Raw genomic sequence first — 121,896 nt, forward strand, 5'->3', positions numbered from 1 at the left:
AGAGCTTAGTAGCAGCACCTTGATTTCTTTGAGAACAGCTGGCTCCTGTTCAGTGGAATCTGATACGCCTGCTGCTACTCCCAGAGCAGTGGACACCTAGAATTTGAGCTCTGCTGTAGCCCTCTACTCAGCATAAATGATTTCAAGACCCTAGCAGACTTTCAGTAATGTATGGGTTTCTTTTCTCTGTCCATAACACCCCCCATTTCTTTTTTCTCTTTCCATGTCTCCAGTTTCACTCCCATCAGCTGTTTCACATCTTTGTGGTCGCCGGCGCTTTCGTTCACTTCCACGGTGTCTCAAACCTCCAAGAATTCCGGTTCATGATTGGCGGAGGCTGCAGTGAAGAGGATGCACTGTGACCGCAGCCAGCAGCCAGGGATGTGGCCCCTGAAGCAGGCCTGCGCGCGGCAGGCCCCGCGCTGGAGCTTGAAGCCCGTGCTGGAGGCGCCCCCAAACTCACAGCCTCGCGGGCTTTGTGCCGCCCTGGGGACTCCTCGATACACGACTGAGAAGAGAAAAACAAAAATAAATCATACCTCAAAGGATGGAGTGCATCAATTTGGAGGAAAGGAGAAGTGGCCCATGGCCCAAACCTTGACTTCTTTTTGAGATCTACCGATTGAGGGCTCTGCAAGACCCTTTGCAAACTGGCTTCTGATCCATATCTTATTTATTTGTAGAAGATGGGGAAACAGTTCAGCTGGTGGTTCTTTCTCCTTAAAAAATAATAACCAATTTAGGTGAACATTTATATCCTATTAAGGGGTGGGAGTATGATTTTAGCTGTTCTTTTGAAAGAACAAAGAAATTAATGTAAATAAGATTTCTAATTTACTGTTTAAATGAGAAATTTATATAAATGTTTAAAACTTAGGGGTAGGGGAGGGAGGGAGAATTTTTGTATAGAATGAAACATGCAAGTACCACACACTGTTTAAATTTTGCACAAAGTGACTGTAGGAAGATCAGGTGATAGCCCCGGAATGTACAATGCCTTGGTGCACCCAGGTGCCTTCTAAAGGCTGGCATCCTTTGGACTCCAGCGGGGCAGAGTGCAGCTCCGGCCGCTGACCCCACGGCCCCTCTCCGAGCCTTTGTGAGTCCCAAGGTCGAGGGAAGCCGCATGTGAGTGGCCAGCAGGCTGTTTCAGATAAAGGCTCTGCGGAAGGCGTCGCCGGAGAGAACGCTTTGTGTTCTGTGCCGGTTACTGACCCTTTCTTGGGCATAGAGCCCCTTCCTGGGAAAAGTCCGTTTCTGCCAGTGAAGGGGTGGTGGAGACAGTGGAGTGGAGGGACTCCGGACACATTAGCACAGGCGCTGATCGGTTTCTTTTCTGCTGAACTGATTCCTTCTGTTGGATTTTGTGGGGTACCTTAGCTGATTGGAAGTTTCGAGTTTCCTGTATCCTGCTGTGGAACTCTGGGAATCTCTGGAAATTTCCCTCTGTTGAAAATCACTGCCCTGCCCACACTTCTTCCTCCCAGGAATGCAGGTGGATGTTTTCTCGGCGTGATAGTGCCTGGCACGTGGCCAGTCGCTAAAGAGCTTCTAGCCTGGTCAAATGCCCCCAGAGCTCATATATGTTGGAGAGTACTTCTCCTGGAGTAGGGAAGAGAGATTTCATCTCTTGGTACCTGGTTTGAACAGGAAAGCCAACCGAGAACTTTGTAAAGTAGGATCCTCACCCACCGTGCTTTTCCTAAAGCCCCCTCCCTCCCACCCCCTGGGATACCGTGGCGTAGGAAGTTTAAAAGGAAACTTACATGTAATTGCTAGGAAACGGGGTAGAGTCCTTACAGTTAAATCTCTGAAGAGCTGTTAGAATTATAGCAGGATTGCTTGTGTCCCTTTTACGGTGTTAGAGAGAGTAGCGGAGGGGATTTGGCTCAGAATTCTGATCCTTATGATTGTGGTCATAGGTGAACCACCAGAATAGCACTTGAGTCTTTGGTTCCTTCCTCTCGTCCAAGACTTCAGGTCACTAGATTACATCCTGGGGACTGTGGGTATCAGCAAAACATTGAGGCCCTAAGCATGGCGCTGGTCTCCTTCAGTGGGTGTTTGGGAATGTAGGAATGGTCTTTTCTCCCGTCAGTATAGAGTTTTCTCAGTTATTTTTCTCCTTGGGCTCCTTCTAGTCTCCGGCAGAAGCCAGGGAACCAGGAAGGAGTCCATTGCAGAACTTGGGAAAGAGTATTTCAGTTCTGGATAAGGCCACTGCCCGGGGTGCTAGGTGGACCCAGCCAAAAGACTCTCTGGGTGAACTGGTGCAGTGCCTGACAGAGTCACGCGCAGTATTGACTCCCCGTGGGGGACAGTGGCCGTCTGGAAGGAAGTGCTCTTAGTCTCACGAAAGCCACAGCACATATCAGAAGCCAGACTTGCTCTTTGGTCTTGCACTTTGGGATAAAGGGGCTGAGCCACAGCCCTGTAACACTACCAGTAGAAGTAGCAGTGTCTGGGCCCGGGACCCCACACCCCAAAGGCGGAGCTGAACCTGGTTCAACATAGCACAAACCATTAGAAAAAATGAACTGAATTAACATCAACAATGTGTAATCCAGTAAAACTTCCCTCTTTAGGGTGTGTGTGTGTGTGTGTGTGTGTGTATATGCCCATTTCTCTGTGCGTGTGTGTGGGCAGGCGTGTGTGTGTGTGTGTGTGTGTGTGTGTGTGTCTATGTGCGACTTACTACCAACAGCCTCAATGTGCACTTGGTCCTACAGTGCTCGCTGAGAACTCTCACCAGGTTGGCGCCTGAATGCCTTACTCTCAGCAATTAGAGGCTTGCTTGCTCTTTGTAGTTTTAATTTACATTTTTTGGCCCTAGGCTGGGTAGGACCTCTACAGCTTCATTCTTTCACCATTAAATAGTGGCCTTTTTCAGTATTTCCCCTTCCCCTTTATAAATTGCTGAAGCCACAAAGCACATTTTGGGGGCGCATAGAAGGTTGGGTTCCAAAAAGGCATCTGTGTGATGGTTTCATTCACCATGGGATTTCTTTACTTGCTGTATGCTCAACTTCTAATAAAAGAACCAAATAACATATGAACTTGGTTGTTTATTTTTGACCGCCTTCAACTTACTAGCCATATTTCACTTAAAATCTTATTTTAGACACTTCAGAAATTTAAAAAAAATTTCAGTCTGCATAAATCAAAGAAATACTTAAGCCTAATTTAACTTTTTCTCAGTATTAACTGGGTGTAAATCTCTAGATTTAGAGAATGGAGGAGCTAGTTTTAGGGTTTTACTTTTTATTTAAAAAATGAAAAGTTTATAGAAATAATATCTGTAACATTGAGGTTTTATACCAAAAGATTTGTCAAGCCTCTAATATATAATTAAAGCTGTGTCTTACTGCTACTAACTGATCTCATAGGTGAGGAAACTAGCTTAGAAAGACAGTCTGGGGCTGGAGCGATAGCACAGCGGGGAGGGCATTTGCCTTGCACGAGGCCTACCTGGGTTAGATTCCCAGCATCCCATATGGTCCCCTGAGCACTGCCAGGAGTAACCTCTGTGCATCTCCGGGTGTGACCCAAAAAGCAAAAAAATTAAAAAAGACAAAGTCTGATATGTACCAAATGAAAATTATGATTAAGGTTTTATTTATCTTAAATGTTTTTGGGTTAGCCCTATTTTATGTAGTTTAAGAAAGAATTCCCTGGCCTAAATCACGCCTGCCCCAGAGTTGGTCAGAGAAGGAAAGAAATTGAGGGAGAGATAGGAAGTAGAGGGAGGTGGGGTGTGGTGCAGGGATCGAAGGTATTTGGGACATGGAGTGATAGAGCTAAATAACCAAGCCAGTCAGCTACACTGAGACATGAGATCCGAACCTTAAACTGTGCCTGTTGAGCTGGAGAGACGGTACAGCTGTTGGGACACTGTCTTACGAGAGGGTGACCCAGTTCAGCCCTCAGCATCCTGGTGTCACCTGAGCCTGAGCTCAGAGCCAGGAGTAATTACGGGAATATCCAGCATTTGGATAATACTATCTTCTGAATTGTCATTTTTCAAAGTAGTTATGACTTAAATACTTTCCCCCAGTATGACTTTTTTCCTCATCTTTGACTAGGAAAGAGCTGTGTGTTTCCTCACAGGTGTCCAGAGGTAGAATAAAGGAATCTAAGGATGTTTGAATTTTGACTTCATAGAATGCCAAGGCTCTATCTCAAATTTATCCCTGCAGCAGTATCTTTGTCTGGAATATTTGGCTTCAGCTGTAGCAAATTCTGTATTTCCTTCTAGTGGACATGAACCTCTTCATGAATTACTTGTTAGATATTTTGTGCCTTCAACTATTTGACTTGGTGGAAACGTGAGTTTGGATCTTGGAACTTCTGTTTGTAAGGGGGAGCCTTTGAACGCCAATGCCTCTCCTGCTCTCTCCCCATCCCTGCTGCACCGTGCTCCCCACCAGTGACGTTTTCTCACGGATTAAAATGAGGTGAATGCATTGCAAATCGTACTTCCCAAAAAGGGGCCGGGGGAAAACGGGTGAGGGGGAGAGAGAGGTTATGGGATAGGTGACAACATTTTATGACTGAAACCCAATCAGTGAACAACTTTGTATCATGGTGATTCGATAAAAATTAAAATTAAGTAGAATAAAATGAGGTGAATGAAATCTCATTCACTTGTGAGTCTTTTTATTATTATTATTAGTGAATCACCCTGAGGTACAGTTACAGACCTACAAACTTCCAAGTGCTTGCATTTCAGTCACAGTGGTCGAGTACCCATTCCTCCACCAGTGCCCATTCTCCACCGTCAATGGACTCAGCGTCCCTCCCACCATCCCCGCCCGTACTCCCCGTCCCCCGCCTCTGGCAGGGATGCTCGTGAATCTTGATTGTTTCTCAGACCCTGAACCCTTGCTATAGTTTTCCCCTTTCCCCAGTTTTACTTTTTGACCGATGTCCATTCCTTGCCTTCCCGAACCCAGACTTCACTTTGAGTTACGGATTGACTGAAGCGTCCTACTGGAAGCCCCCCTAATGGACTACACCCTGGGGGGGGTGGTGGTTAGTAGAACTTCAGTACTGAGGGCGGAGGAGCTGACGGCAGGCTAACTCATCAGCCAAAGGGGCCGGCCAGGGCTCAGGTGCTTCCTTGCATGGAGCTGGCCCTGGCCTGATCCCTGGCCTCATGTCTAGTCCTCTGAGTACACGACCTAAGAATGGGGGTGGAGGGAGCTTCTGCCCCCCCCCAATCTTGGATTTTAACTTTGCTCCTTTGTTTTATTTTTTTCTTTTTGGGTCACACCTAGCGATGTACAGAGATTACTCCTGGCTCTATGCTCAGGAATCACTCCTGGCGGTGCTCAGGGGACCATATGGGATGCTGGGAATCGAAGCCGGGTCGGTCGAGTGCAAGGCGAACGCCCTTCCCGCGGGTGCTATCGCTCCAGCCCAGCCGTGCTCCCTTGAAAGCGAGGTGCTGGCGCTTTAGCTGGAGCCAGACTGCCACCTGGTGCCCGTCGGTGGTTATGTCCAAGGAGCAGCTCCCACCTCCAAAGGCAAAAAGCTGGTGACATTTTAATTTTTGTCTTCAAGGTTTAAGTCCAGTTGGTTGAACAGAAAAGTTTTTCCTTACTAGTTCTGATGGGTCCAGAGCATGTACTCGCCACCGTGACCTTGCAGAGACACCGATAGGGGTCAGGAGCGGCCAGCATCGCCTTAACTTGATTTTCCTGGGACATGTTGGTCTCCACGGTGTGCTCAGCCAGCTTTTGGGTGGCTCCTGGCGATTCCCCGCCAGTTGTACTAGGGGTTCAGTGCTCCCGTGGGTTAAGGCTGGAAAGAGGGTCCAAGGGTGCAGTTCTTTTGGGGCCCTGTTGATGTCGGTGGGCTGCACGGGTGGCTTAGGTGAGTAGAGGAGAGAGACAGTCACTCCCAGTCCGCCTCTGCCACCCGGGACCAGGATTACTGGACTCTTGTCTTGCAGAAAAGAATTTCAGGAGTAGACAAGCACTGAAATAAAAATATTTTATTTGGAGGTCTTCGAAGGGGAGGAAGGAGAGAAAGTGGGAGAGTAGAGAGTAACGTGCTCAAGAGAGAACCCGGGCTTCTGCAAGGGCGGAGAGAGCCCCACTGTGAAAACCTAAAAGGCACGCCGAGGGGCGTGTGCACTCGCGGGCTCTCCGGGCAGCTCTGTCTCACCACCCGAGTTCGGTGCTCTGGAATGCTGTGTGTGGCTGTTGGTCAAGGGCAGGCGACGGAAGGAAGAAGGCCAAACTGGTTGCTCTATCAGTTGATTTCATTCTCTCCCTTTGCTTCTCTCCCGGCTCTGGATCCCTCTCTGGACCTCTGGATCTGGCCCCCCAACCCACTCTTACAGCCTAGTTAAATCCCCCCAGCATGAGGGGGTTAGGGCGTACACATAGGTGTGGTCACAATCAATAGGGTAAGGTTCCTTTCCCTCAGGGGATGCTTCTCCTAGGACTGAGTCTCTTTCAGCAGGAGGATCCACCCAAGGGCGGAGTCCCATGAGTGTGTTTCTCTTCTCCGCATCCAGCAAACATATAAGCATTCATAATATTAATCATTTTGTATGGACACAATAAGAAATGCATTAAAGCTTATAGAATTGCTCTCCTGGGGCCATCTCGATCTCAGACTACAGTGCTCAGGCCAGATCAGTCTTTCCTATCCCTAGCAGGGTCCTAGTCTCGTTATTACTTTTGGATCATGACAGCATTTGTCTGTGATCAAGCTCTTAACTTATAGTTAAGAATTAGGCACTTTCCAAAAAAAAAAAAGAAAAGAAAGAATTTCTAAAAAAGGGCTGGAGTGATAGCACAGCGGGTAGGGCATTTGCCTTGCATGCAGCCGACCCGGGTTTGATTCCCGGCATCCCATATGGTCCCCCAGCACAGCCAGGAGTAATTCCTGAGTGCAGAGCCAGGAGTAACCCCTGTGCACAGCTGGATGTGACCCCCCAAAAAAAGAAAAAGAATTAGGCACTTTGGCCAGGCCCATCTCGATGCCAGGGTAGCACATAACTCACCGCTTGCCCTGGATCCGTCCTGTCACTCGTCGGGACCCTGCTTTTGAGGTGCTAGGAACTGAGGGCAACTGAGGCTTAAGTGGAGAAAGCAGATGCCTGGGAATGAATAATATTCGAAGACAAGTCCCAAGTTACAAACGCATAATATTGTCTTCTTGTGTCTATACAAGAAGGACATTGCTTTAAAGTAAATTAATCAAAAGGCATAAGGAGAGGAGAAAGGTAATATTAACTTATAAGTTCCATATCCTAGGAAGGTCTGACCTTACAAATTAGCAGAGTCAGATTAGGGGGAGAAGCTGATTAACTCTTTTTGGGGAAGAGAGCATAGAGAAGTGATTACAGCTAAACAAAGGGATGGGGGTGACTCGGATACACCTTGATGGGTGAGACTGGGGTAAGCCTAAACTCCGGGTAAAACCGGGACAAGCTCCTCATGGCAAGGGGGGAGAGGACAAAGTAATGTCATCCTACACCCCTTCACATATCCCAGCACTAGATAGGAAAGTCCACATCTCAGGAGGGGAGATGCCGGCACAGGCAGCACATGGCCTTCATAGGGTTTCTCCAACCTGCCCCCACGTGGGGCTTCCACCTAGGTCAAAGTCGGTTGCTAGGGAGGTTTGCCAAAGGGGGAAGGGTTGGGAGTGGTGATGGTCTTCTTTGAAATTCCTTTCCTGGCCTTTTGTTTCTGCTGCAGCATCTGTCCAGATGGGGGTCCAGCCTTCTTAGGGTCTGTGGCCGGCCAGGTACGTCTTATCAGGCGTTAGTTCCTGTTTTCTGCCAAGTTGGCCTTTTGCAACTTCAGGTCTGCTGATAGCATTATTTTCCAGGAAATTCATCGCCATTGGCTTGAGGGAGGGGCCTCCCCATCTACCCGCCTGCCTATATCACTGTGATTAATCGGGTCAATTTGGCTGTGTTTGGGGCCCAGGGTGGAGGCGCTCCATGGGGGGGACGGGGAGGGGGAATTCAGCGGGTCAGCTGTACGTATGCACGGCACGTACCCTAAGCTTGACTTTTAAATGACGGAGATTGTTTGCTTGGCAGCGCTCTGAGACAGCACTGGGTCGACCCAGAGAGACCTCACAGTGTCCGGGGGTCTGTTGGGGGTTAGATGTGTCTGGAGGCCATTCTACACTACAAGCCCGGGGGTGGCCGGGGTCTCGGGGAGAGGCCGGAGCAGCAGAGAGGAGGGACCGCCTTCGGCCTTCTCACCCTCCGCTTGGTGGACCCTGGTGACCTTGACCTTGCCCCCTGACCTCTTCATCCCTCCACTGAACAAGGTAAAGTAACCCTAGTGAATATGGAATGACTGCTGACTTCCATATGCCAGCCCGTTTGAAGCCCAGGATACGGATAACACTCCGACCTCACAGTCCTCTTCCGGTTCTTTAGAGCCCGCCTTCAACACCAGCCTTGTTTTCTGCTGTGACAGTAGGAGGCCAACAGCAGGACCTCCTTCAGGGGGCAGCTGCAAGGCTTCCATGGGTTGACTTTTCCTTGACCTGGTCCATGGGGCTATTCCTGGCATCATTCTCCCGCTTAAACTGAGGGTGTGAAGAGCTTGAGTCGGCCCCTTATCTTCCCTGGGGCAATGCAGGGTTTCCGGGGTGGTGAAAATAACATGTATGAACCAATAGAGTGAGGTCGTTGTCCTGCCATGACACTGTGTGCTGTGTGCTGTGTGAGTGGGGCTCTAGAGGAACTGGAGCCCGGGGCCCTGCAGCTGGCACCCTGGCCTGGGTGCTTGAATGGAGCCGAGGCCATCCCAGCCTTGCAGCCCTCCTGCCCTCAGTGGAGGCAGGTGTCTCAGGAGCCAGGTGGAAGGATCGTGGGGGCCCGTCAGGTGCCGGGGGTCTCTGGAGGAAGTGTTTACATGTGGGGTTTCAGGCAGAGACTTCTTCCCAGGAGGACTACAAATTAGAATGTCCCAAGAGAGTTCCCATCCAGGACGGAGCCAGTGGCCAGGGAAACCACAATGAGACCTGGACCTCTCGGGAAGTCGGGGTTAGGCTGACCCTCAGGAGAACCCACCCCGGTGCTCTTTCCTGGCACCGGGGCTTGGCAAGACAATTTAATTTAATTAATTTAATTTAATTTTTGCTTTTTTATTTTGCGTTCTTCCCCCACCCCCCTTGATTTATTTCCTTCTCTGACAGACACATTATTAAGTTTGGTTGTTGTATTTTGAATCCCTTGCTTTTAGAGTTGTAGGGCCTCGTTTAGATATGTCACAAGTCTACATCCATGACGTATTTGAGGCCCTTGTACATTGCTCTGTTGTTTCCTGTTTGCCTCTTCTTAATTCCCCCAGATTTCTTTCTTTTTTGGGGTGTGGTGGGGGGTGGTCGCACCCAGTGATGCTCAGGGCTTACTCCTGGCTCTACACTCAGGAATCACTCCTGGCTGTGCTTGGGGGACCATATGGGATGCTGGGAATCAAACCTGGGTCAGTTGCGTGCAAGGCCCTACCCGCTGTGCTATCGCTCCAGCCCTTGTCAAGACAATTTTAAACTATGGAGTTTTGATCTTATTTATTGTATTTTCTTAAATTGGAATTCTGAGGGTTCTGTTTTTTGTTTGGGGGCCACACCTAGCAATGCTCAGGTGTTACTCCTGGCTCTCCCCTCAGGGGACCATATGGATGCTGGGGGCATCCCACCCAGGCTGGCCATGTGCAAACCAAGTGCCCTACCCACTGCACTACCTCTCCAGCCCCTGCAGTTCTGTTAAGATAGTTTCTTATAGACATAGTGCCAACACCACACCCATCATCACAGTCCAGATGGGTTTTACAAGTTTAAATAGTTTATGGAGAGTGTACAGAGTCACGTTGCTGTAAAAGGAATCAGTGCTTGTTTGGGTTCTGGGTCTTTGCAATGACCATTACTATTCCCTTTCTCTTTCCCATCCTTCCCAGACCCCCCCTGCCTCCCCCCCCCTCTCTCTCATACACACTCACACACACACACACACACACACACACGCAATCTGAACTTTTGCTAGGAAATTGAGTCTCTTCTCTACCATATTTCTCCTTTTCAGAAAGATATTTCAGATGCAGTGTTTCTGGCCTTGATCTACTCCTGCTCATTCTGTTCACTTTTCTGGTAATTTTTAAGTTTTTAGATTTCACTGTGACCATCTTAGGTTTATCAGAAAAACCAGACCAGCCCTTTCTTTTGGCGGGGTCTGACTCTCTGGGAAGTAGCTGGAGTTAAGCAGCGCTTTAGTCTTGCGCATAACTCGAATCCAGCCTGCTGGATTCCTGAAGAGATGGGAGGTAACGCCCTGAAAGCCTGGGGTGGATGGTCGGGGCTCCCCTGAGAGCCTTTGGGGAGTGGTGTCTGGTTCCGCTCAGCAGGAGGTGGTCGGTCATTCCCCCGGACTGAGATGACTTCGCTGACTTTAGAACATCTCCAAGCCGAGGTGACACTGGCTGGGTGTCAACAGCCGGGCAGCCACGCCCAGGCGCACAGCGACACCAGGAGCAGCGGGAGGGACGCTGAGGTGGCTGACGTGCCCCCACAGTCCTGCGCGTTCTCCTGCAAACCCAGAGCAGACGTGAGCGGGCGACCTCAGCGGCAGGGAACGGGGGGCTCGGGACTCTGGGGTACATAGGTTCAAATATCCGAGGAAAGAGAAGCTTCCAGGAAGCGAAGGACACACTGGTCCCTTTCTTGGACCTCTACCAAGCAGTGCTCAGGGGGCCCAGGGCCCCACCCTCCCAGGGATTCTTGGCCGAGGTGGCCAGCAGCTCAATACGAGGGCCCAAGGCTGTGGTGCTGGCCCTGCTCAGGTGTGTGCCAGGGCGCCCCTCACGCCCTCAACCCCTGTGCTGTCTTTCTCTGGCCTACAGGGGCACTAGAGGCTGCCCCCCTTCTCCCTCCCCCCTCTCCCAAGTCCGGGAGTCAGTTTGTTGTGTTTTTGTCATACCCGGTGATGCTCAGGGCTTACTCCTGGCTCTGTGTTCCGGGATCACTCCTGGCTATGCTGGGGTTGGGGGCGGGGGTGGGGGTGGGGGGAGGGACTGTATGGGATCAGCCTGATGGGCCCCATGCAAGGCCATCGCCCTCCCTGCTGGACTGTTTCTCTGGCCCCAAGTCTGGGGGTCACTCTTGGTCACGCTCTTAGAATGACTTCAGGGAAGCGGTCAGCGCTGGGGGCATCACTGATGGGTGGAGGCTGGATTCGCCAGGGTTCCAGCTGTGAATCACCAGCTGCGTGCGGAGCAGAGGCCGGCGGGGAGGGGGGCCCAGACGCGTCCCTACCCACCCGCGCGTGCCCAGACACTCAGGGGGTACTCAGGGGGTGCAGGCCCAGCGCGCCCACCTCCGGGTGGAAGGCGTGGCAGGAGTCGGGCCGCCGCCGGGGCTTCCGGGAGCGCAGCCGGTCACACTTCACAGAGGCGTTATGTGCGGACTCGCCGTCAAGGATGCTGCTTTGGGAGAGGACTTTCTGCAAGAGCTATGCCTGCGTGGTGGCACCAGTTGGTGCCCCTGCAAGCCACCAGGGTCAAGAGGCAGCACCTGGGGCCTGGAGGAAGGACTGGAGCCCAAACAGTGCTCAGGGAGCATGAGGAGGGGGTGTGGGTGAAGAGGGGTGAGGAGGGTGTGGGCGGGGAGTGGGACGGGTGGGTGAGGCGGGCTCTGGCCTTCCCTCCCCCTCTCCCCACTCTGACGTCTACACTCCCGCGACCCCCTCGGGCGGAGCAGGAGGATATATCTGACTTCCGTGGCCTCCTGCAGGACCCGGGGGAAGACGCCGCAGTCGCACGCGGCCCCGGCCACCAGGAGGAGGAGGTTGCTGCTCGGGATCTGGTGCATCACGAACGTCCTGCAGCAGAGACAGGGTCACGGCACCTCGCGGGCGGCCCGGGAGGCGGAGCCCGAGCCGGGGCGGCGGGTGCGAGGGCAGAGACCCAGGAGGCAGGGTAGGCGGGGCCCGTGCCGGGCAGCTGAGCCGAAGGAGCACTCCCGCTCTCCCAGTGGGTTGAGGATGTCCAGAGGGAGCGTTCCTGGTTAACGATGGGGGTCGAGGCTGTTTGTGCAGGGACGTTAGCGACCGATCAGTGCAGTTCCAGATCAGGGCGACCCAAAGGGAAGCGGCAGCGCTCCCACGCGGCCACCAGGTGGCGCAGCGCGCCTGCACATGGCCCCAGACAAGGCTGGCGATCAGGGCCGGGAGCTTTATGTAACAGCGAACCCCTCAGGTACAAGCGTGTGACCTTCCTGGCATTAGCTGAGGTCGTCACGATTCCATTTTCCACGTGAGACCATGAGGCTAGAAGGGACGTCGCAGCTGGGTTGTAGCAGAACCTGTTTGGTTCTTTTTTGGGGGGATGGACGGGTGGGATAGAGATGGGAGGGGGGTTTAGGATCCCACGCAGTGCCCAGAGGGGCCAGGGGCCACTCCCAGCGACACTGGCTGACTCAGCTGGGCTGGCCAGTTGGATGCAGACTTGCTCGGCTGGTTCCTTTGCTGCTGCGGGGTGGCAAGGGTTTGTGCTGGGGGGGTGGGACACCCCAGAGCCACCTGCTGCAGTGCTGGGGAGCAGTAGAGTGGGGCCATGGCAGCAGAATTCGAGCCTGGTGGTCCTGGTCACTAAATTCTCTTTCTGGTCCCCAGAGGCGACTTTAATTCAGATCTGCTTGATTTCTGACTGTCAGAAAACCTACAGTGTGTGTTATTCTCACCACAAGAGAACTGACACTAACAATAGCACAGACCTGGGAGGGGGGTTCACTCTCCGGGGGTCAGCCCATGCACAGACATCTAGATTTGCCAGGTGCGTGCCCACCCCCACTCCAGCTGCGCAGATTCCCATGGACAGGGCTGACCTGTTCCTCCCTCCCGGCCTCCAGCCCTGTGGTGGAGGAGAGGAACCACTGTCTGTCCCCAAGGTGGGGACCTGTGATGGGGCGGTCTCGCTGGCACAGAATGTGGCTGCTGGGTCACCTTCCCAGTCCCTGCTCTGCCCACTGTCCCCAGGGGCCCCACTCCCTGGCCTCGGCCTCAGCTTACGTTTCCTTGACTGAGGGAAGTGGGGCCCCAGCACCTTCCGCCCTCAGTGCCCCCGCGCGCCTTACTTCCGGCAAGCGCCACACTCGACGTCCCCGTGGGTCTGCGGCACGGCCGTCTGGTGCACGAACACGGGGTACTCTGTGTCGCAGGGCTGCAGGACCTGCTGCTTCTGCTGCTTGTGGGCTGCAGGGAGCGGGGAGCGGAGACTGAGTGGAGAAAGGGCCTCCACGGGGGCCCTCAAAGCCAGGCCTGTGATGGCTAGGGGTGGGGTCCTGGCCCTGCCTGCCCCTCCCGAGGAAACGCCCCCTGCCCTTGTAGATGGCTCCCATGTCAGAAAGTTCCCAGGCCCGAGGTGACGTGAAGGAGCTGGAGACGGAGCAGTGAGTCCCAGAGCGCCTGATGCTCTGGGGGTCGGGGGGTCCGAGGGGCGTTTGGTGGCCTCCTTGCCCGCCACCCTCAAGGCTTCATTCAGCCTGTACGTCCAGACGTGAGGGCCGAGCAGAGGCCCTGGGAGACGTGAGCCCCTTCACAGCAGATGTGAAGAACCAATGTCCGTCGTCATCTCATTATGCCAAAAATTGGGATAAATTGGTGGGTGAGGTTAAAGAAGAAGAAGAAAAAAAGGAGAATTGGAGGGGGGATGCCACTCAAAACAAATCATCTCGGCAAATTATTCAGATGGTTCTGATGAAGTGAAATGTGTCATGAACAAAAAATCATTTACGGAGTCTGGTGGTACAGTTTTGAGTACCAACTGATCCTATGTAGGTAAAAGAAAAGCAAGTTGAGGGGCTGGAGCGATAGCACAGCGGGACGGCGTTTGTCTTGGTCAACCTGGGTTCGATTCCCAGTATCCCATATGGTCTCCCGAGCACCGCCAGGAGTAATTCCTGAGTGCATGAGCCAGGAGTAACCCCTGTGCATTCCCGGGTGTGACCCCCCCCCCAAAAAAAAAGAAAAAAAAAGACAAGTTGAAATTAATCTTCCTGATGATATAGAATGAAAAAAAGTACTAAATAAATTAATTATACACACATATATACATATATATGTATATATGTATACATATGTATATATATATATATATATAGAGAGAGAGAGAGAGAGAGAGAGAGAGAGAGAGAGAGACCCTGAAGGGTGTCACGGCTCTTCGTGGTGCGCAGGGGTCATCTCCCCGGGGTAGCTGGTGTACCCTGCCTGGGAGGGCAGAGCTGGGAGCCGAGCCAGGCCACAGCGGGGGACGTGGCCCTGCGTGGGTGTCTTTGGGTTGTTCCCACAGGAAGGCACAGGACAGAGTGCAGGGGGCAGGCCACGACAAGCAGGGGGCCAGGGGGCCCGGATCAGCAGGCTGAGGGTCAGGTGACGCCTGGGGGGGGCAGTCCCGCTGTCTGACCGCCGCGTCCTGCATACCCGGGCCGGGCCCCTCCCCTCAGGACTCCCCTGAGCGAGGCGGGGCCGTGGCCCCCCCTTCGAGAGCCCTGGGGGGCCCGGGTCACGCAGGGCGGCTGCGGGTCTTCTGGATGACTGACTCGGCCGGAGGGTGGCCTTTTCACAGGCCACAGGTCCCCCGTGAGAGGAAGAGCCACAGGGCCGGTCTATCCCCCTCAGAGGCCCATGGAGGCCGTGGGGGCGGCGGGCTCTGGAGGCTGGCAGGCGCCTCTTCCCTTCCAGACCCAGGGCTGGCCTGTCCACTCGCCCCTGAGCCCCTGGTGAGGATGTCACCGCGCTGATGGCAGTCACGAGGCAGGCCGGGCCTGGCGTGTGGCTTCCCAAAGTCGGGTCGTGGCCAGAAGCACTGGCCGGGAGCACTGTGCCCGAGGACAGAGGTGACAGCCAGCTGGGCAGGGAGGGGGAGGGGGCTGCAAACAGGCCCACGGGGAGGCTGCCCTCGGCTGTGGGAGACGGACCTGCTGACAGGGGGACCAAGTGGGGAGCGGTACAGCCCCCTGCTCCGGGCGAGGCAAGGAGGGGCTGGGACACGGGGACTCTGCGCCCCTGGTTCCTGTCACACACCCCAGGGCCTGTGGACTCCCCGGAGCAGTCCTTCGAGGGCTGATGGGGGCGATTCCAAAAGGAGCCAGAAGCAGGCGGGAGTCGCCCCTGGGGGTGCAGGCAGCGGGGAGAGCACTGTGGGTTATTCCTGGCGGTGTGCGGGGGGCCATATGGGATGCCAGGGATTGAACCCGGGTCAGCTGCATCCAAGGCAAGTACCTTTTCCACTATGGCTTCCGCCCCTGACTGGGGCCACCTTGGACAAAGGCTCAGTGAGTAGCCAGCCACCTGACAGTGCTCAGGAGAGGGGAACGGGCTGCCAGCCTGAGCAGCTCCCTGCTCGGGCCCCTGGAAATGGATCTTTTGTTTCTTGTTTTTTTTTTTTTTTTTTTGCTTTTTGGGTCACACCTAATGATGCACAGGGGTTACTCCTGGCTCTGCACTCAGGAATTACTCCTGGCGGTGCTTGGGAGACTATATGGAATGCTGGGAATCGAACCCGGGTTAGCCGTGTACAAGGCAAATGCCCTCCCTGCTGTGCTATTGCTCCAGCCCCTGAAAATGGATTTTTATCTGGAAGCCAAACCCTGAGCCAAGCTGGGTGGGTGGTGCAGCCCAGGTGGTGGAGAAGTTTCCAGAACCTTCATGAAGCGGGACAGGGAGGCTGAGCAGGGCAGAAGTTGGGGGCCCTGTAGGTGTGTGGCCACCACTGCAGAAGAGATAGTTTTCCCTCCGAGGCCTCGGTCTCTGGGGGGGGCCTGATCTCAGGGACACGAGGATGCCTTCCCGGATGCCAGCTTCATGGTATGACCAGCTGGAACCGAGCAGGGTAGAACCCTGAGCCGGGGCACCTCTGTCCCCTGCTCCAAGGGTGACCAAATGGCCGCTGCTCACCCGCATCCAACCGTCACTGGCCACGTCACCAGAACGTTCTTCCAGGTGATGGCCACATAGGTCGGGCTGGACACCTGTGGCCTGGGCTCTGGGCTCCCCACAGCCCCCCGGAAATGCTGCTTTTACCTGGGAGGGGTCTGTGAGTTGGGGAGGGGTGGTCCCCGGAGGGAACACTTTGCACACCTGGGACGGGAGGACTGGACAGGCCCTCGGAACTCTGGGACGCCCCAGCCGCGGGGCTGACGCTACTTACAGTGATGGAAGACAGCTTTGCCTGCCCAGGACACGGGGATGGGTGATGTCACGGCGGCATGTCACGGGACAGTGATGTTCACGAGGTGGAGCGGTCACACGGGAGGTAGGTGACTCGGGGAGCATGGGTGGCCGGAGATGTGATGGGACACACAGGGGTGCGGGGAGGAAGGAGCGAGAGCACGGTGATGAGAAACAGGAGAGCAGATGAGGTCAGCGCAGTGACCGCCCCAGAGCTGCCCAGCCCCTGTGTCCCCCCCGCCTCCCCCCGGTGACAGATACTCACCCTCAGCCCCGCAGTCCACGTTCCACAAGCCCCAGACACCGCCGTCCAGCACGGACCTGCAGGACACGGCCTGACTCGCCCGCAGGCCCCCAGCCTCTTGCCCCGGGCTCCCCCTGCCCACGAGTCGGGAGAGGGAAGGGACCCCCACGCGCGTCCACAGGGGCGGCCCTGCTCCCCGCTCCCAGCCCCACTCACGGCAGAAGCTCAGTCAGCAGCCACCTGGCGGCGCTCAGGAGGGCGGAGAGTGGCTGGGGACAGGGACAGGCTGTGAGCCTGAGACCACAATCCCCGGGGACTCTAGAGCTGCCCCTCAGTGCCCCCACTGCCCTCGCAACGTTTTTTATTCTTTTTGGGTCACACCCGGCCATGCACAGCGGTTCCTCCTGGCTCTGCACTCAGGAATCACTCCTGGCGGTGCTCAGGGGACTCTATAGGATGCTGGGAATAGAACCTGGGTTGACGGTTGACGGTGTGCGAGGCAAACGCCCTATCCGCTGTGCTATTGCTCCAGCGCCCTGCCCTGGCATCTTGATCCAGTGATCCAGGCACCCTCGGAAGGAAGGTCCAGTGCTCTTAAAGCGACAGGCATGTGGCTGCATTCGGGGACCCGCAGTAGCAATGGCGGGGGCGGGGGGAAGTAACGGGCTCCTTTCTTTGCTGGATTATTTTACGAGCTGCGCAAACAACTCCCCTGGAGCCCCAGAGGGGGGACACTGGCTGAGGCAGGAGGGGGATGCAGGGCAAATGGGGGAGATGTGGCAGATGTGGGGTTCATCTCGGGGTTGAAATGAGGAGGGGTCTGCCTGGGGCTGGGCAGGGGAAGTAGGGAGCACTCACGCTGAGCAGCGGCCGGGCGGCGCTGGGGTGCTGGCTCCAGGCCTCACACATGGCTTGGTAATCGTACATGATCACCCTGCAGTCGGGAGAGGAGGAGTGCGTCCGGTCCCTCCCCCACACGCCCCTTCCCAGGGCAGTTTGTGGGAGGCAGGGTGAGAGGACGGCAATGGAGCCCGAGAGAGACCGGAGCTGAGGCGCATCCCTGACTCGGGGCCCGCTGGGGTCTGGCGCCGCAGGATCCCCTGAGCCCCGCTTGGAAGGTCCCTGCCCCCCTGCAATAGGGAGCCGGCACAGCCTGTCCCTCTGAAGAAAACAGCAAACAGAGTCAGATGACCTCGCGCCTCTCGCACCTCCTGTCCAATCCGATTTTGAAGCTTTGGGCCTTGCTGTGTGTGTCACTGTGACACTGTCACTGTCACTGTCTTCCCGTTGTTCATCGATTTGCTAGGGCACCAGTAATGTCTCCACTGTGAGGCTTGTTGTTACTGTTTTTGGCATATTGAATACACCACGGTAGCTTGCCGGGCTCTGCCGTGTGGACGGGATACTCTCAGTAGCTTGCCGGGCTCTCCGAGAGGGACGGAGGAATCCAGCCCGGGTTGGCTGCCTGCAAGGCAAACGCCCTTCCCGCTGTGCTATTGCTCCAGCCATCACTATTTATTTTATTAATTTATTTTGGGGCTTTGGACCCCCAGACGGCGGTCCTCAGGGCTTGGTTCTGCACCCAGGACCCGGTGGGCCTCAGGATGCCAGGCATCGAGCCTATGGCAGTTGTATGCAAGGCCAAAGCCCTGCCCACTGTGCTATCTTGCTCAGAGGTACGCCTGGCTCTTCACCCAGGAATCACCTCCGATGGTACCTGAGGGACCACACGGGACGCTGCGAATCGGACTGGGCCTGCGGCACGCAAGGCAAGTGCCTGCCTGCTGCAGCATGTGTGGCACTGCTCTGCGTGTGGTTCACAATTTTGTGTAATTAGCTCATGACTGTGTCAGTTTCCCAGCTGTGGTCTGTGTATGCGGCAGAATGATCCCAGTGAATCTCCTCACCGTCCACCTTACTGTTTTTTGTGAGGAGTCTTCAGACTTATTCTTCTAAGCAATTTCCAGATATGCTGGAGCGTGTTAACTATCGGCATCTTGCTGAACGTCACATCTTTATTTTCTTTTTTTGCTTTTTGGGTCATGCACAGGGGTACCTCCTGGCTCTGCACTCAGGAATTACTCCTGGCAGTGCTCGGGGTGGGGGGGGGGGGACCATGTGGGATGCTGGGAATCGAACCTGGGTTGGCTGCGTGCAAGGCAAATGCCCTCCCCACTGTGCTATCGCTCCAGCTCTGAATGTCACATCTTTAGGACTTACTTCATTTATTTTACTTTTCTTGTTTTGCTTTTGGGTCACACCCAGTAGTACGTGGGTGTTATTCCGGGCTCTGTGCTCAGGGCTCATCCCTGGCTGTGCTTAGGGGACCGTAGGGGATGCTGGGGATCAAATCTGGGTCAGCTGTGCGCAGGACAAGTGCCCTACCTGCTGTACTATCTCTCTGGCCTCAGGACTCGCGTATTTTATATCTGAAAATTTCTATCTTTTGGCTCTCTGCATCCATTTTGCCCACCATTCCCTCCTCAAAACACCCTCATAATGGAATGTTTTTTGGGGGCCTCCCAAGCCATGCCAGGAAGCCCAGAGTGTTACTCAGCGATTCTTGTCCCACTGGCCAGATGGTTTCATGCTCGGGTTTGGTGATACTTCTGCCGTGGGCAGCCTCTGGGACCACCCTTGCAGTGCTCGGCCGGGCTTCTGCAGTGAACTCAGAATCTTGAACACAAAGAAGAGACCCCCGGCCCTTCATGTGCCCCGCCCGCCCCCTCCTGTGGAGTTTTGTGATCAGGATCCCAAATCTGTCCAGACCATTTAGTGTCACTTTCTGCCTTCCGGTATCTGTTCGGACTGGAGAGAGGCATGGCCCACTTACCGGCTGAACGCCCCCGTGCCGAGCAGCTGGGTCATGAGCGCACCGTCCACCTCCCCCAGAAACCTTCCCATCTGCGAGGACAGAGAGAGAGGGAGACAGAGAGAGAGAGAGAGAGAGAGAGAGAGAGAAACAGAGAGAGAGAAACAGAGAGAGACAGAAACAGAGAGAGAAGCAGAGGGAGAGAAACAGAGAGAGAAGCAGAGAGAGAGAAACAGAGAGAGACAGAGAGAGAAACAGAGAGATAGAGAGGAGAGAGAGAGATTCCCGCCTTAGCCCAGGCTTATTCTGAGCCCAGGTACAAGATCCCCTTCAGTATCATCAGAGTCAGATAATCAATTCTCCACACCCCTCTCCTTCCCCTTACCATGGCCCTGCCGTCTCCTTGCTCCTTCTGTGTTTTCTTCTCTGAAGCTGGAGTCCATTTTTGACTATGAAATCAGTCCCAGGCAGAGTCAGATTTCTTTCCCAGGCACAGAATTCCTAATTCCTCCAACAGCTGCACTAAGCAGCTTGCAGGCAGCTTTGGGGAACTTGTTGGTTTGGATCCGGAGTGTCTGCCTGTCCGTGTGTGTGTATGTGTGTGTGTGTGTGTGTGTGTGTGTGTGTGTGTGTGTGTGTGTGTGTGCAGATGTGTGCTGGTGCCGGGCTAGTGTCTGGTTCTAGGAACCCCGTGGCTACGGGGGTTGGCGGACCCTGAGCTCCCCCTGATGAGGCAGGTAGACAGGGAAAGGGCCTTGGCAGTGAGACTCAGTGAACAAAACTCTAGGAGGAAAGTTCTAAGGCTCATCCACCCTGTGGATCCAGATAAGACCTTGAGCAGCAACGGGCCCTGGGGACATTGGACCCTTCCCCATGAAGGAAATTCCTCGAATACCCTCGGACCTCTCCCTTAACCTGATTCACTTTAGTGATTCAGCCCAAAGAAGACCATCACCACTCCCACCTCCCTGGAAACCTCCTTAGCAACGGGCTTTTACCTGGGAAGAAGCCGCACAAGGGGGCAGGTTGGAGAAACCCTATAAAGGCCACTTTGAACACAAGAAGGGCGCGCAGATACTGCCGAGCCCACGTGCTGCTTGCGCCCACGTGGCCGAGCACATGCCTGAACACACGTGTCACCAGCATCTCCCCTCTTGGGATGTGGACTTTCATGCTTTCGTGTCTAATGCTGGGATGTGTGTAGGGGCTTTCTCCGCCCTTGGAGAAGCCCGGGTCCTCCCTTGAGCAATTACTCTCTCTCTCTCTCTCTCTCTCTCTCTCTCTCTCTCTCTCTCACCCCCCCCCCCATTGTGACTTTTACTGTTTTTGTTGTTACTGTTTTTGGCATATCGAGTACACCACGGGTAGCTTGCCAGGCTCCGCCATGCTGGCGGGATACTCTCGGTATCTTGCCAGGCTCTCCGAAAGGGACGGAGGAATCGAATCCGGGTCGGCCGCATGCAAGGCAAATGTCCTACCACTGTGCTATCGCTCCAGCCCTGTGATCAGAAAGAGCTGTGGAAAGCTGAGTGCTGGAGATGATGGGATGTCCAGGTGGTCTGAGCTCAGGCTGGCCCCTCTGCTCTGCGGGGGTCACAGGGGCTCCGTGGAGGAGCTGGGGACACCTGGGGCCAACAGCAGGAAGGACAGTGAGGGGCAGCTGATGCTGCCCATTCTTCAAGGGGTTATCTGGGGTCCCCGGAGTCCTCCCCGGGGCAGCCCTTTGTAGTTCCCAGAGTGAGTGAGGAACAGGGTGTGTTGGTGTCCCCCACCCTGTGCCCGGGGAGAGAGCAGCAGGATGGACACCGGCTGCTTCTGGGCTGGCCAGTGCCCACAGGCCTCGCTCTAGGCTTCTTCATCCTTAGCCCTGTGGCTCAGACTCTTGGTTCCGGGGCAGAAATCCCCGAGAGTAAGACAGAAGCATCGTGCGGGCACTGGGGGAGATGGACCTTCCTCTGAACGTAAACAATGTGATTTTTCAGGTTAGGTCGGTGACAGGAAAGATCCGCGCCCCACCCACTGGCCCCTCTTCTTTCCTAGGGAGGACGTGTGCTCAGGGCAGACCCTGCATTTCCCAGACTCCCTGCAGCTGGGACTGGCCAGTGAACTTCGAGCAGTTGGCCAGTTGGTGGGACGCCAGGGAGCCGATTTAAAGGGAGATCACTTTGGGGGGTGTTGCCTCATTCCTGTCTGCTCCCCCTGCCGCCCCTGCTTCTCCCCTGGAGAGTGGATAAGAAGGCAGGCGCCTCTGCAATCTGCCGTGACCTTGGGGATGGGCTCATTAGTGCTCAGATCACGCCAAGCCTTCAACCATTCATTTAATTTTACTTCAACCATTCGTTTAATTTTACTTTTTTTTTTGTGGAGGGGGCATGGGGAGTACCCTGTAGTGCTCAGGGATTAACTCCTGGCTCTGAGCTCAGGGAGCACTTCTGGTGGAACTCAGGGGACCATATGGAATGCCAGGTATCCAACCTGGATTGGCTGTGTGCAAGGCAAATGCCCTGCCTGCTGTACTCTCTCCCTCTCTCCCTCCCTGTCTCCCTCCCTCTCTCTCTCTCTCTCTCTCTCTCTCTCTCTCTCTCTCTCTCTCTCTTTCTCTCTCTCTCTCTCTCCCTCTCTCTCTCTCCATCCCCCTTGACGCATGTTTTATGTGCAGGAATAACCCTTTAGTTATCGAGGCAGGTGTCTGCTCCTGACTGCAGGACACAACTCCTAGCTGGCAGTTTCAGCTGAATGCTGTCAGGGTGAGCTAAGTGGATTGACCAAGTTCCTGAGCCCGCAAACCCAGTGCCCAAACACAAGGAGGCAGGGGGAGGGGCAGAGGGACTTGGAAGCAGGGACGCGGCCCGAGCAGGCGCCCCTGAGGCTCGGGAAGGGCAGGAAGGGCTGCACTGGGCTGTGGTCTCTGGCAGGGGAGCAGAGCGGGAAGGTGGGTGCTGTGCCCTCTGACCTTCAAGTCGTCAGGGAAGGATGCTACAGAGGGACCTTGACTTTCTAGCTTCCCTGCCCTGCCATAGCCCCTCCACAGACCCCCTTTTTTTTTGCTTTTTGGGTCACACCCGGTGATGCTCAGGGGTTACTCCTGGCTCATGCTCTCAAGAATTACTCCTCCAGTGCTCAGGGGGCCATATGGGATGCTGGGAATCAAACCCGGGTCGGCCGCGTGCAAGGCAAACGGCCTCCCCGCTGTGCTATCGTTCCAGCCCCCCCCGTATTTTTAGATTTTGGGCCACACCAGGCTTATTCCTGGCTCTGTGCTTAGCGATCACTCCAGGGGACCATATGGGGTGCTGGGGATTGAACCTGGGTCAGCCTTGTGCAAGGCAAACACCCTCCCTCCTGTCCTATCATCCACTGCCCACAGCCCCCTTTTATTTATTTAATTTTTTTTTAATTAGTGAATCACCGTGAGGTATTGTTACATACTTAGAAACGTTCATGTCTGCGTATCAGTCATACAGTGATTGGTTACCCACCCCTCCACCAGTGCCCATTCTCCACCAGCAATGATCCCGGCATCCCTCCCACCACCCCCACCCCGCCTCTGTGGCAGGGCATTCCTTTTCGTTCTCTCTCTCCTCTTGGGTATTGAGGCTTGCAATAGAGGTATTGAGTGGCCATCGTGTTCAGTCCATAGTCTATTTTTGGCAGCTCCCAACCTGAGCGGGTCCTCCCAGCACCCTTTACTTGGTGATCCCTTCTCTGTCTGAGCTGCCTTTTCCTCCAGCATGTGAGGCCGGCTTCCAAGCCGTAGGTCAAACCTCCTGGTCCTTATCTCTACACAGCCCTCTTTTAAAGCCCATTTTTGAAGCGTGTGTGTGTGTGTGTGTGTGTGTGTGTGTGTGTGTGTGTGTGTGTATTGGGTATCCAGAGGCAAATGCCAGGCCCCCGAGTCCTTAAATCCAGGGTCCCAGAGCTACTGTGAAGGCCATAGAGCTGACAGGCCCCGCCCGTGCTGCTTTGGACCCCCGGCCCGGGGCTCTCAGCCTGTCACTGGCAGGGCCTGCTGACAGGAATGAGCCCTGGGCTGAAAGTGAGGCCCAGGGAGCCCAAAGTTTCCTTAGAGGGCCCCAGAGGCCCCGCCCTGGGACGGGCTGCAGGCGCTGGGCCCCTCTGGCTCTGCCATCAGCTTCTCTGGATGGCTCTGGGCAGGAATACCGAGCCGGGTAGGCCAGTAACTCCAGACAACAGTGCTCACTTGAGAGACCAGACAGCAGCATTTGAGCGCTAGGAACGTCAGAGTCACAGTGAGCTTGTTTGGGCGCAGTCAGAGGCCCCTGAGCCCCCAGAGTTTCTGATTCCTCAGCTGGGGTGGAGGCTGGGAGCGGGCAGTTCTCTCGGACTCTTAGAGCCTCAGGGCCTCCCGTCTGGCACCAAGGCGGGGGAGAAGGGAGGAAGGAGGAGGGAGGAGGGAGGCATGCAGGAAGGTGGGTGTCGGGTAGTCTGGAACCTAACCTTGTATCTGGTTGGAGGAGTGGACAGGTTTGGGTGGTGGTGGTAGTGGTGGTGGTTGTGTGTGTGTGTGTGTGTGTGTGTGTGTGTGTGTGTGTGTGTGTGTATGAATCTGAGGTGTTTCTTAATGGTTCCAGTTTCTTGCCAGTCAGCCCTTTTCTTCCACCCTTCTCCGTTTTTTGCTTTTTTTTTTTTTGCGGGGGGCCACACCCGGTGATGCCCAGGGGTTACTCCTGGCTCTGCACTCAGGAATTACTCCTGGCGGTGCTCGGGGGACCATACTGGATGCTGGGAATTGAACCTGGGTCGGCTGCGTGCAAGGCAAATGCCCTACCCGCTGTGCTGTCGCTGCAGCCCCTCCACCCATCTCCTTGAATGTCGACTCGACCTGAAACTTGCTTTGAGCGAACAGACGAGAAGGTGGTAGATGTCCCCCCTGAGGTGGATCCAACAAGACTGTGAGTCCACCTTGTTCTTATTGTCTCTGGCTCTGTAGGCTGAGGAGCTGCCGCATTGTGAGTGTCACTGGGGGAGAGGGGTGTCTCTGTGACCTCCTAAGTGACCGGGAGCTCTCCCCACCCTGGCCAATCTTGCCTGCAGCCCTGGCTCACTCTTGCCCGAATCCTCCAGGTCAGCCACCTCCACCTCCAGGTTGCTGACCCATGGAGGCTATGAGGGGTAAAGTTTTGTGATTTTAAATTGTTGTATTTGGGGGCGATTTGTTACAAAGCAATACTAGCTGCTACAGAGTTGTTGAATACATGAGGTCTTTTGTTTGTATGCTTGGTCTTTGCTTTGGTACCACACCCAGCAGTTGTTCAGGGCTTAACTCCTGGCTCTGCACTTAGGGATCACTCCTGGGGGGCTCAGCGGACCATACGGGTGCTGAGGAATTGAATCCTGGTCGATCGTATGCAAAGCCAGGGCCCTACCCACTGTACTATCACTCCACCCCAATGAGGTTTTTAGAAGCAGAAATGCATAGTCCCACAGTTGCATGAGAAACTTTGGAAACAATTTTTAAAAATTTTTTTTTGCTTTTTTGCTTTTTGGGTCATACCCGGCGATGCTCAGGGGTTACTCCCGGCTCTGCACTCAGGAATTACTCCTGATGGTGCTCAGGGGACCATATGGGATGCTGGGGATTGAATCCAGTTCGGCCACGTGCAAGGCAAACGCCCTGCCCACTGTGCTATGGCTCTGGCCCTTGGAAACAATTTCTACCACGGTCTTTGACTCATCTTCCAAACCAGAGCCTGCATAGGATGCTGGAGAATTGAACCCAGATCAACCAGGTGCAAGCATGTAGATTTTCCACCATGGAACTGACAATGTGGCCTTTTTTAAATGATGGAATAATATTCCACTGTGTATGATTACCACACTTATCTTGCATGCACTGATTTTTTTTAGTGTGGTAATCATACACAGTGGAATATTATTCCATCATTTAAAAGCAGTGGGCATTTAGGTTATTTCCTTAACTAATACATTTTGGCTTTTGTATATAAGGCTGCAGTGAACATGCAGCTATTTTTCTGAGTTAGTGCTTTCATTTTCCTCAGATAAGTACCCAGAAGTGGATCACACGGTAGTTCTATTTTTATTTATTTTTTTTGAGGAACCTCCATACTGTTTCCATAGCGGCTGCACCAATTTACATTCCTTCCAACGGTGCACAAGAGGCTTTTCTCCACAGCCTCATCAACACTTGTTATTTCTTGTCTTTTGGATAATATTTATCCTGCAGACGTGAGGCAGGAGCTCGTTGTGGCCTTGATTTGCATTTCCCTGACGGTGAATGAGGCTGAGCAGCTTTTCATATACTTGTTGGCCATCTGTCTGTCTTCTCTGGGAAAATGTCTGCTCAGGTCTTCTGCCCAGTTCTTTATGGGATGACTTTTAAAACTACATACAGTGACAAAAGAGGTGGTGTTGGGGACTGAGGATGGGCCGGGGAGTTGGAGAGTTACTGTTTACGAGGCATAAAGGTTCCTCTTTTACCAGAAGAAAAGAGTTATGGGGAGGTATAGAAAGGCCGGCCATAGAGTGAGGGTGCACTCAATGCCGCTGAGCTGTAGAAGGATGGTTAAATGGCACGACATACCATAGAAGAATGGTTAAATGGGGTGGCACATTTTATGGTTTATTTTTTTCTTTTTGGGTCACACCCAGCAATACTCAAGGGTTACTCCTGGCTCCAGAAATTACTCCTGGCAGTGCTAAGGGGACCATATGAGATGCTGGGAATCAAACCCAGGTCAGCTGCATGCAAGGTAAATGCCCTCCCCGTTGTGCTATCGCTCCAGCCCCTGTTTTGTTTCTTTTGGCATAAAAAAGTACTCTTAGAAAAGCCCATAGAGTTCCCTGTCACTTTCTACCACGTAAAAGGGCACAGTCAAATCTGACCTTCTGGGAACCGGAAATGGGTCTTGACTCGAGTCTGCGGGCACACTGATGTGGAACTCCCGGCCTCGCCCCCTCTACCCCCCACAAACAGCATAACGTAACAGGCGAGTGCCCCCAGGTCCAGAAGCTAAGCAAGCAAACTCTTTCTATATCACAGGTCTCTGAGAGCTGCTGCCGGGGGTGGCTGGTGTGTGTGTGGTGACAAGGTTGGCGTGTGTCAGTGGTGAGACTGGAGCAGGACGAGGAGCCCGTGACATAGACTAGGAAGCTTGCATGTATGTGTGCTGGGCGGGGGACTTCTCTGCTGAGGTGAGCTCAGCCCTGGCCCTGCCCTTGTCTTCCCAAGTGGTCCTGCTTCTTGCCAGTTTGTCCTGGCTGCCGCCCGAGCAGGGTCCGTAAGCCCCGAGACCCCCGCCCTGGCCCTCTGCCCGTTTATGCCAGCCCAGCTGTGAAGAATGTTTCCTCACACTGTTGAAACAGAGACCAGAAGATGGCTGATCCTTCACAGTGCGGCAAAATGGTCTGGAATTCAAATCCCAGCATCCGTAAGGAAGCCAGGCTGGCACGGAGCCAGGCCGTCTCGGGCAGTGGACTTGTGACGGAGGCCTGGACTCCCTCTGCTGTGCCCCTGCTGGGGGCGGGCGGGGCCTGGCCGTCTCTCCTGGGTCCGGTCTCCCCCATGTCCAGCTCTCTCTAAGTGCCCCAGCACCACAGGACACCCGGCGGGTCCCTGGCCAGCCTCACATCCCGGGTGGGCAAAGGTCAGCGCCTGAGTGGCTCAGGGCCGCAGGGGCGGCAAGTCCGCTCCTCCAGGCCCAGTTCCGACTCCAGGCCCGTGAGTGCTGGGACACCCCGACCTGGTTTCCCATCCCGGCATGGCAGAGCCGCCCAGAGGACCCCGGAGGGACGAGGAGGCGAGGCAAAGGCCCTGGGGCCCCACGAAGGGCAGATGCTCCGTGTCCTGCAGAGGACGTGCTGATGGGCACCAGGGAACACTCACATGCTCAGGTGTCCACCCCAGGGGAGCCTCTCACCTCACCCCTGCATGGCCACACACCTTTCCCTCCAGGGAGACCCCCCAGAACGGTCTCCTCAAGGAATCCCGTCCATGACCCTCCTCCCCTGACCTCTGCCCAACCCCTTCTCGGAGAGGGGGAAACTGAGGCATGAATCAGAGCAGTTGCTTGTTCAAATCAGGGGCAAATCTCCCCCTGCACTGGCCCTGCCCTGAGTGGAGGCTCAGGCGTGGCCTTGCGGTGCTCCTGAGCACTTCACGGAAAGCCTCCCACAACATCTGTGCAGGCCTCCTCCAGGGCTGAGCGGGCTTGATTTTTATCTTAAAGTTTGATTGCTGGCTAAATAGTGAATTTCAGGGCCCAGTTAGGATGATCTCAGCAAATACAAAACGATTCTGATGCTTTTCTGTTTTGCTTTGCTGAGAGGAGAGAGAGAGGGAGGGAGAGAAATAGAGGGAGGGAGGGAGAGGGAGAGGGAGGGAAAAAGGGAGGGAGAGGGAGAGAGGGAGTGAGAGAGAGATAGAGGGAGAGAGGGAGGGAGAGGGAGGGAGAGAGAGATAGAGGGAGATAGAGGGAGGGAGAGAGGGAGGGAGAGGGGGAGAGAGCGAGAGAGAGAGAGAGAGAGAGAGAGAGAGAGAGAGAGAGAGAGAGAGAGAGAGAGAGAGAGAGAGAGAGAGAGAGAGAGAGAGACTGGGCCTCAGGTCGGTCAGACCAGGGCGATCCCGCCAGCAGGGGGCGGAGTGGGAGGAGCTGGTTCTGGTCCACCACAGGGTGGAGCGGGCGGGCTCTTGGCCTGGGTGCCCTCCTCCATGTGTGATCTGAAACCTCGCCTCCCAGTGATGACAAGAGTTGGGTCTTTGGGAGGCAGCTGGGCAGGAGCGTGGGCCCTCAGGAATGTGACCAATGGCCTGTCCAGGGCCCAGAGAGTCCCCCTGCCACCATCCCTTCCTCTAGGCGAGGAGACCCTCTAAGTCTGCCACCCGGAAGAGGACCCTCCCCCGACCAGGCTGGCACCTCACCTCGGACTTCCGGTGCCTGGTGCTGTGAGAAATCACTTTCTGGGCTTATTTCTCACAAGGGCCCAAAGGGACCCGAGGGGAGTGAGCCCGGGGCAGGGCAGCACACAGGCGAGCCCGGCTGCGTGACCTCTCTGAGCGCCTCCATGCCGAAGGGACACTAGCCCACCATCCACAGAAGCAAGTCCCAGCGGAACAGAGAATGAGCAAGTGCTCCAAGCCTCGGAGCTGAAAAGTGCTCTGGAATCTGTCACCGTGCCACGGTGAGATGGGCTTACAAGAAGCGACGCTGTTTCCCCCAGACCTTTGGCTCTAATCGACGCTGAGCCAGGCTTTCTGGGTCAGAGCCACCTGCACCACCCACTAGGCTCTCCCCTCCACGTCCCCAAGCCCTTACCTCCTGGGGCCTCTCTGACACGAGGATGAACCCGTTGTTGTCGATGATGAAGCAGTCCAGGTCCTGGAGGAAGGCAGAGGGCAGTCGCGGCCAGGTCTGAGGACAGCCCTCCCCGTGCCGGCCACGGCACCTAGGGAAGAAGCCCTTCCACGGGGCCAGCGCCGCCCAGAGCCACCAACTCACATTGTCCTCACAGCTGCCGGGACAGGGCCCGTCTGCCGCCCCACACTGGAAGGAAGAAGAGAAGCTTTATTTTATTTATGTATATTTTTGGCTTTTTGGGTCATAAGTGGTGATGCTCGGGGGTTACTCCTGGCTCTGCACTCAGGAGTTACTCCTGGTGGTGCTCAGGGGACCATAAGGGATGCTGGGGATCGAACCCAGGTGGGCCAAGTGCAAGGCAAACGCCCTCCCCTCTGTGCCATCGCTCTGGCGCCAGAAGATGAGAAGCTTTAGAAATGGGGGGTTTGTGTGTGTCTGCGTGTGCACGTGGGTGTGTGGCACAGGGGTGTGTCTGAGTGTGTGGCAAGTGGTGAGAGTGTATACAGTGTAGGGATATGTGTGTGTGTGTGTGTGTGTGTGTAAAACGTGGGCTGGCGCTGTGTGGCAGATGTGTACGTGACCGTGCATGCGTGGATCACACGTGGCGCGTTTCCTGCGTGGGGGTTGTTGTGAGGTCAGGCTCCCGGGAATCCGCCTGCAGATGTCAGGCCTCGCGCAGAATCCTCTTGGGGTGGCTCTATCTTGGGGTCCTCAGGAGCTCCCTTTGTCATTCTGCCTGGTGTCGTGGGTGCGGCCGTGTTCTTTTCACCTTCATTGCGTGGCTCCCCTCACTGGGCCCGAGTGAGAGCCCAGCCGTAAGTGACCGTGCGGGGGCAGAGCTGGGACTTGGGGCTGAGTGCGGGACAGGGAGGAGGTCCTGGGAGCGTGGCGGCCCCTGGGGGCTCTGGGGCAGGGGGCGAGGGCAGCGGGTGCAGCACTGTGGGCGAGCAGGGCTCAGACGGGACAGCGGGCAAAGCCGGGCTCGGGGCTGGAGTTGTTTAGTCCTCAGCTTCCTTCTGGGAGGGGACTGTTTGTGTCACACACGGCGGTACTCAGGGCTTACTCCTGGCTCAGCTCTCGGGGCTTACTCCTGGCTCTGCTCAGGGATCACTCCTGGCAGGACTCAGGGGGGTCATCTAGGGTGCCAGGGAGTGAACTGCGGTTAGCCGTGTGCAAGGCTAACTTGCGTTAGCACAAGCGTCTGCTCCTGCCCCAAACTAACAAGAGGGCGGTGACACGCGGGGCCTCATGGGATGAGGGGTGGAACCGCCCCCTCTCCCTGCCCTGACATGCCTTACTTCCTGCACTGTAAGGATCTTAACTTTTTTTCCCCCAATTTTTGGGTCACACCTGGCCATGCACCGGGGTTACTCCTGGCTCTGCGCTTAGGAATTATCCCTGGAGGTGCTCGGGCGACCATATGGGATACTGGGAATCGAACCCGGGTCAGCTGCGTGCAAGGCAAGTGCCCTACCCGCTGTGCTATTGCTCCAGCCCCAGATCTTACCTTCTTAAACTGTGGGTCATGATCCCCTATGGGGTTATATTAGAGGATGTGGGGGAATAATGAGAAACTTGTTTGAAAATAAATCTGTGATTTATGATCGGTAAATGTTATTGTACGCCTATGTTCTACACGTGGGGATGCATAAAAGTTTCTCAGGTGAAAGGGGTAAGTGGAGGAAGGCCAGGAAATTCTGCCCTGTACTTTCTCCTGGCTCTTCCAGGTGCAGAGGGGACACCGTGTCCTGCCCTGTGTCATGGGTCCCAGCTGAGAGGGAGCACCAATACCGGGGTGCAGAGATGGAACAGTCACAGAGGGCTGAGGGGCTCTGAAAGGCCAAGCAGGCCAGGATCCAGGAGAATGGGTGAGGGGTTCAGGGGAAGCGGGGGGAAGCAGCGCCACTGCCTCCTGGAGCTGCCTGGCGGGGCCCAGGCCCCTGGCACCCACCTGCCGTGTGGCTGTCCGGAACACCTGCTGCAAGAACCCCAGCTGCATCTGGACTCCCACCGCTGCCAGGACGCAGGCACGGGAGGGCAGGACCATGTGCATGTCAGGGGTTCGAGGTGGGGACAGGGGAGGGAAGTGAGAGGGAGGGGGAGAAAACAGATTCAAGTTAAAATGATTCAAGTTGGCGCCTTCTCCAGATGGGATCCTGGCGACCGTGAGCTTCTGCAAGCGTGGCTCCGGCATGAGGCCATCAGGTCTATTCCTCTGAAGCCACACGTGGCTGCATGACCTTTCCTGATATGCAAAGTGAGCACTGGAAAATAAATGATCTAGCGTCTGCTCCTGCCCCAAACTAGAGAGAGGGCGGTGACATGCGGGGCCTCACGGGATGGTGGGTGGAACCGGCCCCTCTCCCTGCCCTGACAAGGTCCCAAGTTGCTGCCCATGAACAGCTCCTGGCTCCTGAATGGCCATGATCCCAGAGGCACACAGACCGACCAATCTCGGAACCCAGCGGCTTTTGGCAGAAATGCATCTGGACTGTGCATTACACTATGGCGCTGTGTCACCCCGGGTGGGGAAAGGTGTTTGTCCCTTCCGCTTTTCCCCCTGGGCTCCATGGCTGCCACCTCTTTAGAGCCTATTGGACAGTCTATTGGACTGCAGTGACATGACACACGGGGCCTCACGGGATGGGGGGTGGAACTGGCCCCTCTCCCCACCCAGACGAGGCCCTGAGTTGCCACCCATGAACGGCTCCTGGCTCCTGAACAGGCATGATCCCAGAGGCACACAAACCAATCTCGGAACCTGGAGGCTTTTGACAGAAATCTCTCCAGACTTATTACTAAAATATCAGAAATAAAAAATTGCGTGGCCAGAACGGCTGTGCAACATCATCACTGTATCACTGTCATAGATGTTGCTCATCGATTTGCTCGAGTGGGCACCAGTAACATCTCCATTGTGAGACTTGTTACTGTTTTTGGTATATAGAATACACCACGGGTAGCTGGCCAGGTTCTGCTGTGCGGGTGTGATACTCCCGGTAGCTTGCCGAGAGGGGTGGAGGAATCGAACCCGGGTTGGCCTCATGCAAGGCAAATGCCCTACCCACTGTGCTATCACTCCAGCCCACGCAACATCATATGCTCTTCATAATCATCAATAGAAAACAAATTATCTAACGATGCCACTTCGGCAGGTCTGATTGTTGGGGGAAATTCCAAATAATAATGGTGGGTCTTTTGTCAAAATATTGAATGTGCTCAAAGTGGAGAGAGAGAGAGTAAAGTGGAAATCATATGCCACATAAGCAGGAGGAGGGTGGGATGGGGGTATACTGGGGTTCTTGGTGGTGGAAACTATACACTGGTGAAGGGGTGGGTGTTTGATCATTGTATGACGGAGACTTAAACTGGAAAGCTTTGTAACTGTTCTCACGGTGATTCAAAAATAAATAAATAAATAAATAAATACTTTTCTTTATGATTTACTATAAAAAAAAAGATTCAAGTTGGTACACCAGCAGATACCGGGGGCGGGTGGGGAGCTGAGCAGGGAGGCGAGGAGAAAGCTGGGGAGTCTGAGGGTGGGGAGAAGGCAGCCTCGTGGCTTCCACTTCTCCCCACAGGAGACTGTTTCCAGCATTGCCCCAGAAAAGGAGGCTCAAGCGTTGGAGAACAAGGAGGCCATTGTCCCAGCGCACAGTGGGCAACTCCAGCAGGCCCACTCTCGGTGCAGATGCCACCAAGCCACTTGTTCCATGGGACACCCTCCCCCCCCACCAAAGAAGCATATGGGCTGAGTCTAGGCTTATGGCTCACGGTTGACTGGACAATTCCTGGGGCTCCCCTAGATTTCAAGCTTTTTTTTCCTTTTTGGGTCACACCCGGAAATGCTCAGGGGTTCCTCCTGGCTCTGCACTCAGGAATCATTCCTGGCGGTTCTCAGAGGACCATATGGGATGCTGGGAAGGAATCGAACACGGGTCGGCCGCGTGCAAGGCAAATGCCCTATCTGTGCTATCACTCCAGCCCCTAGATTTAAAGCTTGACCTGACAACCTCTCTTGCTCTCAGCTGCTGCCCCAGATCTCCCAGACTTTGTAAGAAGCCTTTTTTTTTTTTTCTTGCTGAAAGTTCCGGTCACTTTGACCCATGTTTGCAGCCACTAACAAGAGTCACCCAGGCGGTTTGGGTTCTTAAACTTGAAGAACCGAGGTGTGCTCAAAGATTGGGGGTGGATGATGCAGAAGAAAAGTCCGGACGCAGAGCCAGGACCCACAGGATCTGCTCGTCAGGCTGTTTAACCTTAACTCTGTCTCCAAATCAGGAAGGAGCTGCAAGGCCAGGCCAGCCATCTCCTACCCCAGGCTTCAGCTCTCTGTGAACCGGCTACTCACCTGGGCTCAGCCTCATGCCGAGACAGTCTGCCACCCCCATGACCCCTCGTGGGAAAATTTTCCATCACATTCATTCTGTGATCCTGAAACTTAGCTGGCTCCTCTAGACTGAACAATACGGCACAGAGATGCAGATGACAGCCCCCCCCGCCCCCCCCCCCCCAATGATCTGAGTGAAATTTGATGGAAACAGATGCATATGACAGTCTGGTACAGAGATGCAGATGACAGCTTCACCCCCCCGCCCCCCCCCCCCCCCGCCTGCCCCAGACTGGAATGATCTGAGTGAAATTTGAGGGAAAGACAATTACAAGGGTCATGAGACTGAAGTTCTGGGGCTAGGTTTTGCCACATTGTACTGGGTTATAAAATGGGTGTTGATTGTTGTAGATTTCAGTAATCTACAACACATAGATTACTGACATATGAAAATATTTTTTCTAGAGTCTTGACATTTTACATGCATCGAAATGATCTGGAAGTGGAGCAAGAACTTTCTGGAAGGGTCTGTAAGTGGAGCCCATTCCACAGATGGTGCTGGGGGACCTGGCCAGCCGTGTACGGACAGTGAAGACGGCCGCCCCGCACCACGCACAGAAGCCCGTTCAGGATGGACCAGAGCGCCTGATACCTGACCTCAGTCCACAAAGTGCATTGAGAACGAAAACACAAAAACTTGAGTGAAAGAGGAGGGTTTAAGTCTTTGACCTGCCTCGGTGTTGTTTTGTCAGAGAAATGTCGCGTTCTGAAGGAATGAGAGTGGACGCCCTCAGCTGCTAGGAAACACAGCCAGGCACTCCCGAGCCGGAAGAATCCTGCGGTTCTTTCCCAGCATCTCAGAGGATGGGGCCGCAGACTTCCATGACGGGACAGGCTTTGGGGGTTCGAGGATAAGGGGTGGCTTCTCCCGGCAGGCCCCATCTCAGCTGCGCTGCTCACAGTCCCGCTTGGGACCAACAGGGGTGGTCCGGTTTGAAAACAAACCTCTCCTGGCTACGCCTTCAGACTCCCCATGTGTGGGCCACGTTTTCTTTCTTTCTTTCTTTCTTTCTTTCTTTCTTTCTTTCTTTCTTTCTTTCTTTCTTTCTTTCTTTCTTTCTTTCTTTCTTTCTTTCTTTCTTTCTTTCTTTCTTTCCTTCCTTCCTTCCTTCCTTCCTTCCTTCTTTCTTTCTTTCTTTCTTTCTTTCTTTCTTTCTTTCTTTCTTTCTTTCTTTCTTTCTTTCTTTCTGCTTATATTTTTTCAGATTTTATTTATTTATTTATTTATTTTTATTTTTAACTTTGTTTTTTGGGTCACACCTGGCGATGCACTCCTGGCTCTGCACTCAGAAATTACTCCTGGCGGTGCTCGGGGGGACCCTATGGGATGCTGGGAATCGAACCCGGGTCAGCTGCATGCAAGGCAAATGCCCTCCCCGCTGTGCTATCGATCCAGCCCCATGGGCCACATTTTCAACCCATACCCATATGCTGCCCTTTCCCCTCACCCAGCCAAGTTCTCCAGCCGAGTTCCCAGGCTCGCATAAATCTGCCCGTTTCTCTCCAGCCTGAGCTACCACTGTACCCATAGCCCCTCTCTCGCCCCTCCCCACACTGCTCCCACCCCAGCACTTCAGGGTCTAGACTGCAAGCGAGAACAACCTTTCTCAAGTGCCGTCATGACTCAGCCTTCCATCTACACCCCCTGAAGCTATCCCACAGTCCTTATTGATTTATTGGGCCACTCCCGGCAGTGCTCAGGGCATACTCCTGGCTTTGCGCTCAGGAATCACTCCTGATGGTGCTCGGGGAGGGGGGAGCCAAACGGGATGCTGGGGATTGAACCCTGGTCTGCTGTGTGCAAGGCAAATGCCCTCCCCGCTTTGCTAGGGCTCCACACCCCTCTTCTGACCCTGCCCCCCTGCCTCTGGCTCTTCTGAAATGAGGCCTTTGGGACTCCCCCGACCTGGTCCTGCCAAACCCTCTGAATTTCTCCTGGCTCACTTTTCCCTCCAGCAGGTGTAACCTGTGCTCCTCTCTGCGGGAGCCTCAGCTCTCTCCTCTTCCTGCAGTGCTCTCCCCAGAAATTTCACAGGGCCGGCCACTCTCAGCTCCTGAGCTCCACCCAAGCCTCTTTATGGGGGATTCCTCATCCTAACCTCCTGCTGGGCCTCCCCCATCTTCCCCTCCACCCTTCATCCTCTTGCTCCTGCTTTTCCTCTTCTCTCAGTGTCCCCCACCCATTAGCACGGAGGGTAATAGCCAGCAAAGCCTGCACCTAGGGAAATACCTAGCAGCAAGGCCGGTGCGGTGGGGTTCAAGAAAGAGTCTGGCAGTGAAGAAATAAATGCGGTGGATTCTGCTGAGTCAGCCACGGATGGGAAGTAAACTCGCCAAGATGCGTCTGTCCCCTCTCCAGGGCTCTGCAGCGTGGGAAACCCTCCCCCAGAGAGCCCTGCCTGCCCCAGAGCGGCCTGGACATCCTCGAGATCCAGCATTTGTGCCCTCAGTGCCTCCAAGATCTCGGGGGAGTCTGCTCAGGAGCAGGGTGATGAAAGAAAGAGACCTCCCTGCCAGTTCAGCCCGGAAGACGCAGACAGCAGGTGCTGACACGGACACGGAGTGGGACTCGGGGAGGCAGCTCCGGGCATCTGTGCTCTCCCAGGCCTCAGGCCGTGTACCCTTGGTGTGTCCACCAAATGCCTCACACCCCTAGCTTGCCAGGGTGGTCCTGGATCCCTTTCTGCTCAGCCAAGGGGCCCCAGGCTGGTGCCCACGCCTCAGAAACCTGCTGTGATCCGCTGTGTGCTGAAGGAGACCCCCCACCCCCCAGGCCTGGGGAAGAGAAACCCAGGCAAGCGGCCGTCCAAGGGGAGAAAGGCGCCCACAGCCCCCTGTCGTCCCGGGAACTTCCCCTTAAGACTGTGCACAGCGCTTGGTTTAGACCCTGGTCCCCAGGGGATCTGCCACTACAAGTCCCCTCCCTGCCCTGGGTCCCCCCACCCCCCCGCCCCCTGCCTCCCACCAGCAGCTTCCCTTGGCCGGCAGACAGGGAGGCAGACACCTTAGCCGAAAGCCTCCATAAAGCCACAGGCAGCAGATGTACCTCTGCTCCTGGCTGTCACCTCTGCTGCTGTCATCACCACCAGCAAAACAAAACAACCATGCCTGCGCATTCACACATTCACAGACGCTCACACACACGGACATGCACACACATATGGACTCCAGCACGCTCGGCAGTGCTCAGACTCACACATGCTCAAACAAGCGCACGACTCACATGCATGCACACATAAGCTCACATTCATATGTGAACACACACAAGCTCACACATATTCACACTGGCAGGCACACTCACACGCACATACTCACACATACACTGATACCCTCACATACTCACATGCAAACACACATAAGCTTCACACGTTCACATCCACAAAGACACACACTCACATATACACTCTCAATACTCAGACTCACAGATACGAACACAATCTAACAGATTTACACACACATGCTCACACACAGATGTGCACTAACACAATCAATGTCATATACTTATCCACACATTAACAAGCATACACCGACACACACTCATACACATTGACACACACAGTGACAAACACCCACAGACTCACACATACTGACACAGATGCACACACCACAGACACATAGATCACACACTCACACACACACACAGTGGTCCAAGGCCCCAGGAGTTAGAAACTCATCTTTTACTCTTCCTCATAGTGATTTTGTCTCCCTCCTTGCCTTGAGAACCCGGCCGGATACGGTTTATTTACTTCACTGGGTCCAGCGCTGTGGGATTTGGGGGCGTCTTTCACAACACAAGCAGCGGGGGCAAGCAGCCCTGAGCGAACCCCGAGCCCCGAGCACAGAGCCGGGAGGGATTCCCGAGCTGGCCATCACTTCCCTTCCCGGCTGACAGAGCGGAGACGGCGGCCAGAGCTGCGGGTTCATTAGCCGACTGAGGGTAATCGCCAGCTAATGAGCCGGGGTCTCCCAACACCAGCCGCGCTGTCTCCCCCTCTCCTCACTGGGCTGCCAAGAGGCACCGGGTGTGGGGGAGGCTGCGTTCCTTTCTGCAAGAGCTGACGGCACAGGGAAGGCGGCAGCCCGCAGACAGCTGCTGTCCGAGAGAACCCCAGGATCCCCGAGGGAAGGCCCTAGGCCCTACCTGAGCGGAGGAGGAGGTCACGTCCAGGGCTGGCCCGGGAGACTGCCTCAAGGAAACGCCTTCTCTGGGGGCCAGCGTTATTTGTTTATGTATGAGGGTGTGTGTGTGTGTGTGTGGTGCCAGGGTTATTGCTGAGCCACACCTCTAGCCTGGCTTCTGATGTTCCTTTGTGGGCGGGAGCTCACAGTCAGCCGTGCCTGGGCCCGCTCGGTGCTGGGGAGGGCGCCCAGCCTCCCGCCTGTCCAGCCTGGGCTCTGGTCCTTCGAGCCAATGCTCCATGGCTGAGTATTTTGGGGGCCACCCCTGGTGCTGCTCAGGCCTTCCTCCTGACGGGGCTCAGGGGTCACTCCCGGTGGGCTCAGGGCCAGGAACTGAAGCCAGGCCGGCTGTCAGCGAGGCAAGTGCCCTGCCCACTTGAGCCCCCGTGGCTGGGTGTTTGGAGGGAAGGGTTAGGCAGGAGTGAGAACACTCCAGCTCGGGAGGGGAGGGGAGGGGGGCGTGGGGAAGGCAGGTGAGTCCTCAGCAGGCCGGGACAGGGGCAGGGCGCGCTCCTTCCAAGGAGCAGACTGAAAAGTGGGTGCAGGAGCATCTGGTCAGGGGCATCCCGAGTCAGGAGCGACAGTGACTCCCCTGAGGGAAGCTGGTGACAGCACAGAGAAGGAGCCGGGCCAGCGGCTGGCACAGGTGGCAGTTCGCAGCGCCACCCAGTGGCCAGGCAGGTTTCCAGCGCGGAGTTCCAGGAGGCGTCCAGCCTGCAGCTCCTTTCCCTGGCGCCCAGTTCCTGCCTCCCCGGCCGTTAGCTCAGACCCCGCCCAACCCCTGGACGGCCAGGGGCTCCAACTTGGTGGTGGTGCAGAGGCCTCTGGGGTCTGGAGAACCAGGCCCCCTTCCGGCCTGCTCACCTGGAGGAGAGGAAGGAGTGGGAGAAGCTAGGACTGTGGGTGCCTCTAGGGTGCCTCCCAGGGAGCTGTGCTGTCTGCATCCCTCCGGGAGGGCTTCAGGGGATGGGCCAAGGTGGGTGCAGAGCCTAGGAGTGTGTGTGTGTGTGTGTGTGTGTGTGTGTGTGTGTGTGTGTGTGTGTGTGTGTGTATGTGTGTGTGTGAGGGCTGTGGGGTCTCCTTGGAGTACTAAACAGCCAGGCCTGAGGTCACTGAAGATGAGTGCCTTCTGAGTGACCACGTGACACTGGCTTTGCACACTCTGACCCCTGGGGGCGCCTCCAGCCACCCTTCTGGAACAAAGCGCCCTGGACTGAGACCGGAATTGGGGTTCTCTTCTCTGTAGAGGGGAGGGACATTTCTCTAACTAAGGACCCACACTCCGCTTTTTGGCGGCCGCTCTACCCTCCGTGGGGACCTCCTTTCCCCAGAGGACAGGGAGAGACGCGGGGAGGCAGGTGAGCGGCGGCGGCAGCCTGGCCAGGGAGGCCCGAGGGAAGCCGGGTGGGGGGCGGGGAAGATGGAGGTGCGGGATGGAACCACCCCTCTCCCCGCAGCCCCTTGGAGTTGGCGCGTGAACGGGAAGGGCCCTGTTTGCACTGAAATGTGAGCATTTGCAGGGGGAGCTCGCCCTCCCCGCGGCGGGCGCCTCGCGGTGTGTGCGACTGTGGCTGTCATCACAGATGGACCCCCAGCTGTCACTCCACTGCTCCGGCTCCTGGCTCAGGCGCGCGCGCGCACGCCCCGGGCCCCGGCGCGCGCCTCTCCTCCCCCCTGCCCCCCTCTCCCGGTCTCCCTCGGTCGGTCCCTCCCTCTTCCCTCCCCAGTTTGTTATTGACCCAGCAGGCGGTGGCTGCGTTCCCGCTCCCGTGCGCGCGGCGCGCCAGCCGCGCTCTGTTGGGGCCGGAGCGTCGGGACGCGCGCGCCTCTGGCTGGCCGGGGCCGTCTGCTGGTCCCCAGGGCCCCGGAGGGTCTCGGGGATGGGCCGCAGCGACGCGGTGTCGGGCTCCCGCCGAGGGTGAGGAAAGGTGAGTGCGGAGTCGGAGGGTGCGGGGCGCAGGGGCACTGCGCGGAGCTGCTGGCTCCGGGGGCGCTCTGAGCCGAGCCCAGGGCGTCTGGACCGGCCAGACGCCGCGGCCTGGGAACTCCGAGCCCCGCGCCCCGCGGGATTGTGCCGGGGAGGGGGAACTGCGGTGCCAAGGTGCCAACGCCAGAGCCTGGGTGGCGGAGAAACCAGTGAGCTCCTGCATGCCCCGCCAGCAGGGTCCCGGAATTTCGGGTGACAGGAGAGCGGCTCCGGGGAGGCGGCGTGCCGGGCTGGGGTGGCTGTCCTCGCGCCAGGTGCAGAAGACCCTTCCGCAGGAGCACGGGGGGCCGGGCAGCTGCCCCAAGGCTCCCGGTGGGGGCGTGGCTGGGAGCGGCCGGGAGGGGAGGCCTGCGCTTTCCTTGGTGCGGGGGTCGTGGGGCCCCGCTTCCAGCCTGCCTGCGGGCTGGGAGTAGGAGAACTTGCTTCAGAGACCCCCAACCCTGCCCTGCCGGCTGGGAGCCTGTGTGTCGGGGGCGTGCAGCCAGGCTGGGGTGCAGAGGTAGGCCAGGCCACCTTGCCTTCCTGACCCAGGATGGCGTCCACAGGCTCTCAGGTCACTGCCCAGCGTGCTGTGTCCTCGCCCCAGCCTGAGCTCAGGGAGGTGAGTTGGCATCACCTTGGGGGGACTCAGATAGGCACCCTGGCAGCCCTTCGGGGGTGTCTAGCCAGGAGGGAAACCCACCTGCCCGCAGGCACTGTTAGCCTGCCCCACAGAGGGACCCCAGGACAGCTGATGGGGGGCGGGCGGAGAGCGGGAGCAAGTTCCTAAGCAACTGCGAGGGTTTCTTTAGCCTTTAGCTGGGAGCTTGGTCTGGTCAAGGGAAGGAACCTTGCACCCATTTCTCAGGTGCCAAAACCAAGGGGCTCTGTCAAGGCAGCCTGGGAGGGCTGCATGTCATGGTTGGGGGTGTCTGGGGGTGGCAAGAGGGGAAAGGGGCGCGTGCCAGGCTCTGTTCCCTCTGGGCCCTCCTTCCTTCTCCCTCACCTGCTCCCGAGCCCACACCCCCTGCCTCGCTCCCTGCAGGGCCAGGCCTGGGGCTTCCCCCTGCCTCTCAGAAGGTCTCTTCGGGATCCGCCCTGGTGGATCTCGCTGTCAGAGTGCGGGAAGCCGGCGGTGAGGACGGGGTGTGTGGCTTAAAACGAACCTGGAGGCTTTGCCTGTTCCAAGCGCAAATATAGAGCTTTAAAAAAAAAAATTCCCTGTTTCCGGGCTGCCGGGGCAGCGTGCGGTACGGGGGTGCCGGGCAGGAAGAGATCTAGAAGGTTTCCTGGAAGGGCCCGGATGCCAGACTAGAAGGGGGGGAGGGGGGCAGCCCAGCTAGACAGCAGTCCTGTGCCCGTCCTCCTGCCAAGCCGACCCGGGCTACCCTGTCCAGGATCCTCCAAGGTCTCCTGGGGGAAGGGGCAGTGTCCCTGCAGCCCCCAGAAGCGGCTCTAACGGGGTGTGGCCGCTCCCAGTCTATGACCTTCATCACCTGTCTGCGTGATGAAGGGTGCCCGGGGCGCGGGGGGGGGGGCCCTTCTGCTTCTTTGCTTCTGCATGTTTAAGGAGTCAGGGACCCTTGCCGGAGGGCGTCCGCCCCAGCACCTTCTCAGGGCCGTGGGACTCGGGTGTGGGCTGGGGGACAGAGCCCACAGAAACCCCCCAGGAAGGCAGGACCCCAGCCCTGCGGGCTCTGGAGGGAGAGAAGGGGCAGAGGAGCCCCGAGAGCGGGGGCGGGGGGCTCAGTGGGGACCAGCTCCCCCCACCCCCGTCTCCAGGGGGTGCTGCGCCCACTCAGTCAGGCAGGAGCACAGGGAACCCCCACTCTCGGGCTGCCTCCTGTTCCCGGCTCCTCCCCACCCCTGCATCCTGGTGCTCCCATCCCAATTCAGAGTCTTGGTGCTCCCTCCCCACCTCCTGGTTCCTGGTGCTCCCTCCCCAGCTCCGTGTCCCGTGCTCCCAGCCCACGAGAGGAGTTTCTCTGCAGGCCCCTTTGCTCCCGCCAGCCCTGACTGGTTTGCAGTTGCTGGAAGGAGGGGCTGCCTGGGAAGGGGGTGCTGGGGGTCCAGCCGGAGGGGGAAGGCCACTGTCTTCTCTGCTCCAGGAAGTGGCTGCAAAGCTCGGTGCATCCTGCCCGCACCCCCTTCCTGCCATTCCCTTCCAGGACCCTCCCGGTGGGAGCACAGGTCAGAGCTCTGGCGTCCCTGGGGGGGCTTGGAGCTGGCTGCGTTCTTGGGTGCAGAGAGCAGGGGCTACAGGTGGGGCTACAGGTGTATCTTTCCCAGCCCCCACCTGCAAGTGGTGTGAGGCATGAGCCTGGCACGGAGCCTGGCGGGGAGGGCTAAGGCCGGTGCAGGTGTTTGGACTGCGGGAGTCAGAGTCGGTGTGCAGGTGTTTCTCCCACAGGGAGGCTTCCTGGAGGAGGGGCCAGCCTGCAGCGGGGGTGGGGCTCTGTCTCCCTGGGCTGTGTGTGGCCTGTCTCCTGGGTGGCCCCGTGCTGCCGTCTGCGGATGCCAGGTCCATTGGGAGAAAAGTCCTCACCGACTTGAGCCTGCCACCTGGGAATCTTCTCGTCCTAGAGATCCCGACTCTGCTGCGACACCAGAGATCTCAGCATTTGTCAGTCAGGCAGTGGCTGTGGCCCTCTTGGGCCCATTCCCGGGGGTCACAGTGGACCACACTTAGGGAAGCAGATGGCTAAAATGCAGAGGCCCTCTTTTTTTGGTGGGAGAAGGGGCATTCCCAAGATTCAGATGGCTTTAGTAAAAAAAAAAAATAAGATTAATTTTTAAAAAATTGGGGGTTACAGTAAGCAGTGCTCAGGGCTTGCTCCTGGCTCTGTGCTCAGAGATGACTCCTGGCAGCCTTAGGGAGACCATACGGGGTGCCAGGGATTGAGCCACACGCAGGTGCCCTGCTGGCTGTGCTGTCGCCGACCCCCGTCCGGACTGCCTTGAGCACATCAGCCCTGTCGTCCCGAGGGCCAGAGAAAGGAGGCGCCCGGTGCCCTGGCGGAGCTGCCGTGGCTGTGTCTGCGTCTCAGCCAGCAGAGTGTGCGGCTCCCGGGACCCCTCCCCTGCCGCCGTCTGGGGCCCTTCCCCCCCGGGGCGGGGCTCCCCTCCCAGACAGTGTTAATTGATTCCAGCAGCCCTCCAGCGCCCGTGGCAGCTGCTGCCTGGCCTGATGTAGGTCACCCCCTTTCTAACGAGGCTGGGTGTTTCCGGGGCTAGAGGGGGTCCTGGGGCTAGGCCTAGGCTTTGGGGGCAGGGGCACACCTGGGCTGTTCCGGGGCAGCACGCGCTCCCCGGGGAACAGGTTTGATCCCGGCACACAGACACGAGCGGGAGGAACGTGTGTTCATCCCGTGTTGCTCAGGATGCCACAGTCAGCAGCGTCCGCTCCCTTCTGAGCACCCCCGGGGGTCTGCATGGGGGAGCCCTGAGCCTCACAGAGGGGGCCGGGGCCTCAGCACCCACATTCCAGGCCATCGCCGTGGACAGTCGCTTGCTGGCCCCCCTCTTGGGCCCACTCCCGGGGGTCACAGTGGACTGGGGGAGGGTCGGAGAGAGAGAAGGCTGCGTGAAGGCCGGGGGGGTGTGGGGGTGGGAGGCAGCTCTGTGCCGGGTCCTCCCTGCGGGGCCCAGGGCCGCAGGGTCAGACACTTGCTTCTCTGGCCCCTGGTGGGTGGGGGCAGAGACTACGGCCTCCTCGTTTTCTCAGACCTGACTTGGGGGCTGGGAATGACCCCCTCATTGTGTCTGCGGGGAGCTGCCAGGCGTCCCACTCTGCCTCCGAGTGTTGGCATGTGAGGAGGCGTGCTGGCGGGCGGCCAGCCAGCGTGTGCGCACGTGTGTGCGCGTGTGTGCGTTGGCACGTGCTGAGCCTCACGGCCCTGGGGGTGTGTGTTTGCACCACGTGCTGAGGGGGGAGCCCCAGGCACCTGCCAGGGAGACAGGGTGGGCACCCGCCCTGAGCCGGGGACTCCCGCCAGCTGGGGGCCTGGTGTCCTGGGGCCGGCCCCTGACCTTCCCGGTGCCCTTGGGCAAGCCGGCTGGCATCTCCTTGCGTCGCCTGGCAGAAGAGGCTGGGCTGCGGGAGCTGGGGTTGCTCCGGGCTCGGGATGCGGATGGCCAGTGTTGTCTGAGGGGAGCCCGCGTGCTGTGTGTGTTGGGGGCCCCAGGCTGGGGGCAGAGCTCGCCCCTGGGGTGGGGGCTGGTGGGAGATGGGGAGAAGCCTGGCTCACCGCCGACCCTCCCCTCACAGCTGTCGCGGTCACCAGACACAGCCGTGTGGAGCCTCAGCAACCCACCCCCTCGGTCGGACTGAGCCGTGGGAATCCCACCCTCCTGCTCTACAGCCGGCACTCCTGAGGCGAGAAAGCAGAGCGTGTCGGGACTCACTTCCGGTCACACAGCCAGGGGGTGGCTGGACAAGGATTCGAAGCCAGAATCCTTACCCGACCCGGGGTCTGAGCCAGGCCCCTGCTGGGTGACCCCTGAACTGCCCTGGGCAGCCCCCCTACTCCCAGCTCCAGGGTATCTGAACTGTCCAGAAGGCAGGTGGGGGCCCATGTTTGATCCCCGGCATCCCATGTGGTTCCCAGAGCACCGCCAGGAGTGACCCCTGAGCTCCAAGCCAGGGTAAGCCCTGAGCAGGCCAGCTGTGGCCCCCAAACAAAACCAAGCAGACAGTTGCGACTAAAGGGCTCCCCACAGCCACATCTGAGCCCCAGGCTGTGCCCCCCACCCGTGGCTGGCCTCACCATGTAGACGAGACTGTGCCGGGGGCGGAGGGGGCGGCCGTGGCATTCCCCACCCTAGAGCCACTGCATCCCCGACCCTAGGGCGACCGTTCCAGGGGCTGGTGCTCAGGTTCCCAGCTGCTCCCCGCCCCGCCTCTCCTCTGCTGTCTGCCTGTGCCTCAGGCTCCCAGAAAGAATCGGGCCTGGGGGAGGAGTGGGGCGGGGGGAAGGCTGCAACCGGAATTCCCCGGGTGAACTTGGCAACTGGGGAAGGTCAAACATTCGCTGCCGCTGCTGCCCCCAGAGCCCAGAGCCCAGAGCCCAGAGCCCGGCCTCAGGACCCTGTGCCCGAGTGGGAGCCGCGAGGAATGTGACCTTTCAGAGCCGGGGGCTGCCGGCTGCCCTCCTGCCCCCCCACCATCCCTCACTCGACCGGCCCCGAGCTGGTGGCAGGCCAGTTCCCAGCCCGGGAAAGGGTCAGTCCCCTTGGAGTCCTGCTCCGCCCCACCCCTCGGGCCGCGCCGTCGCCCCCTCTCCCCTCTCCCCTGCCCCTGTCTTCGCTGGAGCAGCTGTTGCAGCTGGAACCCCTGAGCCTATGAATCTCATTATAGACCAGCAGCCGGCAGACAGCGCCCTGCAGCTCACTTCCCGGGGGCCCAGAGACTGGGACTCGCGCCCTGCGCAGCGCCCACCCCAGCCCGGAGCCCGGGCCCTGCCTGCCTGCGGGCCATGGTAAGAGCAGCCTGGGGCGAAGGGGGGACAGAGACATCCCTCGGGGTCCCCACCTGTAAGCGGGGGAGTGAACGCCTTCCCCCCCCCGCCAGGAGATGGCAGGAGCAGGGAGAGAGGCTGAGGGCTGGAGCACTCAGGCACTCAAGGGGGCCCTTTCTGGGTCCCACTGCCCAGAGCTTATCCCTGGACCTTGCCTGAGGGCACCGGGGGAAGCCTGAGGCCACCCCCAGCTACCCCCGAGCAGCGCAGGGAGGTCCCCTCTTTTCTGGCTTCCGGGTCCCCTAGTCCATCTCCCAACCTCTTCTCCCCAGGGAATAGGAGAAGGAATGTCAGGGCTGTAAAGAGATACCAGGCCCTCTCCTTAACCCCAGGCCGAAACAGCAGGCTCAGCGTTCTCTCTCTCTCTCTCTCTCTCTCTCTCTCTCTCTCTCTCTCTCTCTCTCTCTCTCCCTCTCCCCATCTCCCCAGGACTAAGGTTCTCCAGAGGCTGTCTCTGCCTGAGGCACGGGCCCTGGAGCCTGCCGTCCACTCAGCATGCTGGCCCCGGGCAGCGGCGCCCAGCAGAGCAGACGCGGCCTGCCGTGGAGGCAGTTCTCCTGTGAGTACCGTGGGCTGGACGGCGGGGTCCTGGGGGGGTCGGCTGTGCTCAGGATGGTCTAAGGCCTCCCCAGGGGGCTCCTGCTGCCTACATCTGGGTGGGCCTCCACAGCTCTGGTCTCAGTCTGGAGTCCACAGTCAGGGGGAGCTGGGGGCTGCCGGGAAGGCTGTGAGACCCTTCCGGCCCTCCTCTGGGGGTCCCTGCAGCACAGGGACCCATCAGCCCAGTAGGGAGCTGGCCCCCTTGTCCTGCTCCCCCCCACCCAGGATGATCCTCACACCTCTGGCTTCTTCACCCAGAAAGGTGGGCAGGTGGAGCTGGGGGCTGGTGCCCCCCTCCCTCCGGGCCCGGGGACCAGAGGCCCCTCATCTCCTGGGACACCCTGTAAGTCACGAGGCGAGGGAGGTTCTGGCAGTTCTCTTGGTGACGGAGGGCTCTGAGGGGATGGGTTAGCTCTGGCTGCTTGCACAGGGCCACGGGAAGGCGTCTTGGGGCCATTCTCCTGCCGGCCTCCTCGCCTTGCACAGCCCACCCGCCCCGCAGCTGCCGGCAGGAGCAACCTGAATAATTCACCAGCCACCCGGATCCTCTTTCACCCTCATCCTAAGATCACTCGCCACCTCCCAATACTGTGTTCTACTTCCCTGGCACGGGAGCGTTGGTGCCCCTGCGGGCGGGGGGGTTGCCGTGGGCGGCTTGCTCAATAGTCCCTCAGACCCTTGTTCGCATCCAAAGCACCGGGGCCCGGCGTCTATGCAGGGAATGGTGGTGCCTGCTTGCAGGTTTCTCCGAGTCTCAGGACAGCTGTGCAGGGGGCTCTGAGGTCCCCCTCGCACAGGCTGTGGACAGGGGCCTCAGCTTGCTCAGCATTGAGATTAGCCCAGGGGGGTCACGCTGCCAGCCCCAGGGGTCCCGCAGACGCGCTGTTCCACAGTCCCACCCTGGGCGTGGGCGTCTCTAGAATGAGGATAAAGTGGAGCTCTGACATCTGGGGGCACTTTGTCCTAGTCCTAGGCCTGGGAGGTGGGGTCCTCAGTGGGCCTGGCCGCATCCGGAAGTGGGGGTTATTGCGAGCCTGGCGGGAGGCTTGCCCACGGGACCCGGCCTCCTGGTGCAGCTCCGGCTCGTGGCGCGGGAGCAAGGGAGGGAGGCGGGCACACTGGGCATTTTCCCACGGAGAGAGACACCAGGCAGCGACCAGGGAGAGGGATGTGGGCACCGGGTTCCTTGATGCCCTCATGGCCGTTAGCCTGCTTCTGCGGTGGTGGTGGCAGCCCCGGGAGCTGGGGTGTTGGGGGGCTGACTCAGCCGCTCCTCTCGGAACCCCTGGGGATGACTTCTAGCACTGGGGGCGAGGAGGCGCGCTGACACCGCGTGGTCTCCATGGGTGCAGACGTGTTTCTGCTTTTTTCCCCCATGACTTTGGGGGAGGCTAGTGCTCCTGAGTAGTGCTCAGGGGGTTGAAGTTTCCACCTGGTGATTCTCAGCTGACTAGTCTGGCGGTTCAGGTGAAGACCCACGATACAGTGCTCCCAGGACGCTGCAGGGCGGGGATGACTAGGGCCCTCTGGGCACTGCGTGTGGGGCCCTGGGGTGTGAGGGCCCAAGCTGAGACCAGCAGCATGCAGGGAACGTGCATTATGCCCTGTTCTGTCCCTCTGGCCCATTTCTTTATCTCTGGGGGGCTTTGTTTGGGAGCCACACTCGGGGGCCAGGGGTCAGTTCCAGCTCTGCACTCAGGGGTCCCTCGGAGGGGATGCTGGGAATGGAATCCTGGCTGGCTGCAGGCGAGGCGAGCGCCCTTCCTGCCGTACAGTCACTCTGGTTCATTATCTCGCTCACGACATTTTATCTTTCCCCACGAGTGCTTGTGCCCCGCCGGGGAGGAGGTAGAGCCGAGAGGACCGTGTTCTATAAGCTAGAGAGGAGGGTTCCTCACCCTGGCCTGTGGCTTTCTCTCCGCCTGCCCCGCCCCCTCCCCTTCCCCAGGGCTCACCTGCTGGGTCACTGTGTGTGCGGCGGAGGCGCTGCCCATCTGTCCCTTCTCCTGCAAGTGTGACAGCAGCAGCCTGGAGGTGGACTGCAGCGGCCTGGGCCTCACCGATGTCCCCCCGGACTTGCCCGCCGCCACCCGGACCCTCTTGCTCTTGAACAATAGACTCAGCACCCTGCCAAGCTGGGCGTTTGCCAACCTGTCCAGCCTGCAGCGGCTGGACCTGTCCAACAACTTCCTGGACCAGCTGCCCCGCTCCGTCTTCAGGGACCTGACCAACCTGACGGAGCTGCAGCTGCGCAACAACAGCATCAGGACCCTGGACAGGGACCTCCTGCAGCACTCGCCCCTGCTCCGGCACCTGGACCTGTCCATCAACGGCCTGGCCCAGCTGCCCTCGGGCCTCTTTGACGGGCTCCCGGCTCTGCGCTCCCTGTCGCTCCGCTCCAACCGCCTGCAGAAGCTGGACAGACTGACCTTCGAGCCCCTCGGCAGCCTGCAGCTGCTGCAGGTCGGGGACAACCCCTGGGAATGCGACTGTAACCTGCGGGAGTTCAAGCACTGGATGGAGTGGTTCTCCTACCGAGGTAAGCCGCGCCCGCCCCTGGCCAACGCCCATTTCCTGGAGGCTGGCTGTGACTCAGGGCTGGGGTCGGGGGAGGGTGGGGGCGCCCTGCCCTTGCCACCCGCTTCCTGGCTGGAAGAGTCCCAGTCTCATCTCTGAATGACTAGCATGGCAGAGGCGGGAGGGAGGCAGGGGGAGGACTCTCCCTCGTCCCCCATGACTCCCACCCCTTTTTATTTTGATCCGGCGATGCACAGGGGTTACTCCTGGCTCTGCACTCAGATCACTCCTGGCTATGCTCAGGGGACCATATGGGATTCTGGGAATCGAACCCCGGTTGGCCGTGTGCAAGGCAAATGCCCTACCTGCTGTGCTATCGCTCCAGCGCCGACCCCTTTTCTTTTCAGCCCCGTCCTCACGCCCTACCTCTTCTATCTATCTCCTGACTCACGGCACTTCTGATCTCACTTCTCGTAGGTTTCACGAGGGCACAAAGTACCATTTTTCTGTGCAACCTACAAGGAGAAGATCTGGCCTTCCCTTTCGTGGTAGAGTAGGAAGAAAACCCACTCTTACGAATAAACTGTCATCTCCCAAATACCCCACTGGCAGGAGGTGAAATGTAATTTAGCTCCACAGATAAAACCTAATATTAATTTTGGTGATGATCCTAACTCCTCTTTCCCCAAATTTTGTTACCAAAACTTCTAATAAGGGACAGCTCAGCAGGAGAGCCTATGCCTCACCTATGGCTTAATTCCCAGTGCCCTGTCCCAGCCCCCCAAATCTTAAGAGGAAGCCAAATGCCTTTGACTTTGCTCCCCTGCCTTTATTTTTGACTTGGGAGGATGCTCCCATAGCCTATACAATGGAAGAGGAGGGCAAAGAAGTATAAAGGACCAGGTGTGAGTTTGATTCATGCTTCTGACTCTGATAAGCTATGTGATCTTGAGAAAACGGACTGTATCTTTATCTGTAATAGAGTAACAATACCCACCACCACATGTAATTGTTGTGAGGATTTAACAAGTAAAACATGCAAGTGTCTTGAAGAGTTCTCAGCATGAAGTACTCAATGGAAGGCATTTACTTGTTCATTTTTCTGGTAATGGACGTAGCATTAAGAGGCTTTGCAAGCCCCATTTTGGTGCCTACTATGAAGGGAATACTCAGTGGTGTCTGCTGAATGAATGAATCATTCAGAGTTTTAGGGAAGCAATGCTGTGTCTTATTAATCTTACTCCTTTAATCACATATCCATCCACAATATCATTTCTTTGCACAGCACTCTCATGTTAATTAAGAAACCTTTTACAGACTATAAAGTGCCATATAATGTGAGTCATTGTGATCATTTATTCCACTATTTTTTTTTTGGTGTGGAGAAATAATAATATTTGCATAGTTTCACATATTTTCAGTTCCAGTTTATTTTTCATACACATGATCTCTTTTCAACTTTTAAATGTGTGTCACACCCAGCAGTGGTTGGGGTCATTCCTGGGGGGGCGGTACTGGGGGACCACCTGCTGTTGGCGGTGGAATTGGTGGTTCTCACATGCAAAGCATGTGATCCAGTCCTTTGAGCCATCTCCCAGTAAAACTTGAGATGGCCATTCTTATATTATCACTAAGAAAACTAAGGCCCATGGGCCATTAAATATATTAAGACGCGTGTGCAAGCTGACACAGCCAGGATTCAGTGTCAGATCTCTGGAAGCAACAGGCTTTGGTCCAACTCAACACCCTGCCTTTACCAAGGTGGCCTGGATCTCTGTTCTGGGGTGGAAGACTTGCTGTGGGTCACACAGGTGCTAGGGACCGCGAGTCTTCAGGTCCAGGCCAACGTGTCCCTCCTAGGGCCACCCTTGTCCTTTATACAGGTCCTGGGAGCTGAGTCTCAGCACAAAAGGGCACGGCAGTGTCTAGTTTCAGAATATAGACAGAACATATTCCTGTGTGGATTCCAATAGAGATTGCTTTCAACCTTGTACTCTTTTTATTTTATTTTTGGTTTTATGGCCACACCTGGCTGTGCTCAGGGCTTACTCTAGGCTCTGCGGTCAGTTGGGGCTTGGGGACCCTATGGGGTGCCAGAGATAGAATTTGGATCTGCCGTGTGCAAGGTAAGTGCTCTGCGTAGTGGACTGTCACTCCAGCCCATTGTACTTTTTTTTTCTTTTTTGAATCACACCCAGCGATACTCAGGGGTGACTCCTGGCTCTGCACTAAGGAATCACTCCTGGCAGTGCTCAGGGGACCAAATGGGATGCTGGGGATCAAACCCGGGTTGGCTGTGTGCAAGGCAAACTCCCTTCCTGCTGTACTATTGCTTCAGCCCCTGCCACCCCTTGTATTCATTTTTTTTAAATGTCCTCTGGGATATTTTTATCAGCATCCCAGGAAAAGACTCATGTGTGCTGTATAAGATCTGCAGTAGCTGGGCTGGGCGCTGGAAGCTGCTGCCAGGGGTCGTCTGTCGGGGCTGAGTGTGTTCAGCAGAGCCTGGTAGCCTGCATGGAGAGTTCACGAGAAGCCTAACTTGGCCTCGCCAGTGGGGCCTGGGCAGAGGTCGTGCTTAGCTGGATCTTGCATCCCTGCTCTGTACTCTGTGGCTGTCGCCCACTGTGGTCAAGCTGGGCTTCTTCATAGTCCCGGGGAGCCTGTGGGCCCCGCACTATCCCCTCCTTTCATTAGCACTACCTACTGCCAATGCCTCCCCCAAACCTTCCGAATTTCCTACCCCGCTGTGCCCACACTCAGGTGCAGTGACTAGGTACCCATGGCCGGGGGCATGAATTTGATCTTGGCAGAGAGAAGGGGAACAAATATTGTTTTTTCTTTCTTCTTTTTTTTTTTTTGGAGGGGGTCACTCTTGGCGATGCTCAGGAGTTACTCCTAGCTTTGCATTCAGGACTCACTCCTGGTGCTCAGGGGTCCATATGAGATGTTGGGAATAGAACCTGGGCCAGCCACAGGCAAGGCAAGTACCGTTCCTGCTTACTCTTGCTTCAGCTCAACATTCTTGCCCCACTTTCTTCCCTTTGCTCCAGGGCGGTGCTCTCAGACAGGGACCAAAGGTCCCGGATGCTGGGGGAGGTGGCTGTGTCATTAAGACTCTGTCCTTTTGAGTGAGGGGGGGAATGCTGGAGAGATTAGGCGGTGCCCTGAGAATAGGGACAGGCTGGGGACAGCCAGCAAGGTGGGCAGGTCTAAGGAAAGGAGCCTGGAGCTGGGTTTGGGCTGGTCTCAGACCACAGCTCTTTCCCGAGTGTCTGCACGAGCTGCTCCCCCCGGCTGTCACACGGACTCCGGAGAGGCCAGACTGGACTGCCCTGTCTGTGCGAGGCTCTCTGTGTGCAGACGGTGGCCGACATTTCGGTGGTCCCCTTGCTCCTCCTCCTCCTGCAGGATCCAAGGACGAGCCCTATTGCTGTTCAAACTAGACTTTCAGGGCCACTTGTTCAGGGACCTGAGGATGAGAGCAGGCACTCCAGGCTCCAGATGCCTGATCAGTTCCTCCTTTTTCTCCTCTGGATGTAGGGGGGCACCTGGACCAGCTCGCCTGCACCTTACCCAAGGAGCTGAGAGGGAGGGACATGCGCGTGGTCCCCATGGAGATGTTCAACTACTGCACCCAGCTGGAGGACGAGAATAGCTCCGCTGGGCTGGATGCCCCTGGGCCGCCCTGCACCAAAGCCAGCCCAGAACCTGCTAAGCCCAAGCCCGGGGCTGAACCTGAGCCGGAACCCAGCACAGCCTGTCCCCAGAAGCAGAGGTACCGGCCCGTGAGCGTGCGGAGGGCCATCGGCACGGTCATCATTGCAGGCGTGGTGTGTGGCATCGTCTGCATCATGATGGTGGTGGCTGCTGCCTACGGCTGCATCTATGCCTCCCTGATGGCCAAGTACCACCGGGAGCTCAAGAAGCGCCAGCCCCTGATGGGGGACCCCGAGGGAGAGCACGAAGACCAGAAGCAGATCTCGTCTGTGGCGTGAGCGCCCCTCCCCACCCGGCCCAGGTATGCGGGAGAGCGCTGAGCAAGGCTCCAGCCAGGCCGCCCCACTCCAGCACACCCCCGGGTCCTCCCCGCCCTCCGCCACAGGAAGTCTCCCGTGGAAGCCACCCGGGGCCGCTCCTGTCTGGGCCCCCAGATATTCGAGCCACTCAAGGACTTCCCTGAGCCTCTGAGCAGAGGGAGAAAGACGCTTCGGGACTGAGCTGCCCCTGTTGGGTGTTCCCTGTCCCGTGCGTCACCATGGCTGTAAGACATTCCCTACCTCTATCTATCTCACTTCCCGCCCCACCCGCCTCTAGAGGGCAGGAAGGAAGTGATCGGGGGCCAGGGGCCACTTCCAGTGTCTCTCCTGAGCTAGGGAGGACAGGACCCCCCTCAGTGTGATCATTGGCTCCAGCTTTCACTGCTGGTGCCAACGAGCAGTCAGAGTGGCCCTGTTTCCCAGGCACAAGCGGACGCCGGGGCTCAGCTCTCCCTGTAGGGCACCAGGGCAGCCCCCTCCCTGCACCAACCATGTGGCTCCCAAGCTCGGCCTCCAGCTCCCTCTCTCCCAACATCCCCAGCACCATCACAGCTATTGAAAATAATTCCATGTGCATGTGTGCGTGCGCACCCATGCACACACTCATGCACACTCGGGAGGTAGAGAGCACAGCAGCGAGGGGAGCAGAGATGGGCCCCCAGACCCCACAGCCCAGCGCACTGGGTCCCCTTAAGTCACCAGCTGGGAGAAACCCAAAGTAGCAGCCCAGGAACCCTTGGCAATCCCCTAAAGTGGGCCACGGGGGAGGGGGGGCTGTGGGAGGAGATGCTCATCACCATGGCAACCTGCTCACACCTATTCTACAGTGGTTTCCAGGGACACAGGCCCGGAGGCCTGGAAGTCTGTGGGGAGGGCAGCCTCCCCGCCCCTCCTCTCGCCCCCAGCACAGCATCACTGCCGGTCCCCACTGCCCCGTCCCACAGCCTGGAAGCCCGCTCCCTCCTCTGTGGACCCGCTCCTGTCTGCAGCCGGGAGACAGGTGGCAGGGAGAGCCGGTGGCAGGCGCGGGCAGCATGCGGGTGGCCCTGGAGAAAGTTCCCTGCCTGACCTCCAGCACCGATGACGTCCAGGCAGGGAAAGGACTGCCGCGTTCTGCTCCCTTTCCTGGGGCTGTGTCCGGCTCCCCCAGCCTGGGGTCCTGTCTCCTGTGCCCCTGTCGCCCACACCAAAGGCACAGCACCCCTGCTCGCCCAGCACGAGGCATGTGCACGGTGCGGGGTCTCTCGTGCTCTTTTCCCGGTCTGCCCCTCCTCGAGGCCTCCCTCTGGGGGGCGTGAGTTTCCCGCAGCTCCCAGAGGGCCGGGCGGCCTCTGGTGGTTTCTGGCTGTTAGACAGGGTCTGTGTGGCGGCCAGGAAGAGGCCGCCAGAAGCGGCCAGGCCGGGAGGAAGGACAGGGCAGGGCCTGTCACCCTGCGCCTCTTCCTCAATGTCTCAGAAACAAGTGTGATGGGAGGGGGGGCTGGGGGCCAGGGAGGGCAGGCCAGAGGGAGGCCCCTCACAGATGCTTCTCAGGCTGCTAACCTTGCCCCCCACCCCACCCCGACCCTGGGGGCTTAGTCTTCCTCCCCACCGGGACACCCTCTTTGAGCTGATACCAGACCGGAAGGTTTGCTAAAGGGAATGGCGTGGCGCGGAGGGGGTGCAGCCCAAGGTTTTGTCTTCAGCCAGAGACAGAAGATTTTTAAAGGTAAAATTATATTTCTGGTTTGCTGTTTCCGAAGACCAATAAAGACTGTATTTTCCTATGTATTTCCTGGATTCCGTGGGCCGGGAAGGGAGGCGGGTGCGTCTCATCCCCACCCCCAGCAGCTACTCCGAGGTCAGTCCACACCAGGGAAGCGGCAGGGGGGCCTGGTGAGGGGCGCAGGATGCAGCTGGACGGGACTCCCGTGGCTGCACGTGGGTTGCTGTGGGCATTGGCCTGGAGAATCAGCCTATGGACTCAGAGCGCGGGGCTCTGGGTGGGGGTGGGGAGCTCAGAGCCCCCCTGCCCTGTGCCCTGTGGGGCCGCAGCCCCCCTGGGATGGACAGTCCCTTTGCCCAGAGTCACCTTTGCTCCCCGACAGGGAGAGGCAAGCCTCTGCCAGTAGGTTTTAATTTTTTTCAATGGAATCACAGTGAATTTTAATGTTACAAAGTTGTCACTGTCACTGTCATCCCATTGCTCATTGATTTATTTGAGCGAGCACCAGTAACGTCTCTCATTGAGAGACTTATTGTTACTGTTTTTGGCATATCCAATACACACGGGTAGCTTGCCAGGCTCTGCCGCGCGGGCTCAATGCTCTCAGTAGCTTGCCGGGCTCTCCGAGAGGGTCAGAGGAATCGAACTCGGGTCGGCCGCGTGAAAGGTGACCACCCAACCGCTGTGCTATCGCTCCATCCTTACAAAGTTATCCATGATAAAGTTTCAGGCCTTCAATATTCCAACACCAAATCCCATCAACACCGTCTGCCAAGGTCCCGTTTCCCTTCTGCCCCAGCAGTCGCCTCTGTGACAGACACTTTCCCCGTCTGCGTCACCTTAGCTTCCTTTCCCTGACCTGGCCCCTGCAAGCTTGCTGCAGGAAACTCAGTTTTCCTGCTCCTTATTTCTCTTGCCCTTGGGCGTGGGTGCGTGTGAGACGCTCCCCATTAGCTCTTGAGACACGCGAAGCTGTCTGGCGTGGACTGGAAAGTGTCTTGATCTCGGAAGCTGACTTCAGGGACCGGCAAATGTTCTGGGGGCTCTGTGTTCCCAGGCCCAGGTCCCAGGAGCCCTGTGGGTTGGGGGTGCCCTGGAGAGAAGAGAGCGCCAGGCCTGGGGCTGGCCCGTCTGGAAAAGCTCAGCGTCCACTTTCGGGCTGCTGGAGTTTCCAGCGGACAGTGCTCTTGGGACACAGGCAGGGAGAGGGGGCGCAAGCCCCATGCAGCCCAGCTGGAACCCAGCTTTCCTGGCGTGTGGGCCTTCTGTGGCTGAGAGCCTGGGTGACAAGCCTCCCCCGTCTCCCTCTGCAAAAGTGGGTCCCCCGAACTGGCGCGGGTCTGGGGGAGCTGGGACACACTGGTCCACTCATTGCCCACCCGCCTGGTTTCCTGGGCACGAAGAACTCTCCAGCGAACAGTTCCCCTGGGTCTTTGTGGCTCCCAGGGCAGGTGCCAAGTGACCCTTGCCGGACAAGGCACATTGTCACTCAGCTTGGCCCCTGGGGCCTATAGGACAAAACAATTTAAAATGGCTCCTGATGGAAAAGTTAGACATTTTTTTTTTGTGTGTGTGTGTGGGGGGGTATCCACACCTGGAGCATGTGTGGGTCTTACTTCTGGTTCTGTGCTTAGGGATCACCCCTGGCTGGGTTTGCTGGGAGCCATGGAGATAGTCGTGCAAGCTTAGTGCCTCATTCTGTACTAGCTCGCCTGCCCTCAAAAATTCTCCCTTTGGGGCTGGAGCGATAGCACAGCGGGGAGGGCATTTGCCTTGCATGCGGCCGACCCGGGTTTGATTCCCAGCATCCCATAGGGTCCGTGGAGCACCACCAGGAGTGATTCCTGAGTGGAGAGCCAGGAGGAACCCCTGTGCATTGCCAGGTGTGACCCAAAAAGCTAAAAAAAAAAATTCTCCCTTTGTTTGTTTGTTTCTGGGCCATACCCAGCCGTGGTCAGGGCCATTCCCGTCTCTGTGCTCAGGGATCACTTTTGGTGCTTGGGGCCCCTTCTACGGTGCTCTGGATCCAACCGTAACTGGCTCTGTGCAAGCCTTTACACCTCGACTCTCTCTCAAGTTAGATTTTCTAGACAATTTCATAGATCACTTCCTCAGAGATGCCCGTGGTCCCCTCATTCAAACATCGTCCTGTCCAGATCGTGGTGTCAGACACACACCTGCCGGGGCAGCCGGTCCGAGTCCTTTCTCCCCTGGCACGAACACAGGCAGCCCACACGCCTCCTGCCCACCAGACACCACATGCCCACGGCGCCTCCAGTTCCCAAGGGATGAGACCGCCGCCCAGCCAACACGCCACCTCCCTCCCCCTTCTTGAGCCCTGGGCCCCAACTGACCCCGGAATCTGGGAGGCCGAGCTAGAGGCCTGGGAGAAAGAAAAATGACAAGAGGAGACCCCGCCCCCATCCCAAACGGAAGCCCAAGGTCTGCAGCCCGCGATCTTCCCCTCACCACAGCCCTGCGCCCCAGAGCGGAGAACAATTGTCTGCAGCAAGTTACACCAGAGGCACCAGGACAGTTTCTATGGCAACCCCTCCCGGCTCTAATTCAGCTCTGAGTTAAAAATGATATCAAATAATTGGGGAGTGCAGGGGAGCACCGCCGGAGCCTGACCCTGTGGCCTTGCTCTTTTCTAGATTTTCAGCTGTGCCAGCGCCGAGCTGGCCGTGCGGCCGAGGGAACGCGCAGTAGGGAGACACACGCGAGGCCAGTTCTGCCCTAGAAAATGGGCCTCAGATTAGCCTGGGCCGGGCGGAGAAGAAAGGCGGCGGGGATGGCTCGGTCCTGTCCAGCAGCTGCAGAGGGCTGCCCTGGGCCGAGACCCCTCGGCGCTCGGCCAGACTGAGCGGCTGCCCCCTCTGTGTCCTCAGCCCGCAGCCAAGGCCCGGGGCTGCCAAGCTGGGCAATTCTCCCAGAGCTCGGCCCCTTGCCTGTTGCTGCTGTGGGGGGCGGCCCTGGCCCCCTCGGAGCCTGCCTGCCTTGCCCGCTGCAGCTGCTCCTTCCCTGGGCAGCGGCTGGGGAACCAGCCGGGGAGACTCAGGTCTCGGGAGCTTCCTAGAGTGGGGCTTGTGGAGTGAGGCGTGAGGGGTGGAAAGCAGAACAGGGCTGGGCGTGAGGGATGGAGCTGAGGCCAGACCGAGGGGCCGCCAGGGAGGTCTCAGGCACCAGGAAACTAGGGAGACTGGGCCTTTTGGGGTCACTGGGGCTCTCATCACATCAGCGGCAAATTCCGACATCCCTGGGCCGTCTAGAGGGGTGAGCTGCATCCAATCCCGCCTCCCTTAGGGCTAGCTGGGGGCTTAGGCAAAGGACCTTTCTGTGTCTCAGTCTCCTCATCTGTAGAGTGGAACCCAAAGTTCTCAGCTTGGTGGCATCACCCCGCCAACTCGGGGCCGGGATGGGGGGCGTGCCTGAGCCACGGCCATTCCTACAGTGTGTTCAGTCCCAGGCCGGACACACAACTGAGCCCAGGCTATGGGATTCCTGCCCCAGCCCAGGAGGCTTCTTGGGGAGGGACAGCCTAAGATCTGGGGGGAGAGACGGGGCACGAGGCAGGTCGGGAAGGAGGCCTGCTCGAGCTCTGTCCTGTGTGATCCCAAACAGCTCTTAGCTGCTCCAGCCGCCCTGGACCCCCTTCCTGAATTCCTTCTTGCTCCGTTGCGGCTCTAGAAGCTCGGAGGCGTCCTCTCGGACACAGCCCACCCGGGAAAGCGGGAGCTGGAGGACCACGCCTCGTGGCCCACGGCTGCTCGCCCTCCCTCACCCCTGCCTCCCGGTCCCCCGGCCCCGCAGCCCCCCCCCCCCCGCCCCTCACTCCCACCTGCGGCAAGCGCTGTCTTCTCGTCCACGGTCACGGTCACCGCGGTGCTCGCCGTCACTGCGACTGGTTCTCCTGGCCCTTCTGGAGAGACAAAATCAAAGTCACTTTCTCGGCACCCAAGCGCCGTGGCCGGGGTTGACTGTAGACGGGCCCGAGCCACAGCACAGTGGCGAGGGGGTTTGCTTTGCACGCGGCTGGCCAGGATAGGATCCCTGAGCACAGAGCCAGGAGGAAGTCTTGATGTGGCCAAAAAATAGGAAAAAGAAAAATGAAAAACAAAACAAAACACCCAAATAGACTGGGGCCAGTTCCAGGCTGGGCTGTTTCTTTAGCAAGTTGGTTTTTCTTTTCTTTGAGGGGGGTCACACCCGGCAATGCACAGAGGTTACTCCTGGCTCTGCACTCAGGAATTGCTCTTGGCTCGGAGGACCATATGGGATGCCGGGGATCGAAAACTGTGTAGGCCATGTGCAAGGCAAACGCCCTACCCGCTGTGCTATTGCTCCAGCCCTTGAACAAGTGTTGGGGGTCTCTGCAGAGCCAGGCGCTGCTGTGCACGCTGTGGTCCGGGCTGCCTGGACAGTGAGGGCCGTGGGCACTGTGGCCAGGGCACCTGAGTTTGCTCACGTGTGCTAGGTGCTGCCAGGATGCGGTCCCTGCACCCCGAGTCCCTCCTGGAGGAGCTGCATGGCAGCAAGACTCCTTTCCCGGGGAGGGCTGGGCTGTCTCCCAGGGGTCAGTGGTGGCGGAGCCTGGCCTGCAAGGGGACCTGTTGGAGCCCCAGGAAGCTGATGACACAGTGGGAGCAGGACCCTGCTGGTTCTGACTCACCCCTGGCGCCTCAGAATCTGGGTCATCGGAGATGGCTGACCTGACCCCTGTCCTCCCTCCTGAAGCCTCTCCTTGCCTGTTTCTGCTCGTTTGGGACATCCCTGCACTTTGGGCACGGGCCAGGGCCTTGCAGAGAGTCCCATTCCCACCTCTGTGGCAGACACAGCCGCCGAGGGCAGCTTGGGGACAGCTTCAGAGTGGCCTTCAATCGGCTCTCAGGCTGCTGGTCAACCTCACCACACTGGCCATGGGCTCCTTAATCTCTAACAGCTCCTGGTCTGCCCGTAGCCTCTCAAATAAAGCACCCCCAGGCCACAGACAGGAGCAACAGTTTATCGAGTTCCACCTCCTTTTTTTTATTTTTAATTTTTAAATTTTTAACTGAATCACCATGAGGTGCAGTTACATACTTACAAACTTTTGTGTGCTTCCATTTCAGTTATACAATGATCGAGTACCCATCCCTCCACCAGTGCCCATTCTCCACCACCAATGATTCCAGTGTTCCTCGAACCCCCCCACCCCATCCCCCCACCCCGCCTCTGTGGCAGGACATTCCCTTTGCTCTCTTTCTAACTCTAACCCTAACCTAACTCTAACCCTAATCCTAACTTTCTTTCTCCTTTTGGGTGTTGTGGTTTGCAATATAGGTATTGAGTGTTCATCATGTTTGGTCTATAGTCTACTTTCAGCACGCATCTCCCATCCCAAGCAAGCCCTCCTAGCACCCTTTATTTGGTGGTCCCTTTTTTTTATTATTATTTTTATTTATTTATCTATTTAAAAATTTTTATTTTTTAAAAAATTTTATCACCATGTGGAAAGTTACAGAGTTCTCAGGTTTATGTCTCAGTTATACCGTATTCAAACACCATCCCTTCACCAGTGTGGTCGTCCCTTTTCTATTTGAGCTGCCTTTACCCCCAGCATGTGAGGCCGGTTTCCAAGCCGTGAAGCAATCCTCCTGGTACTAATCTCTACTATTCTTGGGTGTAAGTCTCCCATTCTGTTACTTTATATTCCACAAATGAGTGCAATCTTTCTATGTCTGTCCCTCTCTTTCTGACTCATTTCACTTAACACGCTACTTTCCCTTTTGATACACTTATATGCAAATTTCATGACTTCATCCTTTCTAAGAGCTGCATAGTATTCCATTGTGAAGATGTACCAAAGTCTCTTTAACCAGTCATCTGTTCTTGGGCACTCAGGTTTTTTTTTTTCCCAGATTCTGGCTATTATAAACAGTGCTGCAATGAACATATAAGTGCAGATGTCATTTCTACTATACTTTTTTTGCATCTCTGGGATATATTCCCAGAAGTGGTATTGCTGGGTCAAATGGGAGTTCAATTCCTAATTTTTTGAGAAGCATCCATACTGTTTTCCAAAAGGGCTGAACCAGTCGGCATTCCCACCAGCATGAAGGAGGGTCCCTTTCTCCCCACATCCACGCCAACACCGGTTGCTTTTGTTCTTTTGGATGTGTGTCAGTGACCAAAATACAAAGACAATTTACAGAATGGGAAAGGATATTCACCCAATACCCATCTGAAAAGGGGTTGATATCAAGGATATACAAGGTACTGGTAGAACTCTACAAGAAGAAAACATCCAACCCCATCAGAAAATGGGGCAATGAAATGAACAGAAACTTTCTCAATGAATAAATCTGAATGGCCAAAAGGCACATGAAAAAATGCTCTTCCTCACTAATTATCAGGGAGATGCAGATCAAAACAACAATGAGATATCAAGTGCCACCTTCTTAGAATTCTTTTGTTTGGTCGGTGGTTGCTGGGAATGAACCTGGTTCTTCCACATGAAAAGCACGTGCTCTGGCCCACTGGGCCGTCTCTGGAGCCTAGAATGTCTTCCTGTCAAATGTGGCTTGAAACAAAGAGGTCACGAAATTCTTGCAGTTTGGAGGTTCTTCTAACAAGTGTCCCTCATTGGGGAATTTCCGTTCGCCGCTGGGGTTTCTGCCTGCTCTCTGGTGAGGATTTCCCATCACATCTTGCTGCAACCAAGTTCTCACAGAAACCCACAAGGACGCTGATTCTAGGACTCGGAACGTGCAAGGTTGTCTTTATTCTAGGAATTTGCCATGACAAGGCCTCAGGAGACCAGCGGAGAGCCAGAGTCCAGCTGCCTCGTTGTGCTTCTAGGAACGCCGAAGGGGCTGCACGGTTCTTGGGCCCGTGGGGGGCCTGCCCAGTGAAGCCCAGTGGAAGGAAGGAGCTGGGACCCTGATGTCCCTCCTTGGGACATCAGGAATTTTCACACCTGGTCACTTTCTTCCCTGGAGGGAAGGAGCCAGCTCCCGGGGTGATGGTGTAGAAAGAGGCAGACGGGATGGGAGCTGCAGAACACACCTCCGGCTCTGGGCACATTTCTTTTTTTTTTTTTTTTTTTTGCTTTTTTGGGTCACACCCAGTGATGCACAGGGGTTACTCCTGGCTCATGCACTCAGAAATTACTCCTGGCTGTGCTCAGGGGACCATACGGGATGCTGAGATTTGAACCCAGGTCGGCCGTGTGCAAGGCAAACGCCCTATCCGCTGTGCTATCGCTCCAGCCCCTCAGGCACATTCCTTGGGTGCCGACTGCGCCCGTGGGGGCGCAGCTACCCGCCAGCTCAGAGGCAGGGGAAGGCTATGGAGCTTCCCTCCCTCCCTCCTTCCCCTCCTGGGGGCTTCTTCCCACTCCACTACCCCCTCCCCCATTTTGTTTGGTTTTGGGCCACACCCAGCTGTGCTCAGGGCTTACTCCTGGCTCCACACTCAGGGATCGCTCTGGCGGGGTTGGAGGGACCATCTGGGGTGCCGGGGTAGAACCCAGGCCAGCTGCATGCAAGCAGGCGACCTCCCGCTGGACCGTCTCCCCAGCACCCCTCCCCCAGGCCTCTCCCACCAACCCTTAAGCATGAAATCCTCGTCCCCGCCTTGGGGAGAGTGAGTGTGTGCAGGGGTGCCCCCGTCCCTGGCAGCTGCAGGAGCCCAGCTGGTGAGCTTCCCCTGCTCCTCTCTCTCCCCTGGCACTCAGTTCCCCACCCACCACCTCCCACCTCATCGCCACAAAACGTTCCCCAGCAACCCGCAGGCACAAACTGGTGCCATGTAGGCAGGAGGGAGCCATCGCCACGGCAGGGCCTGCACCCCCAGAAGACCCCATCAGGATCCCGCGGGAGCCCAGTTCTCGGGGCGCCCCTGGTGCTATCACGGATGCTTCGGACAAAAGCTGGGAGCGGTGGGAGGGTGGACAGTCCCAGGCCTGGGCCTTGAGCCTCTCTCTCTGGGCCTTTGGGAGTAAGAGGGGCACACCCCACCTTGGGGGACAGCGGTCTCTGCCCACTTTGTGAGCCCGTCACAGAGCCACTCTGGGCCCTCGAGGGGGTTCTGTGTCATGAGCAGAGGAAACCTCTCTCCCTCCCTCCCTCCCTCGGCAGCGGTGCTCCAGGGTGACTCCTGGTCCTGCTCTCAGGGGTCAGTTCTGGTGGCACTTAGGGGGCCGCATGCGGTGCCAGGTAAGCTCGGGAGGCCACATGCGGTGCCAGGTGGGACCCAGTCAGCAGTGTGCCAGGCAGGCACCCCCCGAGCTCGGTCCTAACCTCTGCAATGGGGCAGGAAGGGCTTTGGCAGAAAAGCATCCTGAAGGGAAAAGTGGAGCATGTTACTGGGAGTCACTTCCGGCTCCCTGGCCTCTGCCAGTCACCCTCATGCTGTCCTCCTCCCTTCATGCCCGTCTCTCCCCTCCTCTTTATCTCCCTCCTCCCCATACGTACTCCTCTTCCCCTTCACCCCCTCCTCCCACTCCCCAGCACTCCCCCTCTTCCCCACTCCCAGCACTCCCCCTCCCCCCCACTCACAGCACTCCCCCTCCTCCCCACTCACAGCACTCCCCCTCCTTCCCACTCACAGCACTCCCCCTCCTTCCCACTCCCAGAACTCCCCCTCCTCCCCACTCCCAGCACTCCCCCTCCTCCACACTCCCCAGCACTCCCCCTCCTCCCCACCCCTCACCCCTTAATACTTCCCCTCCTCTACTTCATCTGTCTCTCCTCCCCCTGAACTCACTTTCCCCCTCTCTCCTCCTTCTCTTCCTCCTCACTCACCCTCATGTCCTCCTCTCCCTTATTCCCCACCCACGCCCACCTGGTCAGGACTTGCTCCTCTGTGCTGGGGTGAGGCTCCCCCATGGGTGCCATGGCAAGGGCGGGAGATTTCTTTGCCACAAACTCTCGGCCTGAGTCTCGGCAGTGCAAACGGGAGCCCTTGGATGCCCACCCAACAGGCCCCTCCCATCCTAAACCTTAGCCACTTTCTTTTTTAAAAATTTTATTTTCATAAACTTGTTCACAATAATTGATTACATTCAATATTCCAACACTAATCCAATTCCACAACCACTCCACCTTCCCACCATCATTATTTTGAATTTTCCCACTGCCACTCAAGCCTGCCCTACAGGCAGATGCTGGGTAATTTATTTTTTATTGCTTGTTATGAATAGTATGAGATGTCTACAAGGGTCTGTCTCACAGTGATTCAACAAAAAAAGTAAAAAAAAATAGTATGAGATATTGCATGGCTGCTTGTGGCCGCATACTCCAAGAATTCTAAAATTTTTAAATAGTTGGGATTGGAGACATCTCTGCAGCGAGTTTCTCGGTCCCGAGATTCATTTTTGAGTCTCTGAGTTATGACTGTTAATGTGCTTAAATTTAGCAACTTTCTTGGGGCTCTGCTAAGTCACTTCATTCTTCTTTGGGGGTCATTTATCAGAATGGGAGCAGTAGGGAGTGGGTACCTGCAATTCAGAGCCTCTCCCTACAACTCCTGCTCCTCGGCTCAGTAGGAATTTGCTGGGGGCACAGTGAGGCAGGCTGGGGGCTCCCTGCCTCACACTGTGGAGCCTCCAGTGCGTCTGCCAGCTGGGAGGCGTCCTGTCCCTCCGGATGAGAGGGTGTTCGTAAAGCAGGCAGAGTGCTCAGGAGGCTTTGAGAAGCTGGGAGTGTGTTTTGGAGGCAGCATGCTTCCCTGAAGCAGGCGTCACATCCAAATGGGTGTGGAAGGGATTGTCCCTGAAAGTCAGAGTTTCAGAAATAGAAGTAGCCCTCAGATCTGGGGCTTAGACTCGACTGTGGGTCCAAAGTCTTTCCTTGATCCCAGGCTGGGGTTTTATGTGGCCACTCAGACCGTTGCAGGGCATCAAATGGTCCCCGGGGGACAATGAAGAGGGACCTTGGTGGACTTCTCAAGTCCAGAGTCCTCAAGTTCCCAATCTCGGCCCCTCCCGGGAGCCCAGGGCAGGGATTACCTGGTCCCTCTGCAAAGTGGAGCGAGTAGACGAAGCTGCCAGCAGGCTGCTGGGCAGCCCGGCGGTACCACAGGGGGAAGTGGTCCATGGTGAACACGTTGGCTTCATCTTCAAGTGCCAGGAACTTCCTGTGAGGAGAAAGACGTGGTACCAGCGTCCCTGCTAAAACAGCCTCCAGGACCAAGACAGCGCAGCCTCACTGCTTGGATGCAGCTGCAGGCAGAGACAAAACATCCGCCCCTTAACTGGCATTTATTGCCCCAGACAATGGCCCCCAACAATTCTGCCCTTTGTAAAACCAAGTACTACCTCACCCAGCGAACACCGAAAGCTGGAAGAGGTGTTGGGCCTGGGTGAGGTAGGAAAGACACTCCTGTTCTTGCATGATCTTTCGCCTGAAGGCTCTGTTTCTGCTGCCTCCCTGGCATGTCTGAGCCAGAAACCCAGCGAGTCCACCCCATCAGGGTCACCACCAACCGGGGGACAGATGCTTGTTTCCCATAAAGAGCCACTTCAAGTCACTGCCTCTGGGTGTAGAATGCAGTGATTTTTTTTCTTTTTTCTTTCTTTTTCCTTTTTTGAGCAGCTATACCTTGCTAATTATGGGTTTGCATTCCCTGAGCACACACCCGCAGACAGACAGGAGGGAGGCTGGTCCAGATCGGGGAAGCAGCGAGAAGCTGGCGAGGATGGAACAAAAGCTGCAGAGACCTGCCAGGTGCTGACTTGGGGCTCTTGGCTCGCGTTTCTAGACCCTCAGCCTGGTCGCAGGGTTCCTGAGCCGCCTGTGGGGTCTTGGGGAAGGGAGCTCTGGGGGTGGGGGCACGCCATCCCCCTCTCTGCTCCCCTGTGCTCTTTGGGGCGGCTGTGTCTTGTCCCAGGAAAGTCTGTCCATACTGAGATGCCCTTTCCTGCGTTTAGGAGTCTTTTGAAAAGGGGGCAGCAAAGACCACAAATGTTTTCACCTGGGGCTGGAGCGATAGCACAGCGGGTAGAGCGTTTGCCTTGCACGCGGCCGACCCGGGTTTGATTTTGATTCCCAGCATCCCATATAGTCCCCCTGAGCACCGCCAGGAGTAACTCCTGAGTGCAGAGCCAGGAGTAACCCCTGTGCATCGCCGGGTGTGACCCAAAAAGCGAAAAAACAAAAACCAAAAACAGATTGACCACACACAAGGCAAGCACCCTCACTGCTGTACTATGGCTGTACTATGGCTCTGTCTCCAAAATATTTCTTAAAATTTTTTTTAATTTGTTTGTTTTGGGGCAACACCCCACAATGCTTAGGGGTAACTTCTGGCTCTGCACTAGGAATCACTCCTGGCAGTGCTCAGGGGACCATCTGGGATGTCGGGGATCAAACCCAGGTTGTACTTGTGCCAATGCAAGCGCCTGACCTGCTGCCTCTAAAAGTTCTTTTTCATAAAATAAAATAAAATCAGCAAAATTGGAGGTGGGGAAAAACTTATTTTGAATTTAAAACATTGCTAGCTAATAAAGGCTTATTTACCTTCTGTCACCAGAGATGGATCCCAGAACAGGGCCCATTTCTGGGTCTGTCTGTGGAAGTGAGTCTTCCACTTGAAATGGCCCCGCCCCTCATTTCAAGGTCATGGTCACTCTCTTTCTCCTCTGGGCCAAGCTCCCCCTTTCCAGGGATACCTTCAGGGTGCGTCTAAACTCAAGCGGGCCTATTTTTAAATTATTTTAAAATTTGGGGCTATAGCTCGTGGTGCTTGGGGAACCACAGGGTGCTGGGGGTCGAATCTAGGTTTCCTCATGCGAAGAATGTTGTGTTTATGCCTCTCTGGGCCTGTCATCCACCCTTTCCACGCTCCTGGGGTCAAAGTCTCTGCCAGCCCAGCGCACCCCAGGAACAGTGTTCTTGCCCCGTGAAGACTCACTTGTCTGAGAGCTTCTCCGAGCCTGCGAACAAGCTCCTTCTCAGGAGGCCGGCCCTGGTGCCGAGGAAGGCCATGTCCACCCTCCGCTGGGACTCACTGCAAGGCAAATCAAGCTCAGTCACCACCCGGAGGCAGGTCCAGGAGCCCGCGGGGAGCACGGGGATGACCTAGGGCTTGCTGAGCTTCACAAGTCCCCTCGGACAGGTATCTGGGGTGTTGCCCGTGCTCGTGGCCACCCTCCTCCAACCATTCTCTTCAGCATCTCCTGGCTCCAGCGACTCCAGGCTGCCCCTCCTGGCCTTCTGCCTCTATTTCCAGTTGAATATTGTCTTGGCCTACCATCCTCTGGCCTGTCCCCTGGGCTTTTGAGGGTGTTGGCTCTGGAGGACAGAGAGAACTCAGTTGGGGACGAGGGAAGGGCTGAATGGCTTCAGCACCGTCTTTGCAAGCTAGAGGCCCTGAGTCGAATCCCTAGTGTCGCAGCTGGGTCCTGCAGCTCAGCTCATCGTGCCCAGCAGACCTGCTCTCTGTGCCCTGGTGCCACAACCGTTTCCAGCTGCACAGCAGCACTGAAGCCGCAAGTGTACACAGCACAGTCAAGTGTGTGGAGAGCCCTGGTCATCAACAATGGCAGGAGGGACGGGCGGGGGATAAAAATCAACTCTAGAAGGGGGAGTTTGTTTTCAACCAAGCAGCTCTGCCAACCAGCGCACACATAGCCCCTCCGCTTGAGAGCACGTTTCACATTAACCTTATCGCTGAGATGTGGAAGTAGCAGGCCCAGGGACTGTGATGGCCGCCCCAGAGAACCCCTGCAGACTTCAGAACCTCACCAAGGAGATTTGGAAAACGGCTTTGGGCTTGCCAGAAGCCAACTTTTCTATGTGACTTTTGCTCACAGTATCAAAAGCCATATGTATGTGTGTGTGTGTGTGTGTGTGTGTGTGTGTGTGTAGCACTATAGCACTGTCGCACTGTCATCCCATTGTTCATCAATCTGCTCGAGCGGGCACCAGTAACGTCTCCATTGTGAGACTTGTTACTGTTTTTGGCATATCGAATACGCCACGGGGAGCTTGCCAGGCTCTGCCATGCAGGTGGGATACTCTTGGTAGCTTGCCGGGCTTTCCGAGAAATCAAACCTGGGTCGGCCGCGTGCAAGGCAAACGCCCTACCTGCTGTGCTATTGCTCCAGTCCCCAAAGCCATATTTTTGTGACAATGGTGCCAGGATGAAGCTTATTGAAATTTCTAAACAGCTCAGCTTTATTGTGGTCTCATAAAATATAAGATTCACATAAAAGTGAAGATTGTCGATGATTTGATATAAGCAGACTCCTGCGAGGGTTGCCTCTTCTGACTAATGAGCATTTTCACCGCCTCACATCTTTCTTCTATTTTGTTTCTTCTCCTCCTCCTTCTCCTCCTCCTCCTCCTCCTCCTTCTTCTTCGCTGAGAACTTAAGTACTCCTTTCTTAGCTAATTCCTAAGACATCCTCAAGGGTTAACTCTAGTCTCCTGGATAGACACCAGGGCTCAGACTTTGCTCATCTCAGATGGGACGTGTACGAATCCTGGCAAACAACTCTCTACTCTGTTCCTAGGAGCTGACCTTCTTGTTTCTAATTTAGATTGCACAGATAAGTGATACTATTTGTCTTTTTCTGTTTGGTTTCTGCATAAAGCTCTCAAGATACTCCCATGTTGCTGCAAATGACAGATTTTCTTCATTCTCAAGGATAAATAATACTTCATTATATATGTATGTGAGTAGGGAGAGAGAGGAAGTATATTTCCTTTATCACTCCACTGTCCACAGACGGGTTTCTTTCCTATGTTGGCGTTTGTGAACAGTCTATCAACGACTCTGGGAGAGCAACTATCTCTCTGATATCCTGTTTTAATTTCTTTAGCTCTATCTTCAGCAGCAAGCTATTAGATCCTATTGTATATCCATTTATAAATTGGTTTAGGAAAGCTGTTTTCCATAATGGAGAGCCACTTATGTTAGTTTTGTGCCATATTATACCAACCCTTGTTAGCTTTTGTGGTTTTCATTCTAGCTCTTTTAACAGGTGTTTTGAGTACTTGCCAGTTTCTGTATTTATTCTTTGGGGAAATATCCATTCAATTTTCCTGCCTTTTAAATTTAAATTGGATTGGCTGTTATTGTGTTACTAAATTGTATAAGTCCTTTATATTATTTGAATACTAAACCTTATGATAGAAATGAATAGCACACATTTTTTCCTCGTTTGATTTTTCATTTTGTGGATGTTTTTCCTTTGTTGTGATTACAGCTTTTTAGTTTTGGATAGTGCCCCTACCGTTTTGGTTTTGCTCCTGGTGCTTTGCTCTTCATGTAGAATTTAAAATAGCACCATCAAGACTGAGGTAAAGAAGTTTGTACTCCACATTATCTTCTGTGTTTTTCTAATTTTATGACTTCAGGTCTCACAATCAGGTTTTTAGCCCTTTTTTTTTTCTTTTTTTTTCGGGGTGGGGGGGTCACACCTGATGATGCACAGGGGTCATTCTTGGCTCTGCATTCAGGAATTACCCCTGGCAGTGCTCAGGGAACCATATGGGATGCTGGGAATCGAACCTAGGTTGGCCACATGCAAGGCAAACGCCCTACCCACTGTGCTATTGCTCCAGCCCTAGGTTTTTAGCCCATTTTGAGTTGATTTTTTTGGAGTGTGGTGCCCTGCCCAGGTGCTCAAGGCTAGCACTTGGCTATGTTCTCAGGGATCAGTTCTGGCAGACTTGGGGTACCATATGAGGTTCCTGGGATTGGACCTGGATTGCCTGTTTGCTAGGCGAGTGCCTTACCTGCTGTACTATCCCTCCAGCTCCCATTTTGAATTGACTTTATGTGTGATATGAGTCCAGTTTTATATTTTGGCCTATAATTGTCCAGTCTTCCTAATATTATATATGTAATTTTCCACTATATATTCTTGACTCCTTTGTCATAAAGTAGTTATTTCTGGACTTTTCCCCATAGGTCTATGCATTTGCTTTTATGTAGAAATCAAGCTATTCATGTTACTGAAACTTTTAGTGTGGTAATTTTAGCTTTGTTCTTGCTCAAGATTGCCTTGGCTTTTAGGTCTTATGTGGTTCTGTTTAAACTTTAGATTTTTTTCTGTTTCTATGAGGGGAAAAACGTAGATAGGGATTACATAGAATCTGTAAATCAGTTGGACCGGAGAGATAGTATAAAGGGTAGGCTGTTGGCTATCCCGGGTTGGATCCCCAGCATTGCCAGGAGAAATTCCTGAGCCTCACTGTGTGGCCCAAAACCAGAGCGAGAGCGAGAGTGAGAATAAGAGCAAGAGAGAGAGAGAGAGAGAGAGAGAGAGACAGAGACAGAGACAGAGACAGAGACAGAGACAGAGAGAGACAGAGACAGAGAGAGACAGAGAATCTGTAAATTACTTTCAATGCTATGGATAGTTTGATTTTTAATTTTATTCTTTTTCTGTATTGCATTAAATTTTATTTTATATGGACTGGAGCGATTACACAGCAGGTAGGGCATTTGCCTTGCACACTGCCAACCTGGGTTCGATTCCTCTGTCCCTCTCCGAGAGCCCGGCAAGCTACTGAGAGTATCCTGCCCTCACAGCAGTGCCTGGCAAGCTACCCATGGCATAGTCGATATGCCAAAAACAGTAACAAGTCTCACAATGGACACGTTACTGGTGCCCGCTCGAGCAAATCAATGAGCGACGAGATGATAGTGATACAGTGATTAAACCTCATTTTTGCAATAATCATGGATTACCCATCTCTAATAAAACTTTAAAGAAGTTAAAAGTGCTAATATATTATGGAGTTAACATGAAATACATAAGGCCTACTTATGTAAATTTTTCCACCTACATTTTATATAAACACTGTGGTTTACAAAATTGTTCATGATGATTAGCTATAGGCATTCAATATTCCAACACCAGTCCCACAACCACTATTTTAAATCTTCCCTGCATCATTGTCTCCAATTTTCCCAGCTACTCCTCAAGCCTTCCCCCATAGCAATCCCAAAATAATTTATTTTATATAGCTTTTTTTTTTCCTTTTGGGTCACACACGAAGATGCACAGGGGTTACTCCTGGCTCTGCACTCAGGAATTACTCCTGGCGGTGCTCAGGGGACCATATGGGATGCTGGAAATCGAACCCGGGTTGGCTGTGTGCAAGGCAAATGCCCTATCAGCTGTGCTATCATTCCAGCCCCTATATAGCTTATTATCAATCGATTGTTAACAGAATGATCAAAAAGCATTTTCTTAGAAAAAAATTTGTGAAAATTGTTGTATCTCACCATGGAGAGATTAAATCCTCGTATGTGGGATTACTAAGATGTTGTTACAGGTTAAGCCTTCTGTGTTGCTGCGTGGTTAGTCAAGATTGGTGGTTCTCTGTGTCACAGAGAACACATCCAACCTGGTGTGCTACTACTGCATTATCATTGTTGTATAGTTTGGGGATGTCGTGTGGCCGCAAAGATAGCCACATGCTCCAGGAAGTTGAGAATTTTTAACCGTGTGGTATAGCTGGAATTAAATTTTTAACTGGGCAACAGCTTTGGGGTGTGGACATGACTGCCAGGGCTTCGGGAAGTACAGGGAGATGGTGGGAGATAGCCCAGCCCAACTTTGAGAAAGTCTAATATTTCAGTCACAAAGACCCTACCTGAACTTTCAGGTAAATTTCTGGGTGAAGCTTGGTCCTGAGACAATGGAGTCCAGACTGAATATGGCGATGATTTTTCAGTGTGAGAGTGAGTTGCTGCCTAAGCTCTGTGCGGGTGGGCCCTGGGCTGGCCTGCCCCCCTCCAGGTGCCCTCTGTTATCTCAGTCATGTTTAGATGTCTGAAGGATTTTTGGCATTGCTTAAGCTCTTTTGAGATTTATTGATGAATCTCTGGAGTAAGACTGGCAAATGAGCTTACATGGCACTGACGTGGCTCATTGGTGTGACTTCCCAGTATAGACATGTTAAAAACAGCATTACTTCTTCTAGTTTAGGAACATAGAATATGTTTCATTTATTTGGATCTTCAACTTCTTTTATTAATATACTTTTGGGGAGACACACCCAGTAGTGCTCAGGGTTTACACCAGGCTCTGTGCTTAGGGATTTATCCTGGTGGTGCTCAGGGGATGATATATGATGCCAGGTCAAACAGGGTTTGACCATGTGCAAAACAAGAGCCTTACCTACTGTATCTTAGTCTTGTTCTTTTACGAATATCTTGTAATTTTCAATGTACAGGTCTTTCACTTCCTTAGTTAAATTTTTTTCCTAGGTAATATTTTTATGATATTGCAAACAGGATTTCTTTTTGCTTTTTGGATCACACCCAGTGATGCACAGGGGTTACTCCTGGCTCATGCACTCAGGAATTACTCCTGGAGGTGACCATGTGGGATGCTGGGAATTAAACCTGGGTCAACCGCATGCAAGGCAAACACCCTACCCACTGTACTATTGCTCTAGCCTGTAAATAGGATTTTAAAAACATTTCTTTTCTGATAGTTTGTTGTAAGTAAATGAAAACAAAATTGATTTTTGCTTATTGATTTTTTTCTGCAAATATGCTATTTCATTGATTAGTATCATAGTTTATAGTAGAGTTTAGACTTATGTCATCTGCTAATAAAGACACATTTACTTCTTCCTTTTTAGTTCATGTTCTTGTCTAATTGTTCTGGCAAGGACTTTTACTTCTATGTTTAATAAAAGTGGCAAGAGTAGTCGTCATCGTTTTGTTCCTTATAACATGGATGAGTATGATGTTAATTGTGGATTTGCTATATCTGACCTTTATTTCATCACATATTTATTAATACTCTTGCCATATTAGTCCGATTTACTGTAAGCTATTATCCAGTACCTTTCAGTGCTCAAAACAGTCATTATAGTATATACGGGAGGTGATACCCAAAGTATTTCAAAGGAATCTTTTTTCACTCCCATAAAAATTCAGTTGTCCAACTGTTGGAGTTACCTTAAGGAGTTGTGTGACTGAGATTGCACCAGGCAATGACAACCAATCATATTGGAACTAGATTGAAACAGTTCATAGTCTGGAAAATAATCGAGGAAGCTGTCTGGAGACTAAGTGAGTTCTGTCTGCTTTCTGATATTGTAGGGACTGGACGCTTAGGGAAGGTGCATAAAATCATTTTGGATTTTAAATGTTCAAGTCTGACAGGTCCAACTGGTTCAGAATATCTAGGGGTGGGACCTAAGTGCCTAACTAACTCTAAAAATATTCCCAATTCAATTTGAAGTGATAGTCCAGTGGGTAAGGTACTTGCCTTGCATGTGGTTGACCCAGGTTCAGTCTCTAGCATCCTCTATAGTGCTCAAAGCAGCCAGGGCTGCTTCCCGAGAGCAGATCCAGGATGACCCTTGAGAATTGCTAGATGCAGCCCAAAACCCAAGCCACCAAACAAATATTCCCAGTGCAATTCTTCATTCAAAGCAGAGAGAATTGTTCCATGATCTCTGTGCCCATAACTTAGAATTAATTATTATCAACCAGACCAATCCTGCTTCTCTATATCCTTTTTCTTCCACTGTAACTCATCACCTAGGTTATTTTGAGGCAAATCTTAAATACTTTTCATTGGTAAATACTTAAACTTGTCATTAAGGAATATGGAATGAAAAAGATACCCCAATGTTATTTTCATACCTAAATTTCCTACAATTTCCTAATGGCATCTAATATTCCAGTAACATCTTAATATTTTGAAGTATGAATTCAAGTCTGTCTAGGGTTTATGGTTGATGTGTTTCTCTTCTTGCTATCATTATTGAGATATAATTCATAATCATGCAATCCATTCATCCTTTTAAAGTGCACAATTATTGGTTTTTAATGTATTAACAGAATTGGGTTAGCTTCATCAGAGTCAGTTTTAATTATCCCCAAAGAAACTGTTTCTAGTGGTGATGACTTTTAATTCTCCTTTCTTCCCTCTCTTCCTCCTTCCTTTCCGTTGTAGTTTAATTGCTTAATAAGCAAGGCCTTTTGTCCTGCAGAGATCCTCACCCCCGTTTGGTAGGCAGTGTGACTGTGTGTTACTTTACATGTCCTCTTCTCTCCCATATTTCTTAAAAATCATTAGCTAGGGGGGCTGGAGTGATAGCATAGAGGGTAGGGCGTTTGCCTTGCATACCGCTGTCCCAGGTTCGATCCCCAGCATCCCATATGGTCCCCTGAGCACCGCCAGGAGTAATTCCTGAGTGCAAAGCTCAGGAGTAACCCCTGTGCATCGCCGGGTGTGACCCAAAAAGCAAAAAAAAAAATCATTAGCTAGAACTGGGTCTAAAGACTCAGGTTTGAGACTAGAAATAAAGCTCTAGGAAGAGAGCAACATAGAATGACACACCACAGAGCTGCCTCCAGACCCCACACCAGACTGTCGCATCAGGGGTGACCTAGAGTGGGGCGGGTAAGTTCCCCATCCCACCCCAACAGAGCCCTGGCTGCCAAAAACCTCCAAAACTCAATCCTCCCATGCTCCCAGCCACTCTCCACAGGCTCCAGCCAGCTTCAACGATTAGCAAATTTTAAGTTTTAGAGTTTCTGAAGTGTGTGGGTTTAGCTTGTATGATATCTTATACTTTATACCACTGATGTACCAGGAGTAGCACACCACATTTGATGAGGTTTAAAGCAGAAGGCAACCAATATCAGGGGGTATATATATATATATGTATAATATAATAAAAATAGATATATAATAAATAGACTGGAGTGACAGCACAGCGGGTAGGGTGTTTGCTTTGCACGTGGCCAACCTGGGTTTGATTCCTTCGTTCCTCTCAGAGAGCCCAGCAAGCTACCAAGAGTATCCCGCCTGCACGGCAGAGCCTGGCAAGTTCCGCGTGGCATATTTGATATGCCAAAAACAGTAACAACAAGTCTCACAATGGAGATGTTACTGGTGCCCGCGCAAGCAAATCAATGAACAACGGGACGACAGTGCTACAGTGCTATATAATGAATAATAATATATATTTAATTATAAGCACACAAGGCTCAACCTTTAAAAACATGTCAGCAATCTCTTATAGAAGGGCTTACTGGCTCAAAGGAAAAGTAAAAAAAATTTCATACACGTTCCTCTAAGGAAACATTTTGGGAACATTTTTAGCAGATTGTTCATAGTAAGCAACACAAAATAAATTATTTAGGTTCTGCTTTTGGGGCAGGTTTTTGGGCTTGGGGTAGAAATATTCAAAATATGGTAGTGGGAAGGTGTAATGGTGGTGGGATGGGTGTTCAAATATTAAATGTAATAAATTACTGTGAACAATTTTATAAAAATAAAAAAAATTTAGGTTTGAGATTTTTTGGGTGGCATGTTCTTCACTAAGTGACAAAAATTCAACAGATTTAGTGGTTCACCAGAAGCTGCAAAGAAGAGCTGTTTCTTCCTTATTTTTAACCTGAAGCCCAAGTATGAAAGACACAAGTATTTGATTGTTCTCATCGGCATTTGATTTTTCTAATGTCTAATTTATACAGCAGAGGCAGGATAAATGGAGTCTTTGGGTTTAGTTACTAATTCTTAAAATAAGGAGATAATTTCCTAACAATTTTTAAAATATAAGGAGGTTTTTGTTTATTTTCATTTTCTTTGTTTTCTTTCAGTGTCACCAGTGCTGGGTTTTTAACATTTTCATTGTGTTCATGACTTGAGCCAGGAAGAGTCTCTTCAAGCTGTTTTTTTGGGTTCTGTTGGTACAACCTAATTATTCTTCAAAAACTTCTTCTTTCTAAGGTCGCATTATACAAATACTGAAGGCACATTTATATGCCTCCCTCCAGCTCCCCTTACCTCAACCTCATTTCTCCGGAGGGAGAAGTCAGACATTTCTCCAAGGATTCCCAGCTCAGCTAAATGAAAACTTCCTTTTTTATTTTATTTTATTTTTTTTGCTTTTTGGGTTATACCTGGTGATGCACAACTCCTGGCTCTTCTCGGGGAATTACTCCTGGCAGTGCTCGGGGACCACATGAGACACTGGGAATTGAACCCAGGTTGGCAAGGCAAATGCCCTACCTGCTGTGCTATCACTCCAGCCCCTAAATGAAAACTTCTTAATAGAACCCGATAACTGAACACTCTGGCATTGGGGTGCTCTACCCTTGCAAAAGACAGAGTTAGACCGTTATATTTGTCTTTTTAAGAGAAAATAAACCATCATGAAAACTGATATTTTTTTTGTGCATTGGGGTCCGGGGCCAGCAGGTGGTTTGAGCCACATTTGGCAGTGCTTGAGGCTACTTCTGGCTCGGTGCTAGGAGGTACCATGCAGTTCTCAGGGGCTCAAACCCAGACCTCCCCAGGCAAACTCTAACATAATTCTATTTATATTGTTTGAGCAGAGCACTGCCAATACTACTTCTAGCAATGTTATAAAGTACAGGTAAATTTTTTATTTTGTTTTTGGGCCACGCCAATGGTACTCAGTGCTTACTGCTGGCTCTATGCTCAGGGGTCACTCCTGGTGGACTCAGGGGACCATATGGAGTGCTGGGGATGGAACCTGGGTTGGATATATACAAATCCAGTATTTATTTGAGAGCCAGAGAGACAGTAGAGGGGTTATGGGACTTGCTTTGTAAGCGATTGCCACTGGTTTAATCCCTAGCACAAAACCTGGCATAGGTCCTGAGCATTGCCAGATGTTGCTCTAACATCCTACCCCTAAATTATTTATTTGGTGTTTATTGTTCTATATTCCAAAATCCCCTGAAGGAATCCTGTGCATGGTTATTTTATGAACTCCGTGCACTGGTAGGTTTATTTATTTCATTTGCTTTTAGTTTTTCAGATATGACTTATTTTTTCTTAGGTATAATTCTCAAAAATTTAATTTTAGCATAAAATGCTATTAAACTTTTACATAGTTTCTTGTTACTTGCTTGCAAAGCCACAGAATAAGGCATATTATGAAGATTCCGTTTCCCATCCTCCATTTCTTTACTCTTCTTATAGTAAACTTCTCTGTTTGTTTATTAGCCCATTCAAATGTGCTATTTACATGCATATGTATTTATCGGGACATCCATATGTCCATACACATTTGCATTTACCCTACTTAGATAAGCATAGGGGGCATTAGACACACTTCTTCCCGCAGAGACTGTTCATAGCAGTAGGGAGAGACTACTACTTTTCGAGGTGTTTCTGGGACTGAGGATGTTTCCTCACTGGCCTGAGGAAGTGGGCACTCTGGTGGCGAGTGTGGCGTTGGGACCATGTACATACATTGTGATCATAAATGTTATTGCTAATCAACATCCCTCTGAAATGCATGTGCACCTTTGTTAAGTTTTATTATTAACTTTTCTTCATAGGCTTTGAAGTATTTAATATTTCCACTCACAATATCGAAATGTCTGATTGCCTTGCTTACTTTTCACATTAACACACTTAATTTGATGGTTGTCAATTTGACAAGTGGCACATAGAATTTGGGGACCATTTTTCATTTGCATTCCTGTTATGAAGAGTTATACTGAGTATTTTCTCAGATATTTAAATGCTATTTGCTTATGCATTTTCCCTGTGAACTGTTTTTACCTCTTAGTTATTTTGTTCTACAAAGTGGTTGATCTTTCCCTTCTCTGTTTCTGAAGTTATCACAAGCATGTAATCATCTTTTATTTGTTTCTTAAGTTGCACTTTTTCCTCATGTCTTCTCCTACCCGCCTTGATAATGTTTTTATTTTTTGCCAAATAAAACTTTTCATGTTGCTAAATTTATTAGTCAACCCTGGTTGCTTCCAAACCTTGAGTCATCTTTGGGAAAGGTTTCCCCACTCCTGATTTTAGAGCAACTGGCTCATGATTTCTTTTATTACTTATATGGCTTTATTTTTCACACTTGGCTCTCTGAGTCACTTGGATTTCAGCCATTTGTACAGTGTGAGGAAAGGACACAATTTGATCATGTTCCATATGGCTCTCAAACCAGATATTTGAAAGTCCATCTTTCTGCTACTGATTTGACCTGACATCTTTGCTGTATACTCAATTTGCACATGTGTTTAAATGAAGTTTTCAATTTGTCCCCTTTGCCTACTGGTGTGTCATGGCTGTACTTTAATAGAATTAAAGTGATTTGATAATACATTTTCATATATTTGTAGGATTGACCTTCCATTATTCATTTTCTTTGGAAGATTTTCTGACCATTCTTGCCTGTTCCTCCAAATGCACATTGCAAAGTATATAGCTGAATCTAAAAGACATAGATGGCATTTTTATTGGGATGCATTAGATTTTATAAATTAACTCATGGAGGATTACTTTGTGTTGCCAAGCCTCCTACCCCAAAACACCGAGTATCTTTCCATCTGTTCAAATTTACTTTTGTATTTCTTGTTCTTATTCTTCTGGTTTTGGGGCAACACCTAACTTGCTCAGTGCCTACTCCTGACTGTAAACAGGCTCACTCCTGGGATTGCTCAGGGAACAATTTGTGATTCTGAGGATTGAGCTGCCACATGCAAAGTGAGTGCATTAACCCCTGAAGTCCCTCTTCAGTGCCACTTTTGTATCTTCCAAAAGTGGCTTATAATTTTTCCCTTGTAATTTCTGAAATGTTTATGCTATTTTTTGCCAGTAGTTTAAAAATGTATTTTGCTCTTTACTCTTCTACACATACTTTTCACCTTCTAGCCTTTATTTATTTGAATTTTGTCTTTAATTACTTGGACTTCTAAGAAGGAACAAAGAGAATAAACCTTTTCTTTGGGGTGGGGGGGTCACATATGGTGGTCAGCTCAGGATTTCTCCTTGCTCTGTGCTCAGGCGTCACTCCTGGTGGTGCATGGGGGGACAATACATGCTGGAGATCGAGCCAGGATGAACTGACTACAGCCAAGAATCTCAATCTTGTACTATCTCTCTTACCTCCAGAGATATAATTAATTTTAAATATTGATCTTATTATAAGTTTACTTTTCTAAGTTATTATTGTTTAGAGTGCCTTCTACTAATTCTTTGGAAGATCCCAGCTTCACAATCACATTCCCTTAAAAAGGTGACATGAACACATTTCTTCTTCTTCATTGTTTTTTTCCCTGGCTGCTCCCTGACTTGTCAAATAGAACTTGGGCACTGGCCTGTTTGCGTTGATCTGGCCTTTAGAGAGAGAACTTCTAGCTTGGTGTGATGTTGACATTCAAGCTTATTTCAAATTTAATTTTATTTAGTATTCTCTGAATATGTATTTTTACTTTGGGTGTGGGGGGAAAGCAGTCAGTGTTGCCAGTGGTTACTTCTAGCATGTTGCCCAGGGAGGCTTCCCCCTGGCCAGGGATGAAACTCAGGCCTCCTGCATGCTAGACACATGCTCTGGCCCATTGTTCCATTTCCCTGGTCCTGCTGGGTGGTTTTAAAAACTATGAATGGATATTTGTTCAATTTTTTTTCTGGACTGGAGTGATAGCACAGCGGGTAGGGCGTTTGCCTTGCATGTGGCTGACCCAGGTTCGATTCCTCCATCCCTCTTGGAGAGCCCGGCAAACTACTGAGAGTATCCCGCCCCCATGGCAGAGCCTGGCAAGCTCCCCATGGCACATTGGATATGCCAAAAACAGTAACAACAAGTCCACAATGGAGGCGTTACTGGTGTCTGCTCGAGCAAATAGATGAACAACTGGACAACAGTGCTACAGTGCTACAGGGTCTATGGAGATAATGTTGAGATATCTCCTTATCTTTATTCATATCTCATTTATAGTCATTCTCCAGATCATCCTTCTAAGGCTAAGAATGTTTGCTCCTCCATATTTCTTAGCATGAACAATTTCTGGCCAATGTCTGAACTTGAAGAGAGAAAGATGGAGCTCTGCTCGCTACCTTCTCGAAAGTGCCTCCTAAGAAATGGAAACGGAGAAGCTAAGAATCAAGACCTGGAAGAAGGCTGGCTGCTGTAGTTTCAGCTCAGCCCCTTAGGAGACAGTCCTTAGGTTTCTGCAGCCATAAAGTGGAGTCATAATGGTATCTCTTATAGGTTTGTCTTAAGGATCAAAGAGTTAACAACCTACACTCAGCACTACAGCACCTTGCCCACTGTACTCTTTCCCTTTTAAGAACATTTTTTCCTTTTTTTTTTTTTGCTTTTTGGGTCACACCTGGCAGTGCTCAGGGGTTACTCCTGGCTCTGCACTCAGGAATTACTCCTGGCGGTGCTCGGGGGACCATATGGGATGCTGGGAATCGAACCTGGGTCGGCTGCGTACAGGGCAAATGCCTGCTGTGCTGTCGCTCCAGCCCCTTAAGAACATTTTATTTTATTTATTACCTGTCCCTGACCTCTTGTTCTCGTTGTGGTTGCGATGAGGGGACATGTCTAAGTTGTGTTGCTCACACACTTGTTGTGGTGCTTGCTGGAGATCACACAGCTTGTTGTAGGTCCCAACGGCAGTAATGCTAAGAGCATACGGGGTGGGTGGGGATCTGGTTTGCATGCTTTGCATCTAAACCTCATGCTTTGCCATTCAGCTATCTTTGCAGAGGTCCCTTCTTTCTTTCTTTACATGCATTTAATTTTGTATAATTAATAAATATACATGGTTCAAAACAGCACCAGATGCTTATACCACAGAAAATATCCTCTCCATCCCTATTTTGGCTACTCGTTTTCCTGCAGTCTTCCACAGATATTTTATGCCTATCCCATATTCATACTACATTGTTTCTGCTTTTTACAGAAATGGTAGCATAGTATGCATGGTTTTCTGCAGGTTGAGTTTTAAAAATAAGTGATCGCTTCTATAAGAGTCTGTGGTGTTGGGCCGGAGCTATAGCACAGCGGGTAGGATGTTTGCCTTGCACGCGGCCAACCTGGGTTTCATCCCCAGCATCCCATATGGTCCCTCAGCACTGCCAGGAGTGATTCCTGAGAGCAGAGCCAGGAGTAACCCCTGAGCATCGCTGGATGTGACCCAAAAAGCGAAAAAAAAAAAGTCTTTGGTATTGAAATTAGGAGAGCATTGCTTAATTTGTGGGCAAGCTACGGGGAAGCTTGACTTCTTCTTGATATTGAAAATGAATCTTCCTGTTTAGGGAAGTGAACTGTTGAGTTCACTTGACCTCTTTAACTTCTTAAACCCTCCCCCACAGATGCACTTATGCACTTATAGTCTCCTCTCTGTCTCTCTGTCTCAGCCTCTATCTCTGTCTCTGTCTCTTGGTCATCTCTGTCTCTGACGCTGTCTCTCTCACACATAAACATACACACACACACACACACACACGCATCCACACACTCACCACATGGAGCATCTCTCTCTTCTTCCTACCACTCCATGAAACCGGATCACGCCGGAAAAGGTCAGCAATGGAAGGGGGACATTTGAGCACTTGGGGCACACTAGGGTCAAGTTTATCAGTTATACCCGCTGACCAGGAGACTGCGAGACGTCTCTGGGCTTGAATCCTGTTCTCTGGTCCAGTACACTCTCCTGAGGAGCACCGGCACCCAGAGGAGGGCTCTTAGCACGGGGTTCCCTGCTCCCACGGTGCTGGCTCACGTTTGGACCCGAGCGTCATGCTGTCTGTGGAAGCAGCAGCCACCAAAGCACGGAAGCTTCCCCCATGGCCCTGTCGCTGTGAAGATCCTTCTGGCCTCCCTGCTCTCATGCCTTTTCATCTGAGGCCTCAGGCTTTGGGGTTCTCCTGAGCTACCGCCAGAATGTGTGAGGGGAAATGGCGCATTCTCATCTATCCCCAGGAGGACACATCATCGACCCCTCCTGCCTCTCCCCTCCCCCACGGAACTCACTCAGAGACATTGAGAGCCAGCGCGGTCCAGTAGGCCTCCATGGGGGCGGTCACCACCGCGTCGAACAGGACCTCCCGCAGCAGTTCCTCATCGCCTGCAGCAGCAGAACGGAAAGAGACCCCACATGTGTAGCCCCCAAGAGAGTCTCAGTCTCAGTCTCGGGGTGGGGGAGTCTTTTGGGAATTTGTGAAGTGCAGGTAACCAGAAACGTTCCTTCAACATGTCCCTCAAAGGCTCAGACCCCCCATGGAAATTGTCCACCCCCAGACTTGTGAGTGAATCTGTATAAGCTCTTGTTTTGTGTTGGTGACACACCCAGTGATGCTCAGGGCTTACTCTGCACTCAGCGATCGTTCCTGGTGGTGTTCTGGGAACCAGAGGTGGTGCTGAGGTCGGCCACAGGCAAGGTGAGCACCCTACCCACTGTACTATCCTGTTCAGATTTGTTGATGGAACAATTGCATGAACAAATGGGCGTCCTATGGGACTGGTTGAAGAGGCAGCCTTTTCTTGGGGATAACACTTAGGTGACAGACACTTAGGTCCTTCTAAAGTCATGCTAAGAAGTGATACTATGGGGGCAGAAATGTGGGGACCTTCTGTTAGCCTGAGAATCAGGGGCTAGAAAGAACCCATAGACTTTAAGTGGCCAGCTGGATGCACATTTTCCTGTTAAAAAACACTGAGGGTCTACGCAGTAGTTGCTGGCCCAGGGCCCATCTGCCAGGCAGGCTTTGGCCCTTACACTGCAGAGGGTGTTTTTGACTCATAAGAACATGCAGTAGATGATTTTCACTTTACTCTCTCTTTACTTTGATTACATTCAATATTTCAACAGAAAACTTGGCGGGGGGAGTGGGATAGGAGGTATACTGGGGCTCTTGGTGGCGGAACACATGCACTGGTGAAGGGACGGGTGTTTGATCATTGTATGACTGAGACTTAAACCTGAAAGCCTTGTAACTTTTCTCATGGTGATTCAATTAAAAAAAAAAAAAGAACATGCAGTAGACAGAAGCTTAAAGAGATCCTGGTCCCTCAAGTGGGAGACCCCACAGTTCCAAAAAGGCCTAGTCACCAACTTGGCTCACAGTGCACCAACTTGGCCTTTTCCTGTGAACGCGCCCCGTTCTATAGGAGTCATTCGTGAGTTCCAGGATGAGGCGAGGAGGCAGCATCCCAGCCCATAAACACGGCCCTGGCCCTCCCTCCCTGCAGGGTCCTGAGCCTGGGAGCGGGGAGGGTAAGGACGGGATCAGGGCCACACCTACATTGCAGGTCTGGGTCCTGCCCCTTCAGGAAGCGGATTATGGCCTCCAGCTGGCTCAGCTTCCGGTGCTCTGGGTCGATATCTGTGACGCAGTAGATCCTGGAATCCAAGTGAGTCAGGATTATCCCCCCACGCCCCGCATCATGCCATCACTCTGTCCCCACCTTCTCTTCTCTGGGACGCTTTTCTTCTTACCAGTCCTGAGCCAGAGTGAGGTCCGGGTGAACCAGATCATGGAGCCCTGAAACCAGAGTGCACGCTCAGAACATGCTTACCCACACACCACTGTTGTGGGGAGATGCCCCGGTCACCCACAAGCAACTGCCAGAAAGCTCCCTCAGCCTTAGGCCTGGTTTCTTCTTCCCCCTTCTCCGCTCTGAGTAGGAACTCAACAGATCATGCTGATTATGGCTCTGGTTTCTGGAAAATGCTTTTTCCCATTACCTCATGCTCAAATGCCAGACCTTTAAGGTCTCTCTCATAGCAGTGAGTACTCTGAAACTGGTGGTTTGGGTTTCCCTGGCTTCACTGAACTCAGCTGAGCTCAAGGGCAGTGAGAGAGGAGCCCAGAGGCTCTCTGGGATTTTGTGGGATCTATGCTGCTCAGCATGGCACCTACACTGACCGCATACAATCCTTAGTATGTGTTTGTCAATTGAATAAATGAACGAATAAATGCTCTACTGAGCAACCACTCATTACTTCAAAGTAAACAGCTCTCAACCAAGGGTGATGGAGCAGCCTGGGGGCACTGACCTAACCTAGATACAGGCAATTGGCTAGTCTTTAGTGAATCCATTTGATTCCATGGTTCCAGGTCTCTGGACCACTGGTTGGTTTCACCCCTAAAGTGAGTCAGGGATCGCACCCTCTCTTGACTGCAGTGTAGCCTGGGAGGTTCTGGGGAGAGTAAGAAAGGAAAAACAAGGGAGAAGGCACTGTGGGTGCCTCTTTGGGGGGTGGAGGGGTCCATAGACCACTAAGAAGAGGAGCCTCTAACCTCACTGCACCAGCGGTGGTGGGGCAAACATAGGGTTCTCTGGAAGCACAGAGCAGAGCACTGGACCTGTCATCTGTCTGGGACAGTCTGGGACAGGGCCCGCATCCCACAAGTGCCATCTGGGGCCTGAGGAGTGGCCAGCTTAGCAGAGATGAGGGGGAGGAGCGAGAAGAGAGCCTCTCGGGGGTCCTCCGCACAGGGAAGACTGGGGACTTTATGCACAGGGAGAGCAAAGCAAAGCACTTCAGGCCCATTTGGCGCATCTAGAATGATCCCTTAAAGCATTTCATGTAGGTTTTGGGGCCACACACCCAGTGATGCTAAGGTTTCCTCCTGGCTCTGTGCCCAGGGATCCACCTGGCCAGCCCCTGAACCATATGGGGTGCCACAGATGGAACCTGGGGTGACCACATGGAAAGGAAGCAAATGCTCTACCCACTGTGGTATCTCTCCAGCCCCCATTACACATTCTTACAGTTATGGGGCTGGAGCGATAGCACAGCGGGTAGGGCATTTGCCTTGCATGCGACTGACCTGGGTTCGATTCCTCTGTCCCTCTTAGAGAGCCCGGCAAGCTACCAAGAGTATCTTGCTCACACCGCAGAGCCTGGCAAGCTCCCTGTGGTGCATTTGATATGCCAAAAACAGTGACAACAAGTCTCACTTGGAGTCGTTACTGGTGCCCACTCGAGCAAATCCATGAGCAATGGGATGACAGTGACAGTGACAGAAGGATCTCTCTACAGGAGCTTCAGGGGAAGAAGGAAGCAGGAGGACATTTGAGGCCACTGAGGTTATCAGGAGGGAGGTGATAAGGACAAGGGCAGAGCAGAAAGGTGGAGGTTTAAGGACTGGTAGAGAGGTGTGATAAACTTCTGAACATCACAGCCCGGTTTTGGGGGTAGGACACAGACTTTGCTCTAAGGTCTTGAGGCAGCCACAAGCAGATGGGATTGGAAGATGAGCATCTCGGGTTCCCTCCCCATCTGTTCTCCCTCAAGAACAGGGCTGTGTCCCCGAGTCTGTGATGGGAGACTGTTCAGAAAGAGAGTTCTCCATCTCTGGTCAAGCTGGTCAAGTTATGGCAGGGCCTTTAGGGAGCCCTAACCAATGTGTCACATTCTTATCAGAGGAGAAAACAGAGACACAGGGAGGAGCCAGGCAACGGTGGGGCTCAGAAGGGCAGTTCTGCAGCCACGGCCAGGGAGACTGTGGTCCCTGGGTCTGAAGGATCATGATGGGGTTGGGGACCCTCCCCGGCTTGTGGGGGCTATGTGTGGTGTTTCACACAGCAGGCCCAGCCAACTACGATGGATCAAAGTGAGGAACACACACCTTTGAGCTGTGACCCCAAAGAGCACCCCTAGGGATTGGAGCTATAGCATAGTGGGTAGTGTGTTTGCCTTGCATGTGGCCGGCCTGGGTTCGATTCCCAGCATCCCATACGGTCCCTCAAGAACCACCAGGAGTAATTCTTGAGTGCACGAGTCAGGAGTAACCCCTGTGCATTGCCGGGTGTAGCCCAGAAGAGGCTCTACAAAGAGCACCCCTAGAATCTGACCATGAGCCATTGACGTGCATGTGTAGGCTTGGTTGCGTTTGACTGGAACAACCTAAGCTTCCCGGGCACTCAGACAGGTGTCCCTGCTCAGCCTAACCTCCCACAGCACCCCTCCTTCTCTGAACATCTCTCAGTGCTTGGCACCCACCTTCTTCCACAGACGTGTTCCCCAGGAGGATGTACTCTCCATGACCCTGGGACAGCACCACTCCCAAACTGTGGGCAGAGAAGAAGGTCAGATTTCAGCCTGCACCAGTGATCAGGGCCAGTCCGCATCCTGCATCATGAACACAGGTTGCTGCTGTCTGCTCCGCAGGCCAGCGGCACCACTCATGCCTCCTCTACCCCTGGCTCCACAGTCCTTCTAGAACTGAGACAGCATCACTAGGCACCATTAGCATTTTTTCTCCAAGAGAAAAACCCCACAAATTCTCTAGGCCAAGGGCGTATTCGGAGGGAAAGAAATGCAGAACCCTACCAGTGAAGATTAGACTCAATCAGTAATAATCAGTTCTTATGGACTTCAGAGAGGTAAGTTGAGGATGTTTAAGGAGCTCAAAGAAACAATGTAACATACAACCAATAAAACACAACAAGATATAAGAGTAGAAATGAGAAAACTACAAGCAGAAATGGCTGAACTAAAGAATTTGATAGGCGATATGAAAAACTCACTGGAAAGCCTCAGCAGCAGAGAAATAGCTGAGGACAAAATCAGTGAGCTCCAAGATGAAATGCAGAAAATCTCTAAAGAGCAGCAGAATATGGAAAAAAGACTCAAAATAAACAGCAGACAAGAGGACATGAGAACGATGGCATGAATTAAAGAGGAACAAAATAAGAATCATCGGGTCCCAGAGGAATGCAACCGGATGAAGAAGTAACAGTAAAAACATCATTACTGAGAAGTTTCCAGAGCTAGAGTGCATAGGCACCTAGATTAAGAGACCCAAAGGGTCACAGTTAAAAGAGATACAAATAAAAATATTCCAAGTGCACGCTCAGGGCCTGCCCATGTTCAACATGATAGGTCTTAAGCTTCTGGCACCCATGGAACACAGACACAAGACCCTCCCCCATCCCAAATAGGAGGGTTCACCTGTTCACAATAGGTGAATCATGGGAGACCTATTCTTGCTCTCCTGGTGGAATATTGGTTTTGAACCACTGAATCTTCAGAGAAGCTTTAAATACTGTTAATGCTTGGTGGTACTAGATGTTAAGTACCTTGGTTCAGATGGGGCATGGATATTGGCCACTAGACAAAATTTCTCAGCTAATCTAATGATCACTTCAGGCAGGACCAGGAAGCAGGGAGCACACAGAGAATGAGAAAATTCAGAGATGAGGGTGCTTGCTTCCCTACCCTGGGGAGCTGTATATTAATGCACCAGGAAGGAGCCAAACTGATTAAGCGTGAGCCTTTCATCTCAAAAATAAGGCATGGCTTTACCATCTCAAGTAGAGGTTGTCATGGAGTCTTTAGAAAACCTAAAGATCTCACTGCTATTATTGCCTGCACTTCACACGAGGAACCTAAGGCTTGGGGAGGGGAATGAGGAAGGTCACCAGTGGGGAACCTGGGATTCAAACCAACCTATGTAGTTTACTTCCAGAAGCTGCATTAGAGGTTACACTGGCAATGCAGGTTTAGACACCCCTCCCCTCTCCTTTTTTTTCCGACCTTCCCCTTTTTTCAGTCTTTCTCCACGACCACAAAATTGTCAACTAAATACAAGCAAGTATGTCATTCCGACAGAAAGCTATTCACAATTGTTGGTTTCCAATCCACCCATCCTTCTCCCGGTGCGTACTGCATAGACCCCCTCACCTGAAAGGTGTGTCACTGATGTCTGTAAAGAAGTAGTCATTGGTGAGGAAGAGAACTCTCTTCTGGAAGGGCAGAAAAGAAACAGGGTTTTCTTGCCTCGTCTGATTTGGTGCCAACAAGGCAGAGTCCACATTAGGCCCCACAAACTACAGCCCACTGGGGCTAGGTGGACCCAAGGACCGAGGTCTAGACCTGCGCTGCCTACTAAGGTGACCACAAGTCACATGGCAACCAGCGCCTTGAAATACAGAGCTGAGGGAGTAAATTATTTGAATTTTAGCAAGTGCAAATTTCAAGTTAACCAGAGTGGCTCAAGGATACTAAGCTGGACAGGGCGGTGTAGACAGCAGCTCTAGGATTCTCGGAGACTCATGAGAGGACTGCTAGCTGGTAGGAACACGTTTGCTCTCTTGGAGAATGGGGACACTGTTCCCTCTATGTATCCCTTCCCGGCCATGTGGTTCTTTATAACTTCATTTTCTTCCCAAAGCTGCCATTGCTTTGGTTTAAATTGACTTAGAACAGGTGAGGGATCAGGTAGTAGATCTGGGTGTGGCCTGGGTTGCTCATGAAGCCCGTCTCAGCCACCCTCAAGCTGATTGCTCACTTCCAGACACCCTTATTCTCCTCGGTAGATCAGGATGAACAAGAGCTTGTCGTGCATGAGGCTGCAGAGAGAGGCTGCTGACGAGAGGCTGTCAGTGGTGGGAGAGCAGTAGTGAATAGTGGGGTGCAGGGATTTGCTCTGGTCTAAGAACTTGGGGGGTGGTCTCTGGAGGCAGACAACATCTGTCACGGGGAAGGTCACAGGAAGCTGTTGGCTCAGGAGCTGTATGTGGAGCTTCACCTCTCTCTCTCTTGTCTATTCCCTTTTGAAATTTGTAGCAAAGTGTTGAAAGGATTCAGAGGGAGAGTTGGCCAAGGTTTGTTTCTGCAGGAAATGGACTTGGATGGAAATTGAATGTACAACTCTGGAGCACCCATCTTGTTCCAGGTGAGTCTCCAACCTTTGGGTCTCGTCCTGTCCTTTTCTCCAGGGACCCTCCATGAAAGCAGCTCTTGGGGAGCCAGGAAGTCTCCTTAAGGCATGGGGGTGGTGCAAAAGCTAGTGATAGACTTGAAAGCCCTGTGCTTTGGGGTTGATTGTGGTTGACTTGGACTTGATTGTGGGAACTGGAGATCATCTTATTGTTTGTTCGCCTGTTTTGTTTTGAGTTTACACACAGCGTTGCTCAGGATTTACTCCTGGCTCTGTGCTCAGGGCAGCCACCCCCACCACACTCCCAGTGGGCTCAGGGCTGGGGTGCCAGGGATTGAAACCAGGTCGGCTGTGTGCAAGGCAAACTGTCCTATCATCCTGGCTCTGGAGGCCATCTTTTAAAACTTTTTAATTTTATAATTGAAGGAAAAGGTGAAGTGCATCAGTCTTAAGTATATAATCATCTTTGTTGTGATCAATGTATCAACCTCCTCCATCAGGTTATGGAATTTTGTATCCTTGTTTCTTTCCAGTTGGCACACCCACCAGTGAACTCTGTTCTGAGTTACTATCACTACAGACTGGTTTTGTCCCTTCTTGAAATATATATATAATATATATACACATTTATATATAAACATGTAGATATATAAATATGCATATGTATTTCTCAACATATTTTAAAGAAGTGTCTGTGCTATTGGATTTTACTAGTGCCCCAGTCTGGGTTGGGGTGGAGGAATAGATCAGTAGATCAGTGATTTAAAAAGGTGTCTACGTTACAAGCCTGAGTTTGATCCCCAGTGTCACCCACATGCACAAGACATAGTCCTGGTGGCTCTGCTTTCTGGGACCTCCAGAGCCACAACAGCTTGTGTGATCTTCAGAGAAGAGATGTGTGCAAACACCATGGCTGAGAGACAAATGAGCTCTTGTGGCCAGGAATGAGACCCTGAGGGAGCATGTGTGGAGCACAACACGACTCTCCCCTGCCGTGCCCTCTCCCACCATGAATCTGGCAGCCAGAATGTGTGTGAACACCGTAATTAGAGCGTGCAGGTTTGAGAGCATTCGTGCAAGCAAAACATGGTGGGTGAACTTCAGGGAGCACTGTAGAGAACCGTATGAGCACCACAGCCAAGGTATAACCCCCAGTGAGCACCATGACCAAAGGCATGTGATTCATGTATGTTCATCGCAGCACTGTTTACAATAGCCAGAATCTGGAAAAAACCCGAATGCCCCAGAACGGATGACTGGTTGAGGAAACTTTGGTACATCTATACAATGGAATACTATGCAGCTGTTAGAAAAAAGGAGGTCAAGAATTTTGTAGTCAAGTGGATGGGCATGAAAAGTTTCATGCTGAGTGAAATGAGTCAGAAAGAGAGAGACAGACATAGAAAGATTGCACTCATCTATGGTATATAGAATAACAGAGTGGGAGACTAACACCCAAGAACTGTAGAAATAAGTACCAGGAGGTTGACTCCATGGCTTCGAGGCTGGCCTCACGTTCCGGGGAAAGGTCAACTCAGAGAAGCGATCACCAACTACATTGTAGTCGAAGGCCATGTGGGGGAAGGGAGTTGCGGGCTGAATGAGGGCTAGAGACTGAGCACAGCGGCCACTCAACACCTTTATTGCAAACCACAACAGCTAATTAGAGAGAGAAAACAGAAGGGAATGCCTTGCCACAGTGGCAGGGTGGGGTGGGGGGGAGATGGGATTGGGGAGGGTGGGAGGGACACTGGGTTTACGGGTGGTGGAGAATGGGCACTGGTGAAGGGATGGGTTCCCAAACTTTGTATGAGGGAAGTATAAGCACAAAAGTGTATAAATCTGTAACTGTACCCTCACGGTGATTCTCTAATTAAAAATAAATAAATTTTAAAAAAAAACAAAGGCATGTGATTCCCCCATTCAGTCAACAGCAATATCAAGGGAAAGGGGAGGGGGATGGGGTAGGATACAAGCAGGACCCCAGTATGTGGACATAGGCGTTAGCTCTCACATCCCTCTTGCATGTGCTTTTTATGCTTCCAGCTGGGGGCTGTCATGTGCAAGGCTTAGATATTTTTTGGACCAGTCTTCTTGTGTGGATACGTTTCATTTCTCTAGGAAAATACCCAGGAAAGGAATAGTTTGGCCACATGCTAAATGTATGTTTGTCTGTGGAAAGAACTAACTGCCAAACGTCTCCCCAACATTTATACTGTATTCTTCCACTAGCAATGTGTGCCTTCAAATTTGTCCATATTTTTGCCAGAATTTGGTATGACTGTTTAAAATCTTAGTCATTGTAGAGGGTGTGAAATGGAATCTCTTTGTTGTTTTAATTTGCAGTTTCCTGATGACTAAAGATTCGAACATCTCATATGCTTATTGGTCCTGTGTAAGCCCTCGTTTGTGAAGTGTCTGCTTGAATCTCTTGGCCAATTTTCAGTGGTTGTTAGTCTTTTTGTTAATGATTTGTTTGAGTCCTGGTATATTTTGGGTGTAATCTATGCCTTGCTTTTTTGCTTTTTTTGGGTGGTTTGTGAGGGAACCCTGAGACAATGATGGCGTGAAGCAGATGCTCTGATGGAGGGACTTGATGTTGTGGCATTATATGCTGGCAGGGGACCCAGTCATTGATGGTATTGAAATTCACGTTGCCTCAAATAAAAACACATTTTGGAGGGTTAAAATGAGCCTTTTCTAGATGCCTTTCAGTAGATGTGGGAAAATTAAGAAGAATATTCTTTCAGAAACTATTGTGATAAGCAGAGAAGCATTTCCCCCCTTTACTCTGTTAATATAAACTATGTTGAACATTAAATGTCTTGGGATAATTCTGTTCTGTGTTATTGTTACTGTAAGCCTTATGCTTGCATATATTATAAAACTTAAGATGTCAATTTTTTTTGCTTTTAATAGCTGCGTTTTTGAGAGGCTAAAAGAATGAAGTCCTACGTTAACCCACATATTTTCCATTTCTAGTGCTGCTCATTTCCTTGTGTAGACCCGAGTTTCTTTCCATCTGTGTTATTTTGTCTTCAGCCAGAAGATCTTGCTGAAGCATCTCTTGTGAGAATGTGATGGGGATATAGAACTCTATTTATCTGAAAATGTCCTCATTTCCTTTTCTTTTCTTGTGACTTGATGAGGTCACTAGATATTATTTAGAAGAAATTGAAAGATAAACGTTTGTCGTTTTTTTTCTTCAGAGCAGATAATTTCCATTAACTTGTCTTGAAATGTACTTTTTCCTCCCCCTTCCTCCTCATCTGCTCTTAACCCCTAAAACAAAACTTTCTTTTCAGCTGTTTTATGCTTACATTTCAGAATAGCCATTGGGCTTCTGGGATTTAGGGGTATGGTTTGGAGGACATACACTAACCCTCGACACACCTCCAAAAGCATATATGGAGTACAAAATTGTGCTGGGGATCAAACTCGGAACTTCTGTATGCAAAGCATGCCTCAGTCTGCTGAATTATCACTCTGCTCCTAGGTTTGGCTCTTGTACACCAAATTAGCTAAGCTGGAGCTATAGTTCCTAGACCCCTTTTGGAATTACCAAATTAAAGCTAGTCAAAAGAGAAGTTTGCATGAGATTTGTAGAGCAGGAGTGAAGCAGGGTACAATGCACACATTAAAAAGTGAGTCCAGGTGCCGGTCCTTTCTCCCAACACCCCCCCACCCGCCCCTACAAGACCCTGACTTGCCGCCCACGAACAAGCCCTCTGGCTGCTGATCGAGCTGCTTATCGGCCGTGATCCCAGAGACTCAGAAACAAAGCTCAGAACACAGCGGTTTTGGGCAGAAACCCCTCCAGATTTCATTACTAAAACTTCAGAATTCCAAAACTGTGCAGCCGCAATAGTGGCTGCACATCCTCATAATCATAATTATTCATAATCAGCAATAGCAAACAAATTGTCTAATGTTGCCTTTTTGGCAGGTCTGAGTGTTGGGGTAAAATGCCAAATAATAATGGTGGGTTTGGTGTCGAAATGTTGAGTGGCATCAAAGTAGAGAGAGAGTAATGAGGAAATCGTGTGCCACACAGGTAGGGGGAAGGTGTGCGATGGGGGGGGAGATACTGGGGTTTTTGGTGGTGGAAAATGTGTACTGATGAAGGGTCAGGTGTTTCATCGTTGTATGACCGAGACTTAAACCGAAAACTTTGTAACTGCTCTCATAGTGTTTCAAAAGAAAAAAAACAAAACAGTGAGTCCAAGGACCTAAGCAACAATACAGTAGGGAGGGCATTTGTCTTGCATATGGCCAACCCAGATTTGATCCCCAGCATCCCATATGGTCCCCGAGCATCACCAGGAGTAATTCCTGAGTGCAGAGCCAGAGCCCCTGAGCATTGCCGGGTGTGACCCACAAAAAGCAAAAAAAAAAAAAGAAAAGTGAGTCCAGATATCAGGCACTGTCATAACTTGCCCTGATCTGTCTGTTATGCTCATGGGCTAGGGCAGCATCTAGCGTCAAGGCAATTGCAGCCTGTATTGCACCTCCTTCTTGTGTTTCTTTGAGATCTGGGACCCAATAAGTATGAGGTTCCATGGGAAAGGGTCTGTCTTCTTCTGTAGGTTGATCTTCATCATTGTGGGGAGCAGGAGTGAGAAAAAGACATAAGTTTTAGTTTCTTCTGATGGCTTACAGCTCATTCTTGTTGACTGATCCTAGATCACAATTGCATTTCTTCCCTGCTATTGACATTGCTGGTTTTAAACTCACCACCAGATGAAGAGATGCCAGCTTTTCATAGAAGTTTTAAAAGTACTTCCTTAACTGCTACATTTATAAGGTCTACCTTAGATCAAGATCCTTTGTTCACATCACTTGCTGTTTTTCCAATTTTTTAAAAATTACACCTTAACAAACTCACTGCTGAGATATCTCCATCGATTCATTCATTATGACTATATTTTCCTTTAATTCTTTGTGCAGATGTATCACATCTGTGTTAAACTCCTAATTCTGACAACTAGTCTCTGTGTCAACTCTGACTTTTCTTTCTCTCATTCGTATGTGCCACATTTTCTTGTTTCTTTAACGTGATCTATCATTTTTCTTGCATGCTGACTATGGTGAATGACAGGGGTACATACTTTGGCTGTCCCTGAACTGCTGACTTTTATTTTAATTAGCAGATAAATGGCAGATCACCTTGAACCGTTGGAACTTTGGATTCACTTTTTCCTTCCCTTTAGGGTTCATCTCCTTCCATTTTGTCTTTGGGTCTGATGAGAATCCCTTGGTCTTAGCCTTGGTCCTTACTCTAAGGAATAGCTCTTCTCTGCTTTCTGAGGAAATCCTGAGCTGCGTATGAAATCATTCCTCTGGGTGTAACTCAGTCTTGACTCCAGTTGCTGCAATCTTTGTTCTTGTTTTCAACTTCTCTACTGCTTTCCACCAGAGTGTTCAGGATCCTCCATGTGTAGGAGCACGATGGGAGTCAGCTGTGACTTTCAGAGCAGCTGGCACACCTGTGAGGCCCAGCTTACCTGTGGCTCTCCTGCCGCCCGGACATCTCCCCTCCTTTTCAACACACCTTGATTGAAAATTCTGCTCTCTGATACTCCGAGATGCCGACTACAACTTTCTGCTCAAATTCTCGTGATTTCTTTCCAAGCCAACTGGGATGTGCACTTCATGGGGGAGCAGAGACCTACCAATGTATATGTCACCCGATAAGTTCTCTAGATTCAAGGGTTCATTTTCAAGGGTCTGTAAAAGCTGGTTTTTAATATTTTGTCCAGAGCAGTAGTGGATCAGTTGCATTAGCAGTGCTAGCAGTAGTAGTGGACAGCAATGGACATTTCCCAAGGATGGACAGTCTTAGGAAGCATTGAGATGGATTTGAGATGTGCAAAACAAGCGTGAAAAACATTGGAGTACCGGAGGAAGGACGGGAGGGAAGACTACTCCACCTGTTTCCTAATCCTGCTAAATTCCACGGAGAATAGTGTTTCTCAAATCGTTTTACAGCATGTGTGCATGACATTTTTCATCAGAGCAGGAAATGCTCTCCATTATGTGCTATGACATGGCCGGACTAAGGCTGCGCTCCCTCGAACACAAGTGCTAGAGTATTATTAGGATCAGGGTGGAGATACACGACAGAGACTTCTACATTGCCGGGTCAGGAGTGTTGAGACCAGTGTTCTGACATCACGGATATTACTAAGTCTCCCTTCTCAGCCCAGGGATACTGGTCCCAGTGACAATTGGTCTCTGTGTCTACCAGGAACACGATGACCTGCTTTTCCTTCTCGATGCTTTCTTGTTTGGCTTCCACGGAGGTCGTGTTTGTGGAAGATCTTGGGCCTAATTGTTGCAGACAGATGCCTGTGTTCTTTTAGCTGACGCAGATGGGCAGCAGGAGGAGGTGGGGGTGGCTGTGCGGGAGGAGGTGACATTTGTAAATATGTCAAGGGACAATGAAAAATTCAGTGAAAAGACATCGAAATCTTTTAAATGATAGGAGGGAAGAATCTTTTATAAATGATGTGTGGGTCTGTGAAGATGGTGGTGGTGTCAGTGAGGGTAAATCTTCTTTTCTTTTTTTTTTTTTTAAAGATTGATTCTTGATTTGGTGTGGTTACCGTAGATGGCAAACAGTCGAAGGGAAAACAATTTTCAAAATTTCCCCTCAGTTTCACAAGAGCTGCTAACAATGTGAAGAGTTAACTGTCATACCCCTCTTGCTACCATAAATACCCAACAGGCAGTAAAGGGTAGCAGCTGGAGAGGTAAATGACTTAAGCCGACTGCCCTGGTCATCAGGCTCTACAAGAGCAAGCCCTGACATGCCGGATAGTTCCTTGGCTGACTGCTTCTCTGGGCCTGATGCACACGTGCCTCTACTCTCTACTCAGCCCTTCGGGCTACAGCAAGCATTTTATTTATTTATTTATTTTTGCTTTTTATGTTATACCCGGTAATGCACAGGGATTAATCCTGACTCATGCACTCAGGAATAACTCCTGGTGGTGCTCTGGGATGCTGGGGATTGAACCTGGGTTGGCCGAGTGCAAGGCAAATGCCCTACCTGCTGTGCTACCACTCCAGTACTGTACAGCAAACACTTTAAATTCAACTAGTCCCTCACCATCACCTGAACCTTAATTAGCTGTGATGCTGTCTCCCTGAGAACAGACCCCGGCTTTTACTTACCCCTTGGTCCAATGGAACCTTCACGTCCATAGAGAGAGAACCTGTTTCCCTATTGATCATGGCAGTTCTCAGCTTGAAGAGGAAAGATATTAGTATTGGTGGGGCTGGAGAAGATAGTCCATTTGGTTAGGGGCTCATCCTGTATGACCATGCAGACTTAGTCCTTGACACCACTTAGGGTTCCCTTAGCACTTGCCAGTGTGATGACTGGACACAGGGCAGGAAGTAATCCCTTAGCTTGGCTGGGTGTGGCACCAACCCCCGCCCACCCTCACAATAGAACAAAACAAAGAAGAAAAACAACACAACAATGATAACAGTGTTAGTTCTTGATTTGTCTCACATTTGAATGCTACTGCCTAAATTGGAGGCAATGTCTAGGAAAAACTTTGGTTTTCTCCTTTTTTTCTGAGCAGAATATGGGAAAAGTTCATAGACCCAATTCTCAGTTCTATTTAGCATAAAATTCTACTCATTCATCAAGATAATGCTACAGAGTGGACTGATCCATGAGGGCATCCAATGTCATTTCCCTGAGCTATAATTTCCTTGGGGATAAGGTACTGAAACTCAAAGCCAGACTCAACATCACCACAATCCAATTCTGCAATCAATAGATCTGATCTCAGTAATGTTTGCAAACCAGGAACACACTGTCATGCATTTCAAGTCATTGAGAGATTTGCCCTTCGCAGAAATTCTTCTGCCTTGGAGCAGATCTCAGTGCATTGGCTGTAGAGCTAAAACAGCTCCTTTTCCCCCCACTTTCCCCCAACTCACGATTTCACCTCGGTCTTCCCACTCTACTTCTGAGAGATCCACGCTGTTGTAGTTTGGTTTGGGGATCAGTTTGTTCCCCTCCTTGTACTGGGGTGAGCGGGTCGGAAAGAAAGCATATAAATCTGAGGTTAACCTCTATTACATCTCCTGTAGAAAGTCTTTTGGGCATATAGAGGCAATCAAAGAATCGCAGTGACTCTTCAAGGTTATCTAGACCTAACTTCCACCCAACACAGAACTTCCTTTGACAACCGTTGTAGCAGAGAGTCTTCTGGCCTCTGACTGAATATCTCCCACAATATGTGACTCCCTGTTTTTGTGTCAGCTTGTCATAGTTTTGGATGACTCGTATTGTTAGAAAGTTCTTCCTCGCACAGAGCTGAAATCTGTCGCCCTGTAACTTCTCCTGTCAGTCTTTGCCTTCCCCCTGGAGCTATGCAGAAAGTTTCTAACTGACAACCCTTGAGATTTTTGAAGACACTCGTCACTTCTGACACTTCACTGCTTTGAGCATTCCCTATTTGCCCGTGCCTCAATTCCCTCTGAATACATGCTGTTTGATCAATACCACTCCTTCACCAGCGTGCAGGGCACGAAGCCAAGGTTTCAGATAGGGTCAGGCCAGTGTGGTGGGGGATGTGACTGATAGTCCAGTCTGCCGAAATCCCCTTGGCCCTTCTCTTGGGGTGCACCATTCAACGACATCTCCATAACCTTACATCAAGCATTGTCTATTGGGCAAACTAGCCCTGCACTTTGGATGGGCTTCATCTTATTAGCTTCTGGGCATTGTTGGAGAAGAATGTTTTCTGAATACTAATCATCTCCCTTAATGTGTTAGCTACACCTCCCAGACTCTTGGAGCATCTGCCTTCTGTGTTTTCATCTTGTTAATAGGATTTTTGATGGGATAGAGACCAGGACAGATAGATTTTTTCAGTGTTTAATAAAGACCTCCTGCTCTGAAAGAGAGCCATTAATCAACACTCTTTGAAGGTTATTATCTGGTCCTGACTTGTCTCTCTCTTTCTGATACCAAGACAGATATTGCCTAGTTATCTGTCATTAGACCTTCCTAGATTTATGTTAGTAGCCCTTTCAAGGAAAGGAAAGAGCTTTATCATTTGTAAAAATTAAGAACCAACCAGACGGGCTGCTTTGAGCTGAATGAGGCCTCCAAGGTGAGGCGTGGATGATTAAAATTCTCAATCATCAAGCATCTTTCCTCTGCCAGGATTTTTTCAAGAAAGCATTCTGCTGTTCCTTGCTTACTGAAGGGGGTCTGTAGACTGATATCACACCAGCTTCATTCCCCTTCATTCTCATTTCACCTCACCAAGTTTGGAGGAAGTTCCCATTCTTGGCCATATTGTCACTCAGGAATGCAACACCGCCCTGCCATCTTTCACATTCAAGTTGGATGCCACAGTCCTATCCTAATCTTTGAAGTTTCCCAAGAATGCACCTTGACTATGCATATTAAAACCATAATTTGACCTGCAATTCTAATTCTTTGTTACTTTTTTTTTGATATAGAAAGATTTCAGTTCTATTGTATGATTCTGGACTCCTTTTGTTTGTTTTTGTGCTACACCTGGCAGTGTTCAGGGCTTACTCCTGGCTTTGTGCTCAGAGATCACTCCTAGTTGGCTCAGGGGCCAATACAGGGTGCTGGGGATCAAACCTGTGTTGGCTGTGTTCAAGGCAAACACCCTACCCACTATATTATCACTCCAGCTCCCTGAATAGTTTTTGATGTATTCCTGGACATCCCCCCCAACCCCACCAATTTTTTCTTCCTTAACTTTTTTTTTCATTTTTTGGCTACCCCCAGTTGTGCTTAGGGCTTACTATTAGTTCTGTACTCAGGGATCACTCCTGGTGAGCTTGGGGGAAGATACAGGGTATCAGGGATTGAAACCAGGTCAATTGTGTGCAAGGCAAATGATTTACCCACTGATTGTCACTCTGGCCCTTCTATTTTTCTTTTAAAAACTAACATTTGTCTCCTCAGTATCATAAATTGATAATGTTTCCTTACCTTTCCATGACCTTTATCATGCAATATTGTTCTCAGATAGTCTCATTTGTATGAATCTATTAGTGTACTATAGTTAGTTCCTTGTAGACTATAAATTTCTGTTCTTTTAAACATGTGTGGTGGCCAGCACCGAAAGAGGTGCTGTGGGGTGGCACTGGGCCACCAGGGTCACACTTGAGCCTCTTGTGGGGAAGCTACCACATAAGACACATCTCAGCCCCTCTTTACAAACCCCTACTTCTTGCATACTTCAGAGCACTGTAAAGTCAGCACACAGTAGGTTCACGCATAAATTGATTGGTTGAAATTTTATATTCATCCATATTATGTAAAGGGTGATGGGTGGGTTTTTGGATCACTGCCACTTAATTCTACAAGTCAGTTCTTGAGTCAACATGTTGAAGTAATGATGATATCCACAGTGAGTCGCTGAGTGGCCACTGGGACAGATTCATTATCATTATGAGTTTATAGGTTTGCCCAGCAGAGTCTCATCAGGGAAGACTCCGGTGTGTCCTTGTCTTTCTCTAATCAGATGTCTCATGAGTAGTACCTGAACCCAGGGGAACAGATGTGGGTGGGTGAGCTCTTCAGTGGACCTTGGGCAAGGGTCCCCTCCATTAACTTTGGGAAAGGTGCTCTTGGTATGGGTTAGCCTCAGCAGTAATGCTCAAATGGTAGAGGGGAAGGCAGTTTCCTCTAGGCCTCAATGGCTCTTTCCACTCTGCCACAACAACTACACCAAGAGGTCCCAGGAGTGTCCTGACCAGAGGCAGTAGGAGGCTCTAAATTTGCAGACAGAACTTCTATTGATCGATTGGTTTAATTTACTGAATTGCCATGGATTGCAGAGTTACTTAGTTATCCATGACTGTGTTTCAGACATGCAATGTTGAAGCACCCACCACTTTGCCAGTGTCCACTTCCCTCCAATACTGTCTCTAGTTTTCCCCAAAACCCTAGCCTGCCTCTATGGCAGACACTTTATTCTTTTTCTTTTTCCTTTCAAGCACTGCGGTTGGCAATACTGTTACTGAAATGGTATCAAGCACATCACTTTACCTCCTTTCGACACCAGTTCTCATCCAGAGTTATCACTTCCCTCTATCATTGTCTTAGTGGTCTCTTCCTGTCCTATACCCTCCCCATGCCCACTGTTACAAGCTTCCAACTGAGGACCAGTTATCCTCCCTTCATTTATATTGTCTTTGGGCATTACTTACTCCCTTACTTACTTGTTTCTAAATAACAGAACTTTTAGACCAAATAATATCCCTTCCTTTCTTGACCAATGGTTGGTCAACAGATGTATGTGAGAATGCCCCTGGCTCCTTCATCAGGAAGAGGCAGGGGCACTCAGGGATAAATCCCAAGAAAAATTCTGGTAGCCCTGGGATCCGCTGCTCTCAACTTTTAGGGGTGGGGACTGGAGGGTCTTCCTGTCATTTTTATTGTTTGCCCCATGGATGCACTCCTGAATTTTTCAGGTGCCACAGACTCTAAGAGCAAAGGATGTTGGTGGCTGGGAGAGCGTTGCCCGTCACTCCTGCTTGCTGAGTTCAGTTTTCATCCCAAGGCAATAATAATGAAACAATAATAAAGACAATAATAAAAATAATGTCTTTACCTACCAGGGGTCGAAGATCAGGATGTGAGAGGATGTAGCCATTGTTGGTGTTCAGAAAGGCATATCCGTGTACTCCAAGCTGCCAGAGACAGGCGTAATCATGGCTCAGAGCTCTTTGTGTTGGAGTCAGGAAGGAGATGGTAAAGTGGGGAGATGGCTTGTGGGGGTAAAATTTTCTAAAAAAGGATACAGTAGTGCCAGCACGATGCCTCCAGCATCGATGTTGAATTCTGGTCCACATTTGATTACTCATGGCAACCATAACAACAACCATCCCAGTCTATTTCCGGCCATGTCTTTGGGATAGAACCTCATGGTGTCCCCCCACCTCCACCCGCCAACTGCCTGGTATGGAGGGTGGAGTGAGGAACGGAGGCACCAGGAAGGGAAAACTGAGGGACAGACAAGTGAGATCTGGTGGTGACAGAGTTCTCTGGGGACAGGGAAGTCTCCTTTCCTCTCTGGACATGGCACTGCTATCTGCAGAGGTTCCTACTTCTGGCCAAATGGAGGATAGAATGTTCTAGAAATTCCCTCACTAGAGCCCTTCCAAACAGTGAGGCTAAGTATAGTTCATCTGGAAGGTTGGTGGGTGGCCTATTTTACCCGATATCCACAAGGTTGTTGGCGCAGGAACAGAGCAGCTGACTACCCCAAGGTTTTGGAGTGTCTGTGATCCCCACTTAGGACCTGGCCCAGGCTCACCTTGTACCGGGGCGCCAGCTTCATCAGCTCCCTCAGGGCCACGTCAGAGCCCACCACACCCAGGAGGATGCCGTGGGATCGCTGGGGAGATAAAGCACCAAGGTCAGGGCAGAGCTGGCTTCTGCTGTGTCTGGAAAATTGTCCAGAGCCAGGAGGAGAAAACCACCCAGGCCTTCCTAGACAGGCTCTGCTGAACAGTTAGAGTTTAGTCTGATCTCCCAGAATAAAAACCCAGAACAGCCCTCAGGAGTGATTGCCATTGTTGTGAAGGTGAATGTCCAGTATTAATAGGTAAGTTGAAATATGTACATGAAATGCAAAGTTGAGTGGAATACTAATCCTCATAGCAGAGAATAAAGTATTTTATCTAAGGGAGCCTAATCCATGGATGCTCTGAACACACAAGAACTTGCCAATGAGATTGAGGACAGAAGGTTCTAGAATTTCCCTCACCAGAGGCAGTTGAAGTCCCTCCAGATAGGTTAGGTATCTTCTTTTGGGAAGTCTATCAGGTGGCTTCTGTCAGGGTTACTACGGGGTTACTACGGTATCCCCAAGGCTGTGGTCACAAGGACAGAGCAGCTACCCCAAGCTACCCCAAGCTGAACAGGCTCACTGGGGGAACTGTGAGAAGTCTGGACCCCAGTACTCACCCCCTACCATTTCGTTCATAGGTAGACTCTTACCCACTGCTGGCCCCTCTTAGCCAAGATACTGTGATACAGTGAGCTGTGCACAGAGCCCAGGATCTGCCCTCCCTAAGTGGCTTCAGCTCCCAGCCTGGTTAAGAACATTGGTCTGGGCCTGGGGACGTTGTTCAGTGGTAGAGCATACACCATGCATGGGTGATGCTTTGGGTTCCATTCATGTCCCTTGGGAAGGGAAGAGAAAGGAACGGAAGGGAAGAGAAAGGAAAGGGAGGGAAGAGAAGGGAAAGGAAGGGGAGGGGAGGGAAGGGAGAAGAAGGGAAGAGGAGGGGAGGGAAGGGGATGGGAGAGAAGGGATGGGCAATGCAAGGCAAAGGAAGGGGGAAAAGGGAAGGAAGCAAACCATTGACCTCTAGCTACCAACCCTGGTTCCAAGCCCTGTCACAGCTTCTTCAGCATGGCCACTCACCGTTTCGTTCTTTTTACTGAAGACAGGCATGGCCACGGTGGTGAGAAGCATAGGACTCTGTGCCTGCGAGGTGGAGAGCTGTCAGGGAGCAAACGCAGAGAACAGAAGCCTCAGAGTCCACAGTGAGGCTCTGAATCACCAGCATCAGCTACTCGGGGGGAGGAGGTGATCCCAAATGCGGCCACAGGAGAGCGGGAAGGAATGCTGGACGAGAAGGTGGGCCAGAGCGATGGCTCTTAGCCAGAACTGAGCCAGGGTGAGCCTCAGCCCAGCTCCCAAGGCCTCTCGTCTCAGCTGCTAACGATGATGGGTTCAAACTGAGGAACAGGCCCAGCCTGCGCTGGAATCAGAGGTAAAACGTGTCAAGAGTGTTTCAGGAACCTCTGCTCTGGACCTGCCCAATCTGGTTCAGGAGAGCAGGACAGTGCCACATACAGTCTGGTCACCTGAGGGTGTGGAAGAGGAGCTGGACCTTGAGGCAGTGGAACAAGTTATAGTACAGTGGGGAGGGCACTTGCCTTGCACATGACCAACCCAGGTTTGACCAGAATGATCACTTGGACCGAGTATGGCCTGAGACTCTGATGGAACAGGAAGTTCTGAGTTGACTTTGGCCTGCGACCTGCCACCCTCATTTACTCGAGGAAAATAAACTTTCTTTTTTCCTCCCTCCCTCCCTCCCTCCCTCCCTCCCTCCCTCCCTCCCTCCCTCCCTCTCTCCCTCCCTCCCTCCCTCCCTTCCTCCCTCCCTCCCTTCCTTCCTTCCTTCCTTCCTTCCTTCCTTCCTTCCTTCCTTCCTTCCTTCCTTCCTTCCTTCCTTCCTTCCTTCCTTCCTTCCTTCCTTCCTTCCTTCCTCTCTTTCTCCACACTGCTCAGGGATAACTCCTTGCTCTGCATGCCACTTGGGGTACCAGAGATCAAAACTGGGTTGGATTCTTGCAAGGCAATCCCCTACCTAATATACTGTCACTGCAACCCCAAATAAACCCTCTTTAACACAAGCCTCTAATTCCAGGTGTCTCTTAATCTCAGCTTGATCCCCTGAGGCAGGAGGCTGTGTGTGGAATCTGATTTTATTCCCTTCCCTGCTGTCCCCAGAACATCTTCTGTGACAGCTCCCATCTGCGCCTGGTACTCTGCAGTACCTCGTCTGTCCTCCGAGACCCAGGAGGGAAGGTCCCAGGGGGCCCCTAGTCTCTTGACCGCCCAGCTGGATTATTTTCTCCTTGCTAAGTGGGGAGGGAGTGTGACAGCGGGAAGGAGGGAAGCCTGAGAGGGTGGCGGCTGGCTCAGCCTGTGGGGGGGGCGGTCACGGGAACCTCTCCTCAGGGGGTCTGGTTCCGGAGGGGCAGCATGCAGCTGGGGGGAGGGGGGTGGTCCTCATCCCTTTAGTGCCTCCTGACTCCCCGCCATTTACTCCTGGGCTCCCTAGTCAGGAGCAAGCGGGCCTGCACCCACCTTCCTGTCCATGTAGGCTTCGGTCCAGGTGATGTCGTGGTCATGGTTGATGACCATGGGGCGGCTGAGCACGTGCAGGTACTCCATCACGCTCTCCTGGGCGTCGGCCAGCGTGGAGATCTGTGTGTAGTAGCCTGGAGGGGGGGAGGCTGGTGTGGTTGTGGCACGCTGGGGGTCCATCCTGCAGTGCCCCCCAGCCCCTAGCTGCCGAGAGTGCACACAGGCCCATGCACACAGGTCCCAGAGAATCACTCCCTTTCCAGGGGACCGTGGGAAGCTACGTGCGGGTGGGGCGTCTGAAGGTCCCGTCCCCGCCTCGACGCGGGAAACTGCACGGGACTGTTGCAGAGCCGCCCAGGGGCAGTGAGCTTCGCCTTCCCACAGGCCTGCTGCGCTCGATCTCTCTCCTGCCTCACGGCCGCAGTCAAGCACAGACCGACTGGCAAAGCCGGTGGCACGCGCTCACTCTCGGGTCTGCTTTCAGGACCGAGGCTGAGTGGGGGGGCCCGGGCCCTCTCCTGCACCCCTCCTTTCCTGGAGCATCACCTGTCCTCAGTTTACTGCAGGGCTGCGCCGGCCTCTGTTGCAGCCCATGCTAGTGGAAAGAGCAAGTCATTTCAGCCCAGACTCGGCACCTCCCGCAAGCCGCTCACCCCACACTCCCCGACACGGAGCAGCTTTCAGCTCCCAGCTGCCTCTGCCTCAGTCCCTCGGACCCTGCTCTTCTTCCTACCCATCATGTTTAAGTTTACACAACCGTTCTTCCAGGAGGCCTTCCCTACTAAGCCCCACTCACATGGGAACGGCAGCGTCCCCGCTGAGCCCTGCACAGCCTCCCGCTCCAGTGCTCTATTTGGGTTAAATTATCATTCACAGCTCGTCCCAATGGGCAGAAGGAACAGCAAGACTGAGCCTCCTGGAAACAACACCGGCGCACAGTAGATGCCCAGTAGATTTGGGTCGGCTTTGGAGGGCCCAAGTGGGCAGCACAGAGAGACAAGGACAAGTTTACCCAAGAAACACTACTCTAAGGGACCTTTGCTTTTTCTCTTAGAATGAGAGGTGGGCGTGGGAGGCAGAACCTGAGTAGGGGGGGGGGGGACTCCCATTTCCCTTCCTGCACTCTGCCTTGACTGTGGATCAGAAGAGGCTTTATACTGAAATCTCTCTTCTGCCAACACTGGATTGAACCTCCATGTCTCATTTTAGATGCCTCAGTGACTCTGGGGGCGTCGTCAAGCCTGCACACAAAGCCGTAGAGCACAGTCTATATTTCAGCTGTTGTTTTTCCAAAGGAGCCAGTACGAAAATAATAGTTAGAAATGATCACTCTGGACAAGAACTGAGTGTTGAAAGTAGGTGAAGGAATATACATGATCACCATTCAGTATCTGTATTACAGATCATAATGCCAGAGAGAGAGAGAGAGAGAGAGAGAGAGAGAGATAGAGAGAGACAGAGACAGAGACAGAGAGAAGAGAGGGAGACAGAGACAGAGAGAGACAGAGAAGATGGGAGTGGGGGAGGAAATTGCCTGCCATAGAGATATGTGGGGGTGGGGGTCAGGGAGGAAACTGGGGACATTGGTAGAAATGTACACTAGTGAAGGGATTGGTGTTGGAACATTTTATGACTAAAATCCAATCATGAACAATTTGGTACTTTGTATCTCACTGTGATTGAAAAAAATAAAGCTAAAAACAAACAAAAAAAGAAGGGGCAGAGACTGTCATTGTCCCCCCCGCCTTGCTCCCTGCATAGCTGCACCCTATGGCCAGGGGCTCCCCCAGGCCAGGGGCTCCCGCCACTTGCCTTTGTTGTTGCACGCGATCCACTTCATGCGGTCGGCAAACGTCACTTCCCTCCCAATGAGATAGGTGAAGACCCGGACCTGCCTCAAGACACAGGGCGGGGAGGGACTCAGCAGCCTGACTTCCTGGTCACGTGTGGTGTCTCAGGAAATGTGGGGGCTCCAGTGTTCTCGAGTTGGCCCCTTTGGATCAGAGAGGTCTGCAGGACTCACTGGGGGCCGTGGCGGAGGTGCGGGGGGCAAGGACAATTTCATGTCTCCAAATGCGATTCTGGTCTCAGACCCTGGGTGTTTGGCTCTCAGTCCTGCGTGGCTGGAGTCAAGGGGACTCTGGAACCTGGGCCACGGGAAAATGCCCCAAGGGTACCCTTAGGTTTAGGAGGGGACAGTGTGTCCCAAGCGGGACTCCGGGTGCCCCTGGGGCTACTCCCTGCTGTCCTTGACCGCCCAGCCAGCAATGGGCCTGAGCAAATGGTGACACTGCAGTCCCCCAGGGCTAGACCTGGCAGTACCCAGTACCCAGGTGGTCTCTGTGTCTGTGCATCTGAGGGGGAAGGAGCTGGGGGTGGACGCACGCAGGGTCTGTGCCCTGACCCTGTACTCTCTCACTGTCTTCCCAGCCCCCAGGCAGAGCATGTTAAACTCAGGACAGACCTGGGTTGTTGTTGTTGTTGTTGTTATTTTCTGTTTGGGAGGCCACATTTGGCGGTGCTCAGAGCTTAACCTGGATCTATGTTCAGGGTTCAGGGGGAACCGGATGAGATGCAATAATCGAACCTAAGTCGACTGCACGCAAGGCAAGTGCCTTACAAGCAGTAGTAAGGCTCCAGCGCCACGTCTGGGTTCTTTCTCTTCTTCTTCTTTTTTGATTTTTTTGGCCACACCTGGCAATGTTTAGGGGTTCATCCTGAGTCTGCTCTCAGGAATGACTCCTAGCATTGCTTGGGGGGGCCCTAGGGGATTCCGGGGCTCGCACCTGCGTTGGCAGTGTGCGAAGCAAATCCCCTCCCCGCTGTGCTCTCACTCTGGCCTTCTCCCCACCTCTGCAGCAGGAGAGCCGGGCCCCGCCCGTGCCCAGACCTTGCGTTCGGGCCAGTTACACTCCTCCAGCACGCGCTCATAGTCCTCCACCGCCCCGTCGGTGATCAGCATCACGGCCTGGTTGCACAGACTCCCCTGCTGCTCCTCCTGGAACTGTGTGGGAGAGGAGCGGGGACCACGGCATCAAGGCGCGCCCCTGCCCTGTCTCCGAGCTGCTGCGCCTGCCCACGGAGCCCCACCCTCCTCAGCCCTGCACCTGCTTCAGGATCTTGAAGGCCTCGCTCAGGGCGCGGTTCACGATGCCCACGCCTTTCACCATCAGCCCCTCCACCAGCTGTTTGAAATGCTGTCGGGGGTGCGAGAGCGAGAGGAGGGTCAGAGTGGCGCCTGGAGCCCCGTGGCCCTTCTTCACTTTGGAGGCTCCTGAGCCCCACTTGTCTGGAATTCCGGACGATGCGAGCATGTGAGCACGGGACCTGCCACTTCCGTGCCGGCCCCCCGAACAGAGGTGTCTCAAATACCCGCACTTCAAGCTGAGGCATGGTGAGCCTGTCACCATCCTCACTCAGCAGAGATTCTGCGGGAGAGATCACGGACAGCTCCAGGGCCCCAGGGAGCAGGGAGGCCGGGCGCAAGCAGCGCTAGACCCTGAGCCCACCTTGCAGAAGACAGGTCTGCAACATAAAAACGTACCCTTGAACAGACAAGCAAAAAACATGGGCTAGGGAGATGGATCAAGGGGTCTAAGCGTGTGTTTGGCATGTGGGAGGCCACCCCCCAGCTTCACAGGGTCCCCTGCATCCCACTGGGCTTATCCCCCGAGCATGCTGGGTGTTGACCCATAAACAAGATAGCAGGGCGCGAGGCTAGACTGCACGCTTCAAGTTCATTCCCACCACCTGCTCCTTCAAACAATGAACTGGGAGCAGCCCCGGAAGGCTGCTGGGTGTGGCCCCCACACCAACCAAAGGACAAAACCGAGCCACAACCTCTCCCTTTGGGCCTTTGAAAAGGCGGGAGGACAGGGCTGTCCCCAGGACATTTAAATCGCTCCGGGCAAGAAGCCCCTCACAGGCTGCTGAGTGGAAGGACCAGTGGGGGACAGGAAGGGGAAGCTGAGCAGCCCGTCCCGCATCAGCGCGAGTGTGCCCTGCCTCCCACTCCAGAACACAGGGCGGTCAGGGGCGAGCTAGAGGGTGCTGGGGCTGCAGCCTCACTGCGCTGCGCCAGGCCCCGCCGCCAGGCCCCGCCTCCTTGCCGGCGTTGTGGGAGCCACTTTGCATCAGGCCTCCATGCCCCCCCCCCCCCCCCGCCCCAACCCGCTCCCCACACAGCCTGCCACACCTGAGCAGGGCTCTGAGCACCGCCTCGGGGGACACTTACCTCCCGGTTGTCCCGGTCGGCCTGTACGAGGATGCCTTTGAAACAGGGCTCGATGTAGTAGATGTAATCGTTGTACTGCAAGGGTGGGGCAGACAGGTCCGTTTTAAAGTCAGGGGCTAATTCTAACACTCAGGCAATGCCAAGGGTGACTGGGGCTGGGGTCGCCCAGACACCTGTATAGTACGGCCCTGGAATCCCTATGCCTGGTGTAATTCTTTTAGTAGAGAGAACACTGGAGAGCAGCAGGGCCTTCTCTCTACAAACCTGCCTTTAAATCCTGGTCCCTGGCCACGTGCTGGGGTGGCTGAACTGAACCCTGAAGTCATTGAGGGTTCCTTGTCTTTCTCCCTAACTGAGGCAAACCCCTTTCCTGGGAACCCCAAACTTCTCTCTGCAGACCCTCCCTGATCCCTGCGTGCAGATTAGACTGTTCTCTCTCCTTTAATTCTTGCATTTATTATGATCTTTCCACTGTGAACAGTAATCAATGAATGATCATAGCCACTTCTCTCCTCCCTTCCTCTCTTCCTCCTCCCCTCCCTCCCTCCCTCCCTCTTTCCATCTCTTCCTTCCTTCCTTCCTTCCTTCCTTCCTTCCTTCCTTCCTTCCTTCCTTCCTTCCTTCCTTCCTTCCTTCCTTCCTTCCTTTCTTTCTCTCTTTCTCTCTCTCTTTCTCTCTCTCTTTCTTTCTCTCTTTCTCTCTTTCTTTCTTTCTTTCTTTCTTTCTTTCTTTCTTTCTTTCTTTCTTTCTTTCTTTCTTTCTTTCTTCTTCTTCCTTCCTTCCTTCCTTCCTTCCTTCCTTCCTTCCTTCCTTCCTTCCTTTCTTTCTTTCTTTCTTTCTTCTTCTTTCTTTCTTTCTTTCTTTCTTTCTTTCTTTCTTTCTTTCTTTCTTTCTTTCTTTCTTTCTTTCTTTCTTTCTTTCTTTCTTTCTTTCTTTCTTTCTTTCTTTCTTTCTTTCTTCTATCCTGCACTCACCTGAGAAACAGATGCACTATATGAATTCGGGAAAATGGGCACACCTCTGACCATCTCATAGAAAATCACCTTTGGTCCGACCATAAGTTAGTAGTCCCAGCTTTAAACAAGAGCATCATCCCACAGGATTAAACAACTCAGCGATTTTCTGTGTAACTAGCATTCCAGTACAGGCCGAAGGCCATCTCCCCGCCCTGCACCGGACAGGTGAGTGCTCCCCACGACCAGCCACTGACCGCAATGATATTAACAAAGTCGTTCTCTCCCAGCGTGTCCAAGATGGTGGTGATGGTGTGCTTGGCAATAGCCATGCGGAGCCCCTTCATACTGCCACTCGTGTCCACCAGAATCACAATGTCCTTGGGGAGGTAGCGGCCTGGATATACCTTTAGCAGGAAGAGAGACACAGGCCTGTGAGGCGAAACAGAGGCCAGAACAACCATGTGACAGTCTTCAGTTATTTCTGCTCTAACCAACTTCCTTCCTTCCTTCCTTCCTTCCTTCCTTCCTTCCTTCCTTCCTTCCTTCCTTCCTTCCTTCCTTCCTTCCTTCCTTCCTTCCTTCCTTCCTTCCTTCCTTCCATCCTCCCTTCCTCCCTCTCTTCCTCCCTTCTTTCCTTCTCTTTCTCATTCTCCTTCTCTTTCTTTCATCCTTTTTCTGTCCCTTTCTGTCTCTTTCTCTTCTTTTTCTTTCTCTTTCTTTCTCTCCTTCCCTCCCTCCCTCCCTTTCCTCTCTCCCTTCCTCCATCCCTCCCTCCCTCTCTTCTTCAGGCAGTGATCAGGGATCACTCCTGGCTTTTTGCTCAGGGATCTCTCCTAACAGTGCTCAGGGGGACCCTATGCAATCCTAGGGATTGAACCAGGATTGGCCACACACAAGGCCAGTGCTTTGTCCCATGTGCTATCTCTCTGATCTTCTCTTCGGATTCTCTGAATGAGAATACAGTTTGAATACAGTTGAACACTGTATTCAGACTCCAGCGATGCAAACCATTGAGCACAGTTCTGAAGCAACTGGGCTGGGAATGTGGCCACGTGGCAACCTATCAGGAGGAAAAAGCTTCAAGTCCTGGTGGTAAACTGAGCTTGAACCAGGCAGGGCTCTTGGAGGTGCCTGCAGCCGCCAGAAGGGCAAGTGCTAGCTGCCTCCCGCACTCTGCGTCTGTCAGTGAAGCCCAGGGAGGGAGCACCAAGCGAAGCGGAGCTGGCAGAGGGCTGCCTGGAGATAGCACCCTGGTCAGGAGGAAAGCCTGCTTCGGGAAGGTCAACTAATCGTCCTTGGGCCAGGGCAACTGAGAGAACAGGGAGAAGATACTGCTGCCTCCTTGGCGGGGTGGGGCGAGGGTAGGAGTCCACATACCTGGGCTCCTGGAGGTGGGCGGGAGGGGCAGGGACTGGAAGAAAATGACACAAATCCCAAGGGCTAGAAGGGAAATCGCCGACACTGAGAGTTCTCCCCGAGAGCACTTACCAGCCTCGGTTCCGGCAGTCGAAGGTAACAACTCCATTCTCATCCGGCGTCCATTTGATGCCTAAGGGAACCAAGGCTGCATCTAGCATCACCTCATGGGTACTCCGGAAGCTGGGTGCACCTGGGGTGTGTGTGGGGGGTGGGCAGGGACCATCCTGTGGCATCCTATGAGCTGAGTCAGTGGTGAGGTGCGAGGTCCCCCTGATGGAGGGACACTGGCCAACCAGAGTACGCAGGCACAGAGCTGGGGTTCATCTCACAGGCAGGACCCTATTTAAAGTGCCAGGAATTTATGCGTGGAACAGAGCCTCCAAGCCGGCTTGGCTTTTCTAGCTGAAGGATATAGAGGGGCTTCTTTCGGATTATTCTGGTTCCAATCTCAGAATATGACCATTTAGAAACTTTCTAGAGCGTAAAATGGATTGGAGCAAAATGTGGGAATGCATTATTTTTAATGGGAAGTAACAAAAGGTAAAACTATAGCAAATTTTGTGATAGATTTTTTTGTTTGTTTTCTACTTTCAATTTCTTTGGTGGGGGCAGTATCTGGCAATACTTTGGAATTACTCCTGGTTCTGTGCTCAGGAATCATTCCTGGCAGGGCTCAGGGTATGTGGTGTTGGGTAATTGAATCATTGTCAGCCGCATGCAGGGCGGGCTCTCTAGCCCCTGTAAGATATCACTGGATCCTCATTTTCTTTCTTTTTCTTTCTTTCTTTCTTTCTTTCTTTCTTTCTTTCTTTCTTTCTTTCTTTCTTTCTTTCTTTCTTTCTTTCTTTCTTTCTTTCTTTCTTTCTTTCTTTCTTTCTTTCTTTCTTTCTTTCTTTCTTTCTTTCTTTCTTTCTTTCTTTCTCTCTCTCTCTCTCTCTCTCTCTCTTTCTTTCTTTCTTTCTTTCTTTCTTTCTTTCTTTCTTTCTTTTTTAAATTTTTGGCTTTTTGGGTCACACCTGGTGATGCACAGGGATTACTGCTGGCTCTGCACTCAGGAATCACTCCTGGAGGTGCTCAGGGGACAATATGGGATGCTGGGAATTGAACCCAGGCATGCAAGGCAAACACCCTACCCTCTGGGCTATTGCTCCAGCCCCCTATGATATAAAATTCTTAAAATCAAGAACTGTTTTGTCCTCCTCTGCATCTTCCACGATACTTTTCATAGTCCAATTCAATGTGAGCATTTGGGGGACCTGTGTTTGGGGGTTTTATTCACTCAACAGCCATTTATTGAATGGATGGGAACCCTTCCTTGTTGGGAGGAATGCCAAGGTGTGCAGCTTTTGCATGGGAGGGCCACACAGAGATCCCTGGATCTCTGATTTCCTCAGTCAGGTGTCTGCTGCCTTACTCACAGAGCAGAAGCCATGGAGATGAGACTGACTATCCTTACCAGGATAGATTCTGAAGAACCCAGTTGAGCTGCCAAAATATTGCCATGTCAGTGTTGGGTCTCTCTGAAAGTTTTCCACAAAAACAGGGTTCAAGGCTTCAGACATGTAGACTCCATTTAAAATGTCTGGATCTAAAGGGTGAAATGAAGAGCCAGAGAGACAGAGAGTTCAGTGGGCTGGAGCACATGTTCTGCATGCCAGAGGCCCCAGCTTGCTCCCTGCCCCCCGCCTCCCACATCACCCCAAAATACCCAAACAGTAACAACGTTTGAGTCAGAGCTAGTACAAGGGCTAAGACATTCACTTTGCAGGGGGCTGACCCCAGTTCAATCTCTGGCACCATGTAAGATCCCTGAGCGCCATCAGGAGTGACATTTGAGCTACTCCCCTAGCTGGAATTAGCCCCTGAACCCTTCCCCATGTGCCTAAGACCCCCAGAATAAAGAAATAAAGAGCGGGATTTGAGGGAGGTTCTGTAAGTAACAGAGATCACATCTTCTCCACGAACACACACACACACACACACACACACACACACACACGGTGCCAGAATGATGTCCTTGCACTTCTCACTTGTCACCTCTCACCCAGGAACACAACCTTGCCTCGCAATCCAAGTTCACGTTCATTCATCTCTCTCCTTCTTCGACAGGGCATCTCAGCTACGGGAGGCACCCCCTTTTCATAAATCAAATGTAATGAATTTAATGGGAGCAGGGCGGGCGGCACCTTTGTTGTACACATTGGTGGGCAGCTGCACGCTGCTCATGGAGGTGTTCACCGGCTGGTTGCTGAAGTGCGCGTTGGGCTCCAGGACGAACTCTGCCCCCAGCTCCACGTAGTTGCCCTCCTCGTCTCTCTCGTTGATGAGCACCGAGTTGTAATAGTCGAACTAGGGGCAGAGGGAGCAGAGCGGAGGAGGTTGGATGGAGAAGAGGACAGCTGGGACAGACAGAGGGAGAGAGACGAGGTGCTGTAGGGGTGACAGGGCTCAGCAGTGAGCAACGGCGATGGTGGGGGATAGGCTGAGAGCACCCAGATGCCGGGGGGAAGTCAGACAGCGATCCAAAGGATTCAGGGCGAGCACATATCTAGATCATTGCTGGAGGGGAGATGGCTGGCTGGACTGGCTGCTTGCCGGAACAAGGTGATTAAATTAGTGGATGTTAGAGAGTGAGATAGAGTGAGAGAAAGGGTGAGGGGAGGGTTGGGGTACCCTTAGTGATGGATTCTCCTTAAGAAACAGCTGTGTGCTTCACTCGGGGCACCCCAGAAGGGGGTGGGTGAGAGCTGTCCCCGCCCCAAGGGGCCCAGCCCCGGCAACTGAAAACCTCCAGAACCCGACCACCGTTTCCCACACGCTCGGGCCGAGCCTCACTTATGAGTGAATGTATTCTTGGACTGTGTGGCCGCAAATGACACATCATAAGACACTCCCTACCCATTCTCCATAAGTCCCACACCACATTTGATGGGGTTCAAATAGTAGGCAGCAAATCAAAGAGGAAAAAATATATATGCATATATACATAGTTTCAGATATATATATGAAAGCTCACATCACTCAACCTTTAAACAGCATGTTAGTGATATTCTAAAGAATGTCTTAATGGTCCCTGCTAAAATAGAGCAATCTTCACACTGTCTCCTCTAGGGATACTTCTTTTGTAGTATTTTCAGCGGTTTTCCATAACAGACAATACAAAACATATTATTTTGATTGTGCTTTGGGACAAGGATTGGGGCGTGGGATAGAAACACCCCAAATTTGGTGGTGGGAAAGTGTAATGGTGGTGAGATTGGTGTTTTAATATTAACTGTAATCAAATATTGTGAACCACCTTATAAAATAAAAAAAAATTTAAAAAGAAAGAAACAGCAGTGGCTGCATCTTTCTGGGAAGGAGGTAGAAATCTGCAATGTTGGGGGCTGGGCCTGACTCCCACACGAGAGCTCCCGGAAACCCTCTTCTCTGCTTCCTCCATCACAGATCTTTTTTTTTTTTTTTAAATAGATGTTTCAAAAAATTTTATTTTGATTTTTTACTTTTTTGGGTCCTGCCTGGAGATGCTTGGGGTTACTTCTGGCTCTGCACGGGAATTACTCAAAGTGTTGCTCAGGGCACCATATGGGATGCCGGGAATTGAACTCGGGTCCACCGTGTGCAAGGCAAATGCCCTACCCGCTGTGCTATCGCTCTGGCCCCCTCCATCATAGATCCTGACCGGTCTCCATGCCATGCCCTCTCTCCTGCCCCCTGCCATGGTGTGGCAGCCGGCATTAGCGCCTAAGCACACTGTCTGCCCTCCCCTGCCCACACCCCACAGTGGTGCCATTGCAGGCTGGAAAAAGATTCCGATCTTCCCACAGTCACTCTCTGCCTCCTCCTCCCCAGGATGCAGTGTGGACTCCTCACAAATTCCTCGATTTTGCATATTCTTATGTCCGTGCCTTTGATTTTCCTTCACCTAGAAACCCCACCTCTGCCTTTGCTGGCTCTCTGCACTCAACTCAAGGCCCAACCCTCACTGCAACCCGCCCTAGGTCTATGGAAGTCTCTGTGCCTCTGCAGACTCAACACGACCCCTCCGTAGGAACTTGGACGCGTCTTATCCGAAACACTGGCTCTGCGGGTATCCTTTCTGTCTTCTTGAGAAGAATAAAAAGCAGATATCCATACCTTTTTATTTCTGCAGAGGCTCATATATCATGGTTGAATAACAAACATCCATCAAATGAGTGAATTGTTGTTGACTTGCCCTCCCATCCCCCTCATTTTTTTGCGGGGGGTAGGTTTTGATCTCACCTCTGGCATCTGATTCATAAGTCCCTTCTCAAAAGACTAGAGAGTGTTTCATAGTCAGGCTCCAGAATGGATGCTAGTGCACACTGGCAGCTAACACACACACACACACACACACACACACACACACACACACACACACTATGGCCTGTTTTCAGATGTCCCTGGCCTTGGGTAAGTAGAGGAATGAGTCACTAGCCACTCCGAGCAGCACTCTGCAAGCAGGAAGACTCACCACCAGCGATTCGTTGAATTCATGCTTCAGGTCAGCCTCCTCGGCAGCCTCTACCAGACTCTGGATGACAGGAGCACAAAGAGAATGAGTGGACAGGAGCACAAAGAGAATGAGTGGGCCAAGGAAGGTCTGGGGAGCTCATTACGTTTCACTTTTTTTAAAATTTATTTTGGCTTTTTGGGTCACACCTGGCGATGCTCAGGGTTTCCTTCTGGCTCTGCACTCAGGAATTACTCCTGGTGGTGCTTGGGGGACCGTATGGGATGCTGGGGATCGAACCTGGGTTGACTGTGTGCAAGGCAAACGCCCTCCCTGCTGTACAGTTGCTCCGGCACCAACCTCATTATGTGTCAGTCCATGAGGTGCCCAGGGAACTGAGAGCAGGTATGCAAACAAGAGCTTATTGACTGTGTTCAGAATCTCTCTTTCCAATAGCCAAAATGTTTGTGCATACTACCAAGCGAAAAGAGACCCGCTGAAAGGCCAAATCCGGTTGTATTCCAACTAGAGAACATGTTTGGGCGTCAATACTTTTTTTTTAACCTTAGGTACCATGATACTGCTTGTGATAGGGTTTCATGTATAGGGCATTTGAACACCCCATCTTCCCATAATGTCTGCTTCCCCCCAATGTTATCTCAGAATCCTCTGCCTCCACCTCCCCACACCTCCTGCAGTAAGCTCAGTTCTGTAGACCAGCTCTTGGCTTCTATTGCCTTTATCCATATGCTGTTCCCTTACTATGTTTCTTTATGTGCCCCACACAAGAGAGGTTATTCTGTGTCTGCCTCTCTCCTTCTGGTTGACTTCACTCAGCTTGATGCTCTCCAGATCCATCCACATAGAGGCAAACTGCATGGTTTCATTTTATCTGATAGCCAAGAAGTATTCCATGGTGTGTATGCACCATGGTTTCTTTGTGCAGTCAATTACATGAAATTTTGGAAAAGGCAAAGCAAGAGAGAGACAGTAGTTGTCAGGGCGTGGAAAGTGAGGAATGCATGGGCAGGTAACAGAAGCCCCTTTAGAAGAATGCTCTTGTCTTGCATGCTCTCTAGTGAGATATCCATGTCATTTTCATTTGTTAAAATGTGCAGAATGCATAACTTCAAATGAACCCCGATGCACAGTGCTTGTTGGGTGATCATGAGGCATCACTGTAGGTTCATGGAGTATAACAAATGTATCTGCAGCTGAGGTCCTGTATGGGGTGGGGGGGCAGCAGGTATAGAAAGGGAACTCTCTGTACATTCTCTGCAATTTATTTTCAACTTGAAACTGTTCTTTAAAACGAAAATCAGAAGGGACGGGGAGATCGCTCAAGGGGCTCGAACACATATTTTGCATGCAAGAACCTAGGTTCTCTCCCCAGCACTGCAGGGTTCCCTGAGTACCTCCAGGAGTGACACTGCCCTCAAACACTGAGAAGGAAGTAGATCTTAATCATTGATGGGCATGACCCCAAAATCAAGAAAACTAAAATGTATGTTTATGTTTATAAATATATATAGGTTCGTGTGTATAGAGTATATGATGCATGTAAATATATAATGCTCATATATTAAAAATTATATATATATATTCACTAACCAGAAATTTGGAACAGTCTAAATCCATATCTATTGATGAACAGTTAAACAAAACTGGGATATTTACAAAATGGAATATTATTCAGTAATTAAAAAGAATGAGTTTTGATACGTGATAAAACATGGATGAACTTATAAAAGATTAGGTTAAACTGGTAGAATCTAGAAACTTGCATATTGTATGATTCCATTTACATAAAATATCTAGAATAGGAAACTTGATTGACAGGAAGAAGATAAGTGGTTGTCAGGAGCCAAGAGGTGGATGGAATGAGGGATGACTGATTAGTAGGTTCTTGGTTTGCAGGCTACACCCAGATGTGTTCAGGACTTGCTCCTGGCTCTGCACCCTTGGGTCACTCCTGCCTGGCTCAGGGGACCCTATAGAGTGCCTGGGGTAGAACCTGGACTGGCTACATGCAAGGCAAGTGCCATACCCACTATACTGTCTCTCCAGCCACTGCTTAGTAGGTTCTGTTTGGGTTTAATAAAAAGTTCTAGAATTAGGGGCTGGAGCAATAGCACAGCGGGTAGGGCGTTTGCCTTGCACGCGGTTGACCCGGGTTCGATTCCCAGCATCCCATATCCCTGAGCACTGCCAGGAGTGATTCCTGAGTGCATGAGCCAGGAGTAACCCCTGTGCATCTCCAGGTGTGACCCAAAAAGCAAAAAAAAAAAAGTTCTAGAATTAGATAATGATGATGTTGTAAAACATTGCAAATATACTTGATACCATGTAACCATTGACTTCAAACTGGTTTGTATAAATAAACAATGACATTTATTTGTATTTTATATATTTACAATTTACATTAGGTGGATTTACTACCAAAAATTGAGACCAGCATCACAAACTATCGTAGGGAGCAGAGAAATATTATAGTAAGTCATTTAGTTGTCTTGCATGCAGCTGACCCAAGTTTGGTTTCCAGTACCACCCTCAGCCCTGCCAGGAATGATTCCTAAACACAGACCAGGAGAAATCCCTGAGCACAATAAGGGACACCCCCCCATCAAAAATAAATTATTATGGGAACTATGTAAGTCTTGTAGAATAACGAAAATATATCTGTGCTCATGTACTGGAAGAATTAATATCATGTTCTTCACCTTAAATATGTACCTTTTCTCCTTTTGACTATTTCTGGCTTTTTTTTTAAATCATGTTCAGTTATTGAGGTCTCTTCTTAGCAGTACTCTAAGTATCATGTGGTTCCAGGGACCAAATCTGGGCCTCTCATATGCTAAACAAGTGCTCCAGTTCCTGGAGCCATCTCCAGCCCCATTTAAGTCTATGCATTTTTAATTATCAGTAATGTAGCACTGTAGCACTGTCATCCGGTTGATCATCTATTTGCTCGAGTGGGCACCAGTAACGTCTCCATTGTAAGACCTGTTACTGTTTTTGGCATATGGAATATGCTATGGGGAACCTGCCAGGCTCTGCCGTGCAGGCAGGATACTCTCTGTAGCTTGCCGGGCTCTCCGAGAGGGATGGAAGAATCAAACCCGGGTCGGCCGTGTGCAAAGCAAATGCCCTACCTGCTGTGCTATTCCTCCAGTCAATTATCAATAATACCTAAGGAAATGCTCACAGGCTCTAAAGGAATCTACAGATTCAATATAATCCTTAACAGAACCCCAGTTTAACTCTTTGCAGAATTTGAAAGAGCACTCCTAACTTGAGTATGATAATGCAACGACTTCTAGCGTCAAAGTAACTTGTATGTAAGAACAAAGTTGGAGTCATCACACTTCCTGATTTCAAAATATTTAAGATCTACAGTAATCAAGGTAGTACAGTACAGGCAAAAAACATAGATCAATAAAGAGGGAATAGAGAGTTGAGAAATAAATCGAACATCCTCAGTTAAGTACTGAGAATAACACTCTCAATAAATGGTGTCTGGCCCAAGAAAAAAATTGAATCCTTATATAATATGAAGAATTCAACACAAAATGTGGGACTGGAGAGATAGTGTAGGAGATAGGCTTGTGCCTTCATGGGGTCAACTCCAGTTCAACCTACAGCACCACTATGATCCCCGTGAACACGGTAAGGCGTGATCCCTGAGCCAGGAGCAGCCCCTAAGCACTTTCCAGTGTGGCTCAATCAAAAATAACCCTTAATCCTAGGAAGATCTGAAAGAGGTTCAGTGACTTGCAGTGCTTGCCTGGCAAACACAAGGCTCTGAGCTTAAACCCTGGCACAGCCTACAGGCACGCACAGAGGTGTTCTTAAAACTCTATAATTTGGCATATGGGATGAGAAAGAGGCCAAAAAGAGTAAAATATGAGCTGTAGCTTTAAAAATGTCCAATGTTTGAGTTGAGAGATAGTACTGGGCTTCCTTATGTCCAGCAGAAACTGGCTCAGTTCCAGCATTGCCAAAGCACCCCCCTAGAAGCTCTGAAAATGATCCCTGAGCACAGAACCAGGCGTTATTCCTGACCCCCGCTGGGGGCAGCCCCAGAAAAAGTTCCCAGTATAGGCATGAGGTTCTTATGTTCTATAGGTCTAAAACCCTTAAACTTACTAGAAGAAAATAGGGCAAAGTCTTCTTCAACATGGTGTTTTAAGAATATGCATTTACATGATATCAAAAGTAAAGGCAACAAAAGCAAAAGTAGACAAAGTGGACCAACCAGATCAAAAGAAAAGTTTCCTGGACAACAAAGGAAACACTCAAGGAAGTGAAAATTGCAACAATGGGAGACAATATTGCAAACCACACCTATGATAGAAATATAAGGAACTGCTGGTTGCAAAAAACAAAATTTTAAAAAGTGCCCCCAAAACCTGAGTAGGCCTTTCTCTGAAGAAGATATAGAGAGGAACAAGTTATATGCAAAGGTGTTCAACTTCATGAACCTTTCGAAAATTTACAAACCAAAACTCAAGAGTCTTCATCTCACATGTGCTAGGATGTCTGTGATCAGAAAACCCAAAAGCAGGATGAGGGCATAGAGAAAAGGGAATTCTTTTCATCGGCAGATATAAATTAGTGTTGTTGCCATATGGAAAGCAGTATGAAGGCTTCCCTAAATATTAAAAATAGAACTACCATATGATACAGCAATGGATATCTATCTAAAGAAAAGTAAAATCTAGATTTTGAAAAGATTTTGGCATGCTCATGTCCATTGAGGCATTATTCATATCAGCCAAGGTATGGAAGCAGTAACAGAACATTCTCCTTGCATAGAGAAAATGCAATTTGGTCTATATAGGCCCCATGTATAAATATATTTTTAAGGCATGTATTTATCACAGATATAGATGATATATTATCTGGTCTTTAAAAAGATGAAAATCCTTCCATTTGAACAGCAAGGTGGAACCTGGAATATCCTATGCTAAATGAAATAAGCCAGAGGTAGAAAAGCAAATATTGTATATTCTCCCTTAGAGGTGGCCCTGAAATAGTCAAACTCATAGAAATAGTGAGTCTGAGGCAGCCCCTTGAATGGGGAAAGGGTGAAATTGGGGAGCTGTTGGCCAAGGGGTACAAGATTTTAGTTCTGTAAGATGATTGAGTTCTTTAGCACATACACACTGCAATAGTATTTTTAGTTGGTAATATTCTATTGCAAACTTAAAACTTGCTATAATGGTACCTCGTGGGCATTCTTATCACAGATATGGAAATAACTAGGATCTGGAAACAAATGGCAGCTGTGACACGAGGTGGGCATGTTAAAATATATATGGTCGCCTTTGAGAGATGCCTTGTTTTGTTTTGTTTTGGGTCACACCTGGCGATGCTCAAGGATTACTCCAGCTCTGTATTCAGGAATCACTCTTGGTGGTGCTCAGGGGACCCTTTGGGAATGCCGGATATTGAAACCAGGTCGGAGTGTGCAAGGCAAGTGCCCTCCCTGCTGTACTATCTCTCAAGCCCCAGATAGATGCCAGTTTTGATAGTCAATTATCCCTCCACAAAAACTGCAGAGGGGAGAAACTGCAGTTCTAGTCTGGCATGTTACTCAGTTGCTCTTGGCCTCTATCTGTCCAGCTGTGAACTGGGTGGAATTCCCTCCGTGCTTTCCCGTGGAAAGATCTGCGCAATGAACCTCGAGGCCTCCTAGGGAGAAACAGGGTGTGTGTTGGGAGAGGGGCAGAGCACGTGCTCCTTGGTTAGTTTTCTGGGGCGAGCTGCAGGGAGAGGACCTGGAGCCCTCAGGAGCCCAGCGCTGGCCTCCCTGGGCTTGTGCTCCCACAGCCATGGGGACTCGCTGTGTCCAGGGCTGCCCTTGACCTAGAGAGGCACGTTACCCCCTGTGGACTGTGGCATGTGTGTGGGCCCAGGTGCTCGTGCTGTGGCCCAGGTTGGGCTCTCTGGCCCCCACGCAGCTTACAACTGACTTTGGATCCTATAGGTCCCTTGTTCCAAAGCCTGGAGAGGAAGAGTCCGTCCGGGGATGTGTTTGTGGGCCCCCCCCCCCGCACCCCTGCAGCACGCACCCTGCCAGCTGCTACATGCCTACACACTTCCTCGCCCTCACCCGGGCTGCAGTGCGGTCTCCACCCCAGCCTTTTGGGTTCCCAAACATCACTGGGGAGAGGGCCCTGGCCCGGGAGGGGCAGGCTTCTGGCTGAGCACACCCGGAAGCCACAGACCTCTGCAGGCTGGCCAGGGCCCCACAGCCACCCGGCTGTCGCAGAGACGGCAGGTGATTCATTGAGCCCGGGGTCCCTCAGGGCCGGGGGGATGCAGGGAGTGAGGGAGATGGGTGCTTGGCTCCCCCTGCTTCCATCACAGCCCCTTCACCCCATCCTTTCTTCCTCCGCTCCCAGGCCTGGGGGAGTACAGCCCTCCAGGGCGGGAGATGAAGCCCACCCCGGCTCTGTGGGTGGTCACCTTGCTATGGTTTTCCTGGAGGGTGGGGCTCAGTCCCCCCACCCATGCCCTCTGATTCCCCACACGTCTCTTTTGGCTCCTGGGCATCAGGAGCTGCTTCTGCCTGCAAGGTGGGAAATGTGACCTGGGGGTCGCAGGCTGGGCGGCGTGTACCTTGATGGCCTCCACCTTCCTGAGCAGCATGGTCTCCATGTCCTCCGAGAACTTCCGCACCAGCTCCAGCCCATCCACCTCCTGGATCCCCAGGCTGGGCTCCACATCCTTGTATTTCTGTCCAGGAACATGGGCACAGGGGGACGAGGTCACGTGGCATCAGGATTGGGCTACTTCCCCCCTCTCCCTGGTCCTATCCAAGGCGCATAAATGCTGCCATTCTCCCCATGAATCAAATGAGTCTCTTCCCCTGCTAACATGCACAGCCCTCTCTGTCTCTCTGTCTCTCTCTGTCTCTCTGTCTCTGTTTCTCTCTCTTCCTTTCTTGGTTTTTGGACCACATCCAGCGATGCTCACGGCTTGCTCTTGGCAATGCTCAGGAAACTATACAGGGTGTTGGGGACTGAGTCAGGGTCAGCGTGATTAAAGGCAAATATCCTACCCACTCCAGCCCTTAACATCTGTCCTTTATCACAAGTCCTGTCTCTTCCAGGGGCTCTGTCTGGGCACTCCACTGTGAAGAGCCTTCAGAGACTGAGGCTCAGAGAGGTCACTATACTTTCCCAGAAACACAAAGCCAGGGATGCAAATCCCATATTCTTTGCCCGGCCCCAATCCCCGGAAACTGGGAATCCTCCCTGAACTTCCGTTCACGTCCTTGCAGGCACCATGCCCACCCCCACCACCTGCTACGCTGCCCGGGAGCTCAGGACACAAGGGAGTTGACTTTGCAGTTCCTCTGGGCCTGTGGGAAACCGTTTGTCACAGGGGTGTGGGTCGCCCAGGTCTGACGGCTCAGCTCATGTGACCCTAGCAAGTTCCTGGTTATCAGAGGTGGCTGTCGAGGTGGCGCCAGACTTCACAGGCCAGGAGGCTGTTTCTCCCCAGATGGCCTTGTAACCATTATTCTGTCTTTCTCTCCCGCCGTGGATGCCACAAATGGAAAGCAGAATGAGAAAGTGCTGTGTGTGTGTGTGTGGGGGGGGGGGTCTATTGGAAGGTTGGTCTTATCTGTTACTGTTATATGTGCTGCAGGGGCCACCGGAGAGCAGGATACCCCACTAGTCACAGAGTATGTGGGTGGCGAGGAAGGCAGGTAGGGAGGCGGCTCAGAAGCTTGAGATGTGCTTCACATACCAGCACAAAAGGGCGAAGAGCTGCTTACTTCGAGCCTGGTGCCGAGCGAGCGCTCCAGCATGAATACAAAGTTCTAAGCGCATGGTAATAATAGACAACTCCAAGCTATTATTAAAACCGGCCCAGAGTGGTAAATGTCAGAGGGGAAGGAGGTGGCATTTCATCTTGCAAGAGAAGGTTGCTAGGTGTCGAGACTCAGGAAGAGGTGAGTAAACCCTGGGTCAGGGCGGGGTGGGGGAGCGGGGCTGCCGTCACAGTGCCCGGCGCTGCCCTACTCCCTGCCCCCAGGTGGCATGTGGGTGGGTACAGATCTCTCACCTGGATCGGACTCGAGGACATGTGCAGGCTTGGAGACCCGGAAAAGGTTTCTTGGCCCCCCACCTGCCTCTAAGACCTGGGAGCTCTCTGGTCCCACGTACCCTCCCCTGAGTTTTCTTCCTTCCTCTCCAGCCAAGCCCCTTCACAGCTGGCAGGCAGGCAAGCCAGGCCAGGTGTCGGGGGCGCCCCTCCCTTTTATACCCCCACCCCCCACACCGTCTCGTTGCCATCTGATTTCATCCTGGTACTTGCTTCCCAGAGCTCCCGCTTCTCTCGCCTGATGTGGGGGTGGAGTCTGCCCTGGGCCTCAGTTTCTCTGGGTGAATCATAAGGGATTGGACCAGATGGGTCTTGAAGACCCCACACAGCAGACAATGGGACAACTGGAACTCTCCTTCCCCAAAGGAAAGGGTCCCTGTCTGCCTAACCGCCCGCTGCTCACCCCCCACCTGGAGCTCCCCAGAGGAGGCTACTGACCTTCTGCAGTAAGAGGGAGCCTGAAAACTTGGTCGCGGTGTCGTACAGATCTCGGCCAATGGCGTCAGCCCAGAGCTTCACTCTGCGGAGAGAGATGCACATGCTCATGCACACATGTGAGACCAGGAACAAGGCAAGGGCACACACGATACTCCCCCCCGCCCCCAACACACACACAACTCAGATACAGAAACAGAGATACCTGCACCCACATGCACACTCAGATCCAGACACACAGATACCCACATACACACAGTCAGATACAGAGATACAGATACAACACACACACACACACACACGCAGACATGCACAGACACCCCCTCACACACATACACGCATACTTCGATGTAGACACAGATTCTCGCACTCACACTCACTCAGATACAGAAAGACAGATGTCTGCACGCATGCATACTTAAAGACACGCAGATACTCTTCCCCTCACACACTCAGATACGGAGACACAGATACCCCCACACACA

At 52.4% G+C, this 121,896-nt stretch overlaps 3 protein-coding genes across 6 annotated transcripts in view; 2 read left to right on the plus strand and 1 right to left on the minus strand.

Moving 5' to 3' along the window:
- The window catches only part of ADIPOR2 (adiponectin receptor 2), a 70,278-nt gene extending 67,226 nt beyond the window's left edge, over positions 1–3,052 (plus strand). The window contains exon 8 of the mRNA XM_055142200.1: positions 234–3,052. Within this exon, the coding sequence (XP_054998175.1) occupies positions 234–362 (129 nt within the window). The 3' untranslated portion in view covers positions 363–3,052. The remainder of the gene's footprint in view (positions 1–233) is intronic.
- Positions 3,053–10,293: 7,241 nt separating this feature from the next.
- On the minus strand, positions 10,294–121,545 carry CACNA2D4 (calcium voltage-gated channel auxiliary subunit alpha2delta 4). The gene is given in 38 exon segments (XM_055141561.1): positions 10,294–10,563; positions 11,351–11,433; positions 11,742–11,854; positions 13,108–13,225; positions 16,182–16,202; positions 16,467–16,522; positions 16,662–16,714; positions 17,304–17,379; positions 19,279–19,349; positions 28,551–28,613; positions 28,734–28,778; positions 30,544–30,605; positions 57,347–57,427; positions 63,497–63,624; positions 65,401–65,496; positions 80,232–80,325; positions 81,503–81,600; positions 81,697–81,742; positions 84,211–84,278; positions 85,894–85,955; positions 94,049–94,120; positions 94,829–94,915; positions 98,501–98,575; positions 99,202–99,282; positions 100,318–100,395; positions 101,776–101,909; positions 103,588–103,666; positions 104,666–104,779; positions 104,883–104,972; positions 106,010–106,084; positions 107,220–107,350; positions 107,353–107,369; positions 108,454–108,514; positions 109,841–109,972; positions 110,571–110,733; positions 112,880–112,939; positions 119,483–119,599; positions 121,415–121,545. Coding segments are annotated over 38 exon segments (3,207 nt in total). The 5' UTR covers positions 121,523–121,545; the 3' UTR covers positions 10,294–10,464.
- On the plus strand, positions 38,407–53,573 carry LRTM2 (leucine rich repeats and transmembrane domains 2). 4 transcript variants are annotated; one of them, XM_055141558.1, is made up of 5 exons: positions 38,407–38,522; positions 44,487–44,607; positions 45,076–45,205; positions 47,195–47,785; positions 51,307–53,573. In XM_055141558.1, exons 3-5 carry the CDS (start codon positions 45,142–45,144, stop codon positions 51,759–51,761), a joined length of 1,110 nt encoding a protein of 369 aa, XP_054997533.1. In that variant the 5' UTR covers positions 38,407–38,522; positions 44,487–44,607; positions 45,076–45,141; the 3' UTR covers positions 51,762–53,573. The 4 variants fall into 4 exon arrangements, with proteins under 4 accessions (XP_054997533.1, XP_054997534.1, XP_054997531.1 ...); XM_055141556.1 differs by lacking the exon at positions 38,407–38,522 and adding an exon at positions 38,703–39,092; XM_055141557.1 differs by lacking the exon at positions 38,407–38,522 and adding an exon at positions 43,517–43,774.
- Positions 121,546–121,896: the final 351 nt, after the last annotated feature.

This window comes from Sorex araneus, chromosome 6 (genome assembly GCF_027595985.1).
Source record: "Sorex araneus isolate mSorAra2 chromosome 6, mSorAra2.pri, whole genome shotgun sequence".
NCBI lineage: Eukaryota > Metazoa > Chordata > Mammalia > Eulipotyphla > Soricidae > Sorex > Sorex araneus.

Excerpts from the sequence above, each read along its gene's own strand:
- LRTM2 (XM_055141558.1), top strand. The coding sequence starts at position 45,142 with ATGCTGGCCCCGGGCAGCGGCGCCCAGCAGAGCAGACGCGGCCTGCCG. Across the intron at positions 45,206-47,194 it reads GCCGTGGAGGCAGTTCTCCT|GGCTCACCTGCTGGGTCACT; the intron begins GTGAGTACCGTG and ends CCCCTTCCCCAG. Across the intron at positions 47,786-51,306 it reads GGAGTGGTTCTCCTACCGAG|GGGGGCACCTGGACCAGCTC; the intron begins GTAAGCCGCGCC and ends CTCTGGATGTAG.